Raw genomic sequence first — 136,868 nt, 5'->3', positions numbered from 1 at the left:
CATTGCTCTCCTCAAACTCCTCTGTAAAGCGAAGGGCCTAACATCTGATTTCTCAGCCTCAAGGAAACCCTGGGGAGGAAGAATAGGGGCTTCCGGAGTGAGGGAGGGGACACCTGGGGAGCCAAGTGCATTGCAGAGTCCCTGTTCAGAGCCTTCACGATGGCTGGGTGGTCTCTGCCAGGCTGGTTCAACGGGACAGACGGCAAAACAGGAAGGGGCACTGGGCATGTCAGCAGCTCCACACGATGAGGCGTCAGCTCTGGGCTCCTGGCACCGCGCTCAGAGGCGCCGTCATGCAGGTCACCCAAGAGAGGCCACAGGAGGTCATATGGCTCATGTACTGACAAGGAAATGAGCCACAGGAAGCCGCTGGCTTGCTCCAAACCAACAGCACAGGGGTGAAAGATGGGCCAAAGCTCAGATCCCCCGGCCTACAGAATGGAGAATGACGGTGGATTATAACTTGATCCTGTGGTAACTCCAGCTGTGACTTATAAGCCACATGCGGCTTCCTCACTGGTATAAGTTAATACAGTACTTCCAAGACTCTCCTGGCGGCCCAGTAGTTAAGACTCCACGCTTCCAATGCAGGGGGCCCGGGTTCAATCCCTGGTCGGGGAAGTTCTGCTAGGCCAATGCCGCGCAGTGCAGCCAAAAACAAAGAAACGACAAAACACAGTACGTCCATTGTAGCTATTTATCTGGCGAATGCATTCTGCTGCATTTCAATGCACAGACGACAGCAGAAGCACTTTACTTCCACCTGGCAGGGAGAGTACTGCACCTTTACCGACCTCCTTAGGGACATGGCAGCTCTCCAGCTCTGGGCCACACCTGCTCCATGGGGAGCTGCCCGCCTCAGGCATCTTGCTGGCCCGCTGCTTTGATGACTTTATGCTGAAAGGACCTGGGGAAGAGGAAGCGGCAAGTGCACCCGACGTCATGGTAACGTACGAGCATGACAGAGTGGGAGCCGCCACACCAGTGGAGTTCCTGACGTCCGAGGGCACATTTCCTCCAAAGTACGGGATGGCTTGCTGCCCTTCCTCTAAGAAGGGTGGACAAATCTCAGATGGCTTCTTTCTACTTCGGAGGCAGCCTGTCCCACAGTGAGTGTCGTGATCTGATACCTACACTGGGTGATTTGCAAACCTGGAAGCTGTGAGTGGAGTATGCCCTAGTGGGTCCAAACCAGCTGCCAGAGGCTCCGCCCCTCGACCCTCTAGACCTGGGAGATTGTGGTACTCAAAGTGCCCCCAAGGGGAATCACAGTGCAAGACCTAGGATTTTGGAGTAAAGCCACTACTTCAGTGAATTACTACCCCCTTAATCGGAAATAACTCCTGGCTGGTCACTAGGCCCTAGTGGAGAATAAACACCAGAATGGGGTGTTTGGCTATTGTTTTAGCCAGCTGAGTCCTGGTTTTCTGTTACTTGCCGTTGATACTTCTGCTAAACACACAAACATGTTATCTGTGCAATTTTGCTTCCAACAAAGGAGGTTACATCAGTGGAAGTGGAAGGATGGGTGCCCATGGAACTCAGTATCGTGTTAGGAACCCCGTCATTCAGAAGTAGATGACCTCAGAGGGTGAGAACCTGCCGAAGGACCCACACCATCAGGACTGCCCTGCTCACTCAAGCATGAAGATTGGGGTCACCCCGATGGGCAAACAGCCTCAGGCCGGTGGAAGTGCTGACACAAGACAGGAGCAGAAAACCTGAGGATGGACGTTCCCAAGGCAGGTTTTGGAGTGACCAGCTCCAAAACCCAGGAGCAGACCCTCTACCTATGTTCCCATGTTCTGGATCATACGCTTTAAACTAAATTCACCCACTAGTTTCCTTTTCTTTGATTAGTTTCCCCTACACTTTCTTCTTTCTTCTTCCCATGAGGTGTCTTGAGGGCAGTTAAGTTTACCATTAAGTGTGTGGTGTGCAGAATATCAACACGTTAATGGCAGGGCTGGCAGATTGGTTGTCACGTGGAAACTCTGCACTCAGGGAGGACACTTCTGTTGTGCCGTCCCTGGTGGCTGTGACGAGGCAGTGCCCTGAGTGGTCTCAGGAAGGACTGAACCAACTAACGTTGAAGAGGGGCACACGGGGAGCTGAATATATGGGTGAAAGGTGTTGACACGTGCTGGGTGGCCAGCCAAGGGGGAGACCATGAGAGCCGCTTGTTTTCCCACCCGGCCTTGCTTCTCTCCTGCTGTCTCACGGCGACCCAAGGTGGGCCAGGAACAACCCGTCTCCCTTGATTCTGAGAGCGAGTGAAGATGCTGGAGGTGGAACAAGGCTGGAGCTGGTGCGCTGAAGGCATCTCCCAGGAGGAAAGCCCAGGCTAGGGTGGCCTTGCAACCTGCCCTCCCCAGGCCTGGCTTTTGACCACTTCCTTTTGTCCTATGAGCTGCCCCAGTATCCTTTGCGTTATCACAGTTTTCCATTCAGTCTGTCAGAGTCTGTCTGTCTTGTTTGCGACCCAAGATCTGCATCAGTTGGATACAAAGGGGGGCACTGGGGAGAAAACACCTGTTCACAGTCAGACAACGTGTGTTGTATTGGCAGCCACGGGTCCTCCCTCCCTCCCAGCATGGGACTCTTCCCTCTGCCACATCTGCTGGGAAACGTGAGTCACCCAGTGAAACTGCAGGCAGAGCGGGAGGCTGGTGAGGAGTTGACTCAGGCCTGGGCCTGCCGGGCATCCTGCCCACACCCGGGGTGCCCCTCATTGAAGGGCATTTGGGGGTCCGCGGGAAGCACTTACCTCCCCAGTGTGATGGCCAAGGGGCCAGCAAGCAGCGCTCCCAGAAGGCCCCCCACGGGGTGCAGAGACACGATGAGGGACCACACAAGCGGGACCAGATGGTCGGGCAGCGGCCGGCCAGTTCGCATCCGCCACGTCTCATTGGTGAATTCTTGAATGTGCTGTGGACAGAGATGCCAGTCAGCCCCCCGGGGGCGGGGGCTCCCTCCCCACAACAGGCCTTCTCCCCACAGGCCCTGCCTCTGCAGAGCAGGCAAGTCTCCCCAGCAATCCTAGTCCCTTCGGGGCAGGACCGAACTCACCCAACTGCAGGGCACTGTGCCGTCTCTTTCAAACACAGTGTCTCCTGGAGCTCAGAGCTGGCCAGTCTCTATGTGCCCCTCTGAGTCCACTATCAGCACCCCTCCCCCACTTTTGGCCTGGGAAGCCACCTGCATGGGCCACAGGAGCAGGCTCCCTTGATGACCAGCTTTCTGATGGACTTGGCCATCAGTGAGCATCAGCAGAGGTGGCAGGAGCGGTGTTTGTCCCCAGGGCTCCTTCACTGGGGGCACCTCAGGATTGCCCCAACGCCTGACCAAAAGACCCAGATACCCTCCCCTTGGTCAGAGGTGAATGTCAGTGTCTGGCCGGTCTTAGTCCTCCCAACAGGACGTGAGGGAGGACGTGAGGATGACCAGGGGGTGTAGGTGAGCAGGCCAGCTCAGGGTAATGGCTGTTAGCCTGGTGCCTGCCAGGTCCCTCTGGGGGAAGGACCTGTCTGGGGGAGCTGGGACCAGGGCCAGCCTCCCCTGACCTTGGCTTGAAATCCTCAAGGGTGACCATTCAAGGGGGTAGGGGAAGCCTCAGAAGCCAAGGAAGTCTCATTTGCAGGAGCCAGTGATGGCCCATGGGAAGCAAGGCCTGAGAGTGTCCTGCTGTGGGCAGATCCCTCTCCAGCCTGCAAGTTTGCACTGAAGTGGACACTCGCATGCTTGTTGAATAAACAAATAAAAAAGCGAATGGAGCTCAGACCCCCCCTTTCTAAACCCTTCATTTCATCCTCTTTTAAGGGACTGGGCAGCTATAGTTGTTTCTGCCCAGAATGTACTCCCATCCCCAACTTCTAAGCACCCACATGCTTTGAGGGAAATTCTTTCCCCTTGACAATTACACCCCCTACACGGTTGGTCACCTGACCCAGGCCTGGCCAATCAAAGTGCTCCACCCTCCTGACCACATGATTGGTCTAGTGGGCATATGATCCAAACCAGCCAATCAGAGGGCATGTGATCCAAACCAGCCAATCAAATTCTTCCCCAGCCTTTCTGCTGGAACTAACAGGGAGGACTTCTGTTTGGGGGTTCCCAGTCCAGGACAGGAAGTGAGTCTGGTGACAGCTGCTCTCTTGCACTGGGTGAAGGATGATGCCCTGCAGGGATAGGAGAGCCCCAGTTCCATCCTGGGACCTGTTTCCTGCAGCCCCACCTCCTTCACAGCTATGTGACAGGACACTTGCCCTTCTCACTTAGGTGGGATAGAGGTGGCTTCTATCAAAGGGGCCGAGAGATTCAGCCTTTCCACAGGCATTTACTGAACGTCGGCACAGACCAGGACAGAGTCAGGTGCTGGGGACTCAAAGATGACTTGGACACTGAGAGGAGACCAGCAGGAGGCTGAGACCAAGGGCTGGGGAGGGAGGGTGACTCCAGCTGTGGGGGCTGCTAAAGGACGGCTTCAGGGAGGTGATGGCATTTGGGTGGCTCTTGAAGGCCTTCTTGCAGGTGGGGCAGAGAGGGCTTCCCATCAGAAGGAGTCTTCAAGGAAGGGCTGGGTGCATTTGGGGAACTGCGTTTAACCTGCTTTGATAGCGGAGTTGGGGGAACGAAGGTGGAAGACAGGTGGACAGGTTCTGATCCCAGGAGGCCTTGGACTTCAGATGGATGAGTCTGTCCTTATTCCTGTAGGCACTGGGGAGCCACAGAATGTTTCTGGGCAGGGGAGTGGTTTGATCAAACTTGAGAGGATCTAGAAGGGGGAGGTCAGAGGCAGGGAGGCCAGTGATGCAGGCAGGAGAGACGGGGTCTGAACTGGGATTGTGGAAGAGACCCGAGGAGAAATGGCTGGAAGCCAGAGGCAGTTAGGAAGGACTTGGTGTCCAAGAGGGAGGAAAGAGGCAGGGCGGACCCCAGTCACTGGGTGGATGGTGGAGTCATCTACTGATATCAGGGACTCAGGAGAACTTGCCAGTTTCAGGGGAGGATGCAGAGCTGGGTTTGAAATCGCAGGGCCTGTGGGGCATCGCAGTGGAGGTGGACACGTGGGAGAAAGCGCCACCAAGTGGATGCTGGCCTGAAGATCTGCTGCGGGCAGCTGCTGGCCCTGGCCCAGCACCCACTGGGATGGTGACGGTGCGCATGGAGGGTACATACCAAAGTCGGGGCATTGATGATGGAGAGGTTGTAGCCAAATTGAAAAGTCCCACCAATGCCAGCCGCACAGATGGTCAGGAGCAGGACCCTGCCCTGGAACTGAGGAGAGAGGAGAGGACACAGAGTGCCTGATTACAGCCTCCACCAATCTCAGCACTGCAATCTATCTGAACCAGGCAATGATGGCTCCACTTTGCAGACGAAGAAGCTGAGGCAGAGAGGAGTTGCCTAGTTAATATGGCTGGCAGGTAGCAGAGGCACCCTAGCCTTCTGCTCTGAGTCCAGGATCTCACTGCCCCTTCACCCCTGACAGCATTTTCCTGAGATGGACAGCCATTCCGGGCCCTCCTTGCCGGGCTGCCCCTGGGCATGCCTGCTGTGGCTCAGGGGACAATGCCTTGAGCTGGGGCCCCACAGGTGTGAAGCTCTGCCTCTGGCAGGACAGGAGTCCCTGAGCTACAGTGACTCGCTACAGTGACTCGCCCCAGTGAAACTCTCTCAATAGAGTGGCTGGGCCTCCCTCTCTTCCCTCCCAGCCTGTTCTGCCAGGAGGCTAAGAGGAGGGGCCACACGGACCTACATGTGTGGGGGCCTGGGGGGGCACATGGAGCAGCAGAGAGCAGCCTGGGTCGCAGTGCCAGCTCTGCCCTTCCTCCCTCATCTTCTCTGAGTGGCTTCCTCGCTGGCCCTGGTGATGATAATGGCTACCTTCAGGCTGGGGGACAGCCAATGCATGTGTGCACTACACACACCTGGCACAACAAAGCGCAGCTTTTCACCCTCATGCAGCACCCTTAGAGATGGAGGGAGAACTCCCCAAGGCACCCAGCTCAGCGCCCTGATGCCCCATCATTAGATTGGTATCTTTTTCGGGGGATTCAGTCTTGTTTATAATTTATCTCTTATAATTTTTAATTACAAAATAACCTGCTCGTTAAATTTTTTGAAAATCCAGTGTACGCTAACAGTTCTCCACTCTCCCAAAGAGCAGTGAACTGCTTCCCTCAGATATTTTCTGAGACATTCACAAAGTGGTTAACTATACAAAAATCAAATTGTTGATCTTTTCCTAGTAACTCTATACTACCTTTCTTGCTCGGGCAAATTGTCCCTCAAATATAAAGCACTGTGTCATATTTATTATTTTTTTAATACTTAAATACAAGTTTCAAGTCAGAAGGATGTTTGGCTAAAGGCTTCCTGAAGAATTTCCAGAACCTGAAGACTACTTACTCATTCATCAGTCAAATACCAAGTGCCTGTCCCAGCCAGGAACTGAGCTGGGAGGCACATACAGTGGGGCGGGGGTGTGGGGTGGAGAACGACAGACCTGCTTTCACTGTATTGTGAGAACCTGGCCTGGGGGTGGGGAGGTAGAGGAAGAGGCTCTGAGGGCAGGTTCCTGCCAGAGATCTTGCCACAGGTCTGCAGGCAGGTCTATGACAGGCACCCTGGCTGCCCGCAAGTTCCTACAAGGTCTAAGTAACTTCCTCCCAAGCATGAAGCCATAGGGGGAAGCCAGGTGAGAACCCAGGAGTCCCGTCTCAGTCTCACTGGAGTCACTGGAAGCACCCTGCTGGGTTGCCCGGAGGTGAGAGTTCCACTAAGAGAGCAGATCTGCAGGAAGCAGCAAGTCACGCACTGCCTGATGAGAACTGAGCCCATGTGGCAGGGGTGCCGGCAGGTCTCCAAGACAGCATAAATTACTTCATTCCATTAGATCGTGCAGGGAGATTGCCTAGTCCTCTGACTGGTCATGAAAAGCATTCAGACATTAGCTATGGTGGTGATTATTAAGTCAGTGAATAAAGATTTCTTGCCTCCCTACTGTGGGCAATAAATCTACTGTTCTACGTGCTGGGGATATAGTAGGGAACAAAAGAGACGAAATCCGTGACTATTTCAGCGGGGGAAGACAAGCACTAACAAATAAACAAGGAAAATACATAGTAAGTCAGCTGTGCGACGTAGACAGAAAGCAGGCGAAGGGGAGAGGGGCGTGTCTGGAAAAGGTGGTCAGGAAATACGCCATGAGAAGGGGCCTCCGCACAAAGACTTGAAGGAGGTGAGGGGAAGCGCCATGCAGGTCAGCGCCGGTTGGCGGGGTAAACCCTGAGGCGGGGTGGTCAGCGTTATAGGCTTGCTCTTCCCGCTGCCCCGCCCCCTCGGTGCAGCAGGGCGGGAGGACGGAGTTTAGAACCAGCGTGGAGGAGATGAAGGTTGGGGAGAGAAGTGAAGGTGGGAAACAGGCCCAGGACGGGATGAGGCGGCCAGGACTGCAGTGCCCAGGGGCTGCTGCTGCTGGGGGCGTGTCCGGCCCATACGAGGACCAGAGGGATGCTAGCCTGGGAAGCGGCCGGTGCGCACTGCGCCCCAGCCCAACACTGCGCGTGAACACCTGCTCTTGTTCGTCTGGGCCGAGCACCTAGCTCCACTGTGCACACTCAGATACTTCTGTACACTGGACGCGTTCGTTGAGCCTTCCCAAGTGCACGCCAGTCCGCAATCCCTCATCCGATAAGCCTGGGCCGGCAGGTCTCGGAATTCAGACGTTTGCGAAAATCGGATCGGCGTGGAAGAGGGAGGCGCATGCGTAGTGGGCATTTGCGAAGACTCGCTCAAAGCTTACCTTAGCCAGAGCGCGCGGCCAAGACACGTGCGCAGGCGCACAGGGCGTAAAGGGTGTGGGGGGCTGGGGTCCCGCGAGCGGGTCACCTGAGTCCGAGGCTGTAACGGCGGCTCGTGTTCATCCTCCATCCCTCCCTTTCTGCAGCTCTGAAGGTGAAAAGCCACTGACTCCTTACTCGGCCGAGCCTGTGGCCCATCTCCGCAGACCGGAAGGGGGCTCAGGTCCGAAGTCACCACGGCCAGCCCCTGCATCCGCCTTCGCATGTCGTGGCCGGCGGCTCTGATCAGCGCGCTCCAGACTCGCACGAAATCCCGGCCCTGGCCCCTAGTCCCCTCGTCTCCTCCCCCGCTGCCGCCTCCGGAGTGACTCTCAGCCCGTCACTGCTGCGCTCCCCTTTGGACCTCCGCCGCCGCCCCTTCCGGCCCCTCTGCCCGGCCTCCTCTCACCCCAATCAGGCGCCCCTGCCCGCCTGCGGGAGGCCCCTGTCCCCAGGCACTATGAGGGCCGAGCCCTTGATTCTGCACAGGCATCCCCGCTCTCCTCCAGTACAGGTGTCCCCGCCCTTTCCCCCCAGGGGAGGGACAGGATTAGGAGAGCCAAAAGGCAGACCCACAAGTCTGGAGAGCTCTCATCCGTCCGTCCTGGCAGAGCCAGTGACTTGGAACGCGGGTGGGAGACCCAGTCTCGGGTTGCAGCCCGGGGATCCATTCCGTGAGAGGCCAGCCCGGCCTATGCGACAAGATTAGTCCGACCCAGTGGACCTTGCGAGATGAGGAACCACCGGGTCCACTGGGCTGGATTAATCTTTTATTTCTCAGGGTTTCTCAGGTCCTTCATGAATCCAGGAGTTGGATTAAGGCCAAATCGAAACCAGTTGCCAAAGATGCTATTTTTGGTCATAGAAACATAGACCTGAAAGTGACCCTAGGAAGTCATCTGAGCAAAGACTGTGATAGGACATACACCAGAAGGGATACTGTTTTATTTTTGCTGCCCTGAACTTGTAAAAGTTTCTTAAAAACATCATGCATTTTTTAAGGAAAAATATCAATACAATAAATAAAATATTAGCAGTTGCTAAGTGCATGCCTTTCTGCATCTCTGCATCTATTGACATGATCCACTGCTGTGATAATACCCTCTTCACTCCCTCCCCGCCGCCCCCCCTCCATGGACATCTCGCTGGAGTCAGCCCCCCAATGCGTGGGCTCCCCAGCCACTAATTATTATCCTTAAGCAAGGGAGCTTGAGGTTTCTCTTTGGCAAACATTAATCAGGAGTTTAACCTTGAGTGTGTGACAGTCAAGGTTGTGAGTGTTTGTGGCTGCCCAGTGCTGATGGCTAATCCTCTCAACGTCCCTGAGACTCCACAAGGTGGAGTCTGTGTCCGCAGCACCCCTGCAGCCCTGCTAGAAGTCGGGGCTGGGCTTTCAGATCTCCAAGTCCAGTGCAGACCCTACGGGATGGGGCTGTCAAACCACGCCTGAGTCAGGGGAGCATGGAAAGACAACCCCCACGCGTGCCGACTCCTCCTCCGGGGAGCTTCCCGCGTGGATTCCCACCCAGTCTCGGATTCCCACCCAGTCTTGGTTTCCCTGGTGAGAAGGCAGAGGTGGGGGTGTTATCAAATCTTGGCTCCCTGTCCACTGATGCCGAATAGAAATAAGGAGACAGAGTTTGGAGGAAATAGAACAGTAGCTTTATTCCTTTTGCCAGGCAAGAGGGGAAGACAGTAGGCTAGTGCCTCAAGAACTGTGTCCCCCTCCTTGGGGAATCGGAGAAGATTTTATATGTGGGGCTCGCAGTCCCGGGTATATGATAAGGATCAAAAGTAGTGAAGGTCTTGCATTTCTTTTCTTCTGCAAATTCATGGCCAAAGCTGGCATCAGGCGGCTCAGCAACCAGGTCTGGTGTCCCTGAAGTTATCGGCTGGTGACCTTCTTTCTGAAATGAAGAGTGCTACAAGGGAGTGTAGGGGGAGAAGAAATGCCAGGTGCAAAGGGTAATTTGTACGGAGTCAGAGAGTAATCAGCTTTGTGAAGGACAAGTCTAGCTACAAGTGTTTGTTAGTAGTAATAGCTAAAGAATAACCAAGATTACTTAACTCTTTCAGGCCTGTTTATATTGTTTCCCCAGCCTGTTCATTGTTTCCTTATTTTCCTTGTTTATCAGAAAATTCTCATGTCTATTTTTCCTGCAACAGGGTCAAGGGAGGAGGGGTGGCCTGCTTTCAGTCACCAGTGCTCAGGAGCTCCGGGAAGGAGGCCAACGTGGGTGGTGACGCCCCTCCCCCGCCATGGGAGCCACGACCCACGCTCCCTCCTACACTCCAGAGCCTGTCACTCTGCAGACGGGGAAACTGAGGCCCAGAGCTGGCGGCGAGGGGGGAGTAGGGGGATCCACCCCGGCACTCAGCGGGAGGCAGGGAACACAGCGGCTCGCACCGAAGGTAATCGATACCGCAAAGCTGGCTGGAGGGCTCCACGGGGTCTGCGCTCCACCGAGCCCCCGGCTGCTCCTACCCCCGCAGAAGCGGCGAGGCCGCCTCGTCGACCCGAGCCCGCTCCAGAAGGTGCCTCCACTGTTACCCGGGCCCGGGGACTCCGCTGACCCACGGATTAGGCCTCCAGACCCCATTTAGCCCTCCCAAGCCGCCCCCGCCAGTTACTGCCGGGATCCGTCCCCGCTGCCGAGACCGGCTCCGGCCGCGAGGGGGCGACAAAGCCCGCGCTTCGGGAGTTGGCGCGGCGGGTCGTCAGACCTCTCGGGGCTCCGCGGTGGCAGGGAAACCAAGAGGCCTGAGCCAGGGCCCCGCCAGGTGCGGGGAACTCCAGGGGGAGCTGCCCCCACGGCCCCTGGGCGCCGAGTCCTGGCCGATCCCGGGCGTCCCCTGTTCCACGAGCCCCAGGTGATTTCGTTTCCTTAGTCCTGCGCACCCAGACCGCGCCCCGCCGGGGGCCGGGGAGAGAGGGGGGTAGGGCCTTGGTCGGGAGTTCGGCGGTCTGACACCCAGCCCACCCTGCCTCTGCCTCGCTGTGTGCCTCCCCTCTCTGCTCCATGAAGGGTGGGACAGGAGTCTGGATGGTGGCCTAACCCCTGGAGCCTGGGCTCAGGCTGGCCCCGATGGTCCCTGGTCTCTCCTTCAGCCCATCAGCTGGGCATCCATCACCGGGTGGGTGGTGGGTGGACTGACCTGCTTTGACCCGACTGCCTCCCCTCTGACCTCAGCGTCCTCATCTGTCAGCTGTGCTTTCCAGGAAGGGCTGGGGAGTGGTTCAAGGCCTTCCCTGTTCCTCCCACTTGGACTGGCAACTCTACTCTACACCAGGAGCCTCCCAAGGAGGCACTGGCTGGAGTTCAGAGGCCAGCTGACCTTGGGCACCAGGCTGTCAGGGTGGGCAGTGAGCCATCACCAAGCACAGCAGGCCGGCCACAGGCCTGGCTGCAGCTGATACCAATGGGGTACCTGCAGTCCCAACATGTACTTCCTCTCTCCAGGCTCCATTTGCTCACCTGTAAAATGGGGACATCATGACGACTGACCTGCCCCCTGCACAGGCGCTGCACCCTCAGGCCCCAGGTGTGTCTGCTGACTGCCTGCACTGAGCATCCTAAGGGCAGGTACTGTGCCCTCTCTTGATCTCCAGACAGACCCTGCCTGTGGGTAGGTGAACATGAGGGGCTGCAGCCTGACTGAGTGTGGAGGGCAAGGCCTAGGGGCAGCCCCTGCAGGCTCTACCCCAAATCTAGCTTCTCCCTCCTCCTCAGAGCTGGCATCCACTCCAGTTCTGGGTCACATTTCCAACTTAACGATTCAAAACTAAGAAAGAAAGAAGAAACCCCAAGCAACAACCAGCCGAGCAGCCCCTCCTGGCCACCCTTTGATATTTGAGGACTGAACAGTGGAGCTGATTGCGGACAGGAGATTTAAAGCCATCTTAATTAGAAGCAAAGAATGTCCTCGGGGTTGGCTGTTCTAAAAATACAGCTGTGCCCACATCTGGAGGGGAAGGGTGGGAGGCGGGGGGTGGGGATGGCGGTTAGACAGAGTCTGAAGTGCTGACGCCTGCATTCCCTGGTGGGGGAGGCCCCCTCCCAGCAGGGCCCATGATGGGGGAAGAGGGGAGGACACCAAAGTGGTGGCCTGTCCCCTGTGGCTGGGCCACCTGGTGCAGGTTTGGGATGGAGCTGAACAGGCAGCCCACCCCTTCCTGGGCCCACCCTCACCCCTTCCCCATGCCCTCCCCACACCCCAGCCTCAGTTTCCCCAGGGGCCTGGTTAACGCCCGCTGCTTCTTTCACCACACAGGCACAGCTTCTGACCAGGGAGGGGATTTTTCCTGGGTTTGATATTGAGTGCTACTTGTTACCTTTTGTGAACTTGTCGCTTGTTTTGTTCGTGTCCTCATTCTAAACAAATGAGGTACTTTTGTACCTAATCTTGGACTTGTAATTTTGCATTTGTTTTCTTAAAGAGACCCTAATACCTCACACAAGTGAAGGGCGTGCGAGGCTGGGAGAACATCTTGAGTGAACTGTGGAGGCGGGGATTGTGGTATCTGGGGCGGGGGGGTGGGGGGTGGGGGGGGTGGGGGTGGAAGGGTACAAGGACGCAGGGTTCCTGTCCCAGGGTCTGAGCGAGCACCTGGTCTGGGGCTCACCCTCCCCGGTGTGTGAGCAGGGCCTGGGCTGCTTGGCAGGGGTGTCGGGGGTATAAGCCAGGTGGGAGATGGGGGAGCCCAGGGCCTGTCTGAGCTTCTCCATCCACCTGCTCTGAGCACTCAGTCACTTTCTGGGCAGGGCTCCCAGAGTGGTGGCCCCTGTCCTTCCAGGTCCTTGCCAGACCACAGATGGGAACTGCCTGATGATCTGGCAGGCAGGCTATGGGTAGGAAGACCGTGGGACAGTGTGGCCTCAGGCTCCACATGGACCGGATCCCACGTGCATCCCCAGGTGTGCAGGTGGGCAGCAGACCTGTGTGGGATCACACAGTCTTTTCACTGTATCTCCATGAACTCGCATCCCCGGCCCTGCCATTTGGCTGATTCAGCCAAGCAGATAATTTTCTTCCAAAACACAACCCCACAGCCACACTGAGCTCGAAAATAGCTGAGGTGGAGGGGGCAGGGGTGGGGCGCCGCCAGCTGCTCTGGGGCTCTGGCTGGAGGCGGCTTTGATGGTCAGGTAGTGGCCACAGCAGCGAGTGGAATGAGGGGCAACTGATGAGGGTCATGACAGCCGGGCATTGAAGGTCAGGATGGCCTGGCAGCTGGGGCTGGGGAGGGACCATCTCATCCAGCCACTGAGGGTCAGAGATAGAGAAACCGGGGTCCAGGCGGGGAGTCCCACACCCCAGCTACTCAGCAGGGGAGCATCCAAGGAGCAGAGTCGCCTGTCAGAGACATGGCAGGAGCCCAGAGGTGGCAGAGAGGTTTTTGTCTCTGAACCACAGCTGGAGAAGGGTGAAGGAAAGGAGCTGGGAGGGCAGGGCTGGGGAGGCCAGGGAGGGCTTCCCTGAGCGGTCCTGTCCCCCCGGGACCCCTAACTCGGCCTGTCCCAAACCAACAGGGGCTCTCCCTCCCAAACCTGGCCCTCCCCTACGTCTCAGCCCCCTCGCCAAGCACTCACTAAGGTCTATGCCTTCCGCCTCCTTGACCCTGTCACCCTCGCTGTCACGTGCCCACCACTGCGGGCCGCAACCATCTCCCCCTCTGACCCCTGCTTTCTCCAAAGAGCCGCCATCTGATCCTAACCTCACCTGGGGCTCTTCACTGCCCTTGGGACAGAGACCATCACCTACAGGGCCTGTCAGCCAGCCTCTCATCATATGCAGCTCCTTCCCTGCCTCTGTCCCTCCATGCCATCTCAAGACCTTTGCACAAGCTGCTCTCCTGTCGGGCCTGGCTAATGCTTACTCTTCCTCTATCCTGACTGCCCCCTCCCTCCCCAGCCCACCCAGAGACCCTCAAATTCCTGGAAAGTCGATTCTGCTACCAGGCTCAGAAGGCCAGGCCCAGGTCGCCCCCTCTGCCGGGCAGGCCTGACACAGCCCACCTGGACGGTTTGTTGTTCTTATGCTCCAGTCACGAGCAGCTGCTGCCGAGTGAGTTCCGGACTCAGTGCTAAAAATATCCCATGACCCAGACAGGAAGGGCCACCGGGGACACAGCTGCTCCTGGGGGCACTGGCTGGAGCTGCGGTGAGACCCACCCACAGCAGTTGGGGGCATAGTCCATATGCTGGGAGGGGGTGGGCACTGAGCTCGCAGCCCCTGAGGAGAGGCACCACGAGGGGTGCCACATGTTATCCACAGGAAGACACAGTGCCTCCAGCACTCACCTTGTTTCTGCTTCTTGCCAGCTGTTACCACGGGCACGTGCTGCCTTCGGAATACAATACATCTAAAATTTGAGTGTGTGGGGCCCTAACAGAAGGTAGGTGAGCTCTGGTCCCTTCAGGGAGGGCTTCCTGGAGTAGGGGGCATTTCTATCACCCTCTCTCCCTCTCCTTTTAACAGAACATCTAGGCTGGTAGGGAGGGAAATGAGTGACTGAATAAGTCAGATCTGGGCTGTCCCAGGAGAGGGATGCTGAATAAGAGGTGGGGAAAGGACTGGAGGGTTCCCTGTGGGGCCGGGGAGTGGGAGTCAGGGTTGGCTCCAGGTTTTGGGGTTGTCATTGGGGTCTCATGAGGGTCTCTCCTGGTGTACAAGCCCTGTGAGGAAGAAGGCCAGCTTGATGGGCACACAGCAGGTGCTGTCCTGCCTGTAAGCACTGGAGAGCCTGGACAGAGAAATCAGAGGTCTTCGGGTGTCCCCGGACCTGGGCACCTGTCCCCAGACCTGGGCTCCTTGCTCTGTAGCAGGCAGGGTCCTGAGGCCAGCGAGGTGGCTTGGAGAGCAGGCCCATCTTCACCTCGCCACAGGCCCGCCTCCTGCCATAGTCCTCAGCCCAGGAAAGAGGAGGCGGCCCCTCGGGCAGGCCTGCTGCCCTGCTGCTCAGGACAGACAGATGGCTACACAGCCATTAGCATCCAGCACCCCGCCTGCCTGGCTCACCCAGGCCTTCTCTCTGTAATTAACTGTCTGGAGGTGCCAGGGGTCGGAGCAGCGGGCCCGGTGCCTCTCGAGTGGCCTGTCCTGGGCCTGACACTGGACGTCAAAGCCTGGACTGGTGGTGACAGTCTTCCCCAGGCCCTGCTCTGCCTCCTAGGGGCCTCAATCCCCACCTGAGGGTACCCTGGGCCTGAGAAGGGAAGATGTGCAGTAGAACCCCGCGGCTGCTCCCAGCGTGTCCCGCCCCCACCCTGGGCTCCGTCTCCCAGGAATGTGTTTCTCCAGCCCCAAACCCGGCTCCTGCCTTATCAGCCCCATCGAAGGGGAGAGACAGACACCCCTATCACATGACGGCCCCTCCGTTAGTCCCAGCCTGACCCTGAGCGGAGGGCCAGCCAGTGCCTGCTTGCTGAGGGCCCAGAGGCAGGAATGCCTCCCCTTCCCCGTGCAGACAGGAAACCCGACACCCTCGCTGGCTCCTTCAAGCCTGGCAGGCGCCCGCCCTGATGTCTGAGGCCCTGGATCCCAGCCCTGCAGCCGCACCTCCACCTGGGTGGGATCCCAGCTGGGTGGGATCTGCTCCGACGGTGTCACCTCGAATGTGACCTAGATCTGCTTTGCTGGAAAATGGAGGCTGTCTGAGGGGGCCTTATCAGCTTGCTCCCACCAGCCTCTCAGCCCTTGGTCCAACTCCTGCTGTATCAGACTGACCTCTCCTCACTCCTGAACCCAATGCACACCTCCTTCGTGCTCCCAGTCTCTCCCTCCCCGCCCCTCCCAAGTGGGCCTCCAGGGGCCACTCCCCAGGGGAGCCCTCTTAGCCCTCCTAGGATCCACCTGAAATGGAGTTTCTCTTTTCCACCAAAATAACAAGGTATCTCGGTTGGTTCTCCCCACTCCAGTCTCCCTGGGGGACTCAGGGTCCAGCCCAGGGCTTCCCTCACCTGCCACACTCGAGTCCAAAGTTGAGCTCCCGGTAAAGGTCCGGGCACCTTCCTCTCCCTCATGGCCGCCATTATCCAGGGACCTTGGCGTGGCTTCCCAGGCCACGACTCCCAGGGCTTCTCACTACCTTGTCCCTGCAGCCTTTTCCTGGTTCTGCTGCAGCCTCCCTGGTCTCCCTGCTTCCCTGGCTGTCTGCCTTCTCTCTCTAACTAATGAAGGTCGAGCTGCCCAGGCCTGGCCTCGCCCCTTGGGCATCTCACGCGGGCCCAAGGCTACAAATGTCATTGGTCTAATGAAGGCTGCTACCCACACTTGGACAGCCTGCCTGACATCTTCCCCAACACCATACTTGGGTTTTTCCACACGGATGTCATACAGATGCCCCAAACTCAGTGAGGCCATAACAGGACTCTCCATCTGCCTGCCTTTCTCCCAAGCATTCTCCAGCTCAGTAAAGGCCACCGCCTTCCATGCACCCTGCAGCTCAGGCCTCAAAGTCACCCTTGACTCCTCTCTCACAGCTCTGTCTAGTCTGCTGGCAAACCACATCCCGCCCCTCCTGGCCTTCCAGGCTCCACCCTGCCCAAGCCACCAGCGTCCCTTGCATCATCCCTTGCTCACCAATTCCTCTGGCAGTCTACTGTGCTCACAGCAGTGACAATCAAACATCACCTCTTCACAGAGGATTCCCAGATCACCCCACCTGGCATGGGGCGCACTACCCAACCCTCCAGTCTCCACTTGGCTGTTATTTCCGTTAGCGCGCTGTCCTGCAAACACTATCTCTCATCTTAGCACAAGACCATGACGGCCTGTCTCCTTGGCTACACCAGGAGGGCAGGAGGGATGGCATCTTTTGTTGGCCTTTGTGTCTTCAGCATCCAGAACCGTGCCTGGCACATGGTCTGTGCTCAATAAATGATTGACTTTGTTCATTAGAATGAATAAATGGAGTTTCCCTTTTCCATCAAAATAACAAGGTCCTCTCCAGCCCGTCCACTTGCTCCAGCCTGCCTCATCACCGGGGCTGCAAGTCCCCAGCCTGGCCCCTCCTCTGGCGGCCTTCGTGGGGCTTCCCAAGGAGCCGGCAGTTTCAGCAGGGCCTGGACGTGCGGGGGGATTTGGACTCGCGGCTGAGCGCCTCCTTCGCTGCTCTTGTTCCCGAGGGAAGAAGGAAGGCCCGGGTCGCCGGCCAACCCAGGTGGATCGACATATCAGGGCGGCCGAACTCCGGGTTCTGCCCCGCCCACGCCCCGCGTGGCCCCGCCCCTCTAGTCTCCGGGGGGTCTCCTCGAGCAAGCACTCCTAGCCTCGCCCCCAGGGTGGCTCGTGGGTCCTCGCTATTGGTCCTCCCCTAGTTTGCTGCGAAGTGCCCAGTTCCTCATTGGCCACATATTCTCCCGCGCCGCAGCCGCAGTCACCACAACAAGCGCCACGTGCTCAACCGTGGGGCTTGCTCATTGGCCGCGAGTCCCGACCCGCCCACGCCCCCATCCTGCCCCAGGCTTCCTGCTTCCTCCTCCTATTGGTTACCTGTCCCAACACCCCTCCCTCTAGCCCGGGCGCGCTGCACCTCAGATGAGGATTGGCCGAAGACAGGAAGGCGGGGTTTGGAGGCAGGTTAAGAGCGCTCGGCGGTGGGGCCACGCGTTCCTGAGAAGGTTCAATGGCGTGGCAGGGGATGGCGACCGAGTTCCTGCAGGTGCCGGCGGTGACGCGGACCTACACCGCAGCCTGCGTCCTCACCACCGCCGCCGTGGTGAGCCGGGCGGGCGGGCGGGTGGGTATCGCCATGGTTACAGCCCTGGGGGTTGCCATGGTTACGGTTGGACCACCACCCCCCCAGCCCCCGCCGGGGGGCAGCTCCTGACGCCCCCTGGTTCCGCAGCAGCTGGAACTCCTCAGCCCTTTCCAGCTCTACTTTAATCCGCACCTCGTGTTCCGGAAGTTCCAGGTGAGGCCGCCCCGCCCCTTGCACCTGCTAGCCCAGCCCCGCCCGCCCAGCGCCTGACCGCCCACCCCCATGCAGGTCTGGAGGCTCGTCACCAACTTCCTCTTCTTCGGGCCCCTGGGATTCAGCTTCTTCTTCAACATGCTCTTCGTGTATCCTCCGCGGGCCTGGGAGGCGGGGGTGGGGGGTGGGGCAGCGGGAGCGGGGAAACTGAGCTCCGCTGGGAGGCACTTCCTATACGGACGCCGCAGGTTTCGCTACTGCCGTCTGCTGGAGGAGGGTTCCTTCCGCGGCCGCACGGCCGACTTCGTCTTCATGTTTCTCTTCGGGGGTGTCCTTATGATCGTATCCTTACGGGCTCTGGAACCTCTGGGCCCAGCCTGTGTTGGCCCTGGGGCCCGGCTTGAGCGCCGGCTGGAGAGGGACAGAGTCGCTTCCTCCAGTTTAGGCTGTATTGAGCGTGCATCACGTGCTCAGCTCCAGGTGCCAGGGCTAGGTCCAGTGGTGTACCCAAAATGCCACACGGTGGGGTACCCGGCGCTCTGAGCCCTGAATGCCAGTATCCAGGAGGAACTGGGGCCAGGATGAACAGTGGTGGAGCCTGGGGTGAGGTGGAGAGGCAGTGCAGATCAGGTGGCCCCTGGAGGCCACAACGTGGCCTTAGATTGGGAAGGGAAACCAGCCAGCAGGAGGGTTCCAGGGGTTTAGGAAGTCAGAGGGGCCCTGGGCAGGGCATGAGGCCTTGACTCTGGCCCAGCTGCTGGGGCTCTTGGGCAGCCTCTTCTTCCTGGGCCAGGCCCTCACAGCCATGCTGGTATACGTATGGAGCCGCCGCAGCCCACGGGTGAGGGTCAACTTCTTCGGCCTCCTCACCTTCCAGGCGCCATTCCTGCCCTGGGCGCTCATGGGCTTCTCAATGCTGCTGGGCAACTCAATCCTCGTGGACCTTCTGGGTGAGCCTGCTGTCCATCCAGCCTTCCCCAAGCAGGCTGTCAGGGACCTGAGGGTCTGCTTGGCCAGAGCCCCCCGTCCACCTGCACTGGACCTCTCATCTGTCCCCACTGCCTCTTCCTGCCCTCACGGCTACCCTGTTCTTCCAGCCCCTCAAACAAGCCAGCGTATCCTGCTTGCTGATGCTTGTGTAGGTTCTGACCCAGGTGGGGATGGGTGGGTCAGGGTTCCTGCTCCGTGGCTCCCATTCCTCCCATGTTCTCAGGCCTGACCCCCTCCCAGGACCTGCCCTCTTCTGGGCCAATCCCGGCCCCACCCTGGGCTGGCAGTCTGCGTAGGACATTGGTCACCCGTGCTCTGGGGCCTTCAGGGCTGCACTGGCCGTGGGCTCTGGGCTGTGGAGGGTGGCTTCAGCAGTTGGTGGCTCTCCCACAGGGATCGTTGTGGGCCACATCTACTATTTCCTGGAGGATGTCTTCCCCAACCAGCCTGGCGGCAAGAGGCTGCTGCTGACCCCTGGCTTCCTGTGAGTGCTAAGATGACAGCCCTCCCTACTCCCCCCCAGATGGTTCCCTACCCCACGGGGGAACCCCTGTTGGCTGAAGCTCAGCGTGGGCCCCTCCCCACAGGAAGCTGTTACTGGATGCCCCAGAGGAGGACCCCAATTACCTGCCCCTCCCTGAGGAGCAGCCAGGACCCCTGCAGCAGTGACCCCACCCAAGGCCAGGGCCAGTCCCAGGGGCCCATCTTCCTGGCCTCTGGCAGGACTGCATTCCCGCCGCAACCCTGGCTTGTAGCACAGCTACCTGTCCTGGAGGCTGGGCCATGCCCAGGGCCCACCCGAATAAACAATGACCTGCGTCCTCTTCACACACAGCACTGGCCCTCCTGCCTCGGCCGGCCACACCTTTCCATGCAGGGTAGGTGCTGCTGGCCTTGACCAAGGGCCACCAAGCCTGACCTGCTCTCTCAGACCAAGAGCAGGTGGTAGGATGGGAGGCCCAGAGAGGGTCCAGAACCTACCCACAATTGCCCAGCAGAACTTTGAGCTCTCATCCCCACCCTGACTGTGCCTCCATCAGCCTTCAGTGAGGGGTGTCAGATCTTGGTGGTGGGGCCAGGACTGGGCTAGCTGGTCATGCTGAGCCCATTCTGTGGTGGCTGCTGCCCGAGGGGCCCTCAAGCTGATGCCTCCCTAGGCCCCTCCTGTCCCTCACCAGCAACCCGCAAGGGGAGCTTTGCCTCATTTTCCAGCTAAGCAGCTAAAGGACGGGCTAAGTACCCACGGGGCCAGATGCAGAAAGGGGGCAGGCCCTTTCTGTGAGCCCAAAGCCTTAAGTGTCACCTTAGCAGAGTCCAACGGCTGAGGCAGAGACCTCTGGGAAGCTCTGCCCCTGCCATTTTCAACTGAGGACGCGGAAGCCTCCTCTGGCCCACAGCTCACTTGCATCAGATGACCAGTCCCCATGGTTTATTCCTGGATCGTCACCAGCACGAGGGCTCCTCCAGCCACCAGCTGTCACGTTCACAGATGACAGAAGTATTCGCCATGGGATTGGACCTTGACATTGTAGTGAAACCTTTGGAGCAGCAGTGGGCTCAGCAGTGGGCAGGTGGCATGTGAAGGCCCCTCCCCGGGCCTCTCCCAGGCAGGTGGCCAGCCTGGCCAGTGGGCTGAGGCAGGCAGGGTGTGTCCCACCCACCAGCTGGGGGCTTGGGCCACCTCCTGTTGGCCTGAACACACACCTCAGCAGTGGAGCCCACTTGTCTCCAAAGCCAGCTGGGCCTGGAGCCTTCCTCTTTGTTCAGGGCCTTCCAGTGAAGCCCAGCTGTCTCCTTGCTTGGGGTCCAGCAAGTTCCACTCCTGGATGAAGGGCAGTGGCTGGAGTACAAATTCTTAGGACGTGCTCACGAGGCCCACCACCACCCCCGCCCCAGCCCAGACGCCAGGCCCATCTCACCCCACATCTCACAGCGAGAACCTTCAGAGCTCTGCCCCTGCCCAGTATGGGGCTTGGGCTGGGTACCGGGTGCCATGGGGCCCCAGCCATGCTCCAGGGAGCAGAGCAGTCCTGACCCTCAGCCCTGCCAGCAACTGAAGGTGCGGGGTCTGGGTCCATGGTCTTCAGTTAGACTGTAGCTGTGCCTGGGTCACCCTGTGGTGCCTGGCCCAGTGAGGAGGCCCCCATGTTCCATCCTCCTGGGTCCCACATCACAGGCAGAGTGGGGACCCTTCCACATTACAGAAGAGGATGCAGAGCTGCATCACTCTTTGAGTTGGTGCCAGGTTGGGTGTACTGCTCCACACTCTTCTCCTCACAACCTGCGGGGAGGGAGGGGCTGGCCTGGCCACAGCATCAGCTGGGGGTGGAGATGGGCCCCAGTCCACCTGTTATGTGTGAGGTGCTAGGAGGTGTGGCGAGAGCAGTGCACACCTGCTGGAGCTGAACAGCTGGGCACGGGCACCCGGGCTGGCAACACGCCCTCAATGACCGCACAAGACGGGGCCTCTCCAAGGACCAGAGAAGCATGCTCCTGGCTGGGGGTGGGGCTGCGGCTGATGGGGCAAGCGGCCCTGCCTGCTGAGCCTCACCACCTTCTCATCCCTCTGGGACTGCAAAGACTTGCCGAGCACAGGTGGGTGGGATGCCGGGGCCAAGGGGAATCAAAACTGCTCTGAGTCAGGGCCTGGCAGGGCTGAGAATAGGGCCACGGTCCTGCTAAGGCTCAGCTGGGGACATGAGGCAGAGGAGGGTGAGGGTCCTGCCCGCAGCCTCGACCACATGTCCTGACCACATGTGCTCTCCCCCATTCTTGTTTTTATGCCACCACTTTGAAGAAACGAAACAGGACCTGTCGCCTTTTATTTAAAAAATGTTGCTTGCCCTGCCTGGGGCTCCTATACAAAAACAAAACACAACCCAAAACGAGGCTTCTTCCTGACCAGAGACGGGCGGTAGGGACTGGAGCTCAGCAAAAGGAATGTGTACCCTGGGGTGGATGACCAGGAGGCCCCTGCCCCATGCTCCTCAGGATGGCCAGGCTGCCCCCTCCTTGCCAGAAGATGGAGGGGAGACGGTCCAATCTTCCAGATGCTCCGTGGGAGCCAAGCACCACTGGGTGGTTACCAGGCCGGGGCAGTGTTGGCCAGACGCCTCATCCGCCTGCAGGAGGGGAGAGGGCGGTGACCCTGGGCAGCTGCCCCTCCACCAGGGATCTCTAGGGCAGCCAGGGGAAGAGGCAGAGACAGGGTGTGGTAGGTGGGATCCCCAGCCCCTCCCTCAGCCTTGGCCTGCTACTTGGGGCGCTGAAGCTGCCCACTGTCCCACCCACCTCGCCAGGGGTCCCAAAACCTGGTCTAGGCTGTGGTCAGACCGACCCAAGGGCTACTCTTGTCCCCTGCAGGACTAGACTGGGACTCATCATCCAGGGGCCTGCTGGGTCTTGGGAAAGGGGACGGTCCTGTCCTGCCTGAAAATGGGGCTGGGGAGGCACCTTGTGTTCCTGTCCTGGTCGCGGATCTTCTTCTCCATCTCGGCGTCTGTTAGGGTCTCCAGCAGCGGGCACCACTGATCAGCGTCGCCTGTGTTCCGGATGGCAATCTCCACCGTGGGCAGGGGGTTCTCACTGTGGAAGACAGGAGGAAGTAGACAGTTCACAGAGCAGCAGCCGGAGAGGCCCCAGAAAGCTCTGTCCACGCCCCACGGGCAGCTGGAACGCTGGAGCCTGGTGTCTGTGCCTGGCCCCCAACAGGGCGGTGGGGGTGCTGTGGCCCAGTGGACACCACGACAGCGACTCCAGGTCTGCATGCTGGGGAAGGGTCCATAGGACAGCGTTGCAGGGCCAGCTGTTCCCACTGCACCTGTGGGGAGGGGGAGGGCCGTCCACCTCCCTCAGCGTCCACAAAAAAGGAAACCAAAGGAGTCCACCCAGGAGTCCAGATGACGCTCACTGAAGGCCACTGCCCCTGATGGTCCCACACACAGCTCCTCAGCCTGTCACAGGGCCCAGAACCCACGACCCCTGACTTCTCCACCTTGGGGTCCCTCAGAAACGTCTCCGACTCCAGCTGAGGGCCATCTGCATAGCCTCTGGCTAAGTGGACTCAGCGGCTGGGCGGGGGGGTCAGCCTCAGCAAGGCCACCAAGGCTGGGGGTGCCTGACCGAGCTGCCGCCTTTGCCAGAAGGGCCAAGCCCAGGCTGCCCGGTGAGCCTCAGCACAGCCCGAGCCCTGCCCCCATCTACCCGGAGCCCTGTAGAGTCAGCTCTGGAGGAGGGAGAGCAGAGGGGCCCCAGGGAGGTGCCCGGTGGATGATGGCACAGAAGAAAACGGGCCCCTGGCCTTGGTCTAAACACCTCATCTCGAAAATGGGGACAATGTCCTTGCTGTGAGGGCTTTCAGAGGATCACTATTACTAAACATCCAATGTACATCCACTATGTGAGGGCCGGGTGCCACTCCCACAGCCCCCAGAGCCCGTACCAAGGGGCTGCCCAGCGTGACTGCAGAGCCCCCGCCCATCCCCCTCACGCTGCTCCTCGGCCTGGAGTCTCAGGGACCGCAGGCGCACGAGGCACAGCCCAGGGCTGCCCTGCTCCCCTGCAGAAGTGGTGCTCGCCTCTTGCTGCCACAGCTTGGCCCATGGGGTCCATGCCCATGAGGCCCGGAGCTGGAGCTGGTGCTGGTGACTCAGAGGCCTGTGGCTGGGCCGCCCCTCCTCGGCTGCTCCTGACAGCTGCTCCCCAGCCGGGTGGCGGTTTGGCAATCCCAAAACCAGCCGGCCAAAGACCCAAACATCATTCCTCACCTCGAGGGCTCCCAGCCGCCTTTCTCAGGAAGGGGAAACATGAAAGTCGCCAAGCCCACGCGGAGGGGAGCCAAACATGTTTTCCTCTTAAACAAGAGCTGGAGCGTGGGTCCTGGAGGCCCCTGTGTTTACCTCCCTGTGGCTCTGGGAAGATTCCACCCCAGTGGGTTTGTTCTAAAATAAGAACTACTTGAACCAGGCACGGAAGGATGGGCCTAGAGCCAGCAGGCCCCATAGGTGTTGCAGGAGACGTGCGGGCAGAGCCGCCCTGAAGCCCTCAGAATCCCCTCTGAGGGGATTGTGCTTCCCGGGCCTCAAGGCCACCTGGGACCCTGATGTTCCCACGACCTGTGGTGTCCAGGCAGGGAGGCCATGGCTGAGGAGGCAGAGGACCTGGACGTTCATCTTCGATGTGACCTCACTTTTATGACTTCATGAGGTACAACAGGCCAGCTGAGAAGCATGACTGTGCCCACTTGGTAGAGGAGAACAAGGCTGCAATGGTGAGCAACCTGCCCACAGCTCCTCAGCTGGGAGGAGGGGGCAAAACTCGACGTTGCCCTCCTGTTTATGATCAACTAACTTTGGATAAGAGGCCAAACCCACTCAATGGGGACAGAGCAGTCTTTCCAACAAATGGTGCTGGGACAGGAGCCTGGATCAGGCCACTGTTTCTTAGGTATGACACCAGAAGCACAAGCAACAAAAGAAAAAATAGATAAACTGGACATCATCAAAATTTAAAACTTTTGTGGGACTTCCCTGGTGATCCAGTGGCTAAGACTTTGCCTTCCAATGCAGTGGGTACAGGTTCAATCCCTGGTCGGGGAGCTAAAATCCCACATGCCTCTCGCCAAAAAACCAAAACAAAACAGAAGCAATATTGTAACGAATTCAATAAAGACGTTAAAACAATGGTCCACATCAAAAAAAAAAGAATTTTAACTTTTGTGCCTGAAATGACACTGTCACGAAAGTGAAACATAAACCCACAAAAAGGGAGAGAATATTTGCAAATCATGTATGTGATAAGGGACCTGTAGCTAGGATATATAATGAACTCTTACAACTAAATAATAAAACACCAAATAACCCAATTAAAACACAAAGGACTTGAATAACCTTTTGTCTAAAGAAGATATACACACGTCCAACAGCACATGAAAATATGATCAACACCATCAGCCATTGGGAAATGCAAATCAAACCACACGGAGATGCCACTAGGGTGGCTAGGATCAAAGTCAGATAACAAAGGCTGGCGAGGATGTGGAGAAACTGGAGCCCATACTCTGCTGGAGAGAATGTAAAACCGCGCAGCTGCTTTGAAAACAAGTCTAGTGGTTCCTCCAAACGCTAAACAGAGCTACCACGTGACTCAGCAATTCCACCCCCAGGTACATACCCAAGAGAACTGAGAATAGGTGTTCAAACAAAACCTTGTGCACAAATGTTCACGGTAGCACTGCTCTTAACAGCCCAAAGTTAACAAAACCCAAATGACCATCAACTGATGACTGGATAAATAAAGTATGGTCTGTCTATATGATGGAATATTATTCAGCCACAAAAAGGAATGAAGTTCTGATACAGGCTCCACATGGACGAACCCTGAAAACATTATGCTAAGAAGCTGGCCACAAAAAACCATATGTTATATGATTCTATTTACGTTAAGTATTCAGAACAGGCATATCTACAGGCGGGAAGTAGATCAGCGGTTGCCCAGGACTGTGGAACTGTGCAAACACACAAAAACTCACTGAGTCAACACTCTAGGTGGTGAACGAAAACAAGCCGGCCAGCCCGGCCACGGGGCCAGCGCAGGGTGTCGCGGTGTGTGCCACCTCTTCTGGTGGCTCTGGTCAGCCAGTCCACAACGACCCTGGTGCCTCCCAACCCTGAGGCTGTTCCAGTGACAATGCCTCTGTCCCCCACCGGGCACAGCTGCCAGGTTCTCTGACCCTTTGCCTGTCCCCAGCTTCCTCCAGCCGCTCCTGCCCTGGCCCCCCGCTACCTCCTCCCTGGCCCACACCATCTGGCCTCGGTGGCCAGGCACTCGCACCTCCTCTGCTGGACAGCGCACTGGTTCTCCCCTGTGTCCCCAGCCAGGGCGGAGGGCCGGCCCGGAGGAGGTAGAGGAACTCTGCAGGATGCCACCCCCCTCATAGTCTTGGTGACCGTCTGACACCCTCACACCCTCTGCCCAGCCCTCCCCTGGGGAGCCCTGCCCCCTCGTCACTGTCTCTTGTCTCCATTCCGCTGGCTCCAGGACATCTGTATGTCCCTCTGGTTCAGCTCTATCCTCTAGCAGCCACACGCCCGCGTCCCCCTCATGCTCACTGCCTGCCTCTGCCCACATCAGGCTTGCCCGGCCCGCTGCCTGTTCTCCGCACTGGTGCCCCAGCTCACTAGCCTGTGACTAGCCTGCTCCACTGTCGCAGAGGAGGGCACCGCGGCCAGACACCAGGCTGGGCTCAGTCTGGCGGAGACAGCCAGCACTGGCTCACAGGAATCCAGAGAGCTTCCAACAGGGGTGACGGGGCCCAGAGCTTAAAGTCCCCTTGAGGAGTCATGCGACTCAGCAGCTGCCAAGCTTCGCGTAGCAGAAACCAGGCTGGGGCTCCCAGTCCAGCTCTCCGTGGGCCAGGTAGGCCCTGGCCCTGGAGATGCAGCGAGCCCCTCTCCTTTCCCCAGGCAGAGGCTGGACAGCAGGGAAAGGCTGCTACTGGTCTCCCGGGGAGCTCCCGAGGTGTGGGGAGCGCACGGGGAGAACGCGGGGTGGGGTCAGGAGACAAAGTTCCAGGCCCCCTGCTAGCCGCAGTCCTGCCCCTGGATGATAAAGCCTGACCCCGCGCTCCCCTTCCTGTCCTGCCAGCTCTCCGAGCACCCCGCTGCCCAGCCCAGACCCAGCACACGCGAGCCCACGAAGCCTGGTCGGCTGGGGAAGTGCAGCAGCCCTCCTGATGCCAAAGGAGGCCTGTGGCCGCCTCCAGACCACCAGGCAGGCCGCACCCACCCAGCTGGCTGGGCCAGGCTGCTGTGGAGGGGGCATGCTTACCACAGTCCCCAGTGGGGCGGCCCTGCCTTTGATCCTGAGGATTTGAAAGCTGCATCCTCAGTACCAGAGTCATTCCCACCCACACAACGGAACGTGTTAACTAGCTGCTGAAATGGGAGCACTCCATTCAAGTCCTGACCTGCACCCCCGGGGCCCCCGGGGGCCTGCTCTGGAGCTGCAGGTCGCACTGCCGACAGCCCGGAGCCCCGGCAATCAGAGCAGGAGGGATGCGGCCTCGTGTGTGGACACCCTCCAAGTCCCCCTGCTGCACACCAGTGAGATGTGGGCTCTGACTCAGCATTTGGGGATGAGGGACTCCCAGGACCTCAGGGTCGACTCTAGGAAGCAAGGCCACCCCAGACTGGCCCCAGGCCGGTCGGCCTCAGCTTGCATGCCGTCAGTGGACACATACCGCGACACCGTGAGCAGACCTCCCATGGAATGTGGAGTGTGGGCCTGTACCCACATCTGTGGAGCAGGATCCCCAGTTAGCGGGGCTGCTGGAGGTCATGGGAGGCCACGTATGTTATGTCAGCCGGGACGCCCAGGGCCTGAGGCCCTGCGGGTGTTGGTCATTCCTTCTCTCTTGCTCAGAGCTACAGGAAAACTGAGAAGGCTACCTCCTGGGATTTCTGGGGGAACCAGCTGAGACACAAACAGACTCATGTGCTCCCTTAGCTGTTCCGTCTCTGCAAGGCTCTTCATCTTTGCTCCTCTGCACCACCTTAAGGGGTGGTCCCTCAGTAATGGCCTCCAAATGTGGACGGTGACAGCTTGACGAGCAGAATAAATCCTAACATCCTATTTTGATGCAGAGATACTCAGCGCCGCCCCCGCTGGCACCCCATCCCGCAGAGGAAAAGGAGCTCAGGGGACAGGGCTGGATGTGATGAACAGTCCTGTTGGTGGGCGAGCTCTGCTATGTGGTTAACGCTCGCCGACTCCTGCCCCGGCCAGGCCCACACGGCAGGGCCACCAGGAACAGGAAGGCCACATCTGTGTCATGAGGAGCCCCGTCCCCCGGTCCACCCCCACCAGCACCCATGACACTGTACCAAATGCTACATTTACACTCCCTACCCCCCCGCCCCCCGTCCCCAGCAGCCTGAACGCTATTCCCTCTTCCACACCGGCACCCAGTACGGGTCCAGCCGGCAGGGGTGCCCACCACCTGCTCTCTGACTGAACAAGCAGCCTCTTGACTCCCCTCCAGGGAAGGCAGCATGGAGTAGGCCTTGTTTGAGATTCAGTGCCAGTCCATCAGACGACCCCGACCGAGGAAGGGTCTGGGTGAGTGCAGGGAGGAGGTGGCATGTGAGGGCGGCAGGGGCTGTTGGCGGCAGAGTGGGTGAGGACAGAGGGGCAGACCCGCCACCTCCTTAGAGCCTCCTCTGTGATGGGGGATGGGAGGAGCCAACAGAGGCCGTTGAGCCCGCAAAGCTGCTCTTGGCCAGACGGCATCGTGAGGCTCCAGAAAGTCCCAAAGGCGTCACCACACACAGGGGGAAGCCTTGTCCCCAGAATGGTCTGCAGGAGGAGGAGGAGGCCCCTGTCCAAGACCTACCTGAAGGCGTAGGTCTTCTGATGCCAGCTCAGCTGTCCCCGGATGCTGTACGCGATGGTGGTGACGAACTCCCCGCCCAGCCCCAGCTCGGAGCACAGCTTCAGGGCAAACTTCTCCGGCGAGTTCTCCTTCTCTGACATGTCCCACTCAAACTGGTCTACCAGGGAGATGTTTCCCACGTGGATGTTCAGCTGGGCCAGAACCAGGAACAGGAGTCAGAGCAGGCAGAACTGCATCCCCCCCTCCAGGCCCATGAGGAAGTGGGACGGCTGCCCTTATCCCTCTGGCTGCAACTCCCCATCCGCAAACGGGGCTGACCCCACAGACCTCCTGGGCGGCCAGAGAGACTGTGGTTAAGGGCCCAGCACTGTCACCCTCTAGGGAGGGCCCCGGGCACCTGAGTCCCGCCTTGCCCCTGTTCCCACCCCCCTCGCTCCCTGCACTGGCTGGTACCCTCTTCTCTGCCCTTCTACCGCACTGCTCTGGACCTTTACAACGTGATAAACACTGGTCACTCATCAGATACTATCCCCAAGCCCTCACCTAAGCCAGCATCTACCCCCCTACTCTGTCTCTTCACGGAACATGCCCCGCTCTGAAATCATCTGCTATGTGCACTCACAGACCCACAGCCCGCATGGCACAGTCAGGGCCTGGGCGTGTGGGGGTGGGGGGCGGCGGGAGCGGAGGCCATGCTGGTTCCTGCGCCTCGCTCCCCAGAGGCATCTGTGAGACGTGCCACCTGCAGCCACAGCCTGTGCCCCAGGAGCTCCCCACCCTGACTTTTCACCCCACAGATGACCTGGGCCTGCTCTGAAACTGGGCATCAGAGACTCACAGGAAGGACAACTCGGGGTCTGGCAGCATTCACTGGGCATCGTGTGGAGACCCCTGCCCCTGCTGTCCAGCCCTCTACCAGCCAAGCAGGCCACCGTGCACCTGCCCCTTCATGCTACTGTCCCCAGGTGCTCAGCTGGGCTTTTAAGATTCGGATCGGGACTCGTCCATGCCTTCAGAGAAATGTGAGGCCCTACCACCTGACCTGTGCGTGAAGTCCTGCACGTCTGGGCCCCCTGCACGGCACTCCACTCTGCAGCCGAGGCCCCGCCACTCCCGCCTCCAAACCGCGCCCTTGCTGGGCGACCAAGCAGGTCTGCGGGTGAGAATCGGAAGAGCCGGCCCTTCCCAGCAGGAACCACGTGTCTGGTGAGCCATGTCGGCACGACAGGACCAGAAAGCAAAGCAGCAGCAGGCAGCCCATGGACACGTCACACGGGACCACACCGCCCCGCGCACCACTCGGCCTGGCCATCAGGGGTGCCACGCAGACCGGTGCCTGTTTGTGCACTGCGCGGACTGCTCATCAACGCGATCGTTTATTGAGAAATACATACTCCTGCCGACCCAGGAGGCGCACAGGGGACACACAGTGGGAAAAACAGACGCAGAGTCATCTTCATGGGTTGACATCCAGTGCGGGGTTAATTACGTGAATGAGGGGACATCAGAGGTGTAGGTGCTGAGGGGAAGAGGGGGAGGGGCAGAAAGTGCAGTCAGCCGTTAGCTGACTAACGGGCAGGAAGGCCGCCCGGTGGAGGGGGCATTTTAGGAAGAACTGGACAAGCTGAGAGAGAGCAGGGTGGGGCTCCCGGGGGAGGGTCTGGGCAGAGCAGGGCCTGAGGCCTCCACAGAGGATACAGGAAGCTCACAGAGTGGGGACTGGGAGCCGTCAGGGGGGTGGTGGGTGGTGAGGGGCGGCTGGACTGTGGGGCCAGGCCCCCCGAGCAGGCTCCCCAGCTTCAACCTGTATCACCCACATGCCATTCCCTCCCCCAGAAAGGGCCCCCCAGCCCCCCAGAGTCTGACAGCTCCACCCTCAGCTGCACTGAGCCCCACGGCCCTGGAGGGCCAGGTGTCCTCGTCGCGGTGCCAGCCTAGGCTTTCATTCCACCGCTCCGGGAGCACCGGTGAGCGGCCGCCCTGAGCTAAGGCGCTGCTCTGTGAGGAGACATTGTTCAGATGTCATCCTTCACTGTGTCCCAGAAGCACCCGGCTCCTCTGGAGTCTGTGACACATGGGAAACCCTGGATGTGGCCATCAGAGTGCTCGCCTACCAGGTGGCACGCTCCCCCAAGGTCACAGTGCCCACGAGGCTCTGCCTCCCCGGCAGCAGGCCTTCCCTGACCAGCTGTGTCCGGCCCCAATGCTGGCAGGCCCTCACGACCCCAACCAGGCAGGACCCTGACCTGGGGATGGTCTCCCAGCAGCCTACCAGCCAACACCATCCCATGGGTGGGGATTATAGGTGGGTGTGAGGGCCTGAACGGACCCCACGGCTGAGAGCTGTGTAGTCACCAAGAAAGCCTCTGATCAGGGAGCAGGTGACGGTCCCAGGTGGATTTTCAACTGCCTGACAGCTTTCTGTATGGCTGCCCACAAGCTCCATCAGGATAATAAAAAGATGACACTCAGTTACAATAAAATGTCAGAGAAGCCAGCTGTCAGACTCACAAGGACCCTCCCTGTGGCTGATCCCACCTATTTGGAACCATGCAGTTGGGTGTAGCCAACTCTGCAAGTCCACGTCCCCACCATGGTTACAGGACAAAGATGCAGCACAGAGTGGAGTAGGGACCACCCTCCAGGGGCCACAGGCTGCGCACAGGAACACAGGTGTTGGTCCCACAGCTGCACCCCACACATCCCCACTGCTTCTCTCCCAGGACATCCCCTTTCTTTCTCACCCGTGCCCTTTTTCTGCTAGTTGGCCATAATGAGAAACTGAAGCAGGTTAAGAAAAATAAATTCATATTTCTTTTAAAAGAAATTAACTAGCAAGGAGGTTGAATCAGTAATTAAAAACCTCCCTACAAAGAAAAGCCCTGGACCAGATGGCTTTACTGGTGAATCCTACCAAACATTTAAAGAAGAACTAATACCAATTCTTATCAAATCCTGCCAAAAACAGGATGGACTTGAGGGGGAAGGGTAAACTGGGACGAAGTGAGAGAGTGGCACGGACTTATAAATACTATCACATGTAAAATAGATAGCTAGTGGGAAGCAGCCGCATAGCACAGGGAGATCAGCTCGTTGCTTTGTAACCATCCAGAGGGGTGGGAAGGAGATGCAAGAGGGAGGAGATATGGGGATATATGTATATGTATAGCTTATTCACTTCGTTATAAAGCAGAAACTAACACACCATTGTAAAGCAATTATGCTCCAATAAAGATGTTAAAAAAAAAAATCCTGCCAAAAAACTGAAGAGCAAGGAACACTTCATAACTCATTGCCTTGATACCAAAGCCAGGCAAAGATACTACAAGAAAGGAAAGCTATAGACCAATACTTCTTACGAACATTGATATGAAAATCCTCAACAGACTTCCCTGGTGGCGCAGTGGTTAAGAATCCACCTGCCAATGCAAGAGACATGGGTTCGAGCCCAGGTCCGGGAAGATCCCACATGCCGCAGAGCGACTAAGCCCATGCGCCACAACTACTGAGCCTGTGCTCTAGAGCCCAAGAGCCACAACTACTGAAGCCCGTGAACCCAGAGCCTATGCTCTGCAACAAAGAGAAGACACCACAATGAGAAGCCCGCACACCGCAATGAAAAGTAGCCCCCACTCGCTGCTACTAGAGAAAGCCCACACGCAGCAAGGAAGACCCAATGCAGCCAAAAATAAATTAAAAAAAATAAATTCAACAAAATACTAGCAAAACTGAATTCAACAGCACATTAGAAGAATTACACACCATTATAAATGATACAACGACATAAATCAATTATAAAAAGTGGAATCTATTATGGCAATGCAGGGATGGCTCAATAAGAAAACCGATCAATGCAATAAACCACTTGAACAGAATGAAGGACAAAAACCATATGATCGGGGCTTCCCTGGTGGCGCAGTGGTTGAGAGTCCACCGGCCAATGCAGGGGACACGGGTTTGTGCCCGGTCCAGGAGGATCCCGTGTGCCATGGAGTGGCTAGGACCGTGAGCCATGGCCACTGAGCTTGTGCGTCCGGAGCCTGTGCTCCGCAACGGGAGAGGCCACAATAGTGGGAGGCCCATGTACTGCCAAAAAAAAAAAAAAAAAAAAAAATCCCAACAATATTTTTGCAGAAATAGAAAAAAATCTATTTTAAAACTCATATGGAGGGACTTCCCTGGCAGATCAGTGGTTAACACTCTGTGCTTCCACTGCAGGGGGCCTGGGTTCGATCTATGGTTGGGGAACTAAGATCCCACATGCACACAGTTCGGCCAAGGAAAAAAAAATTCATATGGAATCTAAGGACAAAGGATGTCCAGCCAAAAACAATGATGAAAAAGAACAAAACTGGAAGACTCACACTTCCTAATTTCTAAACTTACTGCAAAGCTACAATAATCAAAACAGTGTGGTACCGACATAAAAACAGACAATAGACCAGTGGGACAGCCCATAAATAAACCCTCAAATATGTGGTCAAATGATTTTCAACAAAATTGACAAGACCATTCAATGAGGAAAGGATAGTCTTTTCAACAAATGGTTTTGGGAAAACAGGGTATACATATGCCAAAAAAACGAAGCTGGACCCTTACCTAACACCATATGCAAAAATTAACTCAAAATGGATGGAACATATAAATGTAAGAGCTAAATCTATAAAACTCTTAGAAGAACACAGAGTGAAAGCTTTATGACATTGGATTTGGCAATGATTTCTCGGATATGCCACCAACGGCATATGCAATAAATGAAAAAATAGACAAACTGGACTTTACCAAAATAAAAAAATTCTATGCATCAAAGGGCACTATCAACAACATAAGAAGGCAACCCACAAAATAGAAGAAAATATTTGCAAATCACTTTATCTTTAAAGGGATTGCTATCTAGAAGACCCAGGGAACTGCTAAAGCTTAACAACAAAAACCTGATGCAAAAACACAAAGGACTTAAGCAGCCTTAGAGGATAAACAAATGGCCAATAAACACATGAAAAGATATTCAAGGTCACTAATCAACAGGGAAATGGGCTTCCCTGGTGGCGCAGTGGTTGAGAGTCCACCTGTGGATGCAGGGGACAGGGGTTTGTGCCCTGGTCCGGGAAGATCCCACATGCCGCGGGGCGGCTCGGCCCGTGAGCCATGGCCACTGAGCCTGCGCGTCCGGAGCCTGTGCTCCGCAACGGGAGAGGCTGCAACAGTGAGAGGCCCGCGTAGGCCCGTGTACCGTAAAACAAAAAAAAACCAGGAAAATGCAAATCAAAACCACAATGAGATATTGCTTCATACCAAGCAGGCTCTGCAGCAGGCAGGCCTGGGCCCAAACCCCAGCTCTACCACTTCTCAGCAGGGCAGTTGGGGGTAGGTGGCCCCACCTCTTCACTTGTAACACAGCATCTTCCCCCAGGATGGTGGGGGTTACTGAGACAGTATGGGGTGTGCTTGGCGCAGCCTGCCCACAGAAAGAGTGTGGCAGTGTGCTCATCTTACTGTAGCCTTCCCTGCTCTACCTGTCAGCTGGCACAACCTCCTTTGTACCACCCAGGCTCTGGCAAGGCCACAGCAGCACCCCAAATGTGCCCAGAATGTGATACCTTACTCAGAAGTCAGCCCACACCTTTCCTGGGATAAGCTGCCTGAAAGACAGCTTTCCAGAAGCCCTGTCCCACAGCATGAATCCCAGACAGGCTTCTGTTGAAGCCTCCACGTAGCTTCAGCACCCCATGACCCCCACCAGTACAAGGAAGACTCTGGTGCAGGGCAGGGAGCTGCCTACCTTGATAATGACACGCTGGTCTGACTGGTCCTCTAGGATGCTGTCTGTGGGGTAGGACTCGATCTGCTGTCTGATGGCGGAGGCGATGGCTGGTACAAACGTCAGTGGGTTCAAATCCAGGTCATCACAGAGAATTTCTGAAAACATCTCAGGGGTCATCAGCTTCTCTGAAATGAGGTGAGAGGTATGGACTGCTGGTGGACTGCAGGACTTAATGTCACCGTGCTCAGCCCTGACCTCCCCCAGCCTGTCCTCCTCTGCCAACCCACCTGGATGAAGATGAGCATAAAGATGAGGACGATGGATCCTCCCAGACACGGTAAGGAGAGGAAGCACAAGACGAACACCCCGCTTCTGGCCCTCAATCCATACACACCACCCCCCCTACACCTCTGGAGGTGGTCAAGACCCTATGTGCTCCCCAACCCCAGGCTCCCCGCTCCCGGGCTTAGGACTGCACGGCTCTGTTAGTTCTAACCAGTGAGCCGTCTGGGGAGGGGGGACGCAAAGGCACTTCAGAGCTGACGTGCCACTTCCTCCCCTCTTCCAACCCAGGCAACCAGGGAAGCCCACGTGGAGACACAGGGCGAAGATGGCCTCAGAGGAAACCAACGTTGCCAACACCCTGACTCGGACTTCTAGCCTCCAGAACTGGGAGGAGATAAAACCTGCTGTTATGCCCCCCAGGCTGTGGGACTTTGTCACCGCGGCCCGAGCTAACACAGGTTCCTTCCAGACAAGCCACTTGGAAGCCAGCATCCACTGGAAGACGGAGCAGGTGCATGTCTATCCACCACTTCCTCCACAGTGGAAATCCCTCAGAGATCACCTGGGGCTGCGTGTGGCTTTTTACAACCCCCCACTGAGTTTCTGACTCTGTGGGCAGCACACGCACTCAACAAGGTGACAGCATGGGGGTGGGTACGGATCCTGGATCCTGGAGATCCAGGCCTCAGGGGTGAGCTTCATGGGGACTGTCCACTACTGGCCGGACTACAGCAAGGTCCTGTGCAGTCAACTGTTTTCCCCAGACCTGCCCTTTCTCATAACCCAAACTTCAATGACCACGTGCCAAACTGGGATGAGCCACAGAGAAGGGAAAGCAAAGAGTGAATTCCCGGGTTTCCCTGGTGGCGCAGTGGTTTAAGAATCCACCTGCCAATGCAGGGGACACAGGTTCAAGCCCTGGTCCGGGAGGATCCCACGTGCCGTGGAGCAACTAAGCCTTGCGCCACAACTACTGAGCCTGCGCTCTAGAGCCCGCAAGCCACAATTACTGAGGCTGCATGCTACAACTACTGAGGCCCACACGCCTAGAGCCCATGCTCCGCAACAAGATAAGCCACTGCAATGAAAAGCCTGTGCACTGCAACGAAGAGTAGACCCCGCTCTCTGCAACTAGAGAAAGCCCGCACGCAACAATGAAGACCCAATGCAGCCAAAAATAAAAATAAGTAAAATAAATAAATTTATATATATATATATATAAAAAGAATGAATTCCCTCACAAGCACTCGGCATGATTCCATCTTCAAGAACGGGGTCTGCTGGGACTTCCCTGATGGTGCAGTGGCTAAGAATCTGCCTGCCAATGCAGAGGACACAGGTTTGAGCCCTGGTCCGGGAAGATCCCACATGCGGCAGAGCAACTAAGCCCGTGCGCCACAACTACTGAGCCTAAGCTCTAGAGCCCGTGAGCCAAAACTACTGAGCCTGTGTGCCACAACTACTGAAGCCCACATGCCTAGAGCCCGTGCTCTGTAATGAGAAGCCACCACAATGAGAAGCCCACACACTGCAATGAAGAGTAGCCCCCGCTCACTGCAACTAGAGAAAGCCCGCACGCAACAAAGAAGGAAGGAAGGGAGGAAGGGAGGAAGGAAGAAAAGAAAGAAATAACTAACTAAATAAATAGAATGAGGTCTGTTTAACAGACAACTGACCCCACTATTTCACTAGCCCAGAAGAAGAGCTAGAGACCAACCCTCCTCACAGCACCATTGTGCCAGACCTGAACACTCAGCCAGCCTACTATTGATAACGCATACATCCAGTTTTGGAGAAGCAGCAGGAAGCTAAGGTGCTCAGGCCAAGCATCCTATGAGTATATTGTGCAGATGATTTTAAAAATTAACTTTTGTAGTCTATGATCGTTGTAGATTCAGATGCTGCCTTGATTACTGCAGCTCCACACCAAGTCTTGGGATTAGGAAGACTCATTCCTCCTACTTTCTTCTTTTCCAAAATTGCTTTAGCTACTCTAGTTCCTTTGCCTTTCCATTGAAATTTTAGAATAATTTTGTCTAAATCTACAAAATGTCTTGCTGGGATTTTCAAAGAAATTGCTTATAAACTTGCATATTAAAAGGGAAGAGATATGGAAATACATGTATATGTATAACTGATTCACTTTGTTATAAAGCAGAAACTAACACACCATTGTAAAGCAATTATACTCCAATAAAAATGAAAAAAAATAAACTTGCATATTATTTTAGGGAGAATTAACATCTTGACTCTTCTGATCCATGAACATAGTTGTCTGTCCATTTATTCAGATCTCCTTTAATTACTTCCATCAGTGCTTTATAGTTTTCAGCATACAAAATGTTTCCTGAAACAAACTATATGTTTGTAAGATTTACACCTTTTTTCTTAACTGAGTAACTCTAAATAATAACATATTTTTATACTGGACATTTGAGTGTCCACGTGTTCACTGACAGTGTATAATGTATAGAAATACAATTGACTTTTGCATGTTTATTTTGGGTCTTGTGACTTTGCTAAGACTCGGTTATTAGTTCTAGCAGGTTTTTTTGGTAGGTCTCTTGAGATTTTCTATGTAGATAATCATGCCATCTACAAATAAAGACAGTTTTATTTCTTCCTTTCTGAAGCGTATGTTTTTTATATCATTTTCCTGCCTTATTACACTGGCTAGTACTTCCAGCACTATGTCGTCTATTCCCAATTTCTTGAGTTTTTATCAAGAACAAGTGCTGGATTTTGTTAAATGCTTTTTTTGTATCAATTGATATAATCAAGGGATTTATTTATCTTTTCTAGTCTGTTAATATGATGGATCACACTGACTGATTTTCAAACAATGAACCAGGTTTGCATTCCAGGATTTGAACCCAAAGCCCACACCCTCCAAATCTACTCCACAGTGCTCTGAATGTCACAATCAGAGTCCAGGGTCCCCCTGACGGGCAGCAGGCAGGAAACAAGACTGTGTGCAAGACGGTGGGTTGGCCACCACATACCGTTCATGTTCCAGGTAAAGGCGTCCCGCAGCTTCTGCCCGTCTATCTCCATGTCCAGTCGGATGGGAACCAGCACCTCAGGCTGGGACGCATTCTCATGGATCACAGCTGGGTCGTGGTCGTCAAAGCTGGAAGGGAGGCAGCAGCATGCTCAGCAAGAGGGGCTGAGGTCCCTGCACCCAGGGCCTCCCTCTCTGCACCACTGGTCACTGTGACCTAACCAGAGGGGAAACCCTGCTTCTTACAGGGACTTGTCCACTATGGGCTGAGTCGGCAGAGACAGTGCCAGCAGGGGTCCACGCTAATGGACACGTGGGATGGGAGGGGAGATGCTGACTTGGGCAGCAGGACAAGATGGAGATGTCCGAAGTAAGGGAGATTTAAGCCCCAAAGCAGGTAGGACTTTCCCAGGAAACTGTAGGAAAGGAAGGGTACTCCCAAAAGTGGAAGCCCTTGAGCAAAGGCCGAGGAGCAGGAGAGTCAAGAGCTGCTGAGGGAAGGAGGGGTGCAGATGGGGCGGGGGAGCAGTGGGAGGATGCTGGGAAGCCACAGGGGTCCAAGTGCCCACAGTTCTCCATCTCCAGCCTCGACCCCGAGGGAGCCCCAGGAAGACTGAGAGCAAGAGCAATGCTTACACCTGCATTTTAGGAAGACGAAGCGGGAAGATACGGGGTGAGGGTGGGCGCAGGAAACCCAAGGGTGGAATACCGAGGGTTGAGAACTGTTCTCAGAGAGCTGGGGGCACAGATGACAAATAAACAAACAAATGAGGAAAACACCCCCCTCTCCCTGCCCAGACACGAATGCTCTAGGACAGAGTGGCCATTCTAAAAGGGGAGGACCACTCTGAGAAGTGACATTCAAACAGAGATGGGGAGGGAGAAGAAGGAAGGGGGAGGAGGGAAGGAGGAGGGAGAAAGGGATGAGCCTGCAGATGCTGGCAGGAAGTGAGGGATTTGCGAGGGCAGGAGTGCCTGGGCAGCTGAAGAGCACTGAGGAGGCCACTGTGCCTGAGGTGAAGGGCAGCAGGAGCCGGGGCCAGAGAGCGGCAGCCACCACCAGGACTCTGTCACGTGGATGCTGGTGTGACGGGGCATCTAGAGGACCTGCCCTGGGTGAAGGGGCACACGCCCAGTGGGGAGCTGGCCAAGGGTGCTCGGATTCTGGACACTTGGAGAGCTGAGCAAGTAGAATTTGTGGAGACTGGCTCTATGCTGTGAGAAGGAGGAAGGGTTCCAGGATTGTGGCCCAAGCACAGGAAGGACGGGATTGCTGTGTCCTGGGCTAGAGAAGCCTGCAGGCAGCCTGTGCTGGAGGTGGCTGGGGCGGCATTCAGAGGACAGCTTAGTGGGCAGGAGCTTGAAAAATGGCCCCCCAGAGACATCTATGTCCTAAGTCTTGGAACCTGTGACTGTCACCTTACAGAGCAAAAAAGGAGAGGGAGCCTTGTCCAAGTGGGCCCTAAATTACATCACAAGTGTCCTCACAAGAAAGAGAGGGAAAGGGAGTTCCCTGGTGGCCTAGTGGTTAGGATTCCAGGTTTTCACTGCGGTGGCCCAGGTTCAATCCCTGGTCAGGGAACTGAGATCCTGCAAGCCACGCGGCATGGCCAGAAAAAAAAAAGAGAGAGTGACAGAGAAAGAGAGGGAGATTTCACACACACAGAGGAGGCCATGTGACCAGGGAGGAAGAGACTGGAGTGATGCTGCCACGAGCCAAGGAACGTGGCAGCTGCCAGCAGCTGGAAGGGACCCTGGAGGGAGCAGGGCCTGGCAACACCTTGATTCCGGCCCAGTGAAACTCCCTGCCTCTGGAACTGTATGAGAATAAACTTGTGTTGCTTCAAGCCACCCAGTTTGTGGCGTTCTGTTCTGGCACCACGGGCAACTAAGCATCGAGTCATGTGGATGGCAGAGTAAAGGTCCAGGGACTGCACCCAGGAACGTTACCTGAGGAGCTGGGGGTGAGCGCAGGCAGAGCCAGGCTGGACCACGCAGAGGCCAGTCATGCTGGATGCTGAGGGAGACCAGCCCCAACGATGAGCAGTGCAGAGTTTCTGGGACAGGAGGTCAAAGCAGAGCGTTTTTCTGGGGAGGAGGAAACTAAAACATGCTGGAGGACCTCGGTGGAGTCAGAGAGCGAGGCCCACTCACCATAGCGGGAACGTCCTCTTCTTGTCCCGGCCCATGCGGTTCCTGTTGATGGTGGTGGAGCAGGGCACGGCGTCCAGGTGGTGGGAGCTGTTGGGCAGGGTGGGTACCCACTGGCTGTTCCTCTTAGCCTTCTGTTCCCTGGGAGACATGGAAATACCTCCGCTCAGTCTACGAGCCAAAACTGCCCACCAGGCATCAGGTCGTGGTCAATGGATGCCCACTGCGCCCCTGCTGGGCCCCAGGTCCCAGTGGGGACCTCTGTGCACCCCAGACTCCGCGGGTGTCTATTCCCTAGGCTCCCACCAGCACCTGCTCCTGGGTTAGGGGAGGTGCAGAGGCGCCCCAGCCCAGTGCCTCAGCCATGACCCAACATGCTACATGCTGACCCAACGTGCTATAGCCGCACGGAAGCACAGTCCCTTCTGCCAGGAGGGGACTGTACAAGAAGGCTGCCCGGTAGAGCAGCCCTGGAACAAAGGCTTAAATGCTGAGTCACGGTTCATGGGTGGGGGAGAGGAGAGCATTTCAGGAAGAACACAGAGGGCAGCAGGGCTGGAGACACAGAGAGGGTCCTGATTACAGGGGCTGGCGTGCTCTGCAGGAAACGGATGCACTCAGCAGGTGGCTGTGAGTCGCTGGAGGTTTGAAGCAGCCAGAGACTCAGACTGTTATTTTAGACATGCAGTCCAGGCTGAGACAGACTAGGCAACGGCTCTGGCCTCTGGGCCTTCAGACCAGTAGAAGTGAGAAGACACATTGGTAAATACTCTCTAGAAAATGATGCTCGAAGTAATCCAAGGAACCCATGTCCCAAAAGAGCTCACTCTTCTCTCCAAATTACAAGTTGCTTTTACTACTAGGAAAGTACCAAAAGCTGACCGACAGGAGTGGGTGGGCTCCCACCTTGCTCTGCGAGCCCCTTCATCACCCTCGGGCCGTGTCCCTAGTAACCTGGGAGCAACGTGAGGGCAGCAACTGTACGTAACTCACCTTTCCATCCCCAACCTCTGTACCATGTCACCTTCATGATTTTCCGTAACCGCATCACTTGAAACAATGGCCTGCCCCCCCGCCTTAGTGCTCCCGCCATCTCATGCACCTAAACGCATGTTTTCTTGAAAGCTGAAAGCGTCACGCAGGTATTCTGCACGTCTCGCTCATGTGAGACAGGTTTCGGGTTGCTGCAGGGTCTACTTACCCACAACACATCGTGTAACCCCAGACTATTTGGGTGTCTGCATCTTCGCTCACACAGCCTTTCCCTGAGGCAGGACACTCAAGGGGCTCCCTAGTTCCCTTTATAATTCACATGCCACCAATAATAGCATCTCTGTACCTATAATGGTTTTTGTTTACGGTATAAATTATTTCCCTGGGACAAATTCCCAGGGGTGGAATTAATAGATCAGAGACCAACAAAAAACTTTGGGGCCACAATGCCTGAGGCAGAGCCGCCATGGTGGGCGTGAGTGTGCCCACTCCATGACGCCCTCCCCGGTTCTTTATGTTGCTAGTTATTTTTTTATTCTGCATTTTTAAAATCACACCCAAGAACAAACATCATTCCGTGTTTGTTTACTCCTATGCTTCAGTGTGGATCACACTTTACCTATTTGTCTACGTAAAATAGAGAAATACTTGGGGTATCCAAGTTTTTCTTATAAATCTAAATGAACAAACTCTACAAGGTAGCAACTTCCCAATTTCTTCCGTTTAACTGTTAATGTAAATGCTCTTTCAAAGGATCTACGTTGATACGTTCAAATCTATTGTTTGTTTTTTTTGTGAGTTGATCTGGGCCGCTAATTGTTCTGACAGATTAGTGAATCCCACTTTCAAAGCATTCTTAATGACTCTCCAGAACCCAAGACTTCACTTATGTTTCTTAGAAATTCCAAAGTCAGAAAAAACTTCGAAGCCTGGCTAAGACGATCTGTAAACACAGTGGGTAAACTGCTGAAAAGTATTTTGGTTCCAGGGCATGAGAAAAATATCCGTGGGTGTCCCGAGAGCGAGCCAAGCACAGGGGTACAGTACCTGAGGTAGGTGGGGGGTTCCGTGCTGATGGATACGGCCTTGTACTTCTCATCGTTGCCATCCAGAATCTCTTCCACCTCGGAGGCTTTTAACAGAGTTACGCTGGTGGCCAGGGTCGTGTATCCATGATCTGCAACCAGAGATGCGGCTGCGGTCACCCTGCGGGAGGGCAGTGAGCAGCAGCAGCCAGGAGATGCAGCGCACTGAGGTCCTCACATGCAGGAGGTGGGAAAGCGGGTGTCAACCTCACTACTGCCCAATGCTGGCCTCTTCCAAAGGGGCGGTCTGGACCCTGGCTTTCTCTAGAGGCCCTCCCGGGTCAGCACTCCCTGGATGGACGGGGACTAACGTGTCCCGGGAGGAGCACTGGCTCCAGGCACAGAGGACGCCCATGGGCAGCTCAGCCCACAGGGCCTCTCGGGGAAAGGAAGGCTCCAGAGTGACACCGCCAGTGGGAAGAGGTCTGACACCGCTGCAGTCCACGACACGAAGCAAGGTGGAGATGAAATGAGGGATGAGAAACATTTTTCTTTTAAAACAAGAGCCCAGAGAGTTGGAAAGAGCTGCTGTACACCAAACAGGAATTCCTGGCCCAGCGCCAGTGGATGCGAGCTGCCCGGGAGCAGGGAGTTCTAGGCAGTTAGAACACAGCTCGCCTAGGAAGCCTGGTGGAGAGACAGATGGTTACAGGAAAGAGTCTCCCGAGCACGAGGCCAAAGAGTCGCCAAGGCTTCCAAGGGGCAAGCGCAGCTGGGGACGCACTGGTTAGTGACTGGAGCTCCACTGGGGCGGAGGGAGGACCAGGGAGGCTTTGGAAAGCGCGGGAGGGAGTGAAAAAGTTACAGCAGCGCATAGAAAAGCAGCTCCGGCTCCTGCATTAAAAGAACATGGTAGACGAGACCAACGCAGGGCCTACAGACATACCGGCACGGGACAGACTGTAAAGCGCACATGCACACACGCAGGGATGCAGGCACACGCACGCAAACGGGCACACGCACGCAAACGGGCGACGCGCACGCACGCAGGCTCACACACACACGAGGCCCGGGCCAGCTCCGCCAGGCAGCCCTGCCAAAGAGAAGGCAGCTTCGACCAAGCCCAGAGGCACAGGGCCTCTCCCCAGCTCAGAGGTGAGGAGCACCCTCTGCCCGCCCTCCCGGGTCGGGTGGCAGCGCCCCACAGCCCCAAGCGGGACATGCACACGAGCGCCAGTGGACCGACTGCCAGAACCAAGTGCCACACGATGGATGTGCGCTGGGAAGCGAAGCGGTGAAAGCCCGAGGGGAGAGGGGGCTGGGGCGGCCCCCCGCCGCCCGGGCGCATGGAGGGTGACGATGGCAACACGCCGGCGGCAGATGGTAGAGCATCACAGCATTCCTAAAACGTTTTCAGACCAGCGGTCTTCACAACACCCTCTCCGCCCTGGCCCCGCCCCCTCCACCCACCGCCCGCTGCCAACACCTGACCCTGACCGACCCTGACCGACCCTGACGGAGGACCACCGGCTCCAGGGGGCCCCCAGGACACTCCGCCACCCTAAGGTCAGGGCTGCCGTGAAGACGCTCCGGAGTGAAAACGTTTTATCTTCATGACATAAGCGAGTGGTTTTGAAACAGGTTTACAAACCCTCGTGAAGACGCACCCTTAGTGTTAGGTTTTGTTTTTTTACCATGTGACGATGCAACTATTTTCTTCCTCTCTTCCACAGTGGCTAGTCGCCTCCAGAGCGAGGGGTATCTCTTGTACAGAGAACCTCGGAACATACGGAGGTAGTTTCCCACCTATGAGTAAAGCGAGAAGGCTCATTATGAGGGTCGCAGCTCCTCGAGGAAGGGGAGGGCCCTGGCTCAGAGGCTCTGCTGGATGAGTGACAGACAAACACACCTCGACTTGGCCCCCAGGCCTCCAGGCGCCAGGCTTCCAGCAGCAGTAAAAATACATTCTGCTGACATCAGGGGTTCAACAGCAGTTCGTATCTGGCCTACATCTGTTCCTCTGGTAGGGGTAATAACATCTGCATCCTGACGACAGGACCAAATTCAGAAAGGCCTGACCAGACACTGGGGAGGCAGGCCCCCCGAGCTCACTAAGCAGCTCGATGTGATTCTGATTTTGGACTAAGGATCTCTGGCACTTTCCAGAAATGCAAGGCCTCTCTGACTTTCTTTTATCTTAAGACTTTGACATTTTTACGATGTAATAAAGACCAAAAAGGTCTTTTAATTTTAGACAGATGCAGGATAATTTCCCCCATGGCCTTTGTTGCTTTGTTTAGTAACAAAACTCAAACCAGAAATACCAAAGGAATTTTCCAAAGAGTTTAAAATGCACTTACCAGCAATCCTCAGATCGCTATATAAATCATTACTGCCCCAAACAATAGCTTCAGTTTGCCTGTACCAAATACTCGGAAGTACGACTTACTTGATGAAAAGAAATCTAGTCCTAAAGAAACTCCATTGTTTCACTGACTTTTCAAAAACGAACACTTGAGTCACATGGCCAGGGACAGCAGGTGGACTGGGTGCTGGCTCCACCTGTGACCAGGCATCACTTCCCTTTTCTGGGTCTCCCTGCTTCCCTGTCAGATGTTCATCAGCTGTGAGGTTCACCCACGAAGGACCACTTCTACTACTTTCCCACTTACCTACCCCATTATAGTATATTTATTTTTTAAAAGTTTCTCCATTTTTCATGAATCAAAGATTTACATGATGCCCAACCAGGGCTGCCGAACAGTGCAAGAGAAAGTGGCCACAGGGTCACTGGTGCTCCCCACGGCAGGCACAGACCCATGCGAGATATTTGGCTTGAGTGTGGTGACCGTCCAAGGGTAAACACATAGTTTCCATCAGGTTTTTGAAAAGACACTGACTATAATGCCCCCACTACTACTTTGCAGGTCCTGCAGACCTCCCACACTCCTAGGCCCTTCCCAAGGCCCCTTCAGAACTTAGGAGACCAGGCCTGCCTTCCTGGGTTTTCCCTGAACCAGCCTTTGCCACCTCTGGACCCAGGTTTCCCAAATGGAAAACCAAGGTGTGGTTATGGGGATTTCCTAGGATCCTCTCAGCAGTGACTCTGGCGTGGTGACAACGGCTGCCTGCAGATGGCAGGAGAAGGGTGACACGCTCACTGCACCTGTGGATGCCCTCCCAAGGCTGCTACACCCAAGTGTGTGGGGGCGCTGAGGGTGCTGCTCTGGCGGGCCCACCTCTCTGAATATGGTGCCTGTTTGCCAAGGGCAAGGGGCCTGGGGGTCATCCACCCAATGCTGTCAGAGGAGCTGCTGCTTATCAGTAGATAGCACTCTGACCTTGAACCCTTCCCAGGCCTCCCAAGGCCTGATGATTGTTAAGCCAGGCCCCAGAAAGCAAACTGCCTCTCCCTTCTCCCATGTGGTCTCTATATACTGCATCTCAGGACAAACGTTCTCACTCAACAGGGCTGAAAGAGAAGACTGCAGTTAGCTGTCTAGAATCTAAAATGTGCTAAGGGGAAGATCTTAGAGACCATCTAGTCTAAGCATCTCATTACATACATGAGAAAAGTGACACACAGGCAGAGCTGGAACCAGGCCTCCTGACATTCTGCCCACCTGGCTGTGGGCTCCACCTTGATTTTCAAAAGTACCACCGACTCAGGGTCAATGCTAAACTGACTGCTCTTCCTGCCCGTTAGATCAGGTAAAGGTTTCTTTCTTTCTTTTTTTTTTCTTAAATTAACTAATAATTTATTTTTGGCTGCACTGGGTCTTCGCTGCTACGTGCAGGCTTTCTCTAGTGGCAGTGAGCAGGGCCTACTCTTCGTTGTGGTGCATGGACTTCTCATTGCGGTGGCTTCTCTTGTTGCAGAGCACAGGCTCTAGGCGCGTGGGCTTCAGTATTTGCAGCACATGAGCTCGGTAATTGTGGCTCGCAGGCTCTAGATCGCAGGCTCAGTAGTTGTGGCTCATGGGCTTAGTTGCTCCGCAGCATGTGGGATATTCCCGGACCAGGGCTCAAACCCATGTCCCCTGCACTGGCAGGCGGATTCTTAACCACAGCGCCACCAGGGAAGTCCCAGGTAAAGGTTTCTTTAAACAACCTGTCCGTCATCACAAACTGAAACTCCTCCACTGCCTTTGTGCCCACCGGCCAATGAGGACCATTCTGAGCTATGGCAGATGGCAGGCACTGGCTCCTCTCCTCAGCACAGCTAGCTTTGAAGAGTATTTTTGTGATGACATGAAAAATGTGTTGCATCCTGCCCCTTGTGTTTTACAAAAACTGGTGAAAAAAGGAATCACTCAGGTTCTGATGCTACTGAAAACACTGGTCTCATAACTCAATACAACTCAGACAAGTCAGGAATCACAGGGAGTCCTGGAAGCCTCAGTGTGACCATCATGAGGCTTAATTCATTCACACTATGTTCAATTGTGATGGGAAAAAAAACACTGTGGGGGAAAAAAAGAAAAAAAAAAAAGGGAATGAAATGTCTAATACTGAAAACTGCTACAAGGAGAAGCAACCGCTGGCATTTGTAACTGCTTTAACTCTCCAGGATCTGCACTTAGCTCGTTACATGAGGAAGACACTACTGCTTGGTGTTTGCACATCTAAATTGCATATCCATAATGGAAAAATATATGTGTATGTGCATGTACACACACAGACCTGGGACTGCCAAAAAGCCTAGTTTGAGGCAATCTGGAAAAACTTAATATACTTGGTATAAACTACCAGTGAAGAACCAGTTGTAGGGTTCTCCTAAAGTCAGTCATCCACATGATTCAACAAAGTGCTGAAAAGTCACTTTCAGTTAAGGATTAAAGCATAAGGCTCTTTCCCCTGTACTAACTCGGAGTTAGTTCAAGATATCCGAAGTGTCAAGCGCTTCCGAATTGCTGATAGATCTAACTCGGGGGTTGCGGCCTTAGCCATCCAAAAGCAAGTATCCTCCTCCCAACCTGTTTCCTCACTGCTAATCAAAGGTCAGAACAACTCCCCGCCCACCTCAAAGTTCACGAACACGAAGGGAGTGAGCCCTCACCAAGCCCCGTGTTTCGAACATACGATTTCAGGATCCCAGCTCCAGCAGTGTGGGACGGGTGCGCGTGAGGGGTACAACATCTCCCCCCACGTGTCGCAAGAGATAACACCCCGTTTCTATGTGTCCGGCTGGAGCAGTGGAACTCAGCGTGGTCCCGTGGCCCCGTGGCCCCGGGACGCCGCAGCCCTGGCAGCCGGGGGAGTCCGCGACTCCGCAACACCGGTGGGTGAACCGAGCGCGGGGCTGGGGCCTGCTCAACCACGCCCCGGTCAAACCGCGCCCCCAGGCACAGACAGACCACGCCCCACTGGCCGGCCGCGCACGCGCGCGCCCGCCCGTCCGCCGCGATGAATGGAGACGCGCGTTCCCGGCGCGCAGACCCGCCCCGAGGCTCCCGCGGGGACCAGGCCGGCCCGGGGCCCGGAGAGAGAGAGGACGCGCCTTGGGCTACCTCAGAGCCGATCATGTAGAACTCGCCGTCGTCTTCTAGCTGGAACTTGACAGGCTTCTGCCCGAAGGTCTTGCTCAGCGCCATCATCATCATTGCGGCGGCAGAGTCGGGCGGCCACGATCGGGCTGCGAGGGTCAGGAGGGCTGAGGCGGGGCCGGGGCGCGCCGAGCCTAGGGAAGCCGAAGCCGGAGGCGAAGGGCTGGCCGAGCCGGGCCAGGTGCTTGCGCCGCCGCCGGGCTTCTCCACCGCCGCAGCAGACGACGACCAGGCCGCACTCAGTGCGCAGGCGCGGGCGTTGACGCTGACGCGCGCGCCGCTGCCGCCCAAACAAAAGGCCGAGCGCGCCCCCGCGTGCCCCTTAAAGGAGTCTCGACACGTTTCTCTTCCTCCCAGGCCGCCTCCCAAGTGGAGGTACCAGAGAAAATTTCTCACGGACAGAAATAGCAACCGCGGCCCTGACTCAGACGGTGGTCTTCCCAGTCTCACAGCTGGGACTGTAACTCAGCCCAGTGAGGAGGAACGAGGCGAGGCCTGAAGGCCTGGAGGAGGCCAGAAGCACATATGCCTCAGTTTCCTCGGCCCAAGAACTCAGTGCAGCTGCGCGGATAGGAGGGCTCAGGGACCACTATCCCAGCTCCGGGCCCACACTGTTCCTGTGGCTTTGGGGATGGGGTTGGCAGGATTTCAAGGCCCAGGTGGTGTTTGGTTTGGCTGGTGCATCCTCTGAGTGCTGGGGTTGGCGGGGGCGGGGGGGACCGTCTCCATTCCCTCCTTAACTCTGCGCTTTATGCCTATCACAAGCCGGGTGCACTGAAGCCAGACAGCCCTGCCCTGGGGCGCTTACAGCTGGAGCGGGGCCTGACACACTGGAAAGCATCAAAGCATCCGTGTATCCGGTTGAACAATTGCAGTAGGTCAAAAACGGCCCACTGCTGACAATTTCCTATGGTTCCATCTGATAAATGGCGGCCGTGGTAGGTGCCACTCCGAAGAACATTCGCGTGGGGCTGGGTGGCAGGCGAGGAGACCCTGGAGAGCTAGGAATTGTTGCCGGTGGTAACCATGAGTTTTGTTGTGTGTCTTGACAGCGGCAGGATAGGGGCTGGAGCGTGGCATGATCAGAAAGAGTGACCACCACTTGGTGGACGAGGGTATGAGGGGCCATTGGGGAGGCAGGGGCAGAGCAGGTTCCCAGCCAGTCCTCCCACCTCCCTGGCCCAGCTCTCCCCCCATCCTGCCCTTGCAGTCACAGAGACACCCCAGGCAGGCAGGTAGAAAATGAGCATGTTTAATGACAGTCTTCAGTAAAAAAAAAAAAAAAAAAAAAAAAGAAAAGAAAAGCCTTTATACACACTGTACACATTTACATGGCTTTGGAGGGCTTGGTGTGGGGTGAGGGCTGGAGAGGATCCGACCCGTGATAGGATTGAGGTATGTTGGGGCCTCCAGGTCCCAGGGTCTCTGGCAGGAAGCACCCCCCTCCCCAGCTGCCTGGCCCTTGTGCCCTAGATCCTGGGGAACAGGTCTCCAGAACCACCAACTGGAAGGCAGCCAGTTCCAAGCACCTACCAGAGCTGACTTCTCAGGAAAAGACAGAAGGCACAGTGCCCTGGGACTCACATGCCAGCACCCTGTGTTACCCCACAGCCAGGACAGTGAGGGCTCCAACTCTCCCAGCCCCGCTGAGGTGCTACTCTGAAGGATGGGGACAGAGACCCAAGGCAGCTGGGTTTGACTGTGACCAGCACAGGTTGGGTGGAGCTGGCCTGAGGCCACCCTCACCCTTAATGCCGGAGCCTCCCTGCCCAGTCTGAGGCAGTCACTGGCAGTGGCCACGACCCGCGCGGCCCTTCCTGCAGTCCTGATGGCAGTGCCCGCCTCCCCTCCAACCCCCGAGTAGGCACAGCTCCATGCCGCGCCCAGGGCCCACAGCCACAAAGGTGGCCATGGTCTCCAGCCGATGTCAGTGTCCTGGCAGGGGTTAGGGGCCCTGAGGACATCCAAGCCGTGGTTAGCGGAAAGTATTGGCAGGCTCGGTACACCCAAAGAAGTCGGGGCCCACGAGGCGGGGGAAGCCCTCCAGGGCCTTCACCTTCACAGGGTCAAACTTCCAGTAGAGGCGGCCGCGCAGGAAGTAGGCATAGCCTGAGGAGACAGGAGGGTCAGGCGGGGCAGGTGGACACAGGGGCAAGTCCCAGTGGGCAGACCTTGGCCACTGCTGAGTTCCTTGAAACCTGTAGACCCCAGGGTGTCCCTTCCAAAACCTCCCTTTGGGCAAGCCCTTCTGCCTGCCACAGGGTCTGATCTGAGCTACCACCCAGCCTGACAGAGGCCAGAGCCTCGGAGGCCCAACTCCTGCCCCTCAGAAAAGCAAATCCCACCCCTCTCACCACCTCTCCTGTGCCTTGAGTCAGATGGGGGACACTGGCGACCTGGAGCCCAGGAGCCCGAGGCCACTACAGGACAGCTCTCCCAGCAGGTCCCGATGTGGGGGAGCACAGAAGCAAAGGGGGGACACGGGAGAGAGCGCTGGACTGTGAGTCCCAGATCTAGTGCTTCAAGATCACAGGAGGCAGGTGGCTCTTGGCTAGAAGCAGGGACTGCCTGCGTGGAGGTCCTGGTTCTGTCCACCTTGGTGGCCCCGGTTAGGTACCTCACCACCTGAATCTCTGTTTGCTCTTCTGGAAACTGGGTTCATAACAGATGCTGCATTGGGAAATCGCATGAGACGTGTACAGAGCTCAGCACTGTGCCCAGAGCCTCATTGGCCCTCAGCAAGCAGCAGTTATTACTTCACCAGGCACGACCGAGGGACCTCGGCAAGTCCTTGCACCTCTCCTCATCTGCAGCACAGGGGTCTAGCACTGCCCTGGCACGAGGAGGGGGTGGAGAAGGAGTTCGCCAGGCAGAGGACCCACAATGAGAGCTAATGCCCAGCCACCACCGGTGAGAGATGCAGCCACCACCCCGCTTCCCCCAGCCACCCCACCCCCAGCGCACCGTCAGCATCCTGGAAGGCAGCGTCGATCTCAGAGGGCACCCCTCGCCAGTCGGTGGCCCGGCGGGGCACAGGGCTGTCCACACGGCGGGTGCTGGGGTGGAAGCGCCAGTAGTCTCCGCCTCGGAAGAAGTAGATCTTGTTCTTCTCGGGGCCCCAGACCAGGGCGGCGTGGACCAGGGACCCCAGTAGGCCCAGCTCAGAGAGGGGTGCGGGGCCCAGGACTGGCTTCTCACCATCGTATACCCAGTATTGAGCTCCTGTTAGAGAGTGGAGGCTGCAACAAGCTGCCCAACTGCCACATCCAGCCACTGTGGACCCGCCCAGCCACCACCATGGCCACGGACTTTCCCAGCCTCAGTTTCCTTGTCCATAAAACATGAAGGCCAGCAATGCCTGCTTGGCACCCCCCCACCCCCAAGTAGGACATTGGGCAATGCAGGCACTGGGAGGTACACGTGGGGAAGTTTAAGCAGCAGAGAGGCCGCCTGGGCTCCTGCTCCTTCCCTGCACTTGGCTGCCCCGGACAGGCACCTGCTGCCCATCCCTGGGCCCAGCCCTGCCGCAGCAGGCCCTAGCTGGGCAGCATAGCTGCCCGCAATGCTCCAGGCTCTCGTCTCTGCCAGACCCAGATCACATCCCTCTCTGCCTTTTCCAAGCTGTGTCCTCATGCAGGTCACTTCACCACCTCTGAGCCCCGGAGCCTCATCTCTAGACCAGGGGTAATAATCACACATGCTCCATGGGGTGTGATACCTTCAATTCTACTCCAACCTCGAGAGCCGCTTCCTCTAGGAAGCCTCCCAGCTGTGCCCAGAGGAGTGAGCCATACTCTTCCTTGGCCCCAAGAGTTCGAGGCACACTCCATCTGTTCATCATGTCTGCCGTCTGTCCCTACCCTTGACCATGATATTCCTGAAGTGTGACCTCCAGCCCCCACTCACCTTGGAAGAACCAGATGTGGCCCTGGGCATCCTCGAAGGCTGCATCCACGGAGGTGGGCAGCCCCTGCCAGTGGCGCGAGGCCAGCGCAGGGTAGCCAGGCTGCAGCTGGCCCCCACGCAGCCGCCATACAAAGCCTGCCTTGAAGAAGAAGAGTTCGCCGCGGATGGTGGCGACCGCATCAAAGGAGACCTGGCAGGCATCTGGTGGGGCATCTGGCTGGGGTAGGAGAGAAGGGTCAAAAAGAGCCTGCACTGGAGCCACAGAGGCCAGCAGTGGGGGTCGGGGCTGGAAGCAGGGCCTCACCTCCTCCCTCCCCACCCTCCTGGGCCTCACCTCCAGTGGTGCAATCTCGTTGGTGTCCACCCCGGCCCCGGGGCCCAGGTCTGGGGGCCTAGAGGTAGGGGCTAGTCGAGGCCGGCCGTAGAGGTGCTGGATGCCCCTGCGGTCATCCGGGCTGAGGCTCAGCGGGTATCGGAAGGTGTAGAAAGGGGACATGAGGGCCTTAGCAGCTGTCGTGTGCTGCAGCCCAAGCACATGGCCAAATTCGTGGGCTGCCACCTGCAGGAGATCTGTGCCTGGAAAAGGGAGATAGCCCAGCAATCCCCGAGCTCCTGCAGCAAGACACTGAGCTGCGGGCCCAGCTCAGGGACCTCGGCAAGTCCCCATTCTCTATGATGTTCAGTAGCCCCATCTGGAAAGTGGGTCCCCAGCCCATACCCTGGTTGTCCCCGATTGTCCAGGTCTCGTCATAGTCGAAGTGGACATCCCCTTCTCGGTGGGTCTTGGGGAAGAAGGCGTGGGCCAGGATGCCCCCAGGTCCATCAAATGGCAGGTTGTCTCCATGCCAGTACCTGCAGGGGGGTGGGGGCAGAGTCAGTGGCTGCTGATGGGTGGGGCTCATTCCTAGAGGGGTCCCCGGCCACTGGCTCACCTGGTGAAGTCGATCATGATGTCAGCGTGGCCCTCGTGCACCTCGGTAAAGGTGAGTGGCGTCACATCACTCCATACCTGTAGGGCCTCTGCCACCGTCTGCCGCACCTGTTCCCGCACCAGCTGCCATGGGAACCGGAGGATCCTGGGGGAGGAGCAGGGGCCTGGACCTGGCTCATGGGGCAGCGTCAGCCCCTGATGGCTGTTGGGCCAGGAGTTGCCCCTGGATGCTGCTCAGTGGGGGAGCAGGCATGCACGACACAGGCCAGGTGTGCCCTGGGCCTCAGGTGTGGCACACCAGTCCCTCTGCCACATGGGCACATCTTTGTGTGGGTTTGCGTCCTCAGGTGCCCATGAGTATCTGCATTGGGTGGAAAGAACACAGGACCAGGAGCCCCGAGGCCCACCTTCTAGACCTGACTATACCACTCACTGTGGAGAGACCTTGGGCCCTAGACCTGCCCCCTCCTGGTTCCCAGCTCCCCACCCAGGATATTTCCAGAGCCCCCAGCAGTCTCGGCTCCAATGCCTCGGGGCACCACACCAGTATTCACACCTTCTCTCCCAGGATGAGCCCCGCTGCATCACCCTGAGGGGCCTCAGGTCACCTGAGCTATTACCTGTCCTGCCACTGCTGCTCCCTACCTGCTCGGATCCCAAGTTGCAGCGATAGATATGAACCCGGTGTGGATAACACCTAGCTCGCTGAGAGGAGGGGCCGTGTCTGCCTCATTCACCACAGAATCCCAGGACCTGGCCCTTAGTGCATCCCCACAGAGGCTGCCTGGCTGACTGAAGGCTGTGTCCCCACATGTCTACGGTGTGACCAGGCATGTGCTGAGACTCCTCTGCTGAGGGAGGGCATGGGTACAGGGGGTACCATCTGTGTGAGCATCTAAGTGTGGGTTTGGGGTGTTGACCCAGGGGGCTCGGGGGCCAGTGGATACACCCGCCTGTTACCTTGGGGATCTGGCACAAGTGTTTCTCAAGAAGCAGGGTGAGGGCGGTAGGTGGAGGGCGAGAGCCTGCTTGCAGCCCCTGGCCCTACCTGTAGGTGAGGTCCGTCTTTTCCCAGCGCCCGCCCGACAGCACGAACCGCTTTTGTCGGTTGTGGGCGCTCGGCCCGTCCAGCGGGTCAGGCACGCCGCAGCGGGGAGGTCTGGGGCCGGCGGCAGGCTGAGGGGCCTCCTGGGCGGTTGGGGCAGATGCCGGGCTGCTGGGAGGAGCTTCACGCCAGGGCTGTGGACCCCTTCTCACTGGGTGGCGGCGGTGGGCATCCTGTGCGGGAGAGAGGATGCAGGGACCTGCTCAAGCCTTGGGTCCTGGTGGCCCATGGTCAGAGGTGTGGATGGTCAGTGCACCCTCACTTGACCCCAGCCGGCCGTGTCGATGGCCAAGCTGAGGCCGTCACGCAGCAGGGCCCTTTGGCACAGGCTGACTGGCGTCCAGATGCTGATTCCAAGGCCTCCTACCGCCTCCTGCCCCCTTGTGGAGGGCCTGGGCTGCCGGGCACCTACTCCCGCCATTTGGGCTGGTGAGGACTGGGTCGGGGTGCAGCCCTGACTGTACTCTTCACACACCCAGGAAGGGACCCCACAAAGCTTCCAAGGAAAGGCCAGGGAAGCTCCCCCTCCACCCCCCCAGCAGATACCTTTCCACCTCCCTTTCTTCCTGGGTGCCCCCGGCCCCCACTCTGCCCTCTCCAGTTACGTGAGCTGGCTCCTGCCCAGGACAGCCACTGCAGCCACTCCCCAGCGTGGAGCGGCTGCAGTCCTGCCTCAATCTGCTCACCTGACAAATGGGGACGATACTTCCCCAGAGCGTGGATCTGAGGATGAACCAGGCAGTGCACACAAAGTGCGAAGGGCACCGGGAACTGAGGTCTGATTGCTGGGGGCAGTCTTGCTCATGCCCTGCCAGGGCTGGGTACACGGCGGGGCTAGATGTGCTCTGTTTGCCCCCTCCACGGGGGTATGTGGGGCAGACAGTTACCAGACACCCAGCCCCACCGTGCCAGAGCCCATGGACCACAAACAGTGATTCTGACCTGGAGCTCCCACCCTCCGAGACTCCCAGGATGGAGGTCGCAGTTCTCATGCATGGAAAAAACAGAAGCTCAGAGAGGTAGAGAGACCCAGTGGGGTCACCCAGCAAGGGCATGGCCGGGCCAGGTCAGGACTCTAGCATCCCAGGCAGGGGGCAAAGGCCCGGCTTGGGACATAGTAAAGCTGGGGGAGAGGCACAGAGCAGTGCCGTCTGCTGAGAGACTCAGCGCCTGTCCAGTCTGGGCCTGTCTGGTCAGGGCCGCTGTGGCCTCCCCACAGCCATATTTGGGGCGGGAGCTGGGCCACCCGGGCCCCACCCTTGGCCTCAGTCTCTGGCGGCTCTCCCAGGCCCTGGGTGCCCCAGAGCTCTGATGAGCGTCCTAACCCCCCCAGCTCCCGATTCCAGAGCCACCAAGAACTCAACACCCTGGAGCCACTCAACCCCCAAGGACTCCCCATGATGAAGGGGTCCTCTAGACACCTGGAGCTTCTGGGGTGTGAGGCCCTGGGCCAGTTTTCCCCATTTCAGAGTTGCTTCTTGAACGGCTGATCACCTGGCAGAGCCCAGCCATACTGAGTGTGCCAGTACTAAGTACTGATGGCTGTTGCAGCTCACCCGTATCTAGGCTAGGACGCTGCCAACTGCTCCACGGACACGCTTTCAGGCCCTGATGGGACCTCCCACCATCTCTGCAGTCATCATCCCCATTTCTCAGGTGAGGACCCAGAGCCCAGAGAAGTTAAACAACTTGTGGGGGGCACAGCTGGCAGGTGGCGGGCTGTCTGCACTCACAGCCCACCCGCTACTTGCTACTCTGCTCTGCTCTTCAGGCTGGGGTCACCCTACCCCTGGAGGAGGGACCCATGCTGGCCTCACCTTGGTGACAGAAGAGAAGGAAGGGGAAATGATTAAGTACCTGCCACTTCCCAGGCACTCTGGAGGCAGGTTCACTGAACCTCCCCCACCCCCATCCCCGGCATAAGTTGGGGAGGATACGCATGCCAGGTCTCACATCAAGGATGTGGACCCCAGACTTATGTGACAAGCCATGACGGCCTGCACCTTCCTCTCCCCAGGAAGGTCTAGCCCATAGACCTCCAGGATAAATAGATTCCTTACCCCCAACCCTGGCCAGGGTCTGAGGACCCTCCCCAGGAAGGCCAGGGCTGCGTCGTTCCTGGGAGCCCCAAACAGCCCAGAGCCCAGCCTGAAAGCTCTGTTTATGCCCGCGAGCAGAAATTGCTCCTCTCCTCTGCCCCACCAGCGACGCCTGAGCAGCCAGCCACAGAGGGAGGGTGGGTGTGCCTTCCTTTCCTGCTCCCATGAGGCACCAAGTCCTCATGGATCCCCCATGAGGACCCCTGGATCATGGGACTGTCAGTGCAGCAGAAAGAGCCACGGGCTGAGATTCAGAAGGCCCAGTTCTGTGCTGTGGAGACCCTGGATGGAGTGACCCTGGGCAAGTCACTGTCCTCTCTTAGCCTCGACTCTCCTATCTGTCAGATGGGAATGGTACCATGGCAAAGGGCTAAATGACCTCCATCTGTAATGCCCGCTGCAGCATCTGGCGCAGAGAAGAGCCTCTTCCTGGTCTGGCTTCTTGCCCCATGGGCCCTCCCCTCCCACACCTGGGAATCTGCTCCACCCAATTCCCTACAGCTCCCCTGAAGTTTCCAGACTTTAAATCGTAACAAAGGAGTTGCAGCTAGAAGGGAGCTCTCAGGCCCAGAGAGGAAAAGTGACTCGTGCTGGGTCCACCCACGAGCCAGGGGCCTCTTGCTCCCCGCCCACATCACGTTCATTGGTACTGGAGAGCGAATGAGCAGGAGGCACTAGGATCAAGGCCCCTGGGCAGTGGGTTCTTTTTCTTGGAGCCCACCATTTGAGGGCTCTTGGCCTCAGTTTCCCATTGCTGGGATAGGACACATGCTCCCTGCCCTGCCGACCTCCCGCACTCTCTTCCCCAGTCCTTTCCGGCCTGGGGCCAGGGGCCCTCCCTAGCTGCAAGGCCTGGCACGCAGCAACCTGATTCCTCAGATGGGTGTGCCAGTCCCCCCAGGGCAGCTGGGAGGCAGTGAGGTGGGGGGTGGGCATAGACCACGCCTGGCCTCATCTACAGCCCTGGGGGATTGGGGAGCAGGTATCACCCCATTTCCCAGGGGAAGAAACAGAGCCCAGAGAGGTCAAGGTCTTGGCTCAGGGTCACACAGCAAGTCAGCCAAGAGCTGGGCTTAGACCTGGGGTTCATGCCTCCCCACCCATAGCCCCCCATCCCCCCAGCTCTGGCCTGTCTCCAAAATCCACATTCCTGAGAAATGCGCCTCTTTGGAGAAGGTCTGCCTCCTCCTCGGCCAGCTGCCTCCCTCAGCCTGCCCTGGGGAGGGTGCCCAGCTCCTTCACCCCACCCTTCTCTGGCGGGCACCAAACCACAGCCTCAAACATACTCGAGGAATTTCTTGGGGAACTCAGTCTCCTGGCTGAGCTAGAGGCTTGGGGTCAGCCCCTGGGTCAACCTCCAATTAGGAAAATGGGAAGTACCTAGCAGAGGGGAAGTGAGGGAGGACCCCAGACTGGAAAGTGCTGGGTCTGTTTGCTGTTGGTCCAGCGGGACAGTTACTCATAGCTACTCTCTCTACTGTGGGCAGGAGGTGACTCTGAGGGGAGGGCATTTGGTTAGACTGTGAGGAAGGCAGGGAGCATCACCACGCCATTCTACGCCCCTCTGAGGCTCAGAGAGATCAAGCAACCTGCCCAAGTCACACCGCTAGTGGGGAGGCAGGTCCATCTCCCCCCACCTCCCCCGCTGGCTCCAGAAGGGAAGGCAGCATCCACCCCACTGGGCGGCGGGGCTTTCATCAACCCTGAAGGCTGTGAACTGGGATGGATAAATATTTACAGAGCTTTTCTGGCCCTGCCAACAGCAGTCCGGGTATAAACACATCGGAGGCGACCCCAAATGCTCCCTGCATATCTGCAGCGTGACAGACAACGGCCCAGCTCAGACCCAGACCCGACTGACACCGCACGAGCAGCAAAGTAGCAGCTGCAGGTGACGTCTCCAGTGTGCCTGGCTGAGCCCTCTCCTGGCCTCACCTAATATAATCTGCAGCCCAGCAGCAGGCACTCTTGCCTCCCACCCACCCAGACAAGACTGGGGTCGGGGGTGCTGAGGCTCCAGAGGGCTCACCTAGGGTCACGTGGTTCAAACCCAGGTCTCTCCTATACCCGAACCCCATGGATTCAACAGCTACCCAGGGTGATTTCTGACTCTGCCCCAAGGTCTAGGGGACCAGGAGGGGCTGGGAAAGAGGCAGGGTCCCTGGACTGAGGTGCCCACCACCCCTTCTGTCCTCTCCTGCTCCTATAGCCAGGGCAGGGGAGGGCAGAGCTGACGTGGCTGGACAGAGGGGCCCAGACTGGCCAGACCTCCCTCCTCACTGGACTCGACCTGCCACCTCCCTAATGCTCCCATCCCTGCCTGGGCTGGCTGGATGCTCAGCTGGGCGTCTGAGTGGGCTGGGTACCCAGCGGGCTCTGGGCCTGCAGTTGACCAGGCTGTGACCCCAGGCCCACCTGGCCGCCCCTGCGACTGGTCCCCCCAAGCACCAGCCGGAGCGGAGGGTGCAGTTTTCCCAGGCACACACAGGCTGTCACATATGCCGGGACCTCCTTCCTCTCCAGATCACACCTTCCTCTCCCTTCCCTGTCTGACCCTACGCCCTGCTCTCTGAGGGTCTCGACTCCCTGCTCTCGGCCCCTTCTTTCTCACCCAACTCATATAACACACACTAGCTCTCACACTCATGCTGCCTCCTGGCTCCACGCTCCCCAATATCACCACTCTCAGGTGCCAGGCGGTGGCGCCTCCTCCAGGCTCAGACCCCATTTCCCCGGCACCGGCTGCCCTCCCCAGCGCTTCCTTAACCCTCCAGCCTGGAGGTGTGCTCACGGAGGCCACACATCTGGAGGCTGACGCCAGCCTGAGACCTGCTGGGCTTTGTCCCTGCAGTGAATAGGGGGCCCTGTAGCCACTCCCGCTGTACCTCCCCCAACACACACCCCAGTATCTCGGCCGGGCCGCCGAGGAGCAGGTCCCAGAGCTGGGAGGGGGGTGCGGAGTCCCGCTCACCAGCCTGAGCGATCCCGGCGCAGGCTCCACTTGCACACCTCCAGGGACGGGAAGCTCACTATCTATCACGCCCCCAGGGACCCAGACAGCTTTTCGGGTAACGGGCCGCGCCGGGCCACCCCGGGCATCCCCGTGGGTCCAGCTCGGCCACCGGGCCCAGCCCGCGTGCCCGGCGCCCCTCGGTGGGGGGTGGCCAGCTGGCGGCGGGCACTCACCGGCGACCGCGGGGCCCGGGCCAACAGCGGCGGCGGCGGGAGCAGCAGCAGCAGCAGCAGCGGGAGCAGGAGGGCGCGCGGGGCCGCGCCGCGGAGCCGGGCGGCCCAAGCCATCCGCCCCGGGGCTGCTGGGCCTGCTGGGCCGCGCCGGCCGCCGCCCCTTATAGCCTCCGCCCCGCCCCCGCCCGCCCGGCCCCGCCCCCACGTCTTTTGTTCTGCACTCGCCCCGTGCTGGCGGCCAGGGTGGGGGAGGTGGGCGGGGAAGGCTGGCCGGGCGGGGGCCGGCCCGCGGACCCAGTCCTTCCCGGGCGGGCCGGTCCTGCGGGCTCAGGGGCCTGGTGCTGGGGGACCCTGGCCAGCCGGTGCTGCTCCGGGCCTCAGTTTCCCCGATGCGGTGGAGAGTCTGAGAGGCGCCGCGTTTCATTCCTCCCCCTCCTGACCAGGCCACCTTTGGAAGGCGCATCCCTAGCTGGTCTCCCTGGGGGCCTGACCTCTGACCTCCTGTTAGCCTGTGACAGGTGGCGGTACCCACGGGCAAGTTCTGCCACTCCTCAGAGCCTCAGCTGATCCATCTGGAAGACGGCACTATAGCCCCTGTGAGGAAAGGGATATTAAAGTGTGCCCCAGAGGAAACTGAGGCATATGGAGGCGGCTGGCCAGGACCCCAGCTTGGCGCAGAACCATAGACAATTATAGATGGGGAAACTGAAGCCCTAAGAGGGAGGGACGAGATCAGGCTTTTCCAAACCAGCAGGCAGGCAGAGGGGTCAGAAGGCCCTCTAGCTGGTCAGCTGGAGGGAGGGTACGGTCAGAAAGCCATTGGGGGCAGTGTCTGAGTGGGGCACTGGGGGCCCAGGCTGCCCCTTGGTCAGGGACTAACAGGCTCCTCTGAGCCCCTCCGGCCCAGCCTCCTGAGACCGAGGATAAGTAGGTGAGAATCAGAGGAGCGGGTGATGACCGCACGCTGGAAGGGATCCTCCAGGCTCATATACTCTCTGTGATGACCAGGGATCTCACCAGCTTGCCAGGCAATCCGCTCCATCATGGGCAATGCTGGGGAACCAGGACACAGGCGGTGGCTCCCGTCCTGGCGGGCGGGGTGCTGAGCTGCCTCAGTGTGAGGCTGTGGGCACCCATCCTGGGCCTAAGATGGGGGGAGATGGTGTGGGGAGGGGGAGGAGAGGGACACCGGCTGACTCAGCCCTCCCTCCGGGTTCCAGTCCGGGGAGCCTTCACAGCCTCTCCAGGGAGGCTCTACAAAGACCCCTAGAGGGCAAGGAGAGGAAAGACAGCAGTGATTTTTACTACCTGGGCTGTTTGCCATCTTTTTCTTTAAAGTGATTTACTTTTAAAACTTGAAATGCCTACTTCAGCCTCATTTTAGCCACATTGGTCAAGAAGTTATAGATTTAACGCAGAGCGGTTTGGTCGTTAGTCGGAGGAGCTTCTTCCATTAGTTCGGAGACTGCGGCTCTTCATTGGGCAGCAGGAGCGGCGCGGCTGTCGGAGAAGCGGTGTAGAACTTAGGCATTGGGTGAAAGAAATTGGCCCGAACCAAGCAGACTACTCGTAAGTCCACGGGTGGCAAAGCGCCCCGCAAACAGCTGGCCACTAAAACGGCCAGGAAAAGCGCCCCCTCTACCGGCAGGGTGAAAAAAACCTCATCGCTACAGGCCCGGGACTCTTGCGCTTCGAGAAATCCGTTGTTACCAGAAATCCACCCAGCTTCTGATCCGGAAGCTGCCTTTCCAGAGGTTGGTGAGGGAGATCGCCCAGGATTTCAAAACCAACTTGAGGTTCCTGAGTGCCGCCATTGGTGCGCTTCAGGAGGCTAGCGAAGCGTACCTGGTGGGTTTATTTGAAGATACTAATTTGTGTGCCATCCACGCTAAGAGAGTCACCATCATGCCCAAAGACATCCAGTTGGCTCGCCGGATACGGGGAGAGAGAGCTTAAGTGAAGGCAGTTTTTATGGTGTTTTGTAGTAAATTCTGTAAAATACTTTGGTTTAATTTGTGACTTTTTTTGTAAGAAATTGTTTATAATATGTTGCATTTGTACTTAACTCATTCCGTCTTTCACTCAGGATGAATGCAAAAAGTGACTGTTCACAGACCTCAGTGATGTGAGCACTGTTGCTCAGGAGTGACAAGTTGCTAATATGTAGAAGGGATGGGTGATATTTCTTGCTTCTCATGATGCATGTTTCTGTATGTTAATGACTTGTTGGGTAGCTATTAAGGTACTAGAATTGATAAATGTGTACAGGGTCCTTTTGCAATAAAACTGGTTATGACTTGAAAAAAAAATCATAGATTTGATGAGCTAATTGTATGTTTTTTTCCGATACACATGAAAATATAGACAGTAAAAATATTTGTGTAAAAAATATATATATATATATTTGTGTAACTACCTTAAGTGGTCTTGAGTGCCTCCAGGGGAGCATGGCCTTGCTTTGCGGAACCACAGTCCACCTGTCATGGGAGCTCAAGTAACAACCTCCCACGTTGTAGGCCGCAGTGGAGAGCCATGGTTATAGCAAGCTGGGCTGGTCACAGAGGGCTTCCTGCAGGAGGAGGACCCTGATCAGCCTAGGAGGGCCAGTTTGGCAATGGGAACAAGTGGTCAGTGGCTGCATGAGCAAAGGGGTGGAGGCTGGACCAGGCCTGGCATGTCTATGAGGAGAGAGTAGCCACCCTTCACATGCTTCCCTCACCTCCAGGCCAATGGTCGCCCCCACTGCAGAGAGGAGAAAATTTTGGCCCAGGCCCAGATGAGGGTCAGGGGAGGGCCCTGCTTCCCAGGCTGGCTGACAGGACTGTGTGGTTGGGACACAGTAGAGACATGCTGAGCCTGCCAGGCACTGCCCATGTCCCCTCCGTCCCTTCTGCCCCTTCCTCACAGAGGGGCCTCCTCTCCCCACCTGGGACCCCTCCCCCATGATTTTGCTGTGGGCGATTTCATCCTCCCCACAGTCCAGGTACTGGGAGGACTCCCTCGGGCATAGGGGACAGTGATGAGGGGGTGGTAAAGAGGTCAGGACCTCTCCCTGCTAAGGGTAGCAATAAAAGACTATGAAAACCTCCAGTTCCCGAAGGGCTGGGAAGCGTCCTAAATTCGGCATTGCCCTGCCCTGGGCCTGGAACCAAGGTGGTAAAATTCGAGGCCACAGGATTCAAACCCGCACAAACACCTCTAGGTTACGGCCTTTGGGAGGGACACGCTGCATAAACGCTGTAGGGGTCTGGCGCTGCATCCGTGGGGCAGGGGGTCGGGTTGGGTGGAGGGCCACGCAGGGGTCCTCGTCGCACCCCAGCGGGGGCTGCCCGCGCCCCGCAGTGATTTTGCCGGGAAGGAGTCCGAGAGCGGTCCGGACGCCCCCTGGCGGGAGCTCTGGGGCCCGTCACGGAGGGTGGGTGCTTCTTCCCCTGCCCAGTCCACCCGCGACCCTGAGGCCACGCCGGAGCCAGCGAGCCCGGTCCGATAGGAGGGGGAGGAGCAGGGGCCGGCCTCCCGGTGCCCCACTTCCCGAGCGCGGGACAGCCCCTAGCTCCACTCCCAGAGCTCCGCGGTGGTCTTTGAAGGGCCAGGCTTCGCTCCTGCGTACGCCCTCGGCGCCCTGCGACAGCGGCCCGTGTCCCCAGGGCGCGCATAGCTCGGGCCAGGAGCTGGGAGGGAGTAGGGTCACCGGCAACGGGTGCTGCCTGATGGAGAGGCCGGGTGACCCGCGAGGGTGCAGCCTGTCCCCGGGTCCCGAGCCTCCGTCCGGGGGCGTGTCCCCGCGGCCCCGCCCCGGCCCCGCCCAGCAGCGCCGGCCGTGACAGGCGCCGCCGCCTTCGTCCCCGAACCGGAACAGCAGTCACCGTTGCTGTCTCCGACTCGGTTCAGCCGGTCCCACCGCCGCCACCATGCCCCGGGGGAGCCGCAGCATGGGCGCCCGGCCAGCCAGGTGGGAGCGGGACGAGGGCCCGCAGGGTGGGGTCTGGGGAAGCGCGGTCCCCAAGGACGTGACAGCGTGACCTTGGCGGCTGCTGCGCCATCTTGGCGGGGGAGGGGCGGGGGTACCGCAATCAGGCATCTAAGACGGTGGTCGTCCACCCTCCGGGAGGAGGAGAGGGTGCCTCTCCGGAGCTGCGGGCCCCTGGGGCCGCCGGCCTGGAGTCCGGCCGGGATTAATCCTGCTTCTTCCCATCCCGCAGCCGCAGCGCCGCGACCTCTGCCCACCCGCCCGCGCACCCGCCGCCCTCGGCCGTGGCCCCGGCCCCCGCCCCGTCGGGCCAGCCCGGCCTGATGGCGCAGATGGCGACCACGGCCGCCGGAGTGGCCGTGGGCTCGGCTGTGGGACACGTCGTGGGCAGCGCCCTGACCGGAGCCTTGAGCGGGGGGAGCTCAGAGCCCGCCCAGGCTGCTGCCCAGCAGGTGAGCAAGGGTTCAGGGGAAACTGAGGCCGCCTTCTCTCAAGGCCACTGAGCGGGGAGCTGCTGGAACGTCCAGCGAGGAGTGTCCAGGGTGTCCAGAGCTGCCTCGGCCAAGGACTGTACCCAAGAAGGGTCCTATTAGTCGCTCTGCTGTTGGTCTCTGGTCACAGGACGGCTCTCCCTGCCCCTCCCCTGAGGCCAAGGTCCCTAGACCCCGTGGACAGACACCAACCAGCCCTTTAAAGATGGGGAAACTGAGGCCCTTAGGGTCTCAGAGACTGGCCCAAGGTCACCTAAACCTAGTAGAAGGGAGGGATGTTGAAGTTCCTGAGTCTGTGCTCTCTCTCCCAGGTAGCCCCTTCCTGTAGCCCCTGCACCCAAGGGTGAAGGGTAGCCAGTGACTCTGGGTCTGTTCCCTGCTGGCCTGTCCCCCACTGGGCACCCCACCAGTCCTGAACCAAATTCTGGCTTAGTGGTGGGGTCAGGGGTAATGAGGATCAGTGTTGCTGAGCAGGAAGGTGCTAGAACTTGTGGGGGTGGGGATCATACTCTAGCAGAGCACTGGGCTTTTCTAGAACCTTCTCTCACCTCCCACCCCCACCTGCCAGCATACCTGTTATGAGGCAGCTGGGAATGCTGTCTGTACCAGCACCAACAGGGTGGCTTTGAGAGGGCTGTGGGCTCACCCTGTTTCAGGGATGGAGCAGCTGAGGCTAAACAGGGCAGGCTGGACCTGGCAGGGCTGGGGGCGTTAGGAGGGGCAGCTGGCACCCCCAGCTCTGGAGTCCTCTTCTGGGTGCCAACCCCAAGCTGACCTTGCTGCTTCCTGTGCTGTAACCTCAGGCCCCGGCCCGCGCTGCCCCGCAGCCCCAGCAGATGGGGCCCTGCGCCTATGAGATCAGGCAGTTCCTGGACTGCTCCACCACTCAGAGCGACCTGACCCTGTGCGAGGGCTTCAGCGAGGCCCTGAAGCAGTGCAAGTACAACCACGGTGAGCTGGGAGGCCCTGACCCCTGCTGAGGCGGGAGCGGTGGTCTCTCCTCCTGTACCTTCGGCCTGACCTCCACCTGTGCCGGCCCTCCCTCTGCAGGTCTGATCTCCCTGCCCTGAAGAGACCGGTGCAGATTCAGGGGCCAGCCCTGCAGCCACCTTCACACCTTCACCGACAGCAAGACCATGACATCAGATTGTACCCACATAGCTGAGACTGGGAGTGAGGAGAGGGTTTCTCACCCCACAGATGATCCAAGACGAAAATGTGCAATTAAAAGAGTTTATGTTAGATCCTAGCCTGCTGTGTCCACTCTCATTGGACTTTCTGCGGGTGGGGGAGGATGAATGGATGTCCCACTGTGGAGTGGGATGCTTCACCTTCAGCTGGTGTCCTGGGTGGGGAGGGTGACCTTGTAATCCTGTGTAATCTGACAGCCTCGGGCAGTCCAGACTGGGTGGTGAGGCATTAGCAGGTGACCGACCATAAGCCTCAAGGACGTCTGACTCCTGGGGGCTGGAATCCCTGGAGGAGCGTGCTGTCTCCTCTCAGGGACCCCTGCCCCTCCACCCTTCTCATCTCTGCCTCTGGATCCCTTTCTCCGCACCCACATCTTAGGGGCCCCGTGGTGGCCTCACGTTCTGTCAGTGACCTTGCAATTTCCCAGAAATTCCAGATTCTGCAAGAGGAATACTGCTGGGCCTTTGCACCTGATCACACCAGGCAGAGGTCACGGCCAACCCCCTTGGATCTGAGTCCAGCTCGGCCACGTGGCCGTGATGTGCCAGGTCACGGGGCCTGCCGGAACAGAGGTGCTGGCCCTTCAAACGCCATCACACACTCTGTGCTGCTGCCTTCACCGAGTTCATTCAGCAGCTCTGCACTGAGCACCTACGGTGTGCCAGGCCCTATTCCACATCTCCCTGCCCTTGTGCAGGCACTTAGCCTCCAGCAGTATGGTGGGGACCTGTCTCTGGATATAGTGTCTTCCATCGTGTGGGTATATGTGTGTCTCTGAGGGGGTTGGCATTGGGGTCCACCTCCCATCACACACATCTGTCCCCTGGGAAGGGGTCCCATATCTGGGTATGAGCATCCCCCCAGGGATCCATGTCTCCTCCTTACCTGGCTCTCGGCCCCAGCTAGTGGGTCCCAGACAGCAGGAAGCCCACCCTTCGGGGCCGTGAAGGAGGGCCTTGCTGCTGGTGGCCACGCAGAGTGCCGGCACGCCTTCTCCAGCCATCGCCCAGCGGGGGAAGGCCCGACAGCCAGCGCAGCTCCTCTGGAAGGCCCAAGAAGCCCTGCCTGTGGGGGACTGGTGGGAAGGCACATCCTCCCCCTGGGGCTCTCCTGTGACACACCTGCCAGCTCTGGACACCACTCATCCAGGCTCTCCAGGAAGGACTCATAGCAGGTGGGGGCCCCGTCCTCACCCTCTGCAGAGGGAAGAAGGCTGATTCCTGGCTGGCCTGGTGGTCCACACCCCCACCTCTCACTCTGGACCTGTTTGCTGGCCCACAGTGGGGTCAGGACAGGGCATTGGATGGGAAGTTCAGGGCTAGGTCCTGGCCAAAGCAGGGGCTCGGCAGGGCTTGGGTGGTCTGTGGCTGCTCTTCCCCATCTTATATTCCAACATAGCTGCACAGGGGGAATCTGGGGCCCCACTTACTGATGATCTGCACTAGGACATAGATCCCACGCTCCTGCAGCAGGGGGCTGCCCATGGAGGGCGCCAGGGAAGGCCCCTCCTCCAGCCCCTCAGCCAGGTTCACCAGGTGCCCATCCTCAGCCAGGAGGGCTATGGTCACTGGGGGAGCAGAGAGGGAGGCAGGGCAGGGCTGGAATCCCTACCTGGGGGCCCTCAGAGGTTCTCCCAGCACCCCTCCCTGCCCCCTCACCATCTGGGGGCACCTGCCCCCTCTGCCTCAGGTGGGTGATGAGGATCACCAGGCTGCACCAGGGGTTCACCAGCTCCCAGCAGCCAGCTGTGGGGGAGAAGCAGAGGTGAACGAATGGCACCCTCTACTCTCCCCAAACTGGGACCCTCTGCCTCCCTCCCGTCTCTTCCCTACAGAGCAGGGAATGGGGCTATGAGATTAGGAACGTACCCCCCTTCCATCTCCCAAGATGTCGGTGACCGGGGTGCACAACTTCTGTCTTTCTCACGCGACCCTCCCCTCCCACTTCAGCCCCACCTCCGGCACCTGACAGCCCCTCACCCCCTACCCCGCACCAGCCCCGTCTCCACCAGAAGGTCAGGAATCTGCAGCTGGGGCTAGAGCTTTAGGTGCCTCATGCCCCCTGAAGCTGGAGGACCACTGACCAGCTAAGGGATGGAGCAGTTTGAACATTTGCTCCACGGCAGCGTCTTGGTGGCTGCGTGGCCCGTGCGCTCCTAGAGGAGCCCACGTGCATTTCCCAGGACCCAGCCGGGATTTCCCCTCAAGGGACTCTCCGCGGACGCTCCCATCCCTTCCCATGTGTACCCCTTCCCCACGCCGCCTCCCCACTCTCCCTCAAGGCAGAGGGAATGTACCCCCACCAGTCTTCCGGGACAGGGGACCCCACTTACCTCCAGACGTCACCGTGATAAACATGGCTGCAAGGGGGAGGAGACAGATGTGGGGGCTTTGATCCCCCAACCTCCAACTTCCTGACTAAGGAAGGAGTTGGGGCTGAGATCTACCCCATGTGGCGCCCTGCGGGAGATGTGTGTGTCGGGGATGGGGGAGTGATGGGTGGGTGGGTGGGTCCAAGTGCAGCTCCCCACTCAGCCGCCCTTGGGGCTGGGCTCCACCAGCCCAGGGGGTCCTTGCAGCTAGTCCAGGAGGCTTGGCCTCCTCTTCCTCCCACTAGCTAGATCAGAGTACAGAGAAGACTCAGGTCCTCCCAGCTTCCAAGCTGGTCTCCATGGGAGTGGGAGCTGCCAAGAGGTTTAGGCAGGAAATGCTTTCCCCCCAGTATCCCGGTAACGGGCTCTGGGGAGGGTCCGGACATTCCCTGACGCAGGGCTCTAGTGGGGGCTGGAGTCTCAGCGCCCAGGGATGTCCAGAGACCACATCCCCTCACCAGTAGAGACAGAGCGTCCAGGCTGAAAGCAGGGGAGATTCCTGGGGGTGGGGTGCTGGCGTGGCTGTAGCAGAAGCAGGATCCTCACCAACCTCACAGGCTCCCTATCAACTCAAGGCCCCCTGCCCTGGGCTCACTCCCAGCCTCCCTCTCTTCTGTCCTTGTTTCTTTCCTTTCTTAGTCAAGTTTATTGAGTTATGGTTTACCGACAGTAAAATTCACTTTTGAGTGAACAAAACACTTTTGAGTGTTTTCCAGTTGTGACAAGTCTCACAGAACCACCACCAGTCTGGATACACAACATTTCCATCACTCTCCCAAATTCCTTCATGCCCCTTTGTGGTCACCCCAACCCCTGGCAAGCGCTGCAGTGTTCCCTGCCCCCACCTCTTCCAGACTGTCACGTCACAGAGAGGGAAGCAGCAGACAGTGCGGAGCCTTTCAGGTGCGGCTGCTTTCACTTAGCTCCATGCGTGCAGGATTCACCAGGGTCGTCAACCGGTGTCGATGGGTCCTTCCTTTCATCACCCGGGAGGGTCCCACTGCCTGGAGGTGCTACGGTCTGTGGATCCACTCACCTGCTGCTGTTTGGATTGTTTCCCGTTTTGGGTGATTATGAGTAAAGCCAGTACAGACACTCACCAGCAGGTCTCTGGGTGAAGAGACGTTTCCATTTCTCTACTGTAAACCTCAGCAAGAGGGATTGCTGGGTCCTCTGGGGAGAGTATGTTTAACTTTGTAAGAAACTGCCATTGTTTTCCAGCGTGGGCAGCGTTTGCATTGCCCCTCTTTCCGGCTGGTTGTGGTTGGGCCTCTGGACTCATGGCGGGTCAGGATACTTCCTTCTTAGCTGCCCTGCCACTGCTCCCCGGTGATTACACTATTCATCCACCCTCTGCAGGCAGAGCTCAAGGCAGGAGGCAGGAGGAGGCCCAGATCCTCCCCGCAGCTCATCAGCATCACTCTGCCTCTGACAGGACTTGCCTCAGTGCTCACACCTGTAAAGCAGTGAGAGGCACCGCTCACGGCACCACTCGCACCGCTCACAGCACCACAGGCAAGTTAGCGTGAGGACGGAACGCAATTAAGCCTTTTGAGTGCTACCTGGGTGCTCAGCCTGCAGCAGGCGCTCAGAGGCAGCACTGGGGAAAGCCCTGGGGCAGCGTTTCCCAAACTTACAGGCAGGGCACTTTCTTCCAAAATCTGGGGACCCGTGTCCTGCAGAACACAGCCCAGGAGTGGCTGCAGCCAGATTCTGGAAGGAATGGAACTCCCGGCCTGGACCCTCAGCTCCAATGACCACCCCTCTCTTTTCCGAGGGGTTTGTCTTTAGTGCCACTGAGGAGGGATCTTTTGTCTTGAGTGTCATGGAGGTGCTCTAAGGAGGTGTTAGGACTGCAGTGGGACCCACAGTGGGAGCTTTGTAACCTTCCCCAAGCGAGCTCTCAAGGCTACAAAGTAACGAGAGCACACCGCTTTAACTTGTTTTATTATTTTTTAGGTATTTGGTAAGGCCAGCAGATCAGGAGATGATCGCCATTGAGAAGCTGGTTTGTTACAGTTCCCAAGTGGAGGAGGCATGACACCCCATGGTGCGGGAGGCCACATGGGAAAGCACCAGGGCTGGTCAGGAGGCAGAGAGAGAGGGGGAACTCTGGGCGGGAGCCTCTATTGTGGTTTCTGAGGGAAGGAACAGTGAGGTGGGGTGAGCAGGCTCAGGGTTGGCTGTTTGGAATAACTTCATGCTCTGGGGCACAGGAACCGTCCCTGGTTGTCTGGTACTTGCCCTGGGTGACAAGGCAGGAGGGCAGTGGCCCAATGAGAGAGCCCCGTAGGGGAGGTGGTCAGGGGAGTGTGGACTCAGGAATGGTTGGTTTGCATTTGAAAAGTGTGTTACTGTCTCTAGGAACTGGCTGACCCTGGGAGGGCCAGTCCCTCCAAGGTCAGCAAGGCCCCAGATGTCAAAGCATCAGGATAGAGAATATAAAAGGCATGATTAATACACACAAAGTCCTATCTATGTTTTTCTTTTTTGGCTGCCACATGCAGCTTGTGGGATCTCAGTTCCCTTACCAGGGGTTGAACCCAGGCCACGCAATGAAAGCCCAGAATCCTAACCACTAGGCAACCAAGGAACTCCCACAAAGTCCTATCTTTGCATCTTCACAACACTTGGGCTGGCACAATGCTCGTCTTTTGTTTCCAGATGAGGAAACTGAGGCACAGAGAGGGGAACTTGGCTGAAGTTGTGCAGTCAAGAGGAGGAGGATCTGGGATTCAGGTTTGAATCCCGACGCGGGTTGAATCCCAACCAAAGTCAGCTCCCCTCGGTTTGGCAAACTCTCTTGCCCACAACAGGAGTGCAGATAGGCACAACCATGTCGGGAACCCTGGCGGTATCTACTAAAACTAAACAGAAAGGGGACTTCCCTGGCGGTCCAGTGGTTAGGACTCTGTGCTTCCACTGCAGGGAGCACGGGTTCGATCCCTGGTTGGGGAACTAAGATCCCGCATGCTGCGTGGTGCGATGCGGCCAAAAAAACCACAACACTAAACGGAAACGTTCCCTGTCCTGGGTGTCTGCCCAGCAGAAACCAGAGCTCAGGTGCACCAACGACACAGGCAGGAATGCTCGCAGCAGTTCTCCTTGAAATAGCCAAAGATGAAAGCACCCGAATGGCTAGTAACAGGAGATGGATAAACTAACTGTGGCTATCCACACAGTGGCTTACACACAGCTGTGACAACGAATTAAACATTGCTGCACACACGGATGACTCATAATGTTTAACAAAAGAAGCAGAAACAAAAGAGGACACACTATCACTCCATTTATAGCTGACGTTCTACAGCAAAACTGATCAACCGCAGAGTCGCACTTGGTTACTGTTGGGGCTAAGAGGGCGTTACTGGCAGGGGAGGCGAATGAGGGAGCCTTCTGGGGTGATGGAAATGTTCTAAATCTTGGTCTGGGTAGAGGCTGCAGGGACATATATATAAAATCATTGAGCCATACATGTAAGATTTGTGCCCTTGACCGTATGAGTTATACCTCAGTGAAGGGCAGCCACCTGCTCTAACTGCACATGTGGATTTCTGGGCTTCTGTTCTCAAGAAGGCCCTGTGGGGCCGGGATGCTGACGTTTAGGAAGATAAGGTCTGGCTGCTGGGCCCCAGCACCACCCTCCCACCGTGTCAGTGGGCTGATTTGCATGCCCTGTCGTGGTCCAGCAGCCTCCCCAGTGTGCCCTGAAGCACCTGGAGCACACCCAGCGCAAGCCCAACAAGCGACTCCCACCTGCCTCCCTGCCTCTGGCCATGGCCTGTCAGCATCTGGCCCTCCTTCTGACTGGGGTCCTCCTAGCAGGTGAGCCCTCCCTGGGCCTTGCTCACCCAGGGGTGGAGTGGGAGACAGCACACTGGCTCTGGAACCCCCTGTAAGGAGGCAAATCCATGTGGTCAGTGGGGAAGGTTTTGGAAGGGTCCTTGAGATGGAGAAGAGAACTGGCCACAGGCGGCCCTGCCCCAGACTTGAGGCAAGTCACTTCTCTGTGTGGGCCTCAGTTTCCCCATTTATGAATGACCAGATTGCTAGGGTCCCTTTGGACTCTGACTCTTGGGGGTCTCAGAGACTCATCACCTTTTGAGTTTTTCAGAGGGGAAGCTGGTGTGGGCTGATTCATACCCCACAGGGCCTCAGGGACAAGCTAACCCTGAGGAGGTCTTCAGCAGCCAGTGGCCGGAGGCTGAGCCAATGGGTAGTAACAGCCCCGGAGGCTTCTTGGGGGTCATCAGTCTGTAGCCAGGGTTTGGACAAGCCAGTGTGACCAAAGTGATAGGGGTCTGCAGGGCAAGGGATGAGGGTGGGCAGCCCAGAGACCACCAGCACACCCTCTGAACTCTAGATCCTTAGCTGAACATGGCTCCTTGGGAACAAGACACTAATGGGGGCTTAGGGGTCGCCAGCTCCGTGCCCCACCCAGTGACGATCCCATGGCACTGGGCTGTGAGCTTTTGGGAGAGGATTCTCCTGGGAGTCTGACCAAGACTTTGTGGGGCAGGGGCAGGAAGGAAGGGGCCCAGGCAAGACCTGAGTGTGTCTGTCTCTCTCAGCCTCCCAGCCAACCCTCACCCAGCCGGACACACTGCTGGTCTTCCCAGGCCAAGTGGCCCAACTCTCCTGCATGCTCAGCCCCCGCCATGCCACCGTCAGGGACTACGGCGTGTCTTGGTATCAGCAGCGGGCAGGCAGTGCCCCCCGCTTTCTCCTCCACTACCGCTCAGAGGAGGACAACCACCGCCCCCCTGACATCCCTGACCGCTTCTCGGCAGCCACGGATGCAGCCCATAATGCCTGCATCCTGACCATCAGCCCCGTGCAGCCTGAAGATGCTGCAGATTATTACTGCTCCGTGGGCTACATACCCTAGGGGTGGGGTGTGGGATGAGTGCCTTCTGTCTGCCTCCCACTTATGCTCCTGACCTTGGGACCCTCCCTTTCTTTGAGCCTTGATTTTCCTCCTTTGTAAAATGGGTTAATAATCAACATGTCAACAATAACTATTCGGAGCGCCATGAGATCCTGGCTGAAAAAGTGACTGTGAGACGCAAGAGGGAAGAGATATGGGAACATATGTATAACTGATTCACTTCATTATAAAGCAGAAACTAACACACCATTGTAAAGCAATTATACCCCAATAAAGATGTTAAAAAAAAAAAAAAAGCTCAATAAAAAAAAGAAAAACAAAAAAGAAAAAGTGACTGTGGTTGGTCTGGGTCTGGGAGTGTGGGGGTAGGGACTCTGGGGATTTTTGCAGAAGGGGAAGCACCTGAGACCCTTGGGTGGGGCCCCACCTCCCTACCAGCCCCCAGGGGGCTCAGAATGGTGGCTCTTGCCTTCCTGTGACTGGAGGAGCTGGAGTGAGAGAAAAAATAACCAGCCCTTGCTGGTCCCAGCTCTGCATGGCTGGTTGTGGTCCAACACACACAGGGTCAGTGGACTGGGTCCCTAGGAGCCCCTGCCTACTCCTGGATGGGGCTAGGAGGCACCTGAGGGCCAGGACGGAAGGTGCTGAAGACAGGTGGGCAGATGGCAGGGGGAGAATGGGCAGCAGCCATCCTTGGGTAGAGGGGCAAGTCTTGCCACCAGAAGCAGAAGTGAGCTCTGGGAGGGGGGTCGGGGGCTGAAGAACACATCCCGCTTCCCTCCAGGTTCCCCTAAGAGGCGCCACCTGAACGGAGGCCATCCCTCAGATGCAGAGGTGGGGTCCACAGAGGGTCCCGCCTAGGCTCCCAGCCATCTCCTGGGCCCTCTCCGGGCTCTCCTCATTTGTCTCTGCGGGGACGAGGTGAGCAAGCAGGACCAGAGCTCCCCAGGAAGGGAGGGGGAATCGCAGCAGGACCCCGAGCCTGCGCGGGGTAACGGGCTCCGCAGCCCTGAGCGCACCTGCCCTTCGCCCGGGGACACAGCCGCCTCAAGGCCTCTGGCCGGCCCCACCCCCAGGACAGATGCCCAGGAGCCGGCCGCCCCTCCCGGCCTCAGTTTCCTCCTCTGCGCTCCCGCCAACGCCCGCCCAGCCGGGACGCGCTCGGGGACGGCCCGGAGCCCTGAGTCGACTGGACGGCCCCTCCCGACCCCAGTCCTGCGACACGGATCCCGGCGTCCTGGCGCAGACCCGTACTGCGCGGCGGGACCAGCGAGACACTGGCCTCCGCGCGGCCTAGAGCGGTCCCGGAAGTGCCGGGGAGGGGGCGGGGCTCGGGCTCTCGGGCCGCCGCGGGCTCCGCGTCAGCAGCCGCAGCCGAGCGAGGCCACGGCCGCGGGCAGGAGCAGCTCAGGTGCGGCCCCGCCCTGCTCGCCCGCGGCCCCGCCCCCGCTCAGGTGAGCGGCCCCGCCCCGGCCTAGGTGAGTGGCTCCGCGGCAGCCAGTGTGGCCACCTCTCCCTCCGGTGGCGCAGGTGTGGGCGGCCCCCGTCCGTGGAAGCAGGTGCGGGTCCGCGGCCGCTCGCTGGCCTCCAGCCAGGAAGCCCTGACTGGCCCGAGGGTCGGCCGAGTGCCCAGGCCCTGGGGCGTCCCAGGAGGATGGAGTGACAGAGGCAGGAGGAGCCGGGGAAGGCCAGAGAGAGGTGGGAAGTGTGGGGTTCCAGACCTTTGGATTTTCGGTCCCAAAATATTTAAAACATCGTTGGTCACAGATAAAGTATCGCTAACTTTTTCAACACAGTGGAGACTTCAGCGTGTAGCTGGTACATAGTGGGAATGGAAAACCCCCGAGGAGGGAACCTCGGAAACACCAGGATTTAGCAGGTGGGTGGAGGCACAATATCCAGATACAGAGAAAGAGGGGTCAGAGGGCATGAAAATTAGGGGGGGGAAAGAAACCAAGGGGATGAAGTGGGGCGTGGGAGTGGGGTAGGTTGGCCAGCAAGGTGGGTTAGTGAAGGGTGGTCTCGTATTGTCACATCGTCCAGTTTTTCATGAGAAAACCTACTGAGTTTTAAATATTGGCAGCTAAGTCAAACAAAAAGGAAAAGCCTGACTCTTTGAGAGTCAAACACAACGTGTCTGTGGCAGGATCCCCAGAGTGCCAATTTGCAGTCTCTGAAATGAAGGGTTTTGAGAGGGATGTCTTGGGGAGGCCTTCCAGAGGGGGGAGGAAGTGAGGACCCAGAAGAGAGGGCTTGGCTGTAAGGAGGTCATTAGATGCTGGAGCTGAAGTCCCAGCTGAAATTGGAAACTTGAAGTTTGTCTCCGTGCCAGACACAGTCGTATGATTTTCCTTGGCAACATTCAGCATCTTAGGAGGAGCTGGCAGAGGAGGTGGGTAGTTAGTGGCAGGGCAGGGAGGTGAGAAATGCGATGCTGGTCAGCGAGCTGGTTGAAGTGATGCCCATAGTTAGACCCACTGTAGTCTAAGCTAGATGGGGAAGGGGTGGACCAGGGTGAAAATGGGACGTGAGGTTTGAGGAGGTCGGGTGAGGCGGGGGGGAGCGGAGACCGTGGTTGTGAAGAGGAGTGGGAGTGATCACAGGCTTTTTTTTTTTTTTTTTTTTTTTTTTTTGCGCTATGCGGGCCTCTCACTGCTGTGGCCTCTCCCGTTGCGGAGCACAGGGTCCGGACGCGCAGGCTCAGCAGCCATGGGTCACGGGCCAGCCACTCCGCGGCATGTGGGATCTTCCCAGACCGGGGCACGAACCCGCGTCCCCTGCATCGGCAGGCGGACTCTCAACCACTGCGCCACCAGGGAAGCCCCACAGGCTTTTTTTTAAAAAAAATAAATTTATTTATTTTTGGCTGCATTGGGTCTTTGTTGCTGTGCACGGGCTTTCTCTAGTTGCCGCGAGTGGGGGCTACTCTTCGTTGAGGTGCACTGGCCTCTCATTGCGGTGGCTTCTTTTGTTGCGGAGCACGGGCTCTAGGCACGCGCGCTTCAGTAGTTGTGGCGTGGGGGCTTCAGTAGTTGTGGCACACGGGCTTAGTTGCTCCGCGGCATGTGGGATCTTCCCGGACCAGGGCTTGAACCTACGACCCCTTCATTGGCAGGTGGATTCTCAACCACTGCACCACCAGGGCAGTCTGACACAGGCTTCTTGAGGATATTGCAGTTCTGTGCTTTTTTTCACACCTGGCCTTTCTACTGGCTGAAAATTCATTTAAAAAAAATTCCAAATAGTAATGATTTCCATCATGACTATTCTGATTAATTTAGTATGTCTTTTTGAGGCAGTTCCTCTCTGACTTCAGTGTAAGGATGATAGTACCTTTGTATGGAGTCCTGAGGAGTACATGAGATATGCTTGTAAAAGGTCTAGCTGTGCCTTGCACACAGTAGTTGCTCAGTAAACTCGAGTTGTCATCATTATGGTACCTGAAGAGTTTCCCTGGAGGTTGCATAGCAGTTTGTGGATGGGGTCCTGCGGGGCTCCCTCTGGGCCCCCACAGTGGGTTGGGGGGCTGAGTGGGGTGTTCTAGCCTCCTTCCTTGTCCCTCTGAAAATACCCCCTTCGACCAGAGCAGCTCTGCTTTTGTATGTTTCATTTATTCATATCTCCCAGATAATTGACTTATTTGAATAAAGAGTACTTTCGGCAAAATAAAATAAAAGTGTGGTAAGCAGTTCTAACACAAACACAAATAACTTTTCCTCCATTCAATCATTTATTTATTCAATAAATTGTGTGTAATGATTGAGTGGCTGTGCTGGGAGCTGGGGATTCCAATATGGAGGAGCCCCGGATTTGCCCTTGGGGAGCTCGCAGGTGGTGGTGGGGAAAGTCCTGCCATGACATTTGCCTTCCAGGTGGTGAGTGCTGTGATGGACATATGCCCCGTGCTCCACGGTCACCAAGGCCACGTGCCCAAGATTGTCAGAGTCTGAGGGTGCAGGGAAGAGGGGACATTTGAATTGAGTCTGGAAGGATGAGCAAGTGGCCATGTGAGAAGAGTGGGGACCAGTCAGGAGGAGGAAACAGCAGCATGTGTGAGTGGTGGAGCTGGAAGTTTGGGGGTGTGTGGAAGGAGAAGCAGGCGACAGGGCCACATGGCCGGGTGTGGAGGACTTGGGCTGCTGGAAGCTCCTGAGAAGGGGGATGTCACGATCAGGACTGTGTTTTGGGCATTTGACCTTGGCATCCACGTAGAGAACGGGCTGGGGGGAGGGGGAAAGCTGGAGGTAGGCAGCCAGCGGGGAGGCGAGTCACACGGAGGCCTGAGCTGCCCAGTGGCAGCGAGGAGAGAGGGAGAGACCCCTTCAGTAAAAACGGGAAGCGGACAGGACGGGGTGTGCCGGCGGGAATGAGAAGGGCTGACTCCCAGGGCTCCGGCTGGGGCTCTGGGCTGGAGGCCTGCAGCCAACCGATCATAGGAGGCGGGTGTGTGCTCTCTCTTTCCCAACAAGACCCCAGCCCCAACCTCCTCTGGTAGCTGGAGTCTTGCCCCTTTTTCAGAATGGCTCCACTTCCTGTCCTTGCCCACCTTTCTGGACACCCTGAGCCTTTAGAGTCTGGACACCACAGTGTGTCATTGTCTGTCTGTCTGTCTTCCTTGCAGTTGTTTCTGGTAAGTCAGACTTGTCTCTTACTCAGTAAGGACCATCTCAAGGGCAAGATTGTGTCTTTGGTTATATCTGCCTTAGACTCTGGCACCTACTAGGTGCTTGACTTGCTGACTTGACAGTGTCTCTTGTTTTCTTTTCAGAATCTGAGAGCAGTAAGTGTGTCCCAAAGAGAAACAGTCACTAGGGGTGAGCCCGGACCCACAATGGAGATTCCCCCGGCAGCCAAGCTGGGTGAGGCCTTCGTGTTTGAGGATGGGTTGGAGATGCAGACAAACCTTTTCCCGGAGGAGGACCCGGGGGACCCTTTTCTTCAGGAAAGGGGTTTAGCACAGATGACTGTCATCTACAAGGAGATCCCTCTGGGGGAGCAGGACGATTATGAGGGGAATATCAGTCTGTGCTCAAGCCCTGTCCAGCATCAGAGCATCCCCCCAGGAGACAGACCCCAGGACGATGAGCCGTCCAGCCCAACCTTCCTCCAGAAATCAGACCTGAGTATGTGCCAGATAACCCACAGCGAGGAAGCGTCTGGTAAGCCCGATGGGGAGACGGCGGGCAGGGGGGACTCGGGACCCGAGGGGCCTCACAGGACTGCACAGCCAGCCAAGCCCTACGCGTGTCGCGAGTGCGGCAAGGCCTTCAGCCAGAGCTCACACCTGCTCAGGCACCTGGTGATCCACACGGGGGAGAAGCCCTACGAGTGCTGTGAGTGTGGCAAGGCCTTCAGCCAGAGCTCGCACCTGCTGCGGCACCAGGCCATCCACACGGGGGAGAAGCCCTACGAGTGCAGGGAGTGCGGCAAGGCCTTCCGCCAGAGCTCTGCACTCGCGCAACACCAGAAGACCCACACCGGGAAGAGGCCGTACGCGTGCAGGGAGTGCGGCAAGGACTTCAGTCGGAGCTCGAGCCTCCGGAAGCACGAGCGCATCCACACCGGGGAGAAGCCCTATCAATGTAAGGAGTGTGGGAAATCCTTCAACCAGAGTTCGGGCCTGAGCCAGCACCGGAAGATCCACACGCTGAAGAAACCGCACGAGTGCGAGCTCTGTGGGAAGGCCTTCTGCCACCGGTCCCACCTCATCCGGCACCAGAGGATCCACACAGGCAAGAAGCCGTATGCATGCGAGGAGTGCGGGAAGGCCTTCAGCCAGAGCTCCAACCTCATCGAGCACCGCAAGACGCACACGGGCGAGAAGCCTTACAAGTGCCACAAGTGCGGCAAGGCCTTCAGCCAGAGCTCCTCGCTCATCGAGCACCAGCGCATCCACACCGGCGAAAAGCCCTACGAGTGTGGCCAGTGCGGCAAGGCCTTCTGCCACAGCTCGGCCCTCATCCAGCACCAGCGCATCCACACAGGCCGGAAGCCCTACGTGTGTAATGAGTGCGGCAAGGCCTTCCGGCACCGCTCGGCCCTCATCGAGCACTACAAGACCCACACGCGGGAGAGGCCCTACGAGTGCAACCGCTGCGGGAAGGCCTTTCGGGGCAGCTCGCACCTCATCCGCCACCAGAAGGTCCATGCGGGGGACAAGCTCTAGAGGAGGGGCTGGCGCCACGGCCCGCGCCTCTGCCAGCTGGAGCCTGGCCCCCCGCTCATCTGTGAGGCCTGCCCGCCTCCCCAGACCAGTGCCTCCTGGAAATGCCCGCCCACCCTGGTGGCAGGGTCCGGCCCCCCGTCTGCGGCCCTGGCCCAGCAGGGGGACTGGGTAGGGTGGGGAGGGAGGCCAAGGGCCGGGGCGCCAGGGCACAGCTGGCTCTCAGTTGTCTCGTGTTCACCTGTGACCCAATGGGGTTTAGTTTTGCCCTCTATTCGCTTTTTCCAGAATCCAGAAGAAGAATAAACGTCAGAGGGAGAAAGTGGAGTTAAACCCATGAAAATGTCAGATGAGCTCTAACATCAGGCACTTTTAGAAGAAGTAACCGTGTTGCGGTCCAGTCAACTGAAGGAAAATGGATCCAAAGTAGACGCGTCAGCAGCCCACCTCGGGCACTGGTGGGGACGGCCAGCTCAGGTGACAGAGCAGAGGGAGGGCCTGGAGGACTCATCCTGGGTGTGGGGGTGAGGCCCCCTTGTGCTCTCTCAGCCCTCGACGTGGGTTAGCTGAGGGCGGTTCTGGCCAGCAGCTCTTCCAGGAGGTGGAGATGTGGTCCTGGAGGCCAGCGGACGGTGCAGCCTGGCTCTGGCCCAGCCCGGGCAAAGGCTTACTGCCCACCCAGGGGTAACCCTCCACCAGACCTAGGGCCCCAACCACAGCGTGCCTTGGACATCATCGGGGTCCGTCTCTGGTCGGTGCTTTGCAGCCTCCCCTCCACCCTCCAGTGCAAGGGGATAGAAGGTGATTCGGTCAGGTCTGGGTTCAAGTTCCAGTTATGGCCCCTCCCTCATGACCCCTTCCGTGAGGTGGGCATATTGGGACTGGCCACATTCCCCTAAGGGCTGGTGCAAGGCTCCTGTTCAGAGTGGGACCACGCATGAATGTGCTTTGTCGGCTGGCGATTGAGGATGGAGACCCACAGTGACCGCTGCCCCACCTGCAGGGGAGGTGCATCCCTGTCTGGTTCCCGACATGGCAGGGCCCCCCCTTTCAGCCAGGCTTTCCCTTCCTCCCTCCCTCCAGCTTGTGTCCTGGGTGCGGCGCCCTGGGCAGGACACTTCCTGCACGCTGTCCCCGCAGCGGCAGTGTGTCTGCGTCCTGTCCTTCTCTCTGTCCTCCCCACTGGGGGTTGTTTAACGAGGACCATTGTCTGCGTCCTGCCCTGACCAGTTCAGTTGGGCATCCCCAGAGGTGGGGCTCCGACAGTGGCATGTTTTTAAAGCTCCCCAGGTGATTAGAAGGTTCCCCTGCATAGCAGGCTGTGAGCCCATGCTGGCTCCCAGGCAGCCCCAGCATCTCCCAGATGGCATCGTCCAGAGCAGAGCTTGAAGGTGGCCATCCTGTCTCAGACCTCTGCCCACCACCCCAGGGATGGGCTCAGGCAGTGCCGTGTCTGGCTGGTTGGTAAGCGTTTGTCCCAGGCCTTTGTGTGTCCACGAGGATCTTTAGTTCTGGCTCCCCGGGCTCCTCAGAGCTAGTGTGGGGAGGACGCAGTCAGAGCTATTTTGAAGCTTTCTGAGTCTCTGGCTGAAATCCCACGAACCCATCATGGTCACACTAGTTATTTCAGCTTATGAGAAGCTCAGCTGGGCAGCTGTGTATAGTTTAGATGAATGAAAATGGGAAAGCCATAGTGGTTACTTCTTAAGTGGAACTTGGTAGGCCAGAGATGTTAAAACGACAGGTCTGTTGGGCTGGGAAGATCGGCTCTGTCCAGCTCCTCTCTGCTCTGTGAGTCTGTGGAGCATTGAACCAGCTCTCCGGGCCCCAGCAGAGCCTCTGCATGAGCAGGTGGACCAGCCCGACCGGGCAGTGCCAGACACTGTCCGCAGGCAGCCTGCACGGATGGTCTTCGGTCACCAGTGAGAGTACTGACACCCCTGCTCAGTGCAGGTGGGACATTACCCCCCGCAAGATCTACCTCCTCACCCCCTGCTGTTCCCGCATTCGGCCAGCCTTGGCCAGTTGTCTGCTTCCTACCTTTGATGTCTGTCCCTGTACACTGTGCACCAGCCAAATTTTTTTTTCAGGCATCACTTTGCACATGTCACCACTCTCCTTAAAACCAACCTTCAGGGGTCTTCTGCACGTAAACCCCCATTTTAGCCAGCCTGGGTTACCCGCGCGAGCAAGCGTCTCGGTGTCCCCACCACGCCCAGATGCACCCCACTCACGCCCAGCTTCTCAGCTCATTTATGCTGTTCTCACATTTTGAATATGCACTTTTTCTCTTCCTCCCCCACATTCTCCTTTCTTCCTTTTGACTATGTAACATGGAGATTAAGACCCCCTTTCTGAAGGGTTGACAGACTCTCACAAAACCATGGTCAGACCAGGCAGGTACTTTCTTTGTAGGAAGTGTGAGCAGAACCTTGTTCTTTCAGTTCAAATTCTTTCACTGATTTCTTATGTATTTTTATTTTTTTATTTTTTTTATTTTTATTTTTTGCGGTACGCGGGCCTCTCACTGTTGTGGCCTCTCCCGTCGCGGAGCACAGGCTCCAGACACGCAGGCTCAGCGGCCATGGCTCACGGGCCCAGCCGCTCCGCGGCATGTGGGATCTTCCTGGACCGGGGCACGAACCCGCGTCCCCTGCATCGGCAGGCAGACACTCAACCATTGCGCCACCAGGGAAGCCCTGTATTTTAAAATCTTTTCACTTATTTAGGTTTTCAAACAGTGTGATGTAATAAGAGATCATCTTGGTAATATTTTAATCATCCTTGAGTTTAGTTGTTTGTTTTTGTTTTATTGTCTTACATTTTTTCCTTCTTTTAGTTGTTGAGTGTTGCAAAGCTCCAGTTCTTGGTTCTGTTTACTAATTGAATTGTTTGTCAAGTACATGTATTCTGCTCTTTTCTTTCTTTTTTTTTTGACTTAATACTTTACATTTCTTAAGATTATTTAGATACAGTTAATCATTTTTAATATTTCTAGTAAATGGGGGTACTTTAGCCTATGATTTTTTTTCTTACAGTTAGAGCTTTTTCTGCACTCCGTAATGTTGACATGTGTTGTCTTTTGCTGTTGTCCTTAGGACTTTCCCTTTGGCCCAACTATTATTATTGTTATTGTTATTATTTAATATTTCCCAGTGATGACTGCTGAGGTTATGGCTTTTACTTCTTATGGTACGTAGTGGTATCAGCATTTCTAAGTGTCCATAGAACTTCTCTGGGCCTGAATATATTATCAGTTTTTATAAGACATTTGTGTACTCTCAAGAAACGTGTTTTTACTCCATCAGTTCTATTTGTTAAATCAGTTTTTATGTTACTTTATTCAAATCCATACTCTCTCTAACTTTACTTCAGAGTTCTTAACCTGGGGTCCAAGGACTGCCTGGGAGTCCATGAGCATGCAGGGGTTTCAGAGGTCATGGATGCCGGGCATTGAACAAAGCTGTGTGGATATCTGCATGCATAAATTATTCTGGGAGGGGGGTCTGTAGCACTCACTACATTTTGGAAGGGCTCTGTGACCCCAAAGTAGGTAAGAACACTCATTTACCTAGTCAAATCACAGTCTGATTTTGTGTGTTCTTTTCTTTACGTATTTCTATTTTGCTTTAATTTCTGTTTCTTTTTTATGTATGTTGTTGCTTTGTGAGTCGTGCAGTTATCTTCTTAAGAAATAGGCAGGGTACAAATGATCAAGTAATTACCATGTTTGGGGCATATATGTTTAATAGTGACATATCGAAAAACTGTGCCTTTTAGTGCCCTCTTTGCCTCTTTTAATGCTTCTAGCTTCAACTTCTCTTTTCCAAATATCATAATGGAAGCCCCTTGCTTTTTTTGAATTTGCATTTGCATGAGAGTTTATTTAGCTCGGCATTTTATTTTTAAAATTTGTGTACATATTTTGCTATATATCTGTAACTTATAAACAGCAAATTGTTGGATTTTGTTTTCTGATTCTTTCCGTAATTCTTCTCATATAAGTTCTATTATTAACATAATTGTTTAGAGTAAGGCATAAATTATCTTCATCTTAATATTTTAATATATATTAACTCATTTAACCCAAAAAGGTCATGCTCATCTCCCCCCCACCGCCGTCTCTCTGAGTTATTATCCACATGTAGAGCATCACTTCTGGGTAGACTAGAGGTCTGCCACTGGGCACACCTGCTCCTCCTGGTCTTCATCAGTGCCAGGCTCTGTCCTGAGTCCCTCTTGAAGCCACATCCTCTCGCTTCAGTGTCCTTGGCTGTGATGTGGAGGAATGATGTTACCTCACATCCCCGTGGGGCTTGGAAGACTAAGGAGTGCAAACCTGTGTGGAAAACTGAAGGTGTAGGTGATTATTACACTCTCAGTATTGTGAAATATTCCTTTGATTTTCTGTTCTTCTTAATCCCAAAGTCTGTTCAACATAACTTAGAACACTACATTGTGCTTTACTTTTTAGAAATAATATGCGATGCAGCAAAGAGCTAGACGTCAGGCCCACCCTCCCTGAGGGAACCCACACAGTCATGTGAAAGAGAGGTGGGGACCCTGATCTTGTGCCCCTCTCCCCATCACCTGTCTGTCCCAGGATGGTCCCCTCAACTTTCCCCTTTCTCCCCTGACTCCTCCCATGGTGGAGGCAGAGGCTCCAGAAGATGGTCACTCTGGCCACTCCTGTTGCAGGTGGGAACCCGAAGCCAGTGGTTTACCACAGGTGCAGTGGTTTAGTGTCAGATCTACCGGCAGCCATGGGGAGGAACAGTTCAGATGTGATGCTGGAGCCCCAGCCTGCTGCTGCCGGGACTTCTTAGAGGCCACAGTGGGTTCAGTCACCACGGGCCGAGGTGGAAACCAAATGGCCTCTCTGCTCAGAGTCGCTCTGCTCTTGGGGCCAGGCGGATGCTCGCCGGCATCACACATGTCTGGATGTATTTGCCATCGACTGACACCCACCTTACAGGGGGCGGGGAGAGGCAACCCCCCTCTTGTGGGAGAACCCCCTCTTCAGTATCTGATAACCAGGAAACCCAGTCAGAAACCCAGCCTGGGGAGTGTGGAGTGGGGTGTCTTGAGATGGACCATCCCTCCTGCACCACAGGCCAGCGCTCTCCCAGTGGCCAGGATGCCGGTGGGGCCATGTGCTGGAGACCCTCCCACGTCCCACCCCCCGCCCCCATCTGCCCTGGTGGGCATCTTCCTCTGTCACTCACCTTCCTCGGCTCCTGCTCGCTGGGAGGTCTCTGCCCTCTGGGGTCCAGAGCACCAGCTTGAAAGGCTCTCCCTACACCTTTCAATCCCTGCCCCCTGTGCTGCCACCCTCAGCCAGGCCAGCTCTTCTTGCAGAGATGACAGGAGCACCTCTGTCCTCCCCAGCCCTCACTTGGGTCTTCCAGCTCCTGGACCCCAGAACTGAGAGGGGGTCATGAGCAGCCACAAATGAATGTGCTCCCTACATAATCCTCACGTGACCTCGTCTGGAAGAGGGAGCAGCAGCACTGCATGGCTCTGGACTGGTCTTCTTCCGGGACCACAGGCACCCCCAGAGCAAAGAGCTGTCCTGGGCACGTGGTCGGAGGTGGTGAGGGGGCCAGTTCCCCTCCTGGAGGCTGGTGGGGCCTCATGGGGTTTTATGAACTGGAGCCTCTACCTCCTGCTGGCGGCCCATCCACATTCCCAATGTGGGCCTCGCTCCCGCCATCCTCCCTTCTACCCGCTGTGCCCTGGAGGGGAGTGGCCTGCAGGTGTCATGGGCAGCTGCGTCCCCCGCTCCACCAGCACTGCCTCGTGAGCTGGCAGCTTCTTCCTGTCAGCCGCGCTCTTCAGCCTCTTTCGGTTGCCTGTTGTTTCCTCTGGTCTCGCTGATCACAACCAGGGTCTGGAGACCCCTCCTTCTCTACCTTCTCATACACCTATCCCCCCAAGTCCTGCCCACAATGTCCCTAATGCCACCCCCTCCTCTCATCTCACTGCACGGCCCCCTCCCTGGCCACCCACCCCCGGCCTTTCTCGCCGCGTCAGCCAGAGTGATCCTTCTGCCCTGCAGCCTGATGGGGTCAGCCTCTTCCACAAACACCCACCCTGGTTTCCATGGAAACCAGTGACCCTCTCCCATCTGTAGGAAGAGCCTGGGCCAAAGACAGGGGGTTCTCGCCCAGGGTCAGCTATTCTGACAGGGCCAGGCCCCCTGACCCAACCCGCCCCAGCCCCGTGCTGCGTCCTGGGTGTCAGATGCAGTAGAGCTGGGGAAGGAGGCTGAGTTTAGGGTCAGGGCCAGCACTTCAGTTAGTGGAGACTGAGAAGAGAAAAAAGGTCCAGGAGAGGGTCACCCTTTTTTTTTTTTTAATTGACATATAGTTGATTTACAATGTTGTGTTAGTTTCAGGTGTACAGCAAAGTGATTCAGATAGATAGGTATAGATTCTCATTCAGATTCTTTTCCATTGTAGATTATTACAAGATATTGAATTTAGTTCCCTGTGCTCTACAGTAGGTCCTTGTTGTTTATTTTATATATAGTAGTGTGTACCTGTTAATCCCAAATTCCTAATTTATCCCTCCCCGACTTTCCCCTTTGGTAACTATAAGTTTGTTTTCTATGTCTGTGAGTCTATTTCTGTTTTGTAAATAAGTTTATTTGTATCATTTTCTTGATTCCGCATATAAGTGATATCATATGGTATTTGTCTTTCTCATTCTGAATTACTTCACTTAGCGTGATCATCTCTAGGTCTATCCACGTTGCTGCAAATGGCATTATTTCATTCTTTTTATGGCTAATATTCCATTATGTATATACACCACATCTTCTTTATCCATTCAGTTATCTTCAACCATTGCCTTCCAGCAGAGGGGCATCCAGTGGGGTTGATCTAATTGAAGGTTTCCTACCACTCCAGCCCTTTGCTGGGTGTCAGGCCAAATGACCTGAGTTTGTGACCAACGGTTGAGAAGCCTATTGTCCTGTGGCCACTCAGAAGCTGTGACGCACACTCCTGGGCTGCATCCTGTGCCCCACTGAGCTTAATTAGCTAAACTGGGACTCCTGTTCCTTATCTTACATGTGGAGGATCACCTCAAAAAAGCCAAATCCAACCTTCTTGGTAATAGTTTGTCTGGGAATGTTGGTTTTAACTACTGCAGGCCACACCTCCACTGCCACCTCACCTCCCATGAGATTTCTCCTATGAAAAGCCCTCAAACAGACTGAGGGGTGGTCATTTTTAAAAAACATGACATTGGGGTCACCCTTGGGAGGCCACCCCGAAGCAGTAGTTCTGCCCTTTAAGCTGTCGTGAGGGGGGTGGGGAGAGGACAGGATTTCGTCCCCTCCTGACACTTGGAAGCAGGAAATGTTTGGGGGGAACAGAGAGTTGAATGTCCAGCCTCACTCACCAGATGTGGGCTCTGGGAGAGGTGAGGGTAAAGGAAAACTGGTTCCCTTCTTGCTGACGTGTAACACAGCCTGTACATGCCTGCGGTGTTTGCAAGAGTGTTTGTATTTAGTCCTAAGCGGTCGCAGCTTCTGGGTCCTTCGGAAATTGATTTCTTTTATACATCCCTGGACAGGCTTCTCTAGCTTCACTGTCCTGGGAGCAAATCTCACTAGTCCTGGGAGACCTTGCCCTGCAGGTTGCTGGTTGGAGGGGAGAACTTCTGCATCTTTCTGTGTCCCCTCTCCCCAGCAGCCATCCCAAAGGAGCTGCCTGTGTTCTCACTGCTGATCCACCCCTCTGGTTTCACCCCAGTGTGGATGGGGCCGACCTTTTGGGTCCCCACCTCCTCCTGCTGTTCCCTGTGGCCGCTGGCTGTTAGCATGTGCAGGACCAGGACCTGGTGCATCACCCATCAGAGCCCAGAGGACGGGGAGTGGAGATGAGGAGTGAGCCCGGGAGTTTCGAGGGACCAGAGGCAGAATACTAGACTGTGTTCTCCAGGGAAGGCAGTTTTCTCAAGAAATCGTCAATAAGGCCACCCCAAACCATCAGCTTTATCTGTTGCGGAGGAGTGGATTTCTCCCTTTGGCTAATGGCTGTTGATTCCTACCTGGACCAGGGTATTTATGTTTGAATTACAATCTTTCCCCCCTTTGCGCCTCCAGGGATCTGGAAAACGGAGGCCTGGGCTAGACAGAAGCTTTCTAGAAGATTCACTATCAAAGGGATTCAAAGAAAAACCTTTGGTGGTCAGCGATCTGTGGGGTATTGGGGGGGGCAACTGCTAAGTGTAATGGTTTAGCTATTTTTATGGGACCAGATTCTTTGTGTCCATAGCGCAGCTGGCCAAAACGCTTAAACAACCAGAGGTTTGCAGCAAAGAGAGGGTTTATCCACAAGGCAACCAATGAGGAGATCAGAGAACACTCTCAGATCTGCCTCCCTGAAAGCAAGGGGCTGGGTGTTTACGGGATGGAGAATCAAGCAGCAGAGCGGTCTGAGGTGTGGGGAGCGCGGGGGAAAATGACTAGAAAAAGCAGGGACTGTGGTTCTGCGCAGGTGTAACCAACTCCCGGCCTCTGCACTCTCACAGCACGATCTGGGGGCGGACTTTTCACGGAGCGGACCCTCGCGCACGCCCAGTGGGAGGGTCAGGGGTCCCATCCAGTCTTAGCCAGTTCAGCTCCAACTATATGCGGCTGACGACTCTGAGTTTCTAGAAAACAACCCGGAAGATATTTTATCATTTGGGCTCCGTGCTTGGAGTACACGCAGGTCTTAAAACGGCCTTGATTAGTGACGGCAGGTGGAATGGATTTGACTAATCATGACCCACAGTTTCGCTCTCTCGGGCTGCCCTCATCCCCCACCTATCCTACCGTAGGTGGAGGCATAGGACGCTGAGATCTGGGACATACTTAGCGCTAAACAGTCGGTCAGGGTTGCTGAGCAGACCCGGGGCTATCCTCACGCCAATCGGCTCCTGTGCCCAATAAAAGGGAAAGAATGCGGGAAAACAGGGAGGCGGTTTCTGGGCCTTGAGCTTTCCTCCAATACCCTCTGCTGGCAGAGCCAGGCATTGCACGCGCTAGCCAAACCTCGGTGTCCAGCTCGGAGGCCCCATCCTTGTCCCAGAGATCTCACCCTCTCCCCAAAATGAGGGACACCTGCTCCCAAGAGTCGTATCCACAGCCAACTGTGTTAATTCCTCCTGAAATTCAGTCACAGTTCCACTGAATATTCTGCTAACCTCCAACAACTCCTACATAAAGTAATGCTGAGAAGAAAAGAGAACGTGGTTCATAAATACATACACAATAAGGAGCAAAGAAAAAGGACGCAAAGTCACAGCCGTTCTCCTTTTTCATCGCTCATGAATAGGGTTGCCAGATAAAATACAGGATGCCCGCACAGTGAATAATTTTTTAGTATAAGTATGTCCCAAATGTTACAGGGGACATACTTAAACTACTACTTGTTTTTCTGAAATTCAAACCTAATCTACCTTCTTTTTCACAAGTTTTGTTGGGGCAGTCCGCAGCCTGGATGGGATCGGGCGGTCTCTGGCGCCCTCTAGCGTTGAAAGGTCTCAGCCTGGTGTTTTGAGGTAGCTGGCAGGTATTTCATTTGTGATGATGTGACCAGGTGAGTATGATCGTCCTTTACGAGGAAGCACGTTTGGAGCTTGTTAGCTGAGGGACCAGAGCAATCAGCCTGCACCCGTGCCCCCAGCCATCCATTTCTCCTTGGGAAATAGGAAGATGTCACCTAGACCTGGAGCTGGTTGGAGAGGGTTCCCTGTGTTCTTGCTGCAACTACTTGGAGTGGAGGTGCCATCAAGTTGTGCTGGGGGGGCGGGGGGAGGAAACAGGTCATTTCATGGGTGAAATGTTACAGACTCTCACTGCTCTTGCCAAGTTTTGGTAGACTTCCTTGAATAAATATTTCATTTTTTGTATGCCCTTAGGTCCATTTCCAGAGACTTTAAAGATATAGAGGTTTAAAGATATTTAAAGACTTTAAATATTTATATACAAAGATAATATTACTTCTTAAAATTTATACATAAATTTTAAATTAATATATAAAACATATGCATATATAAATACACAATTATAAACATATAACTATATATTATTATAAATTCATAATCAAAAACAAACATAAATATATAATTATAAACATAAATAAATATAAGTATATAATTATAAACAAACATTTGTATATTATAAATATATATTATAAACATACATTTTAATATTATTATAAATATGTAAATTAAAAATGATTTTCACCACTTTTGCTAGAGGTGGGTCTGTGGAACTCTTTGTGTTGGCTGTTCCAGAAGTGGAACTCTCCCCCTCCAAACTGGCTTTTGAAATGACCAGGAAAGAAGTGAAATGTATAAGAATTGGGAAGATAGCAGCAAAACTGTCATTCTTCACAGATGATATGTTTAAGTATGTAGCAAGTCCCACAGAATGCAGATAAATTAACAGAATCTATAAAAAAGTGTAGCAAATTTCAAATGCAAAAACTTACTGTATCTCTATTAACAGCAAATGGAGAATAACATCTAAGGATACATTTTACAATTCATTAAAGATATCAGTTTACTAGGGATGAATCTAAAGAGATGCCCAAGTCATTTGTTTATGGGGAAAACTCTACATACAACTTTATTGAGAATATTAAAACCTATTAATGGGAGGGAGAGAGAGAGAGAGAGAGGATATCCATGTATTGAAAGTTCAATGTGGTAAAGATGCCAGTTTCCCCCAAATTGATTGCTAAATTCCCCCAGAACTGGTTCAAGGTGCAGAATTCCTGTACCTTTTTTAGGGAGCAGAAGCCAAAGAGACGATTCTAATTAAGAGACGCTCAGATCCTCTTGACAGAGAGGAGCGCTCTCCTTCATCCTGGCCACCTGGGCAGTTTCAAGGTCATGGCCAGAAGGACTTGGTTCCCTGCGTCACCCACTCAGAATTCTCCCTCTCTGTCTGAAGGCGACCTTGGTGGGGGGGGTCCCCCCATGGGCACACCTGTCCCCATGTGTGGGTATGTGTAAATAAATACACTGTGTAATCCAGTCAATGGAATATTATTCAGAAATAAAAGTAAATGAGCTTAAGTCATAAAATGATATAGAGGAACTTGTAATGTGTATTAATAAATGAAAGAAGCCAATCTGAAAATGCTACCAACTGTCTGATTCCAACTATATGACATTCTGAAAAAGGCAAAATTATGGAGACAATAAAAAGGTCATTGATTGCTGGGGGTTGGGGGTAAGGAGGGAAATACTCTGTATGATACTCAAGGATAAATATATGTCATTATGCATTTGTCCAAACCCATAGAATGTAAACTATGAATTCTGGATGATTATGATGTGTCAATGTAGGTCCCTCAGTTGTAATAAATGCAGGAGAGATTGATAATAAAGGAGGTTATGCACGTGTGGGGGCAGGGCACGTGTGGGGGCAGTATGTGGGAAATCTCCATGTCTTCTGCTCAATTTTGCTGTGAACCTAAAACTGCTCTAAAAAATAGTGTTTTTTAAAAAATCAATTGACCATGGATGTATGTTTTTATTTCTCACTCTTAGTGCTGTTGCATTGATCCATATGTTTATCCTTATTCCAATACCACACTGTTTTGGTTACTGTTGCTCTTGGTAAATTGGGAACTGTGCTTCTTATAATTAGGATCTACCCACCCACCCAACTATTCAACCATCCATTCACCCATCCAACTACTAACCTACCCTCAAACACACCAATCCACCTACTCAAATACCCATCCATCAATCAACCGACCATCTCTCCATCCATTTACCCACCCACCCAACTATCCATCTATACATCCATCCATCCATCCATCTTTTCCTTCCTTCTTTCATTCAAACTGTTTATTGAGAACCTTGAAGTTACCATGCACTACACTGGGGATGAGATTCAGAGCCTGCAGATCCAGGAAGAGGCCACATCCCTTGGGAGCAGCAGCTTTTCCTTTGTCAATGAGGGTCCTGGAAGGGGGAGGTGAGATCCCATGGGCCTCCAGGATTCCAGGACCCCGGATGGAGCTTGGGGAAGATGTGGGGAGGTAGCCATGGGGCAGATCAAGCCCAGGTGGGGCTGGGAAGGGGAGAGGGCTGGGAGGGGTGGGGGCCTCTGCTACCAGCTCCTGCGAGCTGCACAAACATCCAACTACAGCCCTGAAACTGCCCTGTCCCATCGTCCCGGGCCACACCTGGCCCTGTTTGTCACCAGTCCCACGCCCCATTGACCATGGGCTAAGCTTCTCTTCCCCTTACTTCTCCCCTTTTGTCACCCTGAGTTCTGTTTAGGTCAAAGTTAGGGTTCGCTTTGCCTGGGGATTTCCAGGGTTGACCAGCAGGGCCACCAGAGCTGGGGAGGTGACCCACTCCATCCCCTTTCCACCTCAGGCCTCACTGCCCCCAGGCCTGGGGCCTCCCTGCTCAGCCCCTTCATCCAGGAATCCGACAGTTTTCCTATAGTTTCTGGCCCACAGGGCCCCTCACCCAGCACTCCCTGAGCAGAGGGAAAGGCTGGGGCCCAGAGAGGGGAATCATCTTGCCCAAGGTCACACAGCATGTCAGAGGCAGGCCCCAGGCAAGATCCCAGGAGGTGACAGCAGTGGCTGGGGTGGGTGAGGGTCACCATGGTCCAGGCACCTCACAGGCATCGTCTCCTTTAATCCCCAGGCCCACCCTTTGGTGGAGAGACTTGTTATCACTTCCTGTACAGATGGGATGAGGAAACAGCCCACAGAAGGAACCAAATGGCCCAAGGTCAAGGGCTGAGAAGGGCTGCAGGTGAGGGGGACCCTCCTTGTCCACCCTGGGGTCTGGGCTCCCCCAGGCCCTTTGCCACCAGCCCTCCCTCCTTCCAGCCATGGGGTGGGGGTGGCCACTGGGTCCACTCTCGGGCCTCCTTTCTGTTCCCCTGACTCGGGTCGGGGCTGGGGGGTGATGGGGGGACGTTGCCCACGGGAGGGGTCTGGGGCCCGGCAGAGGGCAGCTCTCTATCCGGGTGCCCCTGTGTGGCCTATTTCCTGTCCCTCAGAGGGGAGGCCCCAGGTTGGGAGGGGGAACACCGGGGGCTGGCTCTGTCTCGCTCTCTGGGATGTTAATCATTTTGGGCCTCGGTTTTCCTACCTGTGAGATGGGATGGTGATGCTGGCTGTGAGCCCCACGGAATCCGGAAGTGGCTCAGCTGGGTAACTCGTGTTGCATGTTTCGTAAATGGTTTGGGACAGTAGGCCCTCAGTAGCCTCAGGGCGCAGCTGCCTTTTGGAATCTCAGATCTGGTCAGGACTGAGGCCTTCAGGGCCTCTGCCCCCCGCCTCACCTCTTCTGAGCCCCGTCCCTGTCCCTCTGCTGGGCTCCGGGGCTCGGGACACTCTGGCCAACCAGCCGGCCTCACTGTGTGCGGCACAGAGAACCGTCCCCCCTGGAGAACTCCCGCCCCCCCCCCAACCCCGGTCCCTCCCTGGGCCTGCTCCCCGCACCCTCTGCTCGTCCCTTTCTGCCCGGCGTCCAGTCTGTGTCTGATTCCTCTTCCTCCCCAGGGCAGGGCCCTGCCGTGTGACACGGAATGCAAGGGCTTGCTGGGCGGTGAGCAGGGTGGTGGGCCAGGCGGTGCGGGAGACAGGAGTCTGGAGTCTCCGAGGTGGAGGGGTCAGGGTGCTCCACTGGGGACCTGTGTGTGCCAGCCGCGGGCTCCTGCGGCCCCCCCGCTCTGTGCCTTTGCTCATGCTGACCCCCGGGAGGCCCTTCCTCCCTCTGCCCCTCAGCCCTGGGGGTCCAGCTCCCAGGCCCTGTTTTGAGGTGGCTGAAGTTGCTGCTGCTCCCCTTGGCTGACCCCCCAGGACCCCGGGATCCGCCGTCCTTGTCTTCCCCGCTAATGTTTACTGGTGGGGGAGGATCTCTCGGCGCCATGGGCTCTGGGCTGGGCAGGGGCGAGTTCCCCTGTCTTAGCTCCACCTCCAGGACGCGACCTGGGCCCGCAGGGGCGGTGAGGGGCAATGGGAGTGAGCACTGGCTGATGAGCTGATTGGTCAGTGCTGGGGTGAGGGCCACACTCCCCCAGGCTCTCGGGTGGGGGCATTTGCCCCCTGGGTACTGCACGGCTCATGTGTCAGGTGATGCGATGTAATGGCTGTGGCCTGTGGCCTGGCTCCCGGCTTCCCTGGGCTGGGGGACCTACTGGCAGTGTTTCCTGAGAACGAGCTGGTGGAGTCAACCCTGTGGAAGTGATCTGCTGTCTTTGGGGGTGAACTCAGGAAACTGTGGCTGGGTGCTTGTCCCCCATCTCCACTCCCATCAGGACCTTGGAGCCCTGGAATGTCCTGGGAAACTCTCTGATTGGAGAAGGACAGGGGAGGAGAGGAGAGAATGGGAGGGTCAGCCTGGAGGGTGGATCGGGGAGGCCTGTAACTGTGGGTGGGGGTGAGGTGGGGAGTCAGGTCACCCACAGGGCAGGAGGCAGCTGGCCTCACCACGCTGGCCCATCTGTCACACCTCTTGCCCTCTCTTTGACCTCAGCGTATCGACCAAGCACAGGGTAGACTGGGCAGGGAACAGGGCACCCAGTGTCCAAAGGCCCCTCCTTCCATGGTGAAGCAGGCACGTTCCAGGTCTGACTTTGGCCTTGACTGGGCCAGTCCTGCCTTGCTTGGGACATGAGTAGCTGAGAGCCCCACACAGGCCAGGCCCCCAGGAGGCCTGAGGGAGGCTTTTTGGATGAATGGATTGATGGATGATGGGTAGATGGATGGATGGGTGGATGGATGGGTGGACAGACAGATGGATGAGTGACTGACCAATCTGAGGTCCTGTCCATTGGGGAAGGACCGCATGAGGCCTCCTGGGGGACATCTGTGCTCTGGGCTCCTCATTATTACCCCAGACCCAGGGCTCCCAGTGCAGTGATTGTGAGGGTCCCCATTTCTCCCCCTTCCCCATCCTTGGCCCAGTCCCTCCCCAAGAAGAGTCCTAGGTGTGGGGACAGCAGGGACTGCAGTGCCCCGTGTCCAGCCCTGGCCAGCCCTGCCCCCCGGGCTCCTCTGAGCCCTGAGTGTCTGGCTGTGTCCCACATCAGCCACAGCTGCACGCCCAGCGTTTAGAGAGGTCCCTGGGGACCCCGAGGAGGGGGTATGACCTGCACAGACACAAGATTCTGGAACAGAAGATGCCCCTTCTGATGGTTGATTGACGTGATCTCTGCCCGGCTCAGGCCTGGGCGCAGGGGCTTGGGCAGCCTGGGTGCTGTGACGCAGGTCCCTTCTCCAAGGGAGCTGGTGGAAGCTTCTGGAACTGGAGCCACTCCTCCCCCCAGCCTGGGGAGAGGGAGGCACCTGCTTTCCCGGGCTGGGCTGGTTGGCGTTTCCCGGCTATTTCGGGCGTCAGGGCCTCTTGGTTTCACCAGGCCAGCTGCGTGGGGGTGAGGGTGGGGCCCATGGGGAGCCCAGGGGTGCTGGCCTGAGGCCGGCTGGGCCCGATCAGGCCGATGCTAATGGCAGCAACAGTCAACCTCAGAGACCAGTAAACATCCAGTTTCCATCTGACCGTCCCTCCTGGACCCCAGGGAGCGAGTTTCCACTATAACCAGCCCGGCTGCATGGCGGGGACACAGGCCCCAAGCCGCCAACCCAGAGTCAGGGCTGTCCTGCCCCCTGGCCACTTCCAGGCTCGGCCGTGGCCCCTTGTGAGTCCCAGTCGGGCACCCTCAGCCCTCACCCTGGTTGGTTTCTCCAGGGCACGAGCCCGTCCTGCACGACACCACTCCCTCTCTATAGGCTGCTTCCCTGTGCCCACAGGAGGCCCAGCAGAGCTGCGTTGCCACCGCCGAGGTCCCCACACATCGTAGGTGCTCAGGAAAGGGCTGCTGAGTGGTGGCTTTGCCCCGGGCAGTGACCGCAGTGGGTCTCATCCACGCAGGGACTTGGTCCACACTAGCGCTGAGCTGGAGGCCCTGTGTGACCAGAGACCCTGCGGGTGGGCTCACCAGGCTGCTCTGGGGTCCCACCTTCCCTTGGAGAGCTGCTCTCGGCCGGCCCGTAGCAGCCTTTCCGTCCTCCTTAGGGAGCCTGTTTGGGGTCTGGCTGAGGCTTCCTCCTTTCTCCCGGCACAATCTGGAGGCCCCAGCATGTCCCCAGGAGGCCGGGCCCTGGGCGGGCAGGGATTACCCATCCTGGTGAGGACCGGAGGGGGATCCAGACTTTGGTGCCCAGCACAGCCCGGGCACAGAGAATACTCAGTGGACGCCAGCCCTGACGTGACGTGTCCCCAGGCCACGTGCTGAGGAGCAGAAGGGACCTGGGGGGTTGAGTGGCCACAGGAAGAGAGTATCACCCTGACCTGTGTGGAAACACATGCATTGCGGTGCCCTGGTGAGTTGTGCTGACCATTAACTACTCTGTCCCCGGAGTGGACAGAGGGTGTCTGATGACCCAACCCCTCCCCTGACCTCTGTCCTGGTTGCCCCAGACAGTCTCCCTGATTCTTGCCTGTCACCTCCTCTCCCCTCACCCAGGGCCCCAGCAGTCACCTCCCCTCCCCTCCCCCAGGACTATTCCTGGCTCTGCTGTGAAGGAAGCTACAACCCCCCTCCCCCATCAGTCACCTCCCCCAGCCTTGGCCTCCCACAAGGAAGCCCCGGATGGAGAGGCTGCCCAGGGTCGCACAGCAGGCAGGGCAGGGCCAGGACAAGCCCCCTCCCCTGACCTGACACTCTTTTCTATTAGACCAGGGGTCCGCCCAACATGCCCCCATCCCCCTGCCACCCAGTGCCCTGGGGCCACCAGTCCGCAGGGGCTTTCCCGGCTCGGAGCTGAGCAAGGCAGGCCCGGTGCATCCCTCATGGTCAGTGTCCCCTCTGTGAAATGGGCAATGGCGGCTCCGAGCCGCCTTGATGGGGACTTCAAGGCTCCCTGAGGGGCTCTGATGAGCCTCGAGACGTGCTCAGTGCCGGCTGCTGGGGGATCCGCCTTGTGGGGCCGAGCAGTGGATGAAATCTTATCCCAGGTGTGCAGGGAGTTGCTCCCCGGGCGGGGAGCTGACCTGGGTGATTGAGGACACGGTGGGGTCAGCGGTGGGCTCTATGGGTGTCCCCCCAGTGCATGAGCTATTCCAGGGCAGGTGGTCCTGTCTCCTTGCTCCCAGCACCAGCCCACAGCAGTGCTCGCTGACGGTTTGCTGAATGAATGAGTGAGTGAATGGATGAATGACATGTCTCGCAGGGCTGAGGAGCCGTGGAAAGAGCTGGGGGTGGGGGGTGCAGGTCAGCCAGCAGCTCACCCTGTAACCCTGGGCAGGTCCCCCAACCCCCATCCCACTGACAGAGCCTCAGTTCTCTCCTCTGTGAATTGGGCCCACAATACCCACACTGCTTTGCTGTATGGACTCAGAGGTCCATGAACCCCCTCCTGCCTGCCCCTACCTGCACCGAGTCAGTATAGATTGAGGAGCCAGGGTTCCCCCACCCCACAGAGCCTTAGGCTGCCTCTGATGTCCAGAGGCTGCGGGGTCGTGTGCTCAGCACCATCTCCCGGCCGGCACAGCACAGCCTCCTCGGGGGGGAAGGTGACCTCATGAGGGGGGCCCGGGTGCCCACCGTGTGTGTGGCCCTGAGTGCCTGCGGGACCTGGGCAGCTGCCCCAGCTCCGGGAACCTCTGTCTCCTTATCCATGAGGTGAGGGAGTGGTTAGCACCCACCTCCCGGGGAGGTCTGAGGGTCACAGGAGGTAGAGCACGATCCACAGGCAGCAGCCAGCTGGGGCTCCAGCCTCATGGCAAAGAGATGACACCTGCAGCAGAGCTGGGGACGGTCAGTCCCACGACCGGGTAGAGTTGGGGTACGGAGGAGGGTGAAGCCAGGTCCCCGTGGACACCCTATTGCCAGCAAGCCTGTTACCAGCTGCGCTGAGCAGGTCTGTGGCTGGCAGCTGTGTCCTAGGTGCCCAGGCACAGGTCTCATTCCTTATCCTGACGGGAGGTGTGAGAAGCTGCTTCCTGCTGCCCCTGGGGGTCGGGAGTGGGTGGGAGATGCCCGGCGTCAGCTCCTCTCAGCCCCCACGTGCTCAGCCCAGACTGGCTGAGGTTCAAGCATTGTCCATGTGAAGGTCACGAGTGGAGAGCTGAGTGCGGGTTATCAGGGAGTGGCAGGCCTCTGTCAGGTGGATGGGGACAGGGACTGTCGTGCCAGCAAAGGGAGCAGCGGGAGCAAACTGCAGAGGCGTGAAGCAGTGTTGCCTTTGGTGACAGAAGCCCTTGGGCTTAGAGTAGGTGTTGGTGGGACACAGAGGCAGCAGAAAACGAGTCTGGGAGTGTGGGAGGAGCAGATGCCAAAGGGACCTGTACTGCGGGCTTGGTGTTTGAACTTTACCCTCAAGATGCTGCTACTGGGCCAGTCTGGCCCTGGGCCAGACTAACCCTTCCGGTGGCAGGGCACAGTGAGCCCTCACCTCCAGGAACTAGGACCAAGGCGGGGCCTCCAAGAAGACAACACCCTTTCTCGGCCCCTCCCCCAGTGCCCTTACCCAGATTTCTGACCCAGAGGAGGGGAAGGGCATGAGGAAGCCAGCCCCTCCAACCCAAGACCCCTGTCCCCCATGGTCCCTCTTTGGCCCTAACAACTCTGTCGCCTTAGGCCATGGGTCCCAGGGCCAGCGACCTGGGTCCAGGTGGGCTCAGAACTCTCCAGGTGGTTTGATGCCTGGCTGGTAAGGCCTGGAGAACATTTAACCGGAGCAGGAGGGAAACAGTGCCCCAGAGCAGAAGCTAAGATCAAAGTCCCCTCCCCATGAGCCCAGGAGGAGAAGGGGCCACAGGAGGCCAGGGAGGAAGGAGGCTGGGCCCAGGAGTGGCCCAGCCCAGGGACCAGGCAGGACACAGAGGGAGAGGAATGTGGGCGAAGGTTCCCGAGTCAGTTATGCTAACAGCCATACTGGAAAGAAAGGACAAGCCGGGGGCAGGGAGGTGTGGAGGGTCCCCACCAGGGCAGGGAGGGAGGGCTCATCTGGAGGTCACCAGCCATGGGCAGCTCCAGCCAGGAAGGTGGCAGGGGGTGGGCACGGCCTTGTGCTGGAGGAGGAGTGGGAAGAAGGAGAGGGCGGATGGGTGATGTGTCCTGGTTGGTTGCCTGGGAGATGCCCCCACCCAGGAGACTGTGAGCCTCTCCCTTTAGTTACTTTCTCACTGGCGCCTAGGATTCCCCACCCCACCCCCAGAATTCTGGAGAGGGTGCAAATTAAATACGAGACCAAAAAAAAAAGAAATGAGCAGAGGGCTTCCCTGGTGGCGCAGTGGTTGAGAGTCCGCTTGTCGATGCAGGGGACACGGGTTCGTGCCCCGGTCTGGGAAGATCCCACATGCCGCGGAGAGGCTGGGCCCGTGAACCATGGGCCTGTGAACCATGGCCACTGAGCCTGCGCGTCTGGAGCCTGTGCTCCGCAACGGGAGAGGCCACAACAGTGAGAGGCCCGCGTACGACAAAAAAAAGAAAGAAAGAAATGAGCAGAGATTTCTGAATAGCGATGAAAACATTCTATTGAGAGTTGATTGGGTGCAGGAGGAAGGGCTGGGGGGACCAGGATGGGAGGGGAGACCCCCCAGGGGACCCGTGGCTCCAGGCCCCGGAGGGTGGGGGGTCCAGGGACCTAAGGGCACCCTGAGGACGCCACTGTCTTCTCCACGGTTCTCCCATCGTGCGTGACCTGGCAGCTGACACTCTCATAAGATTCCCACTCGCTGGCCGTCAGGGCCAGGTAGCTGCTGGCCGCGTACTTGCTGTTGCTCTGTTTCAAGGGCTGGGCGGTCTCCACGCCCCTGGTGATGGTGGTGCTGCCTGCCTTCCAGGCCACCGTCACGCTGCCCGGGTAGAAGTCGTTGATGAGACACACCAGGGTGGCCTTGTTGGCCTTGAGCTCCTCAGTGGAGGGCGCGAACAGAGTGACCGAGGGTGCAGACTTGGGCTGACCTGTGTGACAGAGGAGGGGGTGTGAGATGCAGGGGAGGGTCCGGGGTTGCTCACTCCCATCATGGCCTCTGTGAGTGTCCCCATGGTGGCCCTGCTTGCCTTCTCGGTCCCCCCTCCCACTCAGCCCCTGGACAGCAGACAGCCCCCAAGAAGCTGTTCCACATCACTCTTCCGGGTGACCTGGCCAAGCCGTCCCACGTGCAGCCTCAGTGTCCCTGTGTGTAACCAAAGCAGCTCTCCTCCCTCCTTATGATCCTTATCGGACCCTGGAGGTGGCTGCTCCTGCTGTTGGGGTCCTTCCTGCCGGTTACCCCAAGACCAACCTGCCTCCCCAGGCCCCAAGGAGAAAGGTGGGGGTCGGTCCTTAAGCTGGGAGGGCAGAGGGGAAGCAGCCCCCAGAGAGAAAAAACTGACTTTCCCAAGACAGCAGAGGGTGGGACAGGCTGGGAAAGCTGTGAGAGCCACTTACCTAGGACGGTGAGCTGGGTCCCGCCGCCGAAGACGTACCACGGTAACTGAGACTCGGACCAAAACCTGCCGGGCCAGCACCTGGGGCCTGTCCCCCGGGGGCCAGGATGGAGCAGGGAACTGCTGGGCATGACAGGAACAGGGCTGTAGCAGGCAGGACTGTGTCCTCAGGTTGGGGGGTTGGGCAGCCAGCCCCCCACGAGGCTGGGGCACTCCTGGGTGTCCCCATGCCCAGCCCCCTGTCTGAGGAAGGAGCCACTCACACCTTGTCACCCAGTGTGTCCCCCAACTCTGAGGCTGTCCTGTGACCACTGAATCCTCAGTGCTGATGGTGCTGCTGAGTGCCCAGTCCCCTCGGGTGGCCATGTGGTGTGGCAGAGTGAGTCCTGAGCTGGCTTGGACCTGCCTGACCTCTTCTGGCCTCATTTTAGGGCTTCTGGGTGTTCCTTCCCCCATAATTTCCCACAGTCCAGCCAGGCAGCTTTCTTCCTGGGCCTGTGGACACCAGGTCATTTGGGGGCCCCCTGCCCTGTTGTCTCCACTCATTGAGACGCAGTTCAGTTCCTCCTCTTTCATGAAGCCTTCTTGGATCTTTCAGATCATTGTCCTTCTGTCCATCTGTTTTTCCATCCATCCATCCATCATCTATCATCCATCCATCCATCCATCATCCATCCATCTATCTATCAACCATCCATCCATCATCTATCCATCATTCATCCATCCATCCATCATCCGTCCATCCATTCATCCATCCATCATCCATCCATCCATCCATCCATCCATCGTTCCATCCAACCATCCAACCAACAATGGCTCCCAAACACTTGCCTGACAAGCAGTGTTTTACATTCTGGGACATGCCAGGGCCCTTCTGCCTCTCACCCCATCTCTCCCTGAAATCTCTCAGGTGGTGGACAACAGGGCCCTCATCTGGGTCAAGTCTAAGGTCCCTCTCCAGTTCCTGTTGTACCTAATGTCTCTGCAGGATGTAACATAGATTGGCCCCTCTTTCCAGTGACTTGGTTCTCCTTGATGTCTGTGACCCCCACTTTCTTCCTTCTTTGTTTTCCCTTTCCCCTGACCCATGCATGGCTACTGATCCCCAGACTGCCTCCCTGGGTCCTCCTTCTTTGCCATCTTCCCACAATGTGCCCACATGATGAGGCTCGAGTCTATTCCAGCTCCAAGCCCTTTCCTCATCTCCACTTAAGTTGCCTACTGACCATCTCCAGCTGGATGCCCAACAGGAAACTCTAACTCACCACTTCCACATGAGACTGACCACTTTTCTCCTATTCCAGTTCTTTTTCTGTCTTTACCTTGTCACAGGTGACCATGAGTGCTCTCACCCCCAGGCCAGAGAACTTTGTCCTTAGATTCTGCGTCTAAATACTCCTTCTTAAATTTAAAAGAAGGCCCAAAATAAGAAACAACAGAACCACCCTCAGAGACTCCAAAGCCACAAGAAGTTCCAGGTTTTGCCTTTGCTGATTTAAATTCCCAACTCATACAAAGATGCAGCATTGAGTTGGGGCTCGTTAGATGCAAGAATCTCTGCCAGAGGATCAGACCAGTGTGCTTTCCACCTGCTAAGCTGGCCCAGTTAGCTGTGGTTGGTTTTGTGACGCAAATATAAGATCTTTTGCTTTAAATTTTTAGTTGTTTTAAAATTATAAGAATATTAGATATATAACACAAGTAAGCAATCTAGAAGTGCATTTAAAAAGTGCAATGAGGGCTTCCCTGGTGGCACAGTGGTTGAGAGTCCGCCTGCCGATGCAGGGGACACGGGTTCATGCTCCGGTCCGGGAAGATCCCACATGCCGCGGAGCAGCTGGGCCCGTGAGCCATGGCCGCTGAGCCTACGCTTCTGGAGCCTGTGCTCCGCAACGGGAGAGGCCACAGCAGTGAGAGGCCCGCGTACCGCAAAAAAAAAAAAAAAAAAAGTGCAATGAAAGGATACTGGGGACTTCCCTGGTGGTCCAGTGGGTAAGACTCCACGCTCCCAATGCAGGGGGTTCGGGTTCATTTCCTGGTCAGGGAACTAGATCCCACATGCATGCCGCAACTAAGAGCCCTCATGCTGCAACTAAGAAGTCTGTGTGCCGCTACTAAAGATCCTGCTTGCCACAACGAAGATCCCATGTGCCAAAACTAAGACCCGGTGCAGCCAAAATTAATTGATTAATTAAAAAAGAAAGGATACTAGACAGTAACTCAAAGTCTCTATTCACAGATGACATGATCTTATATACAGAGCAAATAAAATTCCGCAGGTGCGTGGTCAACACACTAGCAATGAACAATTCAAAAAGCGAAATTAAGAAAACAATTCCATTTGCAATGGTATTGATTAAGAATGGTATCGATTAAGAACCAATGAAGTGAAAGACTGTACACTGAAAGCTGCAAAATGTTGTTCAAAGAAGTTAAAGACCTAAATAAATGGAAAGATGTCCTGCGTTCATGGATTGGAAGAGTTAATATTTGAAAGAGGACAATACTAACCAAAGTGATCCACAGATCCAATGCAGTCCCTATCAAAATCTCAGTGGGTGATCATTGTCACAGAGATGGAAAAGCTGATCCTAAAATTCACCTGGAATTGCAAAGGACTCCCATAGGCAAAACAGTCTTGAAAAAGAACAGGGAATTCCCTGGTGGTCCAGTGGTTAGGGCTCCATGCTTCCACTGCAGGGGATACCCTGTTCAGGGAACTAAGATCCTGCAAGCCCTGCGGTGTGGGAAAGAAAGAAAGAGAGAGAGAGAGAGAGAGGGAGGAAGGAAGGAAGGAAGAAAGGAAGCATCTCCTCAGCAAATGGTGTTGGGACAACTGGACATCCACATGCAAAAGAATGAAGTTGGACCCCTACCTCATACCATACACAAAAACTCAAAATTGATTGAAGACCTAAGTGTAAAAGCTAAAACTATCTCTTAGAATAAAGCATAGGTGTAGATCTTCATGACCTTGGGTTAGGCAGCAGATTCTTAGATATGACACTAAAAGTACAAGCAATAAATGAAAGAATAGATAAGTTGGACTTCATCAAAATTCAAAACTTTTGTGCCTCCAGGTACATTTTCAAGAAAGTGAAACAACAACTCACAGAATGGAAGAAATAATTTGAAAATCATATATCTGACAAGGGTCTAGTATCCAGAATATATAAAGAAATCTTATGACTCAACAAAGCAACAAAAAGACAACTGATTTAAAAGCTGGGCAAAGGACTTGAGACATTTCCCTAAAGAAGATATCAAAATGACGGACAAGCACTTGAAAAGACCCTTAACATCATTAATAATTATGGAAGTGCAAATCAAAACCACAATGAGATACCACTTCACAGCCAGTGGGATGGATATAAAAATAACAATAATAGAAAAAGGAAATAACAAGTGTTGGTGAGGATATGGAGAACTGTAACCCTTGAGCATTGCTGGTAGGATTGTAAAATGGTGCAGCCACTGTGGAAAACAGTTTGGCCAACCTCAAAAGTTAAACGTAAAGCTACCACGTGACCCAGCAATTCCACTGTTAGGCATTTACCCAAAAGAATTGAAGACAGATACTCAGAAAAACACTTGACATGAATGTACATAACAGCACTATTTACAATAACCCAAAGGTGGAAACAACACATTAACTAATGAACAGATAAACAAAATGTGGTATATCCATAAAATGGAATATTGGGACTTCCCTGGTGGCGCAGTGGTTAAGAATCCGCCTGTCAACGCAGGGGACACGGATTCAAGCTCTGGTCCGGGAAGATCCCACAAGCCTCGGAGCAACTAAGCCCGTGCGCCACAACTAATGAGCCCGCGCTCTAGAGCCCCTGTTCTGCAACAAGAGAAGCCACCGCAATGAGAAGCCCGCGCAACCCAATGAAGAGTAGCCCCCACTAGCTGCAACTAAAGAAAGCCAGCACACAGCAACAAAGACCCAACACAGCCAAAAATAAATACATAAATAAATTAAAAAACAAAAAAAGGAATATTATTTGGCCTTAAAAGGAATGACGTACTGACTCCTGCTAAAACATGGATGAACCTTGAAAACATGATGCTAGGTGAAATAAGCCAGACACTAGGGTCTTATATTGCATGATTTCATTTATATGAAATACCCAGAATAGGCAGATTCATAGAGACAGAAAGCAGATTGCTGGTTGCCAGGGGCTGGGGAATTGGGGGAATGCAGAGGGACGGACTGCTTTGGGGTTTCCTTTGGGGTGATTAATAGACTCAGGAAAAAGATAGTGGTGATGGTCGCAAAACATAGTGAACGCACTAAATGTCACCGAATTGTGTATTTTAAAATAGTTAAAATAGTGAATTTTGGGAATTCCCTGGTGGTCCACTTGTTAGGACTTGGTGCTTTCACTGCTGGGGGCCGGGTTTGATCCCTGGTCAGGGAATTAAGGTCCCACAAGCTACTCGGCCAAAAAAAAAAAAAGTGAATTTTATTTTAAAAGAATTTTATCTCAATTTCTTAAAACACTGAAAGTACCGAGTGCTGGGGAGAATACAGAGCAACTGTAACTCGTACACATTGCTTGTGGGAATGTAAAAAGTTTTAGCCACTCTGGAAAGCTGTTTGGTAGTTTTATATAAACATACACTTACCCTCTGATCAATCAAATCCTACTGCTAGGTATTTAACCAAGGAATGAAAACTCATGTTCAAACAAAGACTTGTATGCAAACGTATATAATGTCTTTATTTATCATTGCCAAAAACTGGAAACAACCCAAATGTTCCTCTATTGGTGAATAGTTAATGAACTCTGATACGTTCATAGATGGAATCCTACTTAGCAATAGAAAAGAACAAACTCTAGATAAAGGGGTTAATTGGATAATTGCAAAGGTGTTATACTGAACTAAAGAAGCCAGACTCATATGGTTACGTACTTGGAATATATTGAGCAATAAAAAGGAACGAAGTGTGTACAACCAACAGTCTGGATGAACAGCCAGAAAACTATGCTGAGTAAAGACAGTCGCTTCCAGGGCGTATATCCAGAGAAAACCATAATTCGAAAAGACACATGCACCCCAATGTTCATTGCAGCACTATTTACAGTAGCCAGGACATGGAAGCAACCTAAATGTCCATCACAGAGGAATGGATAAAGAAGATGTGGTACATACATACAATGGAACATTACTCAGCCGTAAAAAAGAATGAAATAATGCCATTTGCAGCAACAGGGATGGACCTAGAGATTGTCATACTGAGTGAAATAAGTCAGAGAAAGACAGATACCGTATGATATCGCTTATATGTGGAATCTAAAAAAATGGTACAAATGAATCTATTTACAAAATAGAAATAGAGTCACAGATGTAGAGAACAAACATGGTTACCAGGGGGCAAAGGGGGGGAGAGATAAACTGGGAGATTGGGATTGACATATGCACACTACTAAATATAAAATAAATAACTAATAAGGACCTACTGTGTAGCATGGGGGACTCTACTCAATACTCTGTAATGGTCTATAAGGGAAAAGAATCTAAAAAAGGGTGGACCTATGTATATCTATAACTGATTCACTTTGCTGTCCACCTGACATTAACAACACTGTAAATCAATTATACTCCAATAAAAATTTTTTAAAAAAAGAAAAAGAACGTAGGTCCCAAAAGGGTACATGCAGTATGATTCCATTTATAGAACAATCTTGAAAGGACAAAATTAGAAAAGACCAAATTAGTAGTTGCCAGAGTTAGCAGGGGCTTGGGAGGGAGAGAAGTGGGCATGGCTAGAAAGGAGTATTTGTGGCCATGGAAATGTTCTGTACCATGTCAATATCCTGGTTGTGATTTTTTATTTTACAAGACATTACCATTGGGAGAAACTAGGTGAAGGGTAGATGGGAGCCCTCTGTATTATTTCTTACAGCTGCATGTGAACCTACAATTATCCCAAAATAAAAAGTTTAATTTAAAAAAAGATTACATACTGCATGATGCCGTTTATATCTCGAAAAGGCAAAATTATAGGATCAGAAAGAGATCAGTGGTTTCCATGGTTGGGGCAGAAAAAGGGATTGACTACACAGAGGGCGCAGGGAAATTTTGGTGGGGGTGGAAATGTTCTATATCTTGATTGTTGTGAGGGTCACACAACTCTATAGTTTTATTAAAATTTATCCAACTGCTAATACCAAGAAGGATGAATTTTACTCTGTAAATCGAAATAAAACAAAAGCAGTGTGCTAGTATGACATATTGCAACCTGTTTATAAAAATCTTTATTATGTCATTACAGTTGTCAAAAAAACCGTATCAAATGACTGTGTAATACTCCCTACCATGAATGTACCGCAGTTTATTTTACCTTCCCTTATCATTGGACATTTAGGTTGTTTCTACTTCTTCCCCAGGAGCACACTTATAGTATTCAGCTGAAGTTCTGATTATATCATCAAGATAAATTTCTAGAGGTGGAATTGCTTGATTAAAAGGAATGTATGGGGCTTCCCTGGTGGCGCAGTGGTTGGGAGTCTGCCTGCCGATGCGGGGGGCGCGGGTTCGTGCCCCGGTCTGGGAGGATCCCGTGTGCCGCAGGGCGGCTGGGCCCGCGGGCCGTGGCCCCTGGGCCTGCGCATCTGGAGCCTGTGCTCCGCGACAGGAGAGGCCGCGGCAGTGAGAGGCCCACGTACAGCAAAAATAATAATAATAAAAAGGAATGTATGTTTTTATGAGTCTTGGTATGTTATTCCAGAAATTGTTTGTTCCAGAAATTCAGCCTCCCGCTGACAGTCCATGACTGTGCCCGTTCCTCCCCATCAGCACTCTGATAACGTCACTTTAAACGCACTTGGCAATTTCATAGGAGATCTTGGTACCTGGTTACCGTGGACCTCCTCCCCATCCCCAAGGCACAGGCTTTGGCCAAAGCCCCTTCTCCACGTCCCTTCTCCATTCTCTAATCTGCCCTCACAGTGGTCTCTGATCTGGAGCCATTTTTCCAAAACACAAACCTGACACTGACAGTGCCCCACTTAGATCCCTCAATGACTCCTCATGGACCCCAGTATAAAGGACTAGGTTACAAGACCCCCATGGTCTGCACCCCGCTCTCCCTGGCTCTGGAAGCTCCCTGCGGGTCTGTGCACCTCAACTCTCCTCCTCAGCACCCCTTGCTCCCTTTGCCTGGAGCCCCCGCATCATGGGTCAGCGCCCTGGATCTGTAAGACCAGCTCGGGCATCCCCCCCCCCACATCTTATTTCTCCTAAAATGGTCCATGGGTCTGCCCTATGCCTGGACATGACCCCCTTGGTTCAGGCCCACCCTGAGACCCTGAGTGGCCTGTCGGGTGAGTGGACGTCCTCGGGGAAGACCAACTTCTTGCAGACCATCCCTTCTCTTGGACCATTTTGTTAAAATACAGGACACAGCATTCTCTTAACTGTCCAGCAAAAAAGCCAAGGGGGCATCCTGGCTCCTCCCTCTCCTGGTCCTCTCACCTCCTGACTCTGTCCAGCTCTCTGTCCCCTCTGCCCATGACAACACCCCCCTCCCTGAGGCCTCTCTAGTTCTGATTTCCCGCCCCCTCCCACCCACCCAACTCCAGTCACATTTCCTTGCAAACATCCCCCAGGACCCCCCAGATGAAGTCTATCTTCCAAGGACAGATCCTCCACGTCTGGGCCTGGCCGCCCCTCTAGCCTCTCTCAGACCCACGTGCTGCAGCCCTGCAGACCCCCAGGCGCTTCCTGAGGGTTCTGTGCCTGTGCTGCATTGCCCAGGTGGACCCCTTGACCTGAACTCCAACCCCAGTGGGGCCCCCTCTGTCCTGCAGGCAGCGCGCTGCATGTGGCGGTTGTCGCCGGGCCCCTCTTCCCTGGACCTTGAGCTGGGGCCTGACCTGATGGAGGTCCGTCTCTCCTTGTGTTCTCCTGCATCGTGCCCTGGCTGTGCAGTCCCTACCGGACGCTGCGGTGCCGGCCCCAACCTGACACTCACAGACACCCACCCACCTCCATGGCTGTGCTGCTCGTGCCGCAGACTCCACTCCTCCTGTCCCAGACCTTCACCACCGCGGCCCCAGCATCCCTGGGGCAGGTGTCAGGCTGCAAGGCCCTCATCCAACTAGGACCCCTCACTTTGCAGAGGGGGAAACTGAGGCTCAGAGAGGCGGACTTGTCAGCCGGGTCTGTTTAGGGGATAGGGATGGGGACAGCTGGAGGCTTGGGCGTTGGAGTCAGAACCAGCTGTGTGACCTTGGGCAGTTGCCTCACCTCTCTGGGCCTCTCTCCCTGTAAATTGGGGGTGACAGAGGGACCTGCCTTGTGGGGCCACTGAGAGGGAGGTTCTGCCCCTAAGTGGTCAGCGCCCATGATGAATGTGCTGCTGTGTCACTGATCATCACAAATGGTCCCAGATGCTCAGCAGTTTGTCCAGGGACCTCCCACCACAAGCAGAGAGGAGGGGGCTGGGGTCTCACAGCAGCGGCAGGGGCAGACTACGGACCCTCGCCCAGGCCTCTCTCATACAGGTGCCTGCACCCTGGTGGGCTTGGGCTCCCAGGGACCAGTCGCAGGAGGTGGCCCTTGGCTGTGGGACCCGGGGACACCAGGGAAGGTCCCCTCACCATACAGCCTCAGCCAGAGCTTGTGCCCTGGTGCTCCAGGGACCAGAGCCTTCCCAGCCAGGGGACGGGTGAGGAGGTGGCTCACCAGCTAAGAGGAGCCCCAGGGATCCCAGGATGACAGCAGCCACTGTCCCCTCCTGCCCCTGCCTCCCTGTTCCTGCTCTACCCCGAGGACCAGAGCGAGGTGGGCGAGGCGCTAGTCTTGGGTACAAAATGTAAGGGGCGCCAAAAAACTCAGTAATTCAGATAAATATTTTAATACAATATAAAAAAATAAAAATTAATGCAAACAAATCCACACTGGACAAAATGTCAACCCTTCAAATAAAGCCACCGTCTGCCCAGGCCCCTCCTCTCCAGCTGATGCTCCCTTCTCGCCCCTCTCCCCTCACCCGCTCTCTGTCCCCACTCCCAGTTCTGCCTGCAGGGACCCTCATGTCCCCCCATGATTCCCTCGGCCCCTTACCTGTGCCACAGGCTCCAAGGGCTGCTTCCTGCCGGGGTTTCCTTGCGGGGGGCCGTGCTCTGCGGTGCTGGCGTCGGGGGCAGCAGGCCATGGGCGCCCACGGCCAGGCCCAGCACTATTAGAGGCCAGTTGTGCCTGGGGACACAGCTCTGACCCCTGCGGGCCTCACAGCCCAACTGGCCTGTCCTGAGCCTCATGTGCCCTCAGGTCAAAGGCACCTCTGGCCGATCCGCTGGCGTGGGCTCCCTGGAGAGGTGTCGGCAGGTGCCTCCGGCTCCCCTCTCTGGCGGTAGCCGTCCCGGTGCGTCCTGGCCCACATGGCCCTGGCCTCTGCTTGGGCCTTCTCTGTCCCTGCCCCCAGCACCCGGCCCCCTCCAGGGCCCATGGCCGTTACTCCTGGGGGCCTCTCCCAAGAGGGGCACCCGCCAACTGCTCTGCTGTGGTCGGAATCCAGGGCTCAACCGCCTCACGCTGCAGCCCTTGCCAGCCCCACCCCTGGGACCCTGGGTGGGGCACATCTGCTCCTGCCCTAGTTCCCAAGGGCGCCTGTGTAGCATCTCCCTGGGGCCTGGAGAGGCCGAGGAAGGCGGCCGAGTGCCAGCGGAAGAGGAGCGGCCGAGGCCTGAGTTCAGCAGGGTAAGGCTGGGGCTTCTCTTCCAACCAGCCTTGGGCGGGTGTGGTGAGAGGGGAGGAAACAGGTGCAGGTTTAGCAAGAAGCCGGTTTCAAGTCAGGGAATCGTGATTTCATTGTAAAATGTGTTTAATGAGCTGTGTTCAGCACCTCATGGTCTCACTCCCCCCGCCCCGTCGTGTCTCACACACACACACACACTCACACACACACGCGCGCGCGCTCATAGATTTTATCCAGAGGTCACCACCACGAGCAGAGTGTCTGGTGCACAGTGGGGACTTCTGCGAGGCTCCCCTTTCCCTTTTTCGTCCAGGGGAGTCTGCCTGCCTCCCCAACATCTGGATGCATCATCGCCCAGGGACCCTGTGCTTTGGGGTGGGGTGGGCGGTGGGCAGAAAAGAGGCACTGAGCCCACCTTGGGTAGCGAGGGCCTGGCTCTATGCTGGTGCTACCAGCAGTGATGCCTCAGGAATGTTATACATAACATAAAATTTACAATTTTAGCCACTGTTAAGTGTACGATTCAGTGGCATTAAGTCCCTTCACATGGTTGTGCAACCATCACCACCATCCACATCCAGAACTTTCACACCTTCCCAAACTGACACTCTGTCCCCATTAAGCACGATCTTCCCATCCGCCTCCCCAGCCCCTGGGAATCACCCTTCTGCTTTTTTTTTTTTTTTTGTCATCCTGCACAGCCTGCGAGATCTTAGTTCCCTGACCGGGGATCGAACCTGAACCCCCTGCAGTGCAAGCAGAGTCTTAACCACTGGACCACAAGGGAATTCCCCACCACCATTCTGCTTTCTGTCTCTATGATTTTGACCCCTCTAGGGACTAAGTAGAATCAGATGGGATTTGTACTTTCAAAGTGCTTTTTAAACTGGGAAGTTCTCCACGCACAACACAGATGGAGGATGACTATAATTATATTTCTTATTATCACCATTGGGAACTGGCCCATCTGGTGTGGCTTGGGAAAACCATCGGCCATCAAAAAACAAACGAATCCCTGATGTTATCCAACTGCCACTTTTCAAATTTTGTGTTGTAACTCCCAGAGGTTGTGGAACCAATTCAGTCAGGTGCAGCCAGAGTCCTGCAACAGTGAGGTCATCCAGAGCAGACGGAGAACAGAGGGCGTCCACGCGAGGGGAGGGCAGCTGGTTCGTGGGGTCCTGCCTCAGTTATCCAAAAACATAGATACACACTGGATAGTGATGGGAAATGCATTTCTTACTGGGGCTTTTGATAGAAAAACCTTTGGAAAACGCAGTCCTGGTCCAGTTGTGTGTAGGAGATGGAGCTCCTTGTCAAACCTGCCCTTGCACATCAAGTTTGTGCTTGAACTTGAGTTCAAGTTCAAACTGGATGGAGTTCGTGTTTGCAACCACTCTTTGCTTCAGATCCTGATGGTTTGTCCATCTCTGTGAGGTTCTCCCCAGGGGCCCCCAGAGTGAATTTCATGGATGTCACGTGCCCTAGTGGAGTTGGGCCATTCCAGACATCCTGTTGGCATCTGTCCTACCGGGGTCATGGGGTGCGTAGCAGACAGACTGATTTCCCCATATCACAGGGAGTTCAAGAAGGCCACCATGAGGTCAGACTCCGTGGACCGATGTGACTTTGCTTAGATCCTCATGTCCCACACACACCGACCGGGCATCCCCGAGGCCAGGTACTGCATCCCAAGACCTCACGGTCCTTGGGAAGATGGGCCAGCACTGAACGGTAACTGGGTGCGGGTGCCCTGACACGTGACATGGGGTATAGGGGCGCCCCTGGGAGGCCCTGATCCAGTCCAGCTTCTCCCCATTGTGGTGCTTGGCCCACTCCAGCCTCATACCTGGGTTCCTTGTACCTTGGGGCCTGGGGTGGGGTTCCTGCCAGGGTCCAGGCTGAAGCTGTTCCCTCGCAGCACCCCTGTGTGGGTGTGACACTTACCCACTGCCCGGGGCCCAGAAGCTGTGGTTCCCCGGAGGACAGCCCCAGGTCTTGGGGAGAAGAAGGGGCTGTCCCTGAATTCAGTGACCCCAGCTACTCCCCATAACCTGCCCTGCACCTGCTGTTGCTACAAACCACATCCTCCTGTGGTGGCCATGGTTGGAAATCTGGGTCTGGCTGGTCCCTGGGGACCCTCGGGGGATGGGCAGGGCCTTCCCAGCTGGTGCAGCTGCAGCTCTGGCCTCCTGAGCCTGTCCCCACCCCGTCCCTGGACCGAGAATGGCCGAGGGCTGGATTCAGGCCGAGCCAGAGAGGTCTGGGTCCAGATGTCCTGCTCAGCAGACCCCCTGCTCAGGGTCCCTGGCTCCTCTGTGCCCCGCCCCCACCCGTCTCCCCTGGAGTGGAGGGGTGTGTCATGTCCAGTCACTTCTGCCCTGCTCCCGTGTCGGAGGGTGCCCCCTGCCTCCTGCTGGTCAGCCCTCTGCCCATTCTCCATCCCACAGGCCCCAGAGACTCCTCCTGTGGCCACCAGGACTCCTCTCTCCCAAGTCGTCTCCAGAGCAGACACGTGGGTCCATCTTCTCCAAGTCCCAGGTGTGAACGTTCTAGAAAATTCCAGGTTCTTGGGATCACTAGATCTGCTGTATGACTCCCAAGCCCTTCTCTGGGGGTGGTCTCCGCTACTGTGGAAGGTTGAAAACATTCTCCAAAGCCCAGAGGTCTGGAGGTTTCATTTGACGTGAGAGTGAGGCTGTAGTCACCCTTGTTTATTTAAGGCCAGTGTGAGAGTTAATTTTATGTGTCAACTTGGCTGGGCCACAGTGCCCAGATATTTGGTCGAGCATTATTCTGGATGTTTCTGTGAGGGTTTATTTGGATGAGATTGACATTGAAATCAGTGGATTAACATGAAATTGATGCTTTGAGTAAAGCAGATTACCTCCCTAATACGGGTGGGCCTCACCCAATCATCTGAAGGCCTGAGTAGAACAAAGACTGACCTCCCCAGAGCTAGAAGGAATTTTGCAGCAGACGGATTCACTGCCCCTTTTCCCTGGGTCTCCAACCTGCCGGTCCATCCTGCAGATTTTGGACTCACATCTCCACAACCATGTAAGCAATTCCTTAAAATAAATCTCTATTTATAGACACACACATCCTGCTGGTTCTGTTTCTCTAGAGAACCCTGGCTCACACAGCTCATCCCATGGATGGTCATTATAATTCCTGTTTCCCAGACGAGGACACTGAAAGTTAGGGCCTTGTTTAGGTGCAGTGACGTGACTTTGGGTGGAGAAGGAGTAGAACCTTCTTGGTCCAGGGTGGAGGTGGCAGGGGAGGAGTGGGCGTGGACTGTGAGCACCAGGCTGGGGTGGCTGGGAGGGGCAGTTTCGTGCCTTGAGTCCCCGTCTGTCACGTCACCATGAGTCACGGCTCCCACTGCCATGGTAGATGGCACTGTAATAGCCTCGGCCCCGGCCCAGTCCCCGCTGATGATCAGGATGACTGTGTTCCCTGAATGGAGCCAGAGAATTGGTCAGGGATCCCTGAGGGCCGGTTGCTATTGTCATAGACAAACAACACAGGGGCCTGGCCCGGCTTCTGCTGGTACCAAGATGCATGTTTATGCATGACGTTACCTCCTGAGCAGGTGATCCTGACCTTGTTCCGGGGGCTATTGACACTGAGGGCGGCTGGGTCAGTTCATAGGAGGCTGTGGAGCCTGTAAGAGAGGAGGAGAGGGGACTTCCCTGGTGGTCCAGTGGCTAAGACTCTGCGCTCCCAATGCAGGGGGCCGGAGTTTGATCCCTGGTCAGGGAACTAGACTTCACACGCCGCAACTAAGGAGCCCACATGCTGCAACTAAGACCCAGTGCATCTTAGTTAAATAAATGAATATTTTTAAAAATGAGAGAGAGAGAGGAGGGGAGAGGGGACTTGAAGATGAAGGCCCATTCCCAGAGGCTCCCACCCTCAGGCTGATCCTGTAGCAGCTGCGGGGGGAGGCGGGGGGGGGGGGGCGGTGCGCAGCACCTGTGCAGAGAGTGAGGAGGGGAGCAGGAGAGGGGTCCAGTCCATGGTGGAGATGCCCCGAGCTCTGTCTTCTGCACCTGGAGCTGGGCAGGACCTCCCAGACCCTCTCATTGTGGCTCATGCAAACCTGACCCCTCCTGTCTTTGCTGTGGCTCCCTGTGCATCTGAGGCGCTGGCCCCAGTTAGGGGCGCGGCCATCTCGCTGGGCTCCCCACACCCCGCAGGGGTTCTCCCTCTGCCCTCCTGCCTCAGGGAAGGCTGGCTCTGCCTTTGGGTCTGAGTTGTGGTCAGGGCCCCAGACTGGCCCCATACGTGCCTCCCGCCGTGGGCGCCCCCTTCAGGTGGCTCAGAGCAGAAACAGGAGCAGAGCCCCCTCCTTCCTGTTGCTCTCCGATGCCTGCAGCACTGCCGCCTGGCCCTGGTCACACCTCCCAGGGAACATTCATCCCTTTTATGGAGGGTCGTTTGCATTTCAGGCATCTCTCAGGCCTGGGTCTACACAGATTCACAAGAAACAAATCAGTAGTCCCACTCGTCCAGTAGTCCTTGCGGCAGGCGGTTTTCACGGAGAGAGAGGTGCTGCTGGCAGCGCCATATCCCTGTCTGTTTCCCTGGACGGCAAAGCTCAGAGTGAGGGGTGGTCCGTGGGACTGAGGAAACAGAGGTGGCAGCAATAGCCCCTCCAGGGAGAGGCCTCCAGTTTCCGTTGGGAGAGGGCTGAGAAAGTGGAGCGTGAGGGGTGTGGTGCAGAGGCTCAACCCAGGAGGGGAAAGTGGAGCGCGGGGCTGCCAGGAGGGCAGCTGCAATCCGGGAGTCAGGGCTGCGAAGCCACAGCTGGAGGGTGGTCGAAATGCCCAAACATCCGGGTCTGAGTGGGAGGGAAGGGCCTGCGCTTCTGAGCCGGAAGGAGCCAGAGGTAAACCGTGGGAGGTGAGCGTGCTCTGTGCGTACAGGCACACCTTTTACGTTGCTTCTGGTTTCCAGGTGCTCCTGAGAAGCATCTCCAGAGCATCACCTGCTTGCCCACATGGGTGGTTTGAGTGAGAGTGCCTTAGTGAGGTTAAACCAGATGACAAGGGCGCAGGAAGTGCTCTGAGACTTTCACGTGCGTGGAACCACCAGGGATCTTGTGAAAATGCGAGTTCAGACTCAGCAGGTCTGGGGTGACCGGGACACATGGCATTTTTTACAAGCTCCCAGGTGATGCTGCCGCTGCCAGCCTGTGGACCCACATGGCGTAACGGGGTGTAAAGGGCATTCTGCACTGCCCCCTGGCGGCCTTGGTCGCGGTGTCTGCACTTGTCCAGTGGGTGATGGAGGCCGTCGGTGGTCACCGCGGCCGGAGGGGCGATTCCCAGGGACAGCTCTGACGTCCGCTGAACTGAAGCTGAGATTGAACTGGATTGTCGGAGGGTAGAACCCCGGGAAGCCGCGTTTCTGGGTCACGGACGTACTGATGAGATGCAGGAAATGAGAGAAGCGTTCGGGTTTGAGGGGCTTTTGCAGACTCCCCAGGTGGACGGCAGTCACTGGAAGTGGAGGGAGGGAGAGGAGCGGTCGTGGTCGGCCTGTGAGGACGACCACCCTCCCAGCACCACCTCCCTCAGCTGTAGTCCAAATAGTCCTGCGGAGGAGAACCCTGCTCCCAACTCCCGGCCTCCGGCACCATTATGCCTTGAGGGCATGAAACAGAGCTTTAACTTTATTTATTTTTTATTTTTATTTCTTTAATTTTGAGAGAGTGGTGTCAGGTGGGTACTGTTATCCTGAACTTATCCTTAATTTTTCTTCTTTTGGGAGAGTAAACTATTTGGGATCCTGGCTTAGTAGCTACCAGTATCACATGGAGGATTTCAAAATGTTTACATTCTTGTGCTCTTTCTCCATTTAGGGTGTAATAATAATCGTCCTTTTAAGGAAGATGTGATGTGTGTGTATATATATATACATATACACACAAGAGAATACTACTCAGCCATGAAAAGGAATGAAATAATGCCTTTTGCAGCAACATGGATGGCCCTAGAGAATATCATACTAAGTGAAGTCAGACAGAGAAAGACAAATATCATATGATATCACTTACATGTGGAATCTAAAAAACCCAACACAGGTGGGCTTGTATACAAAACAGAAACAGACTCAGGAACAGAAACATCGAGAGCAGACTTAACGTTTATCAAGGGAGAAACGTCGGGGGGAGTGATAAATTGAGAGTTTGGTGTTGACGTATACACACCGCTGTTTGTAGGATAGATGGTGTTGACGTATACACACCGCTGTTTGTAGGATAGATGGTGTTGACGTATACACACCGCTGTTTGTAGGATAGATGGTGTTGACGTATACACACCGCTGTTTGTAGGATAGATGGTGTTGACGTATACACACCGCTGTTTGTAGGATAGATGGTGTTGACGTATACACACCGCTGTTTGTAGGATAGATGGTGTTGACGTATACACACCGCTGTTTGTAGGATAGATGATCCATGTGGACCTACTGTATAGCACAGGGAAATCTACTCAGTATTCTGCAATAACCTAAATGGGAAAAGAATCTGGAAAAGAATGGATATATGTATATGTATAACTGAATCATTTGGCTGTACACCTGAAGCTGACACAACACTGTGAATCAATTATACTCCAATATAAAATAAAAATTAAATAAATGAGTGGGAAAAACTTTTTTAAAGAAAACAACAATAATAAAGATCCACACGCCAAAAAAAAAAAAATCATCATCCTTTAGAGAATTAGCTGGAGTGAAGGTACCTTGGCACAAATTTTTTAAAGACAAAAGTAAATGGACTGTTTTTGACACATTGTCATGTTCCTGGTTAGACACCAATGTGAATGGGCTTGTGCTGCCCAAAGACAGAACAACTTACCATAATTGCAATGGATTTAAACACCTCAAATATCTTATACCCATGAACCTGGAAGATGCTGGCACACTGACTTGTGATTTCTTTGACTGGTAAATAAAGGGAAAAAAGATCAAACATTTATCCTGCCTTTACTATGTGAACAGTCCCTTGGGTGCCTAAATCATTGAGGAGGGGACGTTTTCTTCATAGTTTTGCTAGAATGAAAATATCCTCGTTTTACATCCCGTCGTGAATGAATGGATTTGATCACTGGGCGTGCATCACGAAATTTTTGTGATGCAACTTAGAATAAGACGCAAGGGCCCGTCATGCCCTAAAGGGCGTCTCAGTGTTAATCCCACCCCCTTCTTTATGTGGGGCCACTTGCCCCAGCTCATCTTGACAATCCCATCACAACCACACCGGCCTCTGTGTGCACAGAGAGCCCTTGCATTTTCACTCTGTCTGACTGGCACGTTCCATCCCCCAAGACCCCTGGGCCTTCCTCAGATCCTCTCCACTGAGGATCTGGAGGTCTAACCCAGGTCAGAATTTCAGGCCTCTGGTCTTCAGTACCGCTGGTGACATGTCCAAGCCTGCTGGGTTCTGTGTTTCTGGGTCAGACTTGGGAGCAACGTCAAGCGTTTCTGTGCACAGACCACAGCTCTCAGCATCCCTGCACCCCTGTTCTGTATCACAGTCAGGAACCCTGCTGTGATACTTGGGGGTGGGGGAGCTCTTTGGGTACCAGGCAGCAAATCCCAACAATCTGGGAACCCCATCCTCTCCAACATCTCTCACCTCCATTAACAATTCAGAAAGTTTCCCAAATGTTCCCTTCCCTGCATTGACCTTTTTCAATCTTTTCCTTCCACATCACTCCTGATTACTGGATATGATCACTGGATTTGCAAGTTTTCCCTTCTTAGGGAATCACAATGACCCCAGCTGTCTAATGGGGTCCCGGAATGATGAGGTCTTTGGGACCCAAGAATTCATTCAGTCGTGCATTCGTCTATACATCCATTTACTCAACTCTGTTATCAGTGTATATCAGACCCAGAAAATGAGATGAAGAGGTCCTTCCCACTGAGAATTTACGGGTTAGTGAGGAGAGAGACTTGCAAACTAAGTTCAGAGCTGCGCAGCAGGTGCTAAATATAGTTAGGAAAACACGATGTTTGCACATCGCAGGAAGTTATTAACTGCATAAAGAGGTCAAGGAAGTCTTGCCCAAGGAGTGACAGTGGAGATAACTGTGGACCCCAGAGTCGGTGCAGCCAGCTGAGGGTCATGGCAAAGGGACAGGAAGTCCACTGGCAAGTAGATGGCTTGGGCAGAGGTTTGGAAGCAACCGAGAGCATCAGCAGAAACAGATGGTGAGGGCAGCGCACAAGAAATGGGACTTGGGACAGAATCTGGGCCAGTCTCCAAAGGCTGTGTCACAACATGGAGTCAATTTTACCCCTTCAACCTGTACTGTCCTGTCACAGACAAGGCAACTGTGGACCACTTGGAATGTGGCCGGTCCAAATTGAGATGAGCCCCAAGTATAAAATACACACTGGGTTTTGAAGATTTAGTATGAAAAAAGAGTTAACCATCTCATAACTAATTGTACATTGCATGTTTAAATGATAATATTTGAAATGCATTGGTTTAAATAAAATATGCTATTAAACATCATTTCATCTGTTTCTTTTTATCTTTTTTTAAAAAAATGTAGCCACCAGAAAATTGGAAATGGCGGATGTGGCTTGCATCCGTACCTTTGAGGGTGGGAGACAATCGAGGCTAGAGCGGAGGAGTGCAGGCAAGGCTGGATCTGGGAGTAATAAAGATGAGGAATGGAGGATCCAGGCTGCAGCAGGATGATGGGCAGGAGGTCAGATTTTGGCCGGGTAAGAAATGACTCAGACTAAAGGAAAGGTTTAGACAAGGGGGAGGCCAGGCCTGGTGACTGATGAGGAAATGATACCACTACTTTGCTGAGTACGTGTTACAGTCAAGAGCAGGTTAAGCATTTTATAGAAACTAATTGGTGCTATTATTGTCCTCTTTACAAACAACACTGGAAATGTTGGCCTAGCATCCAAATGACCCTTCTGAGGCTGACCAGAGCTACGACTCATGCTCTGCCTGGCCCGAGGCCCGGGTCCGAGGTCCCATCCTCCAGGAATACGGTGGGGCAGGCGTGCTGGGATGATGGAGGAGCTGACCTGACTCCCTGCTCTCTGGGTTTCTTGTCGTGGCTTGGAATCCCAGAATCACAAAGGATGAAAGCAAGGGAAGAACAGGTTACAAGCAGGTGACAGAGTTCTTTGGGGACCACCTAGATGGCCTTTGGAAACCTGGGCCTGGAGGCCCCTGCCAGGAGACAAAGGCTCCATGCAGGAAGAACTCAGTGCATTTCAGAGAGGAAGCCCAAAGGGTGCTGAGACCTGGCCGGAGCTGAGACCATTGTTCACAGGCGTCGCAGGCCACACATGGAAGAGCTGATATTGACATGAATGTACCCTTCGGGGTCTTTTCAGCCATGATAAATGGACATTCTCAGCCAAGTTTGGATCACAGGGGAGATGGTTTGCCTGGCACCTCTCTGAGTGGGAGGCATGTCCGCATGCGGTGTGGACGTGGGTGTACAGGGTCCCTCTCTGCAGGGCACACACTGACTCACCACCCAGGGGCTCAGGGTACAGATGTGGGCCAGGATAGCAGGAACCCACTGTTCCCTCTTTACCCAACAAGCTCATCGGCAAGGCCACGCACACGCCTTGTATCCCTCCTGCCCCCGGGTCTTCCAAGGGTCCAGAGGGTTAGTATCCTGGAGTCCTCAGGCAGGAGGAGTGACCTTGATCACCCCACCGAGTGTGGTTTGGCTGAAACCTAGAGGCAGGAACTGGGTGTTTCTCTGGAGCAGGGGTCAGCAAAGTATGGCCTGAGTGCCACATCCAGCCCAGCCCTGTCTGTTTCTGTAAATAAAGTTTAATAGGAAACAGCCATGCCCGCGTGTTCACATATTGTTTGTGGATGATTTTGAGCCATAAGGACAGAAATGAGGAGTTGCCACAAAGATCATATGGCCCAGAAAGCCAAAAATATTTACTACATGGCTCTTTACAGAAAATATTTGCCAGCCCTGCCGCTTTCCTGCACAGAAGAGGAAACGCCTTTCTCTCTCCTAGACCCGTGTTTCTCAGGTGGGGTGGTTTTGCCACCTTGGGGGCCTTTGGTGATGCCTGGAGACATTTTTGGTTGTCATAACGAGGGGCAGGAGGCTGTTTGGTGGGTATAGGCCAGGGATGCTGCTCGACATTCTGCAGTGCACAGGACAGCCCCTCTACAACAGAGAGCCATCTGGCCCAGTGGAGGACCGAGACCACCCCTATCACTGGGCACGGCTCTCCTCCCCAGAGGCCCAGTGAAGGCATTTTCTAAGCTGCTTTCCCTGTGCACAATCAGGTGACAATAGGGGGTCCTGTCCCTGGCAGGGGCATCCCCCAAGATGCTATGGCAGCCCCCTGCCTCCCAGGACCCACAAGACCAGGGGCTCCGGCCAAGCAGACCGTGACCGGCCAGGTCTCCTGAGACCTTCACCCTGGTTGGGTCTTGGGTGCGTCCCACTCATTCTGACTGTTCGCAGAACATCTGGGGCCTCCCTGGAACAAATTCAGACCACCCAGCAAAACAAATTCCCAAGACACAAGCAGATTTAATTCCCAAATCCAGCCTCCAAAGGGGTTTCCAGGAGCTTCTCCTCACCTGGGGCAGCCCAAGGCCCCACCCTCCTCGCCACACCACCCTCTCCTCGGGGAGGCGTGCCCTTCTGCCTTTGGTTCAAGGTAAGCGTGTCCTATGGTGCCTGGGAGGCTGGAGCAGCAGGCTCCCTTTCCTCCCTCCTCTCTCTCTGCATCTCCGGCCCCTGCTCCACGTCCCGGGCCCCCACGGCGCAGAAATACACAGCCTCATCCTCCGGCTGAAGATCAGAGATGCTCAAATACCCTGTGTTCTTAGCCAGGTCTTTGGAGCCAGAGAAGCGAGGGGGGACCTTGGGGCCCTGGTTCTTGTCCGAGTGGGAGAAATATCTCAGCAGGAATCTTGGTGGGTGGCCGGCCCTCTGCTGGTACCAGTAGATGTTGTGAACACCGACATCATGGTCGCTGCTCAGCGTGCAGGCCAGGCGGATCGTGGTTCCAAGGGACGAGGACACGGATGGTGGCTGATTCAGCACCGGCTGAGGGTCACAAGCTGGGGACACAGAAGCATGTGGGCATCCAGGGCAAAGCAGGGCAAGGGAAGGGGCCAGGGGCCTTGAGCTCTGGGGGTTCTCACCTGTGCAGTGGGCCAGGAGCGCCAGCAGGACAGGGGTCCAGGACATGGTACAGCCGAGCAGAGCTCTGCCTCCAGTGTGCACTGGGGCCCCGGGCCCTCGCGGGGCTGTGCCAGCACCCTCTTCCGCCCTCCCAGGGGTGGGGCCGTTGCGCGCCCAGTTCCCAGTGGCCGTCCCAGACTTCTCGGGTTTGCATTGTCGGTTAGGGGGACGGCCCCGTGGTGGCCTTTGCAGCTCCTGCCTTGGCCCCATGGAAGCGTTTAGGGAGGAAGCACCTGCTTGGAGCTCGCGGGCCAGTGCCCCGGAGGCCAGGCTTGAGTCCCTGAGGGGGTAACTTCAACATCCCCCTGAAGAAGATGAGCCCCACAGAATAAGGTTCTTGTGCACATTTATGTGCCTGGTGAACCAGGAAGAGAGGACAGGTACTCAGGGTGGAAAATACCTGCTTAGTGCTGCAGAAAGTGTAAGGGGCCCTGGGGGTGAGGGGGCCACTCTGTCCACTCCCATGTCCCTAGCATGACCTCCACCCAAACCCAGCCCCTTTCCTCCTGGAGTAAAGCTGGAGTGACTAGCAGCTTCCTAGAAGGGAGCATCTTGTGGGGGGGGGGGGCGGCCAGGGCAGGTGGAAATGGAGGTAGAGTACACTTACCCACTTCAGCCCTGCCCTGGCCCCCTGGCCCCTCCTCCTCATGACGATCTCCCCAGGGATCGGGGGAGGAGGCATAAGTGAGCTCGGTGGTCCTGGGGGCCCACTCCTTGGCCAGACCTGCACTGCATCCTCAGGGCCATAAATAAGACGCTGTGTGGGGAACAAGGGGTTGTACAGAAAAGAACTGGCTGCTCTTTGTCCCTGGCACTTGGAAGGGAGTCTCTCTAAATCCTTGGGATTTCCCGAGTGATAGGAGTGTCTTAGTTATTCATCGGGGACCCTGAGTTTATGCTAATGGGTGATTCAGGATGGGGGCTGGCCATGAAGAAAGCCCCAGCGTGTGATTCAAAGATTAGGGCTTTAGGCCATGAGATACCAGCACAATCCCCAGGGTGGGGAGGGGGGCCCGAGGCTGAGTCCAAGCACAGAGCCAGTGGTCCCAGCAATTGTCCTGAGTAATGAAACCCCAGTGGAAACTGTGGACACAGAGGTTCAGAGGAACCTCCCAGGCTGGTGCACTGTGGGCGTGCAGGAGGGCAATGCATCCTGAGGACACAGCAGCCCCACATCTGGGACCCCCATCGCCCCTCATGCATCTCTTCATTCGACTGCTTCTGGTTCGTAGCCTTTACAACAAAACTGGAATCATAAGGATGGAGCTTTCTTGAGTTCTGTATTTCTACCAAGTCATCCAGCCTGAGGCGGTTTGGGGACCCCCCAAATCTGTGGCCAATTGGTCAGAAATACAGGTGGCCTGGGACTATCTGAGCTTGCAATCTGAAATGAGCAGTGTTATTTTTGGGGGGGAGGGGGCTGTGCCCTTAACTTGTGACAGTTTACCTAACTCCATGTAGCTGATGTCAGAATTGCATTGCAAAGGGCACTCAGCACTGTCTGCTCCCCATTCTCCAGCTCACTAAGCAGGCACTTTGGCCCAGTTATGGACTGGATTGTGTTCCCCAAATCCATATGTTGAAGCCCTAACCCCCAATGTGACTCTATTTGAAGGTAGAGCCTTTAAGGGAGTAATTAAGGTTAAATGAAGTCATAAGGGTTGGGCCCTAATCCTATATGACTAGTGTCCTTATAAGAAGAGAAAGAGACACCAGAGCTCACTCTGTCTGTCTGTCTGTCTGTTTACCTATTATCTAGCTACCTAACTATCCATCTATCATCTATTAATCTATCTGTATCTCTTATCTAATTTTTATTTTTTAATCTTACTTTATTTTTTAAAACATTTATTTATTTATTTGGCTGCCCTGATCTTAGTTGCTGCATGTGGGATCTAGTTCCCTGATCAGGGATCAAACCAGGGCCCCCTTCATTGGGAACGTGGAGTCCTAACCACTAGACCACCAGGGACTTCCCATATCTATCTATCTATCTATCTATCTATCTATCTATCTATCTATCTATCTCTGCACATACATGAAAAGGCCACGTATGTGAGGACACAGCAAGAAGGCAGTCATCTACAAGCCAGGAAGAGTGGGCTCACCAGAAACCCACCCTAAAGACACCTTGATCTTGGACCTCTCGCCTCCAGACTGTGAGAAATGAATTTCTGTTGTGTTAAGCCCCCCAGTCGGTGCGACTTCGTTACGGAAGCCCCAACAGGCTAACACAGGCCCAACATTCTTTCCTATAACTCCACTCCTATATTTCTCCAGAGGCACTTAGGAGGCATCCATACGGACCCGGAAACAGAGGAAGCACACAAACAGAAACCAAGCCACTGAGGGAAACAAAGTTTTCTCTGCATAAAGGGGCGTGAGCCCAAAATCCTGGGGGAAATCATTGTTTCCCCATCTGTTCAACACATATCCACCCTGCTCCTGCTCTGCCAGGCACTGCAGATGCCACGGCAGATGTGAGGGCAAGACCCTTGTCCTCACAGGGCCTACACTCTCTTGGAGAGTCAGGCTGGTGGACCTGTTGGAGAGGCAACGGGCCTGAAGGTGACACTGTACTGCAGTCCCCGAGCCTGGGCCTGCGATGTCCCCCGTCATCCTGTAAAGCCTTGTCCTTCTCCGGCCGCCATCTTGGCAGACTGCTGACAGATGCTCCACGTCCCCCAGAATCCTAACCGTTGAGGGAAAAGGAGTTGATTTCTAGCGTTCCCCAGAGATAAGGATTGAAAGGAAATGTTAGCTGGGCTCAAGGAAGAGGTGAGACTGCATCTTACTTCTCATCAGCCAGCGGATCAGTCAGCTTCTTGCAGGAAACAGGACACAGCCATTGGAGGGTGTTAAGGGTTGAATTGTGTTCCCCCAAAATTCATGTAGAAGTTCTCCACCCCCCCAGCACCCCAGAGTGTGACCTTCCTGTGAGATAGGATCTTCACTGAGGTAATTAAGTTAAAGTGAAGTCATTAGGGTGGGCCCTAATGCAACAAGACTGGAGTCCTTACAAGAAGGGGAAATTTGTGATTTCCCCGGCAGTCCGGTGGTTGGGACTCCGCTCTTTCACTGCCTAGGGTATTGGGGTTTTTTTGTTTTGTTTTGTTTGGTTTTGGTTTTTATTTCACTTATTTATTTTTGGCTGCGTTGGGTCCTCACCACTATGCCTGGGCTCTCTCTAGTTGTGGCGAGCAGGGGTCACTCTTAGTTGTGGTGTGCGGGCTACTCATTGTGGTGTCTTCTCTTGTTGTGGAGCACGGGGTCTAGTCATGCGGGCTTCAGTAGCTGTGGCACATGGGCTCAGTAGTTGTGGCACACGGGCCTAGTTGCTCCAAGGCACGTGGGATCTTTCTGGACCAGGGCTCAAACCTGTGTCCCCTGCATTGGCAGGTGGATTCTTAACCACTGCACAACCAGCGAAGGCCAAGGGCCTGGGTTTGATCCCTGGTCGGGGAACTGAGATCCCACAAGTCATACGGCTTGGCCAAAAACATAAATAAATAAAAAATAAAAAGAAGGGGAAATGTGGGCACAGAGACAGACACTCAGAGAGGAAGACCGTCTGAAGTGACAGAGCGAGAAGACAGAGATCCCTTGAACAGATCCATCCCTCACGGCCCTCAGAAGGAACCAACCCTGCCCACACCTTGATCCTGGACTTCCAGCCTCCAGAGCTTTGAGGCAATAAATTTCTGTTGTTTAAGCCACCCCGTCTGTGACAACTTGTTGCTGCAGCCCTAGCAAACGAATCCAGAGACTGTTCCAAGATGGCCCCACAAGGCCCCTTGTCATAGGGGCTTGTCCTCTCACCAGAAGCTGGAGTCTATGTTTCCTCCCCTTGGCTCTGCACAGGCCTGTGACTATGGCTGAAGTGACCCGTGCGAACTGGGTGGCCCTGAGCAGCTGGGTACACACTGGGGCTCCTGTCTCACAAACACAGAATGGAGCAAACATGCCTCTGGCTCCCGTGAGCCCCTGTGTGGCCTCAAGCTGCTCTACATCCAATCTCCTGGTCCTCTCAGAACTAGCCTCCTTCCTTTGGTGCTAACTTCAATGTCACCTCCTCTGTAGTCTTACCTGACTGCCCCATCTTGCTCTACTACTTTCATTTTTGAAATGAAAGTACACACTACTTTCATTTTTGTCAAAGCGTTTATCCAGGTTTATCCGTGTGCATCTGTGCGAGGACCACAATCTGTGCGAGGACAAGGACCGTTTCTCTGTATTCATCACTGAATGTACAACCCTTAGGTAACACAGTTCCCCTATAGATTCACTATTGTGTAACAACGTGAATGAATAAATGAATGGTGCTTCTCTCGTGGGGGTGACGGCCCACACAGCAGCTGGTGGGCACACAGGGGCTGGGCAGCAAGTGGCACCCATGAGCAGCTCATGCTCTTCAGCCTCTCGCTCTGGGTGACCAGCTGGAAATTCTAACACAGCCAATTGTGTTCCTGAGCCCCACTGAATGCATGTCACCCACATTGAGGCCCCAGTCCATTGAGAGGGGACCAGACTCACGACAGCCGCCCTGCCTCTAACTAGAACCACTAAAAATCTACCTTCTGCCCCTGCTGAAATGACACAGGACTGTACCATCAACCAAACATCATCAAACATCTTCCTAAGAGTAGAAGTGACCCACAGCTGAGCCCCAAGTGTCTCAGGGTGGAGGAAGTGGGGTTAGAAGGGCAGAGGGGTCCCCCCTCCCGTCTGACATGTGGGGGCAGGGAAGGGACGGGAGGAATGTTCTCTTAGTGTAAAATCATGGTGGGGGGCATGCTTTGTTTCACTTTTTTTTTGGAAAAAGTACCAACTACCGTGCAAAGACCAGGTCGAGAGGAAACAGCAGGGGAAGGATTTTACAATAAATGGATGGACATTTGCATGGATCTAATTTTGTAAGCAGTCATTTTCCATCATAAAATAAATAAAATGAGGTAGTTTCTCGTTTCAAATCAGTGAACAATGAATTATCAAAGTAAAAATAGGTCAGTGCTTCCTTTTTAAGATTTTTCCACTTTGCCTTTTAAACAATCAGCATCAGAGATATTTTTGTTTGTTGTATGTCCACACGGTAGATGAATAAACAAATTTCAGTAAGTTTCTGGTGGTTAGTTTAGTTTTGGGACTTTTTTGGTGTTTTGTTTCTGCATTGAGCCATATTTGGTCATTTACAGCTTCCCCTAACCTGTGTGGGCATTTGGGTGTGTGACTCTCGGCACAGGGTGACCTTATTTGCTTTTTAACATGGTCATTCCGATATTTTGATGGTACCAAGAAGAAACACTTTTGAGTGTGTATCTTTTTTAAAACAATTACTTTTCTTCTTGAATGAATGAAATAATCAATCCCTCAAACATTTGAACTAAGCCCCCAAATCCAATCAGGCTTAGCTATGGGCAAAGAATATGAAAGTGCTGAAACTTTCTCTTCTTTTTAACAATTTACTTAATCAGATTAATCTAATTAGGGCATTTAACAGAGCTCTGGAAGGGAGAGATTCTCTCACTCCCTTGGGAGGGATGGAGGTCCAGACACACCAGAACTCCAAGCTTGTGTGACGTCTGACCAGCTGAAGGTAGGATACCCCAAGTTTACTTAATGTTCTGTTTTCCATAAGGAGTTGAGTTGGCCAAATTCCTGTGCCCAAAATGCCATTTTCCCAGTGTTTAGTTACCAACGGGGATTCCCTTGGAATCTCCCTCTCTCTGAAGTCATTACTAAGAGTCAGATCAACTCTTCCTGTCTACTGACAATTGAGGGAGCAGAATTCTGAGCTGAGGACCAAATCTCAGAGGCTGGAGACTGAAGGAGCCTGTGGCCATCCTGAGGCCCCGGCTTGACCCACCCCCACCCCCATTCATCCAGATGTTTGCCAAGCATCAGGTCCTGGAAGCTGAGGGATGGGTGAGGGAGATTGGTAGAGACTGGGGGATTTCTCTAACCCCTTTATAACATAGGATTTACAAACTCAGATGACGCTTAGAGCATTCAGGTGAGTCTGGGGCAGAAATTCTGCTCTGCACACTGATGTGGTTGTGTCCCTGGGGCTCCGCAGACGGGAAGGACCCATAGTGTTGGCCTCCCTATCCTGGGAAGCCCAGGGCACAGTTACAGGGTGCAATGCCCCAGGGGCCAGAGGAGCGGGAGATAACAGAATCACTTGGTTGCACAGAGCGAGTGGGGAGCAGGTTTCTGCCCCACTTGCTTGTGGCCTTGGAGCTCTGGTGGTGCGCTGAGGCTGTGGTCACGTGTCCCACAGTAATAAGTAGCCTCATCCTCGGGCTGGAGACTGGAGATGGTCAAGGAGGCCGCGCTGTTGGACCTAGAGACTTAGAAGCGGGGAGGGACCCCCGCGGGCCGACTGCTATCTGCAAAGACCACCAACGTGGGGTCCCACCTGCTGGAGCCACCTGGCATAGTTGCTGCCAAGGTTGTTGTTGCCCCCAGAGCAACAACAGATGACCGTCTGTCGCAGATGACCCTCTGTCGCAGAGTCCCCGAAACCGAGGCCAGCTGGGTCAGCACTGACTGCGACCAGGACCATGGAAGGAGAGAGACAGAAAGCAGTCACCCTGAGCTGAGAGCCGGCACCGAACCCAGGAGGAAGGCAGGAGAGGAGTCCATGTGCCCTGCCGGGCTGTGTCCTGAGACCACATCAGCCGGTCACCTGGGAAAAGGGTGAGGAGGGTGAGGGGAACAGAGTGGTCCAGGCCATGGTGGAGGGGCCCACAGAGCTCCAGTCCTGAGACCACAGCAGAGGCTGGGTTCCCTGGTCCCTCTGATACCTGCTGACACCTTCGTGGGAGCTGAGATGCAGGAGGATGCTGCTTCCTGATTGGCCCCCTGCCGGCCCAGGGCCCTGCTCTGGGCATTGACTACATGGGGTTGGGGAGTGCTGGCCTCCTGGAGCCGCCTCTCTGGGGCGGAGGGGCGCCTGGTCCCGCGGGTCCTGGCAGAGCACGGCTGCAGTCAGTCACACCTGGGTGAAGGCCCTGTTGGCGCAACTACCTTAGAGTCCCCTTGGGGGTTCCCCGTTGGGAGGTCCCCACCAGCTGTCCCTTTCGGGCAGCTCCACGGCGCCCCCTGCCGGCTGCAGATGCGCGAGCCCCAGCACAGGGATGAACTTGGGGACGATAAAATATATATCATTATTACAGCTGACCTCTAAAATTCATCATTTCCTCCATTTGTGAATACAGGCAAAAAACCTCCACAGTACTGGCCATACCTGTTTGTCACCAACAGAAATAGCAGCTCTTTTCAGATCACCAACCTCCAAATACAGTTTACACTTATCACTGCATCCAAATTCTGGTAGCTATTAGCTCACACCTGCTGCTACACTATCATAGATTTGTTAATTCTACCATCGTGATGAGTGTGCTTCAGGACAATTGGATTTGTTTGTAATCCTGTGCATTTGTCAGTGTTCTCCAGACAAAGACATCCAGGACACACCTGCAGGCAAGCAAAGCTGGGTTTCTGGATTCACTGCACTGTGGGAGCCGTGGGGTGTCTCTGTAGGAGGGTGTTAGGAAAGAATTATTAGGGGATTTGGACTTGTGTTAGGGAATTTCGGGGAAGGTACAAGGAAGCGAGGCTTTGCTGGTGGCTGGATGCTGTCAGGAAGCCGGGTGATCCTATCACTGGGTACTGTCCTCATTCTAACCCCAGAGGAGGGAGCCCAGAGGAGGGAGCCCAGAGGAGGAAGCCCAGAGGGGGGCCGAAGCTGTAGCTGGGAGAAAAGTAGCACTCACTCACAAGAGCCAGCATGGGGGGGAGATGTTTGGTCATTTTGTGGTTTGAACAATGCTCACGTTTTCCTGTGTTCATATATGACCGTGGAGTGGTCTTATTTTGTCTTGATCCAGCAGGGTCCCAGACTGGCCTTGTCTGAGGCTGGCTTTCTGTGAAATTATGCATGTTCAGAGGAGCTGTAGGGGCCAGGCCAGCTCCCGGCAACCCAAGACCTGGCTGCTCGGACCAGCAGGCTCCCAGCTGTCAAACGCCATCTTCCCTCTCTCACATACATATCTTAAGAAAATGATAGTGGTTTTATGAGTATTTTTTTTAACATGCGTCAGTCTACTTGTCCTGCAGTGCCCAAACTATTCCTCACTTTCTCTTGCTTTATAACATGTGTGGAGATCTCTGTGTTTACAGCTGCATACTACTCCATCACCTGCATGGCACATTTTGCTTATTAATTCCTGACTGTATTGGTTTCCAAACTTGGTTGCACATTAGAATCACCTGGAGGCCTGGGTCTCACCCATACCTATGAAACCATAACATCGGGGGCAGGGCGTCAGAGCCAGGAATCAGTGCTTTTTTAAAGATTCCAGGTGGTTCCAATATGCTGCCAAGTTTGGAAACCCCTGCTCTTTGCAATAGTTCTGGAAATCTTGCTGCTTGTTAGAATCACCTGTGGGGCTCTTTCTGTTGTCCAAGAAGTGGAACATTGTTTTGTGTTCTATTTCTTTATCTGGGTGTTAGTCACTCAAGAGTGTTTGCCTTGTGAAAACTCATCAAGCTGTATGATTGTGGTTTGTGCACTGCTCTGTACATTAAACCTTCTCTGTCCCCTCTGAAGATGTCAGCACAACACATGTTACACCTGAAGACTTTTTTTTTGAATTCTATTTTATTTATTTTTTTATATAGCAGGTTCTTATTAGTTATCCATTTTATACGTATTAGCGTATATATGTCAATCCCAATCTCCCAACTCATCACACCACCACCACCACCCCACCACTTTCCCCCCTTGGTGTCCATACATCTGTTTTCTACATCTGTGTCTCTATTTCTGCCCTGCAAACCCCTTCATCTGTACCATTTTTCTTGGTTCCACATATATATACCTGAAGACTTCTGACACTGGATTTTCTTCAGTGTAGGGGACGGGATTGGAGTTCTGGGCAAGAGCCATAGTCAGAGGAGGGTGCAGTTAGCCTCATGCTACAAATTCGGAGGTCACCACAGGCTGCTTCCTGCAGTCCATGGAAGTTTCATCTCTTCTGCAGAGAGTAGGAGGATGGTACTCAGAAAGGGTCCCGCTGTATCTTCACCCAAGATGTTTCTTGCACCTTAAAGTCTAAACATTTACTATTTCTGTGGCCTGACATGCTACGGTTGGCGCTTTGTTGAGCTCAGTGGGAAAAGGGATGTTAACTTTGAAACAGAGTGATTCAGGATCTCTGAGGCCAGCAAGAAACCAAAATGAAACCCAGAGTTGCCTGGGCACATATCTGCAGAAGATAAAAATTCTAATTTCAAGAGATACATGCAACCCAATGTGCATAGTAGCAGTACTTACAATATCCAAGACATGGAAGCAACCTAAATGTTCATCGACAGATGAAGGGATAAATAAGATGTGATACACACACACACACACACACACACACACACACAAATATTACTCAGTCATAAAAAAGAATGAAATAGAGGCACAAGAGAGAGGGGTCCCTGCCACAGCTGCCAGTGCAGGAGTGGGGGCGCTGGTCCTGAGAGCCAGATCCGATGAGTAGCCTGATCCTAGACCCTGAGAGGAGGGAGGAACATTCCTGAGACCTCACAGATGTGTGAATGGGGTGGCGGTACCCCACTGCCTTTCCACCCTTGCTCAGGATAGGGGAGGGGTTTTCATGTCAGTTGGTTCCCTGATCCTTGACCGCAGTCCTGCCTCAGGCCCAGGCCTTGGAACCCTGGAACCTAAGGCCCACAGCCACCTTCGTGCCTGCGCTGCGAAGGCCATCTCAGGGGGAGAGTGGATAAAGGGAAAACACCCGCTCACGTTCCCGTGGCGAGGCGCGCCCCGCCCTGCCGCCCACGTGATCTCCCCTGAGAGCAGCAGGCCCCGCCCATCTGCCGCGTGTGAGGCGAGAGGCTTCTCTCATCCACGTCAATCACTGAGCTCTTCGCGCCCGGCCTGGTACGTGAAGCATGGGGAGTCGTGCAGTCGCGCGGGCCTCAGGAGGCCTTGGGCTGCTCAGGTCAGGGCCTCTCCTTCTTCCCCGAGGTTTCTTCCCTCAGCTGCCCCGCGGGGTTTGGGGACGTTCAGGCCTAAGGGCTGGCGCGGCCGAGGCCTCAGAGCGTGGCCCCGGCTTCCCGTGCTCCCGGTCGGCCCTGACTGGGGCCCAGAGAGGTTCTGAAAGGAAAGCTGGAAGCGCGGCGTGGGGGAGTGAGGACTCCGGGGGGCGAGACCTCGTTGAGCTCAGGCACGGGCCGTCGTTAGGCCCTCAGGCCGCGGACGGTGCTGGGGACGCCGTCTGCTGGGCTGAAGCGAAGGCTCAAGGAGACGCAGGCAGGCTCTCCGGGGCAGCCGGGGAGCGCGGGCCGGGGCCGGACCCCCGAGCAGTAGGTCCGAAGGTGGTGGACTCCCCCCGCCCGCCCGGGCCCCAAATAATCTGAAATCCGCGTTCTCCGTTGGGCTCTGAGGCCCCACTCAGAGCTGGACGCCCTTCCTTGAACGACCTGCCGAGGCTGCTCGCCTTCCTCGCGCTCCCGCAGTTGCCCTCCAGGCCTCTGACTGGCTCATCCTGGCAGCGCTGGCAGCGCGCCGTGGCTGTGCTCAGGCTGGGGGTGAGGGGGTGGGGGAGGCACCGCGCCCCGAAGGTGCTGCCGGGCCTGGCCAGGGGGTGCCCGTCGGGGGGCGTGGGGGGCTGCGGTATGAGGGTGCTTCGTGAAGGGGCCCAGACATTGAGATTGGGGGGTGGATTTGCTGATTTGTGGGCATCCTTCAGAGGTAGAACGTTTAACATCCTGTCAGGGACCTAAACAAGTATAAGTGAACTTGCTACAAGGATGGCTTCTGGAAGTGTGCAAAGAGCAACAGCCGGTGCTAAGTGAGGTGGAAACTCCAGGATTGTTGGGACAGATGGCAGCGGAAGGGGAAGGGGCTCAGGGAAGGTGGCAGGCTGGCATAGACGTACTTTCTGCGTAACATCAGAAAAACCAACCAAATGGTTACACTGCACGGGAAGCCCCAGCAAACACACCAGTTACCAAGGCCCTCGGAATATGCCGGTGACAGGGCCAGCAGCCTCACTTGACAGCTCGGTGGTGGTGCTCCTCTGTAGGCCAGGGCTGACAGACGCAAAGAGCGGCTGTTACAGGTTTAGACTCACTAATAAAAATGAGGATGATAGGACCCTGAAGCAGTTGGGGTCAGGTGATGGCATTTCACATCAGAAGCTGGGTGGACTCAATTACTGTAATGAGCCATATGGTTGGAGTGGCAGCCAAGGCGCCTGACCCACTAAGAGTTATGGACGTGGTTTAAAGAACACAGCGTCCTGTGCATCAGAACGAAGAGTAGGCCCTGCTCACAGCAACTAGAGAAAGCCCACGTGCAGCAACAAAGACCCAACGCAGCCAAAAAAAAAAAGAACAGTGTCCTTAAGTGCAAGATATCAATAGAAGGGCCGCCACCAAGAGTAATACTCTTACTATCAAAAGAAATCAAGGATGAATGATCAGGAGGCTGAGGGCAGTCAGCCCAACAAAAAGGCATACTCCCTTGCCAAGTTTCTAGATCTGAGTCAGTTTTCAGGCCTGAAACCCTATGGTTGAAGAAAGGGACTGTAATAATTTCCTCAAAGGAATCTACATACATTTATTCAGCATATTAGTTACCTGTTTCTGTACAACAAATTACCCCAAAACTCAGCAGTGTAATTTGCCGTTATCTCGTACGGTTTCCGAAAGTCAAGAACTTGTTTGCAGCTTAGCTGGATGGTGCTGGCTCACGGTCTCTCATAAGGATGAAGTCAAGATGTCGTCTGGGGCTGGAGTGTACGCTTCCAAGGTAGCTACCCTCATGCCTGGCAAGTTTTTGACAGGAAGCCTCAGTTGTTTGCCACATGGACCTTTCCATAGGGCTGCTTGAGTGTCTCCATGACACCAAAGGAAATGATCCCAGAGAGAACAAAGTGGAAGTCACAGTATCTTTTATGACCTAACTTTGGAAGTCACACCCTGTAACTTCCACCATATCCTATTGGTTAGCACAGACCTGGCTTATTCAGTGTGGCAGGGGACTTCACAAGAGCATGAATACCGGGAGGAAGAATCATTGCAGCCATTTTGGAGGCTGGCTACCACACTTGGGTAAGTGTAAATAATGGGAATTGGAATATACAAGCAATTTGAGGATTGGACCAGGGAAAGGGGAATATACAAACAATTTGAATATTGCTGGACGTAGTGTCAGAGTTGACGTTGATATCTGGAGATCCAAAACATCATTGTGGCCCACTGTTAGAATGGAGAGCCAGGTAATAAATAGAATCCTGGCCGAGATCAGCTCACAATGGGTATACTGTGTCATTACCCAGTTTGCAAATGTGTAATTGGAATAGAACATTTGGAAGTTGATGCTATACTCACATTGGGTCTTTCTTCTGTGGGGTAAGAACTATTGTGATGGGGAAGGCCAAATCGAGGCCTCTGTAATTGTTCCCACTCCTGGTCAAGATAGTAAATAAAAAGCAGTACCACATCCTAAGAGGAAAGATGGAAAAAAATTGTCCTTAGGATGTAAAGGACTCATGGGTGGTGGTCCTTGTCATAGTTCCATATAATTCACCAATCTGTCCCTGCAGAAACCAGATGCATCCTGAAGGTTGGCTGAGACTTCTATAAACTTACCCATCTAGAAGCCCCAGTTGGGCTGCTGTGCCAGATGTGCTCCCTTTCCTTGAGCCGATTAGTGGCGCCTTAGGTATATGGGATACAAACATTCATTGGTGATGTGTTCTGTTCTATCCTTATCAGATACCATTTGCATTCACATGGAACAGACGACAGTATGCATTTAATTTTGCCCCAGGATTATACCCGTCCACCCTCTGTCATAGTCCAAAGACAGCTGGACCATCTGTCATCTGGGCATCCACAGAATGTGGCATTGATTCACTTTGATGACATGCTAATTGAGTTAGATTAGCAAGAAATGGCTGGCGTGTTGGAGGTCTTGGTAAGAAGCATGCACTGCAGCGTAGGAGCTGGTCCATATGAGGAGTCAAGCACCTGCCATATGAGAACAATTTTGAATGCCCCCAGGGGTCGAGGGCATGCTAGGTCATATCATCCAAAATAAAAGATGAATGATCACATCTTGCACCTCCTGCGGCAAAGAAGGAAGCATGGTGCCTGATAGAACACTACAGGTTTTGGAGACTGCATGTTCCACGTCTGAGAACACTTCTCTGGCCAATATATGGGGTGACACAAAAGACCACCACCTTTGAGTGCAACCCGGAGTAGGAAAGTTCTCTGCAGAGTAGCAGAGTCCAGACTGCCGTGAATGCAGCCCTGTGCTTGAGCCATGAGACTTAGCAGAACATAGGAGATTGGAGGTATCAGTGGTAGGAAAATGTGCCATGTAGACTTTGTGGCAAGCTCCAGCAGGAGAGTCACAGTGCCGGCTTCCAGGGGTCTGGGGCAAGGCTTTGTGGTCTGCAGTGGTGAATTATATGTGTTTTGTAAAACAACTCCTGCAGCGCCGCTGGGCCTTGGCGGAGGACCATGGGACATGGGGTGACTGCATGTCCAGAACTGTCTGTCATGAGGTAAGCTTTGTCAAACCCACCAAGTCATAGAGTTGGTTAGGCCCAGCAACAGAAGAGTGCCAGCTGAATGCTTTATCCTCTTTGTGTCAGGCACCCAGCTGACAAGGAAAGGAGCCCCCGCATCATGAGGAGATAGGGCTGCTTTTAAACAGGGGGGTGGAAAGGAATATGTTTGACTCCCAAGTGATCCTTTTGGTCCCTCTATCAAGGCACCAGTATTCCCTTGCCCAGTTGTGACAGTCAAAAGACAAGTGCAGCCAGAGAAGGCATAGTGAAGAGGGGCTCAGACCCCTCAGACCACCTGGCAAGCTACCAAGGACAACAGAGGTGGCAGCTCATCGTGAGGAGAAACAAGACCAGCTGCAGTGGCCAAGACTTTAGTTGATCTCACTAGCTTTCCTCCCTTGTCTCCTCCAGGATTAGAGGCCACTGGAATCCCAGGAGAACCCCTTTCCAAACAGGTGATGTGCATTCAGCCGTGTACCTGGTGGGAGTAGGCCAGCTGTAAATCCTGGTTTTCACGGACAAGAAAAGGAGCATCTGAGATCATTGGCTGCTCACAGGAACCAGAGGCCTCAGCTCCTTACGTCCTGCTGGATGGAGATTCACGGTCCTTGGGCTGAAAATCCCAGTGGTGAGGAGAAGCTGCCTTGGAGGAGGCCCTGAGGAAATCTGGGTGACAGGTGAAACATGGGCTACTTACAACACCCACCTCAACTAGAGAGGGATAGGTGAGGATGCCTCAGGTGCTGAGCAGGGAGATGCTTCAGGCTTCAGTCAGGAGAAGCTGGAGGTGTGAATGGCTCCTCATAAGAAAAGCATTTGGGGGGAAGGAGCCTGTCCAGGCCAAAAGCCTTCGGGAGGGGAGGGGGAAGGAGGTTGTCTCACGGGGAGTGTGCTGAGCGCTTACTGTACTGTGTCCTGGGAACCTATTCTCTTCTCTGGCCCCTGTGATCCCTCATGGAGAGTTTGGTAGTTGAGTGATGGAGGCATGGAGCTCTGCCCTCAGAGGAGGGGCAAGGGCAGAGATGCCCCTGAGGGTCCCAGGCACGTGGCTTCCTGTGGGCTATTCCTTCAGAGAAATGGGACGTTTCAGAAGAAGCGCAGAGAGGAGGATTCAAACTTATCTTAGCCACCTCTTTGGCAAGGGCTCTAGCTGCTTCAGAGGATCTCTGCCTTCAGAACAATTGGTAGATTGTGACAGGGGCCTGGTGCTTCCCTCTCCTGCCCTGCTTGCTCCACAGGCTGCCCCTAGGCCTGAGCCTCCCTCAGCAGGTGCCCCTTCTCAGGCATACAGACGTGGGAAATGCTCCAACAGAGAAGGTTCCATCAGCTCAGAACCTAGTGTTTTGGTTGTTAAAATGATCATTTGCCAAGCCTGCCCTAGCGCACCCACTCTGTCCCCCACGGAAGAGCAGCCTGCTATGGGGTGAGAGCTGAGGGCTGCTCCAGGGAGCAGCAGAGCAGGGTCAAGGTAGGAAGTGGAGGAAGGTTGGGCCCACGGTGTGACTTGCTGGCTGGGCTGGTGGCAGAAGTAAATGCATGCGCTGTAGAGACTCCCCAAGTGCCCCATTGCTGGCCAGGTCTCTAGTTCCTGCCCAGGGCTGTACTTAGGTGTCTCACACCTGAGACCTTTGCAGGTCCTGACTTCGCCACCCCCCTGGGCTTAGGTTTTGGCTTCTGTGGTCTGCGTACTAGTTCCTCTAATTCACCTTTTTCCAGAATCCAAAACTGCTTTTTCTGGAGGAGTGGGGATATCTAATTCATCCTCTGTTGGCTTCCTGGTTTTAGATCTTCCTTTACTTTGTTTGGGTTTCCAGGTGGCAGCTCAGAGGACGGATGCTCACTTGTCCAGTGTAATCAGAAGTTCGCTGACAGGTGCTCTAACGTGCACTCTCCTTTCATTCCTGGAAGAAACCCTTTGTGATCCTGCTTCTTTAAAAAACACTGTTCCAGGGGCTTCCCTGGTGGCGCAGTGGTTGAGAGTTTGCCTGCCGATGCAGGGGACGCGGGTTCGTGCCCCGGTCCGGGAGGATCCCACATGCCGTGGAACGGCTGGGCCCGTGAGCCATGGCTGCTGAGCCTGCGCGTCCGGAGCCTGTGCTTTGCAATGGTACAGCAAAAAAAAAAAAAAAAAAAAAAAAAACACTGTTCCACTTGGTAATATTTTACTCAAGACTTTTAAGAATCTATACTTATGTATGGGATTGTACTATAATTTTCCTTTTTCTTGTCTTTTTCTGACATTTTGTGTCAAAATTTTACTAGCCCCGTAAGAAGAGTTTTATATCTTGTTGATGTTTTTGAAAGTTTTCTCATCTCTGAACTGCACTGAAGCCTGGTGGAATGTGAGTTAGCAATTCACTCCATAGAATGGGACAGAGGAGAGGTGAGAACATGTGGAAAGCCGCGGTCACTATTTTAGAAGCCCTGCTTGCCAGAGAAGGCAGACAAAACTTCAGGATCTGACCTCTTACCACTGGCCTACGGTAAGAGACTGGGTGTTCAGTCATGTTCCTTAAAATCACCTTGGAGGTGGTGGTGATCCTGGGGAAAGCTCAAGAAATTAAGTTTGGCAACTTATACTTTCTGAAGCCCAATGAGGGACAGAGATAAAACCCTAATTATTCTCATTTCAGCCAGCTGCTGTCAGGGCCAGGGAACCCTGGGCTGACACCAGCAGAGAAAGGGCTGGAGGTTTATGACTAGAAATTGCAGGATGGAAGGAGGGGTCTGGGACAACCTGGGGTTCCTGCTGTTGTGGGTGATTGAGGCCTGGGTTGTTCTGGCCCGAAAGAAGGAGGCTCAGTGCTGTGAAAACCCATTCAGGGCCTTCCCTTCCCTGCTTCAGGTCCGTGGAGATGAGCAGACAGGACCCTCTCAGCCTCTTGGCTCTTGCAGCACAGAGCCTGCTGAGTGACAAAGACTCAGCCATACGCGCCCTGGAGGAGCTTCCTGTGAGACTCTTCCCAACACTATCCACTGCAGCCTTTGATGGGGGCCACACGAAGACCGTGACAGCAATGGTGCAGGCCTGGCCCTTCCCCTGCCTCCATCTGGGATCGCTAAGGGATCGGTCAGTAACTCAGGACCTGTTGGAAGCTGTCCTAGATGGGCTGGAACTGGGTCCTGCCAACATTGCTTGCCCCAGGTGACTGCACAGGTCGGGTGCTGGTAAGGGCACCATGAGTTGAGGAAGGGGGAGCTGGGTCCAGTGATGTGGGGTCCAAGGATGTGCCAGAATCTCCTGCTGGTGCAGCATCAGTCACTGGGAGTCCTTGAGGCCATCATTCAGAGTACCTGGTGTGTTTCAGAGCTGATCATGCTGTGAGGTGGTTGAGAGTGTGGTTAGGTTCCTGGGTGTCTAAGAGGTGGGGACTGAGCAGGATCTGAGGGTGGATGAGGATGGTGGACCCACTTAGAAGGCATGACTGACTGCTGGCTGGCATGGAGGCCCCTTCCCCTGCCGCTGCCCATACCAGCCCTGCTGTGCTGTCTTCAAAGTCACAGTCTCAGCTCTCTGCCTTGTTCCCCACAGGAGATCGAAGCTAAAGGTGCTGGATTTTACCCATGACTTTGAGCACTGCAACTGAGAGGAATGCTCTGAGACCTTGCCTGTGCCCTCTGTCATCACACAGATGCTGTAAGAGCCAGAGGTGGACCAGCTCACACCCAGCTCCAGAGAACAGCCTCCACGTGACCGAGACCCTGTGGAGATACACACAGACGTTTTTTTGTTTTTTTTTTTGCGGTACACGGGCCTCTCACTGCTGTGGCCTCTCCCGTTGCGGAGCACAGGCTCCGGACGCGCAGGCTCAGCGGTCATGGCTCACGGGCCCAGCCGCTCCGCGGCATGTGGTATCCTCCCAGACCGGGGCACGAACCCATGCCCCCTGCATCGGCAGGCGGACTCTCAACCAGTGCGCCACCAGGGAGGCCCCACACAGACTTTTTCTTAGGTTGCATGTTTGGTTTCTTCCATCTGTCTGGGTTCCCCTCGTACATACTGCAGAGAGTCAAGAAGAGCCATGGTTGTCTGCGCCTCTGCTGCCAGACACTTGTCATTAACCAGGTGCCATTCCGCAGCCTCGTGGAGATCCTGGGGATGCTGGAGCTAGAGGCCATCCAAGAGGTGAGGCTCCATCACAGGAGCAGGTTCTGCCTCCAGTCAGACCTAATCTGGTTTTTCACCCAGGTCGGGCAGATGAGCAACCTGGGCAACCTCATCGTGAGCCCCATCCCCTGGGAGTTCCCTGCTTATGGCTTCTCCCTGCTCAGCCCGCTGGGCCACCTCCAGAAGCTCCACCTCATCTTTGGTTGTCTCTCAGACTAGCTACAGAAGATGCCCAGGTGAGTGCATGGAGAGTCCCTCTGAAGGTACAAAGGTCCCGGTCCCTGGACACTTACTCCTCTGAGTGTTTCTGTCAGAGCAGAGGCAAGCCTGGACTTCCCCTTCCACAAGTTCCTGCAGAGGCACCGATGGACAGACTCCAAGGCTAGTGTCCTGGGCCAGCTAGTGGCTGTTGGCTGTTGTAGAAGAGAAAGATATATGTCTGAAATTGGCATCTCTCCACTCATTCATTTGTTCATTCATTCATTCAAGCACTTGGTCCATGACATACATAGACCTAAGAATGGATATAAAACCCTGAGAAGAATCCCACTACTGGGCATATACCCTGAGAAAACCATAATTCAAAAAGGGTC

At 55.4% G+C, this 136,868-nt stretch overlaps 9 protein-coding genes, 1 pseudogene and 1 gene segment (V, D, J or C); 5 read left to right on the top strand and 6 right to left on the bottom strand.

Moving 5' to 3' along the window:
- SLC2A11 (solute carrier family 2 member 11) overlaps positions 1-8,542 on the bottom strand; it is a 16,441-nt gene extending 7,899 nt beyond the window's left edge. Inside the window, exons 1-3 of one of the 2 annotated variants that reach the window (XM_065889628.1) lie at positions 8,421-8,542; positions 5,179-5,277; positions 2,768-2,928 (exon numbers count right to left, since the gene is read on the bottom strand). In XM_065889628.1, the coding sequence (XP_065745700.1) occupies positions 2,768-2,895 (128 nt within the window). In that variant the 5' untranslated portion in view covers positions 2,896-2,928; positions 5,179-5,277; positions 8,421-8,542. Of the gene's footprint in view, positions 1-2,767; positions 2,929-5,178; positions 5,278-7,893; positions 7,936-8,420 lie in introns of those variants that run through there. The other variant, XM_065889627.1, reaches the window with a different exon arrangement.
- Positions 8,543-17,472: 8,930 nt separating this feature from the next.
- DERL3 (derlin 3) lies at positions 17,473-19,419 on the top strand. Its single transcript, XM_065890116.1, has 7 exons — positions 17,473-17,565; positions 17,695-17,760; positions 17,836-17,909; positions 18,009-18,102; positions 18,515-18,710; positions 19,144-19,234; positions 19,338-19,419. The coding sequence occupies exons 1-7, from the start codon at positions 17,473-17,475 to the stop codon at positions 19,417-19,419; spliced, it is 696 nt and encodes a 231-aa protein (XP_065746188.1).
- Positions 19,420-21,540: 2,121 nt separating this feature from the next.
- Positions 21,541-47,166, bottom strand: SMARCB1 (SWI/SNF related, matrix associated, actin dependent regulator of chromatin, subfamily b, member 1). 3 transcript variants are annotated; one of them, XM_065889384.1, is made up of 9 exons: positions 46,871-47,166; positions 43,028-43,166; positions 41,383-41,512; positions 39,346-39,483; positions 37,193-37,320; positions 33,924-34,090; positions 28,142-28,332; positions 22,204-22,335; positions 21,541-21,872 (listed from the first exon to the last, which is right to left on the bottom strand). In XM_065889384.1, the coding sequence occupies exons 1-9, from the start codon at positions 46,961-46,963 to the stop codon at positions 21,833-21,835; spliced, it is 1,158 nt and encodes a 385-aa protein (XP_065745456.1). In that variant the 5' UTR covers positions 46,964-47,166; the 3' UTR covers positions 21,541-21,832. The 3 variants fall into 3 exon arrangements, with proteins under 3 accessions (XP_065745456.1, XP_065745457.1, XP_065745458.1); XM_065889385.1 differs by having other exon boundaries at positions 43,055-43,166; positions 46,871-47,142; XM_065889386.1 differs by lacking the exon at positions 39,346-39,483 and having other exon boundaries at positions 46,871-47,123.
- A 1,715-nt stretch (positions 47,167-48,881) lies between these two features.
- MMP11 (matrix metallopeptidase 11) lies at positions 48,882-58,247 on the bottom strand. Its single transcript, XM_065890430.1, has 8 exons — positions 58,134-58,247; positions 52,792-53,021; positions 51,745-51,888; positions 51,531-51,664; positions 51,147-51,388; positions 50,813-51,029; positions 49,871-50,128; positions 48,882-49,015 (listed from the first exon to the last, which is right to left on the bottom strand). The coding sequence occupies exons 1-8, from the start codon at positions 58,245-58,247 to the stop codon at positions 48,882-48,884; spliced, it is 1,473 nt and encodes a 490-aa protein (XP_065746502.1).
- A 936-nt stretch (positions 58,248-59,183) lies between these two features.
- Positions 59,184-60,089, top strand: LOC136132603 (histone H3.3A-like; annotated as a pseudogene).
- Positions 60,090-62,006: 1,917 nt separating this feature from the next.
- Positions 62,007-63,837, top strand: CHCHD10 (coiled-coil-helix-coiled-coil-helix domain containing 10). The gene is made up of 4 exons (XM_065890232.1): positions 62,007-62,085; positions 62,336-62,555; positions 63,398-63,545; positions 63,645-63,837. The coding sequence occupies exons 1-4, from the start codon at positions 62,045-62,047 to the stop codon at positions 63,662-63,664; spliced, it is 429 nt and encodes a 142-aa protein (XP_065746304.1). The 5' UTR covers positions 62,007-62,044; the 3' UTR covers positions 63,665-63,837.
- Positions 63,838-64,687: 850 nt separating this feature from the next.
- Positions 64,688-66,142, bottom strand: C13H22orf15 (chromosome 13 C22orf15 homolog). Its single transcript, XM_065889495.1, has 5 exons — positions 66,118-66,142; positions 65,444-65,530; positions 65,215-65,352; positions 64,907-64,981; positions 64,688-64,827 (listed from the first exon to the last, which is right to left on the bottom strand). Exons 1-5 carry the CDS (start codon positions 66,140-66,142, stop codon positions 64,688-64,690), a joined length of 465 nt encoding a protein of 154 aa, XP_065745567.1.
- A 3,727-nt stretch (positions 66,143-69,869) lies between these two features.
- VPREB3 (V-set pre-B cell surrogate light chain 3) lies at positions 69,870-71,180 on the top strand. The gene is made up of 2 exons (XM_065890477.1): positions 69,870-69,981; positions 70,728-71,180. Exons 1-2 carry the CDS (start codon positions 69,933-69,935, stop codon positions 71,042-71,044), a joined length of 366 nt encoding a protein of 121 aa, XP_065746549.1. The 5' UTR covers positions 69,870-69,932; the 3' UTR covers positions 71,045-71,180.
- A 4,692-nt stretch (positions 71,181-75,872) lies between these two features.
- Positions 75,873-77,210, top strand: ZNF70 (zinc finger protein 70). The gene has a single exon (XM_065889885.1). It carries the CDS (start codon positions 75,876-75,878, stop codon positions 77,208-77,210), a length of 1,335 nt encoding a protein of 444 aa, XP_065745957.1. The 5' UTR covers positions 75,873-75,875.
- Positions 77,211-96,816: 19,606 nt separating this feature from the next.
- LOC136132464 (immunoglobulin lambda constant 3-like) lies at positions 96,817-106,798 on the bottom strand. The segment is given in 2 exon segments: positions 96,817-97,158; positions 106,708-106,798. Coding segments are annotated over 2 exon segments (411 nt in total).
- Positions 106,799-118,047: 11,249 nt separating this feature from the next.
- Positions 118,048-118,572, bottom strand: VPREB1 (V-set pre-B cell surrogate light chain 1). The gene is made up of 2 exons (XM_065889356.1): positions 118,527-118,572; positions 118,048-118,442 (listed from the first exon to the last, which is right to left on the bottom strand). The coding sequence occupies exons 1-2, from the start codon at positions 118,570-118,572 to the stop codon at positions 118,048-118,050; spliced, it is 441 nt and encodes a 146-aa protein (XP_065745428.1).
- Positions 118,573-136,868: the final 18,296 nt, after the last annotated feature.

Source organism: Phocoena phocoena, chromosome 13, assembly GCF_963924675.1.
Source record: "Phocoena phocoena chromosome 13, mPhoPho1.1, whole genome shotgun sequence".
Taxonomy (NCBI): Eukaryota; Metazoa; Chordata; class Mammalia; order Artiodactyla; family Phocoenidae; genus Phocoena; species Phocoena phocoena.
The sequence above is the reverse complement of the archived record's forward strand: the minus strand, read 5'-3'. Positions and strand labels throughout refer to the sequence as shown.

What these genes read in the sequence shown, in the direction of transcription:
- DERL3 (XM_065890116.1), top strand. Translation starts at nt 17,473, where the DNA reads ATGGCGTGGCAGGGGATGGCGACCGAGTTCCTGCAGGTGCCGGCGGTG. An exon ending in TCGTGTTCCGGAAGTTCCAG is followed by an intron (nt 17,761 to 17,835) that starts GTGAGGCCGCCC and finishes ACCCCCATGCAG; the next exon opens with GTCTGGAGGCTCGTCACCAA. An exon ending in CTGCTGACCCCTGGCTTCCT is followed by an intron (nt 19,235 to 19,337) that starts GTGAGTGCTAAG and finishes CCCTCCCCACAG; the next exon opens with GAAGCTGTTACTGGATGCCC.
- SMARCB1 (XM_065889384.1), bottom strand. Translation starts at nt 46,963, where the DNA reads ATGATGATGATGGCGCTGAGCAAGACCTTCGGGCAGAAGCCTGTCAAG. An exon ending in AAGAGGACGTTCCCGCTATG is followed by an intron (nt 37,321 to 39,345) that starts GTGAGTGGGCCT and finishes CCTCCCTTCCAG; the next exon opens with CTTTGACGACCACGACCCAG. An exon ending in CTTTACCTGGAACATGAACG is followed by an intron (nt 34,091 to 37,192) that starts GTATGTGGTGGC and finishes ACCTCATTTCAG; the next exon opens with AGAAGCTGATGACCCCTGAG.
- MMP11 (XM_065890430.1), bottom strand. Translation starts at nt 58,247, where the DNA reads ATGGCTTGGGCCGCCCGGCTCCGCGGCGCGGCCCCGCGCGCCCTCCTG. An exon ending in AAGACGGACCTCACCTACAG is followed by an intron (nt 51,889 to 52,791) that starts GTAGGGCCAGGG and finishes CTCCTCCCCCAG; the next exon opens with GATCCTCCGGTTCCCATGGC. An exon ending in ATCATGATCGACTTCACCAG is followed by an intron (nt 51,665 to 51,744) that starts GTGAGCCAGTGG and finishes ACCCCCCTGCAG; the next exon opens with GTACTGGCATGGAGACAACC.
- CHCHD10 (XM_065890232.1), top strand. Translation starts at nt 62,045, where the DNA reads ATGCCCCGGGGGAGCCGCAGCATGGGCGCCCGGCCAGCCAG. An exon ending in ATGGGCGCCCGGCCAGCCAG is followed by an intron (nt 62,086 to 62,335) that starts GTGGGAGCGGGA and finishes CCCATCCCGCAG; the next exon opens with CCGCAGCGCCGCGACCTCTG. An exon ending in GCAGTGCAAGTACAACCACG is followed by an intron (nt 63,546 to 63,644) that starts GTGAGCTGGGAG and finishes CTCCCTCTGCAG; the next exon opens with GTCTGATCTCCCTGCCCTGA.
- C13H22orf15 (XM_065889495.1), bottom strand. Translation starts at nt 66,142, where the DNA reads ATGTTTATCACGGTGACGTCTGGAG. An exon ending in GGGGCAGGTGCCCCCAGATG is followed by an intron (nt 65,353 to 65,443) that starts GTGAGGGGGCAG and finishes CTGCTCCCCCAG; the next exon opens with TGACCATAGCCCTCCTGGCT. An exon ending in GTGGTGTCCAGAGCTGGCAG is followed by an intron (nt 64,828 to 64,906) that starts GTGTGTCACAGG and finishes TGGGCCTTCCAG; the next exon opens with AGGAGCTGCGCTGGCTGTCG.
- VPREB3 (XM_065890477.1), top strand. Translation starts at nt 69,933, where the DNA reads ATGGCCTGTCAGCATCTGGCCCTCCTTCTGACTGGGGTCCTCCTAGCA. An exon ending in GACTGGGGTCCTCCTAGCAG is followed by an intron (nt 69,982 to 70,727) that starts GTGAGCCCTCCC and finishes TGTCTCTCTCAG; the next exon opens with CCTCCCAGCCAACCCTCACC.
- ZNF70 (XM_065889885.1), top strand. Translation starts at nt 75,876, where the DNA reads ATGGAGATTCCCCCGGCAGCCAAGCTGGGTGAGGCCTTCGTGTTTGAG.
- VPREB1 (XM_065889356.1), bottom strand. Translation starts at nt 118,572, where the DNA reads ATGTCCTGGACCCCTGTCCTGCTGGCGCTCCTGGCCCACTGCACAG. An exon ending in GCTCCTGGCCCACTGCACAG is followed by an intron (nt 118,443 to 118,526) that starts GTGAGAACCCCC and finishes CTGTGTCCCCAG; the next exon opens with CTTGTGACCCTCAGCCGGTG.